At 40.5% G+C, this 143,834-nt stretch overlaps 7 protein-coding genes across 16 annotated transcripts; 4 read left to right on the top strand and 3 right to left on the bottom strand.

Annotated features, from left to right (window-relative positions):
- The first annotated feature begins 6,840 nt into the window (after nt 1-6,840).
- On the top strand, nt 6,841-62,650 carry gria1a (glutamate receptor, ionotropic, AMPA 1a). 6 transcript variants are annotated; one of them, XM_058063612.1, is made up of 16 exons: nt 6,841-7,364; nt 7,477-7,611; nt 21,954-22,193; nt 26,625-26,809; nt 30,038-30,091; nt 33,290-33,448; nt 33,628-33,795; nt 34,613-34,717; nt 34,802-34,912; nt 37,412-37,618; nt 37,703-38,148; nt 46,758-46,956; nt 48,032-48,279; nt 52,945-53,059; nt 56,248-56,537; nt 59,412-59,558. In XM_058063612.1, exons 1-15 carry the CDS (start codon nt 7,277-7,279, stop codon nt 56,515-56,517), a joined length of 2,730 nt encoding a protein of 909 aa, XP_057919595.1. In that variant the 5' UTR covers nt 6,841-7,276; the 3' UTR covers nt 56,518-56,537; nt 59,412-59,558. The 6 variants fall into 6 exon arrangements, 5 of the variants coding, with proteins under 5 accessions (XP_057919595.1, XP_057919592.1, XP_057919594.1 ...); XM_058063609.1 differs by having other exon boundaries at nt 6,854-7,364; nt 56,248-56,382; nt 59,412-62,650; XM_058063611.1 differs by lacking the exon at nt 52,945-53,059 and adding an exon at nt 52,315-52,429 and having other exon boundaries at nt 6,855-7,364.
- A 9,912-nt stretch (nt 62,651-72,562) lies between these two features.
- lonrf1 (LON peptidase N-terminal domain and ring finger 1) lies at nt 72,563-83,269 on the bottom strand. 2 transcript variants are annotated; one of them, XM_058063626.1, is made up of 12 exons: nt 82,609-83,269; nt 81,390-81,508; nt 80,622-80,744; nt 80,236-80,424; nt 80,022-80,148; nt 79,827-79,902; nt 79,584-79,698; nt 78,890-79,011; nt 78,623-78,781; nt 77,954-78,131; nt 77,720-77,869; nt 72,563-77,296 (listed from the first exon to the last, which is right to left on the bottom strand). In XM_058063626.1, exons 1-12 carry the CDS (start codon nt 82,904-82,906, stop codon nt 77,147-77,149), a joined length of 1,806 nt encoding a protein of 601 aa, XP_057919609.1. In that variant the 5' UTR covers nt 82,907-83,269; the 3' UTR covers nt 72,563-77,146. The 2 variants fall into 2 exon arrangements, with proteins under 2 accessions (XP_057919609.1, XP_057919610.1); XM_058063627.1 differs by having other exon boundaries at nt 77,954-78,116; nt 82,609-83,268.
- A 1,323-nt stretch (nt 83,270-84,592) lies between these two features.
- Nucleotides 84,593-86,218, bottom strand: med7 (mediator complex subunit 7). Its single transcript, XM_058063632.1, has 2 exons — nt 86,078-86,218; nt 84,593-85,655 (listed from the first exon to the last, which is right to left on the bottom strand). The coding sequence occupies exon 2, from the start codon at nt 85,644-85,646 to the stop codon at nt 84,885-84,887; it is 762 nt and encodes a 253-aa protein (XP_057919615.1). The 5' UTR covers nt 85,647-85,655; nt 86,078-86,218; the 3' UTR covers nt 84,593-84,884.
- A 144-nt stretch (nt 86,219-86,362) lies between these two features.
- itk (IL2 inducible T cell kinase) lies at nt 86,363-92,436 on the top strand. Its single transcript, XM_058063625.1, has 17 exons — nt 86,363-86,925; nt 87,066-87,170; nt 87,269-87,350; nt 87,460-87,585; nt 87,755-87,792; nt 88,157-88,308; nt 88,390-88,455; nt 88,605-88,659; nt 89,466-89,545; nt 89,624-89,766; nt 89,895-89,969; nt 90,298-90,466; nt 90,540-90,756; nt 90,844-90,908; nt 90,994-91,112; nt 91,263-91,420; nt 91,495-92,436. The coding sequence occupies exons 1-17, from the start codon at nt 86,686-86,688 to the stop codon at nt 91,561-91,563; spliced, it is 1,959 nt and encodes a 652-aa protein (XP_057919608.1). The 5' UTR covers nt 86,363-86,685; the 3' UTR covers nt 91,564-92,436.
- A 99-nt stretch (nt 92,437-92,535) lies between these two features.
- cyfip2 (cytoplasmic FMR1 interacting protein 2) lies at nt 92,536-109,579 on the top strand. 2 transcript variants are annotated; one of them, XM_058063603.1, is made up of 30 exons: nt 92,537-92,718; nt 97,320-97,469; nt 97,553-97,642; nt 98,551-98,628; nt 98,999-99,100; nt 99,254-99,435; nt 99,512-99,608; nt 99,935-100,063; nt 100,155-100,259; nt 100,344-100,432; nt 100,517-100,754; nt 101,268-101,420; nt 101,516-101,655; nt 101,744-101,891; nt 102,231-102,384; nt 102,706-102,862; nt 102,941-103,037; nt 103,104-103,180; nt 103,246-103,354; nt 103,456-103,575; nt 103,662-103,861; nt 103,934-104,021; nt 104,132-104,275; nt 104,371-104,461; nt 105,212-105,342; nt 106,224-106,296; nt 106,719-106,813; nt 106,895-107,133; nt 107,382-107,529; nt 107,853-109,579. In XM_058063603.1, the coding sequence occupies exons 2-30, from the start codon at nt 97,353-97,355 to the stop codon at nt 108,018-108,020; spliced, it is 3,759 nt and encodes a 1,252-aa protein (XP_057919586.1). In that variant the 5' UTR covers nt 92,537-92,718; nt 97,320-97,352; the 3' UTR covers nt 108,021-109,579. The 2 variants fall into 2 exon arrangements, with proteins under 2 accessions (XP_057919587.1, XP_057919586.1); XM_058063604.1 differs by lacking the exons at nt 106,224-106,296; nt 106,719-106,813; nt 106,895-107,133; nt 107,382-107,529; nt 107,853-109,579 and adding an exon at nt 105,594-106,203 and having other exon boundaries at nt 92,536-92,718.
- A 458-nt stretch (nt 109,580-110,037) lies between these two features.
- hmmr (hyaluronan-mediated motility receptor (RHAMM)) lies at nt 110,038-117,517 on the top strand. 3 transcript variants are annotated; one of them, XM_058063606.1, is made up of 21 exons: nt 110,038-110,183; nt 110,354-110,452; nt 110,537-110,607; nt 110,670-110,747; nt 110,874-111,062; nt 111,180-111,266; nt 111,349-111,460; nt 111,601-111,666; nt 111,925-111,998; nt 112,070-112,128; nt 112,218-112,392; nt 112,471-112,579; nt 112,670-112,818; nt 112,901-113,136; nt 114,380-114,496; nt 114,623-114,832; nt 114,910-115,635; nt 115,715-115,787; nt 116,081-116,257; nt 117,016-117,178; nt 117,299-117,517. In XM_058063606.1, the coding sequence occupies exons 1-21, from the start codon at nt 110,138-110,140 to the stop codon at nt 117,322-117,324; spliced, it is 3,042 nt and encodes a 1,013-aa protein (XP_057919589.1). In that variant the 5' UTR covers nt 110,038-110,137; the 3' UTR covers nt 117,325-117,517. The 3 variants fall into 3 exon arrangements, with proteins under 3 accessions (XP_057919589.1, XP_057919588.1, XP_057919590.1); XM_058063605.1 differs by having other exon boundaries at nt 112,218-112,579; XM_058063607.1 differs by lacking the exon at nt 114,380-114,496 and having other exon boundaries at nt 112,218-112,579.
- LOC131110467 (insulin-like) lies at nt 117,328-120,929 on the bottom strand. Its single transcript, XM_058063636.1, has 3 exons — nt 120,631-120,929; nt 118,502-118,702; nt 117,328-117,982 (listed from the first exon to the last, which is right to left on the bottom strand). Exons 2-3 carry the CDS (start codon nt 118,689-118,691, stop codon nt 117,837-117,839), a joined length of 336 nt encoding a protein of 111 aa, XP_057919619.1. The 5' UTR covers nt 118,692-118,702; nt 120,631-120,929; the 3' UTR covers nt 117,328-117,836.
- Nucleotides 120,930-143,834: the final 22,905 nt, after the last annotated feature.

A 143,834-nucleotide genomic window follows, 5' to 3' on the forward strand; every position in this document is an offset into this window, starting at 1 on the left:
ACGGTGCTCGTGCTCCTGCAAATATCTGCTTCCCAACTAATGTATTTACGCGACGACCTAGATTTTTTAGTTATGAATGAATTAGGTTGTGTGAGGGTTTGGCTTTCTGTCTAGCCATCATTTCTATACAACATTTAACCTTGGCGTGATTACTTATCCCCGGTTGTACAACGGAGACAGATAACCAAACAGGCAGAGGGCAAGTGCGAATATGAACTTGCTGAAATGTTTATTAATAGGTCATGCTCTCTCATGTCTTTTGCGACTTTTCCCCTGACCTTTCGGAGACTTGTAGCAAGTATCGAGGCAGTCCGACTGTATCAGACGACGGAGATCATTAAGCTCTTGATTTAATGAGCTGATGGTTCTCCTTGCAGATGCAGAAATGTTTGTGATGACATAAACAGACATACACGCACACACTCTTTCACGTCTAAATTGATCGAACCTCCGCTGATTTCCCAGGGCAAATATTTGATGCGTGGTTGCTTTCAAGGACCTGTCAGCTCCAATGCCAGCAATGTATATTGCAAAACATGAGCCAAGCCATTTAACCCTCTGTGTGTGCATGTGTTGAACATTCTTTTTTTCAAACTCAGTGTTTCCCGAAGGGTTATTGTAACTATAAATGTTTAAAGGCATGATTGGACACATCTCTTCAACTCATAGGCCACTGATGTCAGCAACGTGTAAAACGTCAGCCAAGCATGTAAAGAAAGGCAGCTTGAGGGCTTGTTAAACATCGATTTTCACATTAACTTTCCCTTGAAAGTTATTTGCATTGTCCCCGTTTGCCCCACAGAACTATTTCTGTGATTAATTCTAAGAAACAGATGATGAGGGAGTAACGCATCATCATCAACTTCCACAACCATAAAAGAAATAGCTTTTGAGCACATTCTCTGAAAATATATCAGTATTATGACGGCTTTTTGTGATTTTTGTGGCAGAGCTAAATAAGTAGATCCATTTTCCCAAATCATTAAGCTTGATCTAAGAGATAAATGTGAAGCTCATTCGGGATGGGGTCTGCTGTCACTTTCATAACTCGTACTATCAGACAATTATGTCTTGACATTGCCTTTAAGCACCACCGAAGCCAATCCATCCAATCATTTGCTTTGATTTTCCATTGTGGGGTTGATACTTTATTATCTAAAGCATGTTAAATCCTCAATTCATGTCATTATTTGGAATTTCCGTGGGCAACAGCATTTCAAAGCAGTCACGTGACTGCTAATGATGCCCGTGACTGCTGAGGTCTCACATTATTGATTAAAAACGAGCTTCAGATACATACTTTTCCCCATGTTTGGTCAAACTGTATATCAGGGGCATTCATCTTCACAGGTACCACAGGATTTCCCTAATACAGATATTATGTAACACTGTGCATTCTGTATATGCGGACACACAATTATTTCATTCTAATGCGGTCACTCTGTGTTGCAACATATCAGTATGGTTGAAACATGAGCCCATGCAGGAGCTGATGATTTTATGCTGACTTCCATTTCTTTTATGTGGCCTATTGGAGGTTAATAGGGTTCATTGCTGTTTTTTTTATTGTATTATTAATGATAAAAGTCAGCCATGACAGTCAATTAAACCGGTTTAATACATGCAAGAGTACTACAATGTGCTGTAAAGCCCTGGGATGACCATCCTGTCCTGTAATTCATCACTAGTAAATATTCTGAATGATTTAAAATGACATCTCTGTCACATCATGACGGGGTACCACAAATTCACCTCTTTTCTGTCCTCTCTTTGTGCATATTCTGTGAAATGATTCATACAAAAAACTCACTCTGGTTCTATTGTCTTGCCTGATGTCTTCCTTGAGTTCACGGGTATTCACAATATTTCCATTTCCCCATCGGGGATTAATCATGATGCGGGCCGTTCTAATTTGTTCCCTGAAATTTGACATGTCTGTGTGTGGCGATGCTCAATGGTCTGGAACTGCACAAGTATCGACTCCATCAATCAGTATTACCACGGTTACATTGTGAGAGCTGCACTTCCCCCGCGGCTAGTGGAGGGGAAAGGCAATTATGCAGGTAGCATATGAAAGAGAACACCTGAATAGCGCTAAAAGGACAGTGAGGACGAAAACAGGTTTATTCCCCCAGCACTTAATGTTTCTCACTGTGCCACTGTACATCCCTGCTTGATAACTGTCATCAAGTGACTGTGCTCCCGCATATAAACAGCCTCTCTGGGTATATAAGGCTGAAAGGGCCAAACGTCGAGGGTGACCATTTGCAAGTGATTTGCATAATTTAGATAATCGCGTTGCATAATTTGGAAAGCCTTCATAGTAGCTGTAAGCCTTAAGGGAGCCTGCCCAAGCTCCCCCATCGAGCCCTGCTGTTATACGCTGACACCCTTCCTTCGATACACCGCACTGAAGTTCTGGCTACATAGTCGTTGGATTGATGCACTGCAGTTTGCAAGTGTAAACTTGACACTTGATATACTTGAGTGTCTTTTTATTTCTAAAGTTCATATGATAATGTTTGTGCCACACGGTGACTGCGTGGTTACCATGTTGGTCACACAGTGGGCATCCCTGTTTAGGGTTTCATGTTCTTCCCGGGAAAGTGTGGGCTTTCTCTGGGTAGTTTGTCTTTCATACGAAATATGTTATATATGACATCCCTGTCACCCAGTGGATACGTGACAGAAAATAATTGAGAACCACTGGGTTAACTGGAGACTGTAAATTGTTGCCAATGGTTGTTTGGATGGCGACCACTCCATTGTGAGCCCTGTCCCATCTCTCACCCAAATTCAGCTGGGATCGGCTCCAGCTCACCCATTGCCCCAAGGAGGACAAGCGGTATAGAACATGGATGGATGGATATAATGTTTCTTTACCCCAGCTATATATGTGGTAAATATATATCTGAATTATTTTTTTAGTTTTTGTAATCATGCTGCACATTAGTTATTCACTAAAAATCTGTATCGTAAAGTTGATTATCCTCGTGGAATCGTGTTCTGGATCAACTAGGTTGTAAAAGCAGTTTATGGTCCACTTTTACACAGAAGATTAGAAAACCAAAATATGCTAAAGTACTCTTTGCTTCCTTTCACTTATGAAAAGTGTGTGCTTTTAGTCCAGTTTGTCTATTTTACAATAATGAAAACACAATGCAAACTTTATCAAGCTGCAAAAGATGTTTTAAATGCACGCGGTGTCATTGTCTAAACACCTCGATACTTTACATAGTTGCTGTAATTTCTTCCTCTCTGGGAAGAGCTGCATCAATTACAATATGGGGGTGGCTAATTACTGTAAGCCACATGTCAATAACTCATGCCAATTACGGCTCAGAGCAGAACTCGGCAGTCCACTGAGTCCATGGCCTGCTTCCTATTGATTTTGTGCTAATGTTGGGCATTTGTCCAAGGCTGGTATGCAGATGCAGTTCCTGTCAGTCAAGCAATGAGTGTTCAAGCGTGCAGATAAAGTGAGCAACAAGCCCAAAGTGTCAGAATGATTGCTTATGGAGATGGATCCCCCTTCATTTGACTAGTAGATAACATAATAAATGACGAGAGGGAGGAGTACTCATTCTTTTGTTAAAGAAGAATAGTTACAGTGACAGTATAGATGATTAACCTGATAACTGTTGGTTTTATTGTCACTTAATCTTTGTAATTCTAAAATAAATAATTCATATTTAGGATAATGTTACAGTGAGGTCAAAAATTCTCTATCACAAAATATATATATGCACTGAGAATAAAGAGACTGCAGTCGGAAAGTCAGGAACAAATACTGTGGCATAAAAAATCAGCCTCTTGGAATAGTTCTAACAAATTTAGTTTAGATTTTGTATCACATCAAACAGAAAAACAGGCCAAACATAAAAGACAATTCTGTGTCAGCAGAGGCAAACAGAAACAGGCAGAGGCACTAAATCCAAAAAGTAATGCGCAGTCAAAATGTGTGGATGCAGACAAGAGATTAAGGCTGGACAGAATGTGCACATGAGGGACTCAATAACCATGTGTGCTTAAAGTAAACACTGGTGTATTTAGTGGTTGGATCAAGTGGTAATGTGGCTGCAAAGCAGTTGGAAAATTGCTGGTTTGATCCACGTCTCCTCCAGAGATTTCCAGTACCCTTCAGCAAGAATGTTCTTGAACTGACAAGTTGCCTCCATGGCAACAACCACCATTACCAACATCACTGTTGTGGACGGATGGATCTTGTCAGGGTGCCACCAGTCACAATGCTGAACCATTATCTACAGCGGTGACGCCACGTTAAGGTTCGGAGGTGTTTTTTTCTTCCTTTGTAATATTGTATGTAGTGGCGATCACATAATATAAACAATCTTTGGCCACTGAGTTGTATTAAGAATGAAGTTGATGTATGATTCAGCCAATTAATTAGCACAAGTGGATGCAGGGACTCAGAGAAGTGCTGGTTACAGGCAACAAAAGGCGACAGAGGGAAAGGCTCTGAGAAAATGCAAACAGTAGTCCCAGAAGGCAGCAACAGGTATGAGGAATTTTAAGGTGACAGCATATGTAAGGAAACCCAAGGCAACAGCGACAATGAACAGGCACGTCCAAGTGGCCACGCTGGGCTTATGAACTCCACTGATAGTGATTGCCAACAGCTGTACACAGTTACACTAGGGTTAAGCGGCTGTACGGCCACTTACACCAGGCAGGAAGCACGGCATCCAAAATAAAAGCATAAAACAGGAATCCATCCTTCCTGTCCTGCGGAGAATGGCAGATCCTTCTTCTCATCCTGTCTGATTACATGTTTTGCTGCTTTTTCCTTCCTTTATGAAAAGTCTCTTATGGTTTTGCCTCATATGTTGTACACCAGATGACAGCGTGAGTCTAGTGACTCAATTAAAATGAATAACCTGGGTTTACCCCCCCCCCCCCCCCCCCCCCATTGGAATGGAACCACAGGAAGGATTTTGACGGATTGGCCTCATTATTTGCTTCTACCAGTCTTCTATTAAAAACCTGCAGACAGACACTCACCTTATGATCCACGGTGAAGATAACTGTGGTGCTTTTTTCTTTTCTTTGTTTTGTGTCTGCCATCTGCTTGAGATACTTGTGAGGTAGCTCAACAAGCAATTGTCAGTATTCTACACCGGAATAGTTTGCAATCATTACTACTGCTATTCTAAGATCTATTTGCATGAACATCCTTTTTTTTCTACAAAATATGGTTGCATGGTTCTCGGCACATTCTGAAATACACACGATAAAAACAGGATATTTAGGTATGTATTATTCAAACTTCTCACGCACAAAGAGCAAAAGCTGAAATATGTAAGACTGCAACCATCCTGTCTGTGTTTGTGATGCATCCACATTCATTAATTAAAAACTTTATTAAAACCTACTATACTGCATGTAGTATGAGGCCAGAGGTTAATGTCTCTATTCAAGATTTTAATCCTCAGGGAAAGAACATATACCAGCTATGTTGTTGTGCAGCAAGACAAGGATACCGAAATTAGTCCTCCTTCATAACAAATCATGCATCTTTGACCCTCATTGTATTTGCAACACAAAACCTCATTTTCCCTGTGATTGGCTGTCGGCCAGTCCAGGGTGTACCCCGCCTCTCGCCCGAAGACAGCTGGGATAGGCTCCAGCACCCCCCGCGACCCTCGTGAGAATAAGTGGTAGAAAATGAATGAATGAACCTCATTTTCCAAACAAGAACCAAGACGATATCACACCATGCATTGTGCAGTCCATCCCACACGGCTGCTAGCTCATTTTCCCATGTGTAGAAAAGCACGAGGGCATGCACCTTTTTTTTTCTTTTGAAGGTAATTGGCTGTAGCTGTGTGTAAATATGTGTTTTAAATCATAAACGCTTATCAGCAGCTAACCGGTTCCGCTGGCTGAAACAGGAAAGGGAACGTGCAGAGCAAAAAGTCAGAATGTTGAATATCGTCCATGTAAAAAGCACCAGTTTAAAGAGTGGAAACTTGCAATATTGAATCAATTCCTTCAGGGAATGTTTTCTCTCTCCCTGATTTTTTGAAATTCAAATGTCTCCAGTGCATATATATAAATATACAATCTGAATTGTTGGCTGCCTTTTGGTTTATGTTTATTTTGCAAACCAAATGGCAATAATGAGTTTTTCTTTTTCTTCATGTCTCTAATTACACTTTAAATCATGCAGTGATCGACCTTCACACCCTGTATCACAAGGACTTCACAGGGCACATATAGACAAACAACCATTCACACTCACATTCATACCTATGGACAATTTGGAGTCGCCAATTAACCTAGCATGTTTTTGGAATGTGGGAGGGAACCGGAGTACCCAGAGAGAACCCACGCATGCACGGGGAGAACATGCAAACTCCACACAGAGATGGCCGAGGGTGGAATTGAACCCCAGTCTCCGAGCTGTTAGACCTGCGTGCTAACCACATGACCGCAGTGCAACTCTTTATTATGTTTAATGGGAATTTATTCCCAATTTGAATTCCTTAGAAAATCACAGGGTTTTCTGCTGCCATTTTGACTTCCTGCAACAAATAATGAATTCCAATTCCTGGCTTTAAGAATTGAAGTGTCATTTTTATTTTAGTCTTTTGTGAACAGACATCTATCACATTCCGTGCGTCTCCCTTGAGACTTGCTGGTGCGCTCAGAGCTGCACACTGCAAAAAATATCCACTCTCTCGCAGTAATTCAGCCAACTGGTGGGAGTGAAAATAATTCCCTTTTCTGTATAAAGACGGACTCTAGCAGAGAGAGGGAAAGCAGTTTTTTATGGGAAAGGAGCGTCTGCCATTTGTTGATAGTGTTTCAATTCTGTACAATAACGGCGAGCCCTAGCCTGCCTTTTGTTAGATACCCAGTTTAAGGGTTTAATTTCCCAGGCAAGGAAAACAGTTGTGAGGAAAATGTACGGCAGGTGAATCATGCTCACTTTTGAACTAACCTTTTATAAGCGTGCGCATTTTTTGCAGCGCGCCCAACGCCATCTCCACAACAGCAGCCAAGGACAAGAAGAGCATCAGCAGATCGAGTGAGAGGAGGAGAGAGGAAGGTGCCTCCTCTCGCCATTGCCATCACCATCACCACCACCACCATCGTCTCTCTCTTTGAGTCCGTGTCGGTGAAGATGATGCTGCGCTAACAGGCGGCGAGAGGAGTGCCGGAGCGCTGGAAGGATTTTAACTTGAGAACGCGGACAAAACATATATATTTTTGGATTTCGGCTCTATTCCCCTTCGCCAATGCAAAAGGAAATATGCAGCGAAGCTTCTCCATCCTCTACACCAGTTTACTGGGGATGTGCTTGGCTTCAAGCGCAAGTTTCCCAAGTAACATCAATATAGGTGAGAATGGCGCACAACGCAAAGGCTTTCATTGGCACCTTTCTTCTCAGCAGTGACTATTGTTATTTCACATTTGCTTTCGTGATGACGATGTGTGTTTGCTGCTCAACAGGAGGATTGTTTCCCACCGAGTCCCACGAATATGAAGTGTTTCGCTTCGCCCTCTCTCACCACCAGGACATCCCCAAACTGGTGCCGCAGGTCGATATGGTCAAAATGGGCAACAGCTTTTCCATGACATATGCCTGTAAGTATTAATGCATTGTTTCCCCCGTCCTGTTTGTGGAGTGGTGGATGTGCCTAATGACTTATAGGCGGTGTGAATTGCTCTTCTTAACTGTTGCATGCGTGGGGACTTGTTTTTTTCTCTTGCTCTCCGGGGCCCCAACCTCTGCAGAGGCACAAGCATGCATGCTGTGTGTAATGTCTCAGTGCTTCAGAAGTCTTCTCTGAGGCTGTTACTGGAAAAAAAAAATAAGGTAGAAAATTGGGGTGATCAAAGTGGTCAAAAATGGGCGAAAACTGAATTTATTTGGATCAGAAGCCACTGTTTGATATACTCTTAATGTATGCTCCAGAGAGATCCCAATATCCAGAAAATCCCCCATCTAGTCTGACAGAGTTTGCCTGTGGTCTGAAATGATACAGAATCATCGGAATTCAGCTTTTTTTCAAGGTATTAGCAGGGCAGGGCAGAATCCTATTCTCCTGTGGCTGGTAATGTGTGTCCAAATGGCACGGAACAACTCCATGCTTGCCAGTTCAAAAAGAAAATTGTGCCTTTTTTGGCAACTCCACAAAATCGTTTCTGTAGTCTGACAAATTTGGGCTTTTTACCAAGAACATCGTCCCACACACTCAATCTTAGAATCGCTAAATTATTATAAAATCTGTGACGTTTTGCTTGTTTTCCCAACATGGGATGTATGGCGTTCACTTTATACACACTATGTTACATTATTCTGCGATTGGCTGGCGACTCGTACCCCGCCTCTCACCCGAAGTCAGCTGGGATAGGCTCCAGCATACCCCCTGCGACTCTCGTGAGGTAGCACAGAAGATAAATGTATATATTACATTATTACTTTATTTATACAACGCTGATTCACAAGTGAAGTTATCTCAAGGCACTTTTCACATGAAACAGGTCCTCACACATTAAAGAAAACCAACTGAGCCCCACAACAGCAAGCGCTGAAGCAAGAAGAACTCAGTGGGGTGGCCGTCTGTCTCAATTCGCTGGGTTGAGATAGAGGGAGAGAGGGTAGAGAGAAAATAAGGTGTTTAGCGACTAGGGGAGGGATGAGAGAATAATGGGCACAACCCCATGACAGCAACAATAGTAACGGTCTGCTTCCAGATACTTTGAAGTCATAGCCGTGTTGCACAGATCAGCTTGCTAAGGAATTACAAAGAAGTAGCACAGTAAACATGTTGTGTAGATTTCATACTTTCAAGACTCACAGCAAATACAATGGAAGTAGCAGTTCTTTATGGTGTCTAGCTATGCTTTATTGATGAGCATGTCATTTCAATGGTAGGATGTCTTATTTTTATCAATTGGAGGACAACCATTTTGCTTGCAACATCCTTTTGTATTGGACTTGGTTTTCCAAACAAATTTCCAAAATATCATATGAAGCCAGCGATGGAGGGATCATGAAAGCCAGATGATGACATACGAGTACATAGATGTGTTAAAATAGGCATTTAAACTAAAACATCTGCAACTGCAGCCATGTATTGTGGATCAATGAATATTCAGAGCTAACTGCTGCTGAACACGCTCCCCAAAGGTGTGAACAAAAATGCTCCTTGCAGGTTTATGTTTTATTGCTTCTTTTTAATGTTAAATCAGCTATTTTATGAAGGTAAAGCAAGAGACAACACATTTGTGCTTGTGGAAGAGTGTAATTAAAAGTAAACATACCAAATACACCCCCATTGATAACATGTGCAGTATATGCTTTTAGAATCGAATGGAACACAGAAATGTTTGCATTTTAGACCTGTTTTCACTAAATGAGTTTGGTTTGCTACTGTATGGATTGGAATGGCAAACCCTGTTCATCCAAACAAAGGTGTACCAGTATACCACACCAAATTGAACCTAACTGTGAGGAAAAAGGTTAATTTGCAGCATAAAAATTCCTGATTGCTATTTATGCTCATCAAAACTTTCAGAAATGTACCTATGGAAATGTTTCGCACAGGGAAAACTTGTAAACTCCACATGCTAAACACATGTGCCACCACGCTGGAGGGATTTTCACAAAGCAGGAATGACACCTCTTCCAGTTACTCAATCTAAAATAGCATTTCTCTGCTCAGGCTCTGGAGACGTGTTTGTGTAATGAGTCAGAGGAAAAAAAAAAAAAACAGCCTATCCCTCGGTTTCTGTTTAGTGTGCCCGCGCGGAGGAGGGTGCGTGTGTGTTTGCATCTGGGTGCCCATTCTGACATCTGTGTAGGATGTTGTGAGTGACTGACAGTTCACAGTGGGAAAGTGCCCGCGGGCTCTTCGAGTGCATGAGCGTGAAAAGCAGTGGGTGAATGGGCCCTTGTGCACAGGGCATGAATAGAGCTCCGGATGAGGGTGATACTCATCAGCTGGCTCGTATGACTCGCCACTTCCTCGAGAGGCCATCGCTTCTATTGCGCATACACACACGGGAATGCATACACTGGCACCTGCCTTGGAGAACAGGGCAGTCAGTTTGGTGTGTAAAGTCACAGCATCAATATGTACAACTAGGTAGATTTTAATGGTACCAAAGCAACCGTATGTTGCGGGTACCAGCTATGGAGACCCTCAGGGTGCAACACTTGGTCTTAATAGGACATTGCTGCCTACACAAGCCAGATTAACCTTTGTCGTTTCAAACTGTACCGTGGTATGATGAACTGAATTGAGCCATGTAGTAGAAACGATACTTAAAATGGCAATCAAGAAGAGTCAAGGTGAAAGTCATTCATTTTATTCATCGCCTGTGAATCAAAATGGCAACACAGGTGAGCTGGAGCGTTAGCCGTAATTTAGATTGAACTGTCTCCTGTCTTAATTATACACTGAGTCATAAGTGACACTTGCATTATACTGTATCAGTGTTGTATTATTTTTTTCCCCCTAGTATGCAACTTTTCTGTATGCACATATCAGTGCTTACCGGACAAGCTTATAGCAAACATGCTACTTCGGTGGTTAAAAATAACTGCCAGGGATGCTGCATGTACTTGGAGAATATTAGTCACTGTTCCCCTCAGTTAGATATCACATTACCATAATCTGCTATTGACTTGGTTTATAATAAGGACGAACTGAGTCGCAAGCTTCAAATCCTCTGCAGGCTCATGCTTTCATGATCGACTTTTCTCTTTGATATCAAATGTGTGTGTGTGGGGGGGGATTTACAGCAGTCTTTCGCTATTTTTGGTAATAAGCCCTTTTTTAAATGACAGATTTTAGAAGCAGGTATCAAGCTGTAACGGCGGTATTTGAAAGGTACGACTAACTTCAGGAGTCACTAATGTGACTTTGATTTTGTGTCCAGTCATTGTGGAAATAAACCTTTTAAGACTAATTAGTGTCCATGGAAAAGACTATTTGTATTGTGGCTGGGATGCAGAGAGCAGTGTTTCACTGGGTCTCTGGGGGTCACTCAATGGAGACTAGAAAGGGCTCTAGGAAGGAGCCATGATCAATGAGGCCTGCCCAGCCAATCAATATGGAATACACGTGAGGAGGTAGGGCATATCCCTTCTGGAAGACACCTATAAAATAACCACAGATACAGTTAATATGTGAAAAAGTGTGAGTTGGCATGGTTAGCAGTGTGGAGAGTGTGAGTTGTGGCTGACAGCAGCTCCCGTGTAAATATTGACTGCATATGTGTTCTCCCACCCTCCATCCCCTGATTTTAAATAGTATTGTTAGGACTGTCACAACAACACATTTTACTGTACACTAATTCATCAGCAAAAAGAGACAGAAAAACCCCAATGAAAATAAATAAAATGGACTTTCTATGGTATTTTACTTTGGGAATCACTGCAGCTGAAACGTAAGTGTCCTTGTCACAGACCTTTTCATGTCACAAAATGACAATGCACATCAGGGAGTCTTTTATACACAACAGGCATGAAGAAAGTGTTTGATCATATAGCACAGGAGCGAGAAAGTAGTGCACTCACTCATGCATAGCCAAGAGACTGGATGACTGACAGGAGGGTTCGCTCACCATGTTCATTCCACTATAGAACCAACGCGCTTGGGTGTTGAGACGGATGCATCTCGCCTGTTTGGTGGAAGGAAGAGAAACACATACATTGATTATTGTGACAAACCGGTATTACAAGTATTGAAAAGCGATAGTATTCATATATTTCTATACAAACCATAAGATGAGTTGCTGGCACCAGCATCATTCAAGCATGAATAAAGACATAAACTGACATGTCAACCTGTAGGATATTGAGTATCGTGCCCCCCTGCCTCTCCTCCATATCATTGCACCCCGTCAGCCCGCACCCCAACACCCGCCAACTTCCCTTAAGGGGGACCCGTCCCACAATTTTAGTTTTCTCACCTTAATGAAAAAGCCATGCAGAAAAACAGCTGTCTTATATATCTGTAACTGTATCTATTATATTACATTTAACACAATAGGATAAGTGAATAGTTAAGTTGTGTTCTTCACTTTAATAACATTGCAGCGAAATGTGATGTAAGTAATGGAGAGGCATTTAAGTAGGACCCTCAGGTCTCAATTAATGTGGTCCACTTAGACCGGACCCTCAGGTCTTAGTTAATGTAGTGCACGCAAAGCCAATTTGGTGATGCTCTTGGCCTCTCCAAGTGAACATATTTACAGTCAACTCTCATCATCATTTTTGTTTGTTATGGTTGAATCATTGTACTCATTGCTCTTCAACAAACAAAAGACGACGATGACTAAACAAATGGAGTGTAGTCAATATGGTAAAACATAACTGTGTATGTATTAACAAAACATTGTGACAGTTTATAAACTTTCAAGTTTTTAGAGCTATTCTTTTGGCCGTGTGTGCAGTTTTCAGGCTGAGCCCCAAATCAGGACGTTTAGATGTAAACAAAAAACAGCTGGTTTATTCACCCTCCCTATTGTGTCCTGTCAAATCACATTCAGTACACTAGAATTGCAAAGTCCCTCTAATTGTAATTAACAGAGATCTCAGCAATGCCTAAAATATGCCGTCCTATGTGGGTCAGCAATCATTTGATTAATTTCTCTTTCATCCTGTCGCTTCCTTCTGACGACCAAATAAAAATCTGTGCGAGCTTGTGTGTCTGTGACAACAGTCCAAAATTCACCAGTCACGCACGGGCACACACAAACAATAGCTAACAAGAGATTGAGCAGATGTGTTTAATGTATTATTCAGGTCAACACATCCAAAGCTAACACTCCACGGAGTTATGAGCATAAATATGTAATAATAACCCCTTGAAAACTGGCTCTATTCCAAACTGTAATGCATAATTCTCCGCTGGGAGGAGGTGAGAAAGAAATAATTGTCTCCCCAATACCTTTATTTTGTTTTTGGATCTATATACGCTTTTTGCTACACTCCTCTCCCAGCCTCCAGTGTTTAAAAATAAATCCTGGTTGCACTCTAAAGTGTAGGGAAGAAGGTTAAGCTTCAGTTTGAGGCCTGGTGGCTGGTGTCTGTGAAGCCTTCGGGTGATGCACTATATTGTGTTGCTTGTGTGTCAGACAGTAAGGCGCAGCCGAGGTGAATGACATCCGCAGTCCTCCCATGATCAGAGGGATTACTTTGAAGCGATATTGAAAAAGAATAGCCGGTCAGTGTTCCTGCATGATGGTTATTTGTTGAGGGGAAAACAAAGAATTGAGGGAGAAATAAAAAATAAGAAGCTGACAGGTGTTCTCTTGGGAGCAAGAGTCTGGCAGGTGCTGGTTTGATGAATGAGAACGCAGCATCGGGGATAGTGAATGGCCCATAGCAATCAATGTAGATCGGCCAAAAGTGCTCCCTAAGCAGCAGAGTGATGGAGCGCGGAGCAGGCGGATTTTTGGTGTGTGCGTCCACTTGGTTTGCTTTACACGAGAAAGGCAGAGGAACATGCACATGGAGAACAAGACATAGACAGACAAATGCTTCAGTGGGAAGAAATGCACCACCTGTCATGTGATTTTACCATTGCCACACACACGTGCCTTGCAGAAATGTGGCACCGGGCCATAAATCCATAAGTGAATTTCCTCAAAGGAGGATTCCTTATTTATAAATAATTATAGTTAGAGCATAGAAAACCTGTTCACAACCTTGTCAATACATTTTATTAGCATTACTAGAGTCTTTTAGACGTTTAGTAGTATAATACGCATATAGTAACTTGTATTATCCAATATACTGTAGTAGACATAACAACAGTAAAGCCATGCTTGTGTGTTGCTATAAGTGAGTTCCTGTGGATTGAAGCGAGGGGCGGACAGGAAGCAATGTCAAGTTTGTGTTTGTCTAGGTGTCTTTATTAGTGGTTTTTATTAAGGATTATTGTGCCTATAGTGGCAGTTTCTTTGAGTGTGTCTTGTGAAGGCCTTATACTGTATTTGTATTTTAGTCCATGTTGTTTAAAAAAGAAAGAAATCAATTGCATGCAATAAACTTCTTAACAATGAATTACTCTGCCCGTCCCTTGTTGTTTGGCCTTTGATTTGTTGGGATTTGTTGAATACATTAAGTAAACCATTTAGTTCAGCTTATGGACCATAACGTGATTGAAATTGTGTGTTTTTTTTTTTTTTTTTTTGCAATGATGCTACTGTAGCTTCCTTGGCTTTGTTTCCCTCATTGTCCTCCAAAGCATGTTCACGTTGCTTCTTTGTATTCAAACTGTCTTACTCTGTATTTAAAAGAAATCTGTCATCTCAGGAGGTAATGGCATCTGGGAAGTGGACGTCTAAGCTTGTGATGTGTTGGGTGGGCAATTAGAAAACAATGTGTTCGTGTTCAGGGATGCAGCGCGAGCGCCTCCTTGATGGCAGCTGTCATGTTTTTGGTGCAGTGAAGTTGTTCCTCTGTCACACTGCACATCTCGGGAGCCTATGTATAACCTAATAAGTAGCAAATTCTACAAGTATATTAAACAGTGTGACACATTGCAGCTGCTTTTGCCGCATACCTCTATTGCCATCCACAAGATGCATGCCACTGTGATGCTGAATTCGGGCCCTGCCACGTCGTCAGACCTGCAACAGTTGGGCAGTTGAGCAGCGGAATACACATCCCACACACAAATTAGGTGTTACACAAATGCAATGTAATTTCTCTGAGTGAATTAGACTTCAGTGGATAATCAGCGAAGCCTGTAAGCACTACCTTATTGTAATTTGGGGCGGCTGAGAGTCAAGTGTTTGTACTACTGATAGTCTGCAACAAAACGATTGCTGAATACCAAACAAACAATGTTTGATTGCATCCCTATTTGTCGATTAAACTAAGCTCATTTAAAGAACAAAGATATTCATTTTGGAGACTATTGAGAGATTGAGATGAATTTGCCAGAAGACCATAGCTATGGTGGTCGACAGGGGCAAACATGCAGTGATGTCCAAATGCTCTAAACACAAAAGTGATTCAAAAACACAGAAATACTATATGCAGTGTAAAAATGGTGCAATCACATCAACGCTGCAGCATTAAACACCAGTGGAAAAGAAAAATGCTACAAATGCCAATAACACAAACCTCCGAAAACACCTGCATGACTGAAACGCCGCATCATCCCGGAACAAAATGGAAGTTAGTCATGCTACCGGGGCGCCAGACCTGAGGGATATCTGTCTTTAAAGAAATGAGTAGGATGCCCAGAAGAAAGTTGGCGCAATGAAAAGGTACATTTGTCTTTGTGAAACACTCACAAAAATTGGGTTTATATAATACTGTAAAATACTACTACGTTTTAGGGGTGTCATGAGAGGTGATGATACACAAGATTGGGTCTAAGAGTGAATGACAAGTTTAACATTAATTTTAAGAGAAGCACTGGAAAAAAATTAGAAATACCACTCCACTCCACTCCACCCACTGCTTGAGCAGATACTTCACCTTTGACTGCTTGTATTTAATTATCCAATAAATGCAAATCGCAAGAAACACTTCCTGTTTTGCTAATGTGCACCTCCATTTGGTAAATATAAATATAAAAATACACAGTATTATCCAGCCATTTTCTATGCTGCTTATCTTATGGTTGCAGGGATATGCTGGAACCTATCCCAGCTGCAAACTCCACACAGTGTGGGAATCAACAGCCATACGACAATCGTTCATGCTGACGCTGGGTAGTGTGGATCATGCATTAAATGCACTAGTTATGTTTTATGACTTGAGTTTGAGAGGCATCTCGGAGCGGAATCCTCATCTTTTTTCAATGTTACTGAGAAGAAATGGTTGGCCTAGTACTTTTGGAATTTCCTATTCCAGTCTCCTTATATTGAATTAGCATGCAACATGTGTGGTTGTCACCTCTTGCTCCACAAATTCACCTTTTTCACTTCTCCTTCACTTCTGTCAGAGAAATTAAACTGTGAACAAAAATGTCCCCCCTGCACCACTGACACGGTGATACAGATGGGTAGATAATTGCAAAAGAATGATTGTTAAGGGGATAATTGGTATTTTCATACCCCCTGACAGGAAATGGTCACAGCTGGGTTTCTGACCTGCTACCCAGGTAAGTATTTTTACAGCAGGCGGCAGGGCTGGGGCTGCACACCACAGGGAAACAGTGAGAAGACAATAGCTTAGCAGGAGCGGGTTAGAGAGGAGGCGAGGGAAACAGTCGGTGCTGAGGCTGCACCCTCGATTACCCGTCTAATGAGGCGATGCAGCTCCATTGTTTTATTACTTAGAGGAAATGGGAGAAATCTCGATTTCACCCGGCAATCCCTGTTTCCCACTGCTAGGCCGGCATCTGTTTTCTTTGTTCGCTGCAGTCTTCCCATTACCTCCTCTCACGGGCAATAATACGTCTGTTTTTCTCCTCTCCAGCCCACTAGTTTTGCACTTCGGTGCCCATCACCTCTAATATCAACACATTCCTGAATTTTGGTTCATTTAAATTAACTGTTCATTAGCCGAGTAGAACTGGAGTCATCTTCCACGTGACATCCATCTCCAAAATCTGGCTGCTGAGCTTTTACTGTATATCTTTTCTTTATGTTTTCTTGATGTATCTCATCCATCTACCACACATGTACGAATACACACCAGGCACAGCAACATCATATACACTGCTTCATTGCTCCTGCACAAGCTGCAAATCTCCCTTGTGCCAGAGGAACTAACGCTGTTTGTACGGGGGAATAGCAAGCACACCTCCCTCGAGTGCAACACTCCAGGGGGCACAGGGGAGCTCCAGAGAGTTGGGAAGGCAATGGTGCAAATCCCCCCACTGCCAAATAGCACAGCGGCAAATGAATGCATGGCTGAAATAAACTTTTTGCAACACACTGACACACTGAGAGGTGTCATGAATCATTTTCTCTCCAAGACATCCCAAGTCACAATGCCAGCCAGTCATTGATGGGGACGTTCATGCAGAACCACGCTGTTGTTGTGTCCCTTGGGTCCCAGTCGTGTGCACACTGGGAGATTGATTGCACAGTGTGAGTCATGCTGTGTTGGAGGGCTGCCTCCCTCAACCACCCATCACCTGAGGGTTTCTTCAAAAGCTGTGTGCAAGATGCTCTGTGAATAAGGTATTGACTTCCTTTGTTAGGCCTCTCATTAACATAGCTTATTATTCTCCTCGAGATGGATGGGGCCAGAGGGAGTGCAGTATGCTCTCTGTTTTTATTACACACATCATCTGACAGTTATCACCCATGGGTGGATGAGTGGAGCACCATGGTGTGCGTCTTCCAGTGTCTGGTGTCAGATGTGTTTATCTCCCTCAAAGTGTTCCGCGGTTGATTGAGTGACCCTTCACCCTTGTGGAGGTGGTGTGTATTACTGGCTGATGTGACAGGAGATGTTCTGCCCTTGCCATTGTCTCCCTTTTCAAACCTGAAGAAAATGAAAGCAACACAACATCAACATAACTAAGCTAGGAAGAGTTTTGTTTGTAAGGGGAGTGTGCATTAAAAATGCATAATTAAATAATGCAACAATGCATTCGTGCAATTTGGCAATGTAAATGTGATAATTGCTTTACTCACTGAAAGTGAAAGTGACAATGCATGGATGATTTATTTTATTTTTATTTTTCACAACATGAAAATGAGTGTATGAATATAGACGCTAAATAAATCCTACACAAATGTGGAACAAAGCAGCACCGGATTTAGTTGTTTACTTCTCCCTCCATGGACCTTTGTGCATTTCTTTCTGTGGATTTCTGCAATCCAAAATAGAAAGAGATGTGTTGTTGAGCATCCTCATCAAATGCCCTATTTTGTGGAGTCACCTGGCATGTCAGTCTCATTGTGAGGCCCCATTAAAAAGGACCTTTATGGATGACTGAATAGGAACCCTCCAATCAGTACGCTCTCTCTCCAGAGGAACCTGGCTTCCTGTGACTGTGAAATTCCCTCAGCTCTTTCTAACCTTAATGGTGCACAGGATAATGGCAGGCGAGTCCTCGGGGAGGAAAATTGTAGCATGTTCCATCTGTGAGGCGTTCACAGACCTACCGACATATCCAGTATGAGTTTTTCATACAGGTCACGCTTTTGACCAATGAACACGCATTTTGAATTTAGTCTGGATTATATACACCGGCTAGCTCTTCCCCTTCCTGGCTGGAACCCTACTATTGGATTTATGAGCTGAAAAAAAAACGTAAAACCACATTCAATTAGACAAAAAAACAAATTTCACTTACTTTTTCAAGGGACCATATATATATCACTTGTGAAACCTACAGAGGATGAGATTCCTTCTTTGTGGAGACGTTGATGTGAGGACATTGTCTGGTGGAGGCCTGGCAGTACTTCCAGGAAGCAGGCATTGGGGCTCCAACTTAGAGAGCAGTTGGCAAACCCACTGTCTTATGCCGTTGAGCAAGGCTGGTCATCTAGTCCTAATAATTGTATTATTTTTGGGGTTATTTGCGTACCGTCTGATTGTCACGCACGTATGGGCGAGTGTCTGGCGTTGGCAGCGTGAGGTGCCGTTTGACTGATGCTGTATCGTGAACCTTGCAAACTCACCATACTCAAGTTTTTGTTCTTGCTGTATTAAAGCTTTTTAACGTGCTTCATTTTATATCACTCTCTCAATTGGCAGGTGAGTTCCACATGGCAGTTTGTTGTGGCTTTGGCTTTATAGGCTGCATAGTGTGAAGGAAAATGAACTAACATCTACAAGATGTTAGCACAAAACATTACGCAGGCTGCAATATTACTTGCCATTTATCTGTGTATGCCGATCTCATGTTTTTCCACGGAAATCGGATGATATTGATCGCTGGTCGATTGATTGGAGCATCCCTGCTTTTGAATGCATCAGTGGAACCCTTCTTTATTGATTCTTACCGACAGTTTTTAACTGTGCTCTGTAAAGTTCAATTCGACTGTATTGATTTTTTTGAGTCATTTTGGAGCTATTGAAATAAATAATTACACCGAAAGTGAAACAACAACAACAACAATAAGTGTTTTTTCATCCCAATTGTGTAGTGAGACCTATAGCCTATGTAGTATAAGCCCACTGTGACAACCATTGATCGCAGAAGTAAAAATGTTTTTCATTAACCTTGTGCTTGGGGCAATATGTTATATTTTTATTGTTTTTGTGACAACACTGCTTGTGTTCGACCTTGGAGGATGTACTGTTGAGTGTTTTTAATGCAACGTTTTTGTGGATATTTTTGTGGCCACATAGTGGCCGTGCTGTCTATCATATTGTATAAACGGTATGACGTTTTTTTTTTTTTAAACCATGACATTTTCATACCACGGCATGAAACCGGTAACCAGCCCATGCATGCGTACTGTGAACAAAGGTTTTTAAGACTAATGACCCTCATGAAGGATGCAGACCTGTCTCCTCCCATCCCCTAGCAACAATCCTCCATCATGTGTAAAATCAGATGCGGTGAAAAAAATAGCTCTCACTAACATGCCCTCCTTGTACAGCGGCCACAGACACTTCTGTCATTAGATATTTGGCTCATGTTAAGCTGAGGGACATCTGCAGGCAACAGTGAATAGAAAAAGACAGTGGCTGTGTGAGTTGAGTCTGACACACACTCATGTTGTGTCCCTGTAGGATTTGAGATTTTCTTTCTTTTCGTGTGGCTGGAAACTCTTTGGCCTCAGCTGTTGCAAATCAAGGCACCGTTCCCTTGTCAGAAATGGCCGGGAGGTGTTGGAACTGTAAACTGTTCTATAAAGCTCCCCTGCATCTGTATGCATAAGGCTGATATTTTGGGGGGGGTGTTTGTTTGAAGTGTAAATGAAAATGTGAAGCAGCGGAATTGTGAGTCAAATCTTCCATTATTTCAGATATTCTCTCTGGATGTTGCAAAGCCAAGTCGGTTTGGCAATTTCACTAATTCCTGGAGAGGAAACCTAATTATGACAAAACACTCAATTTCCACTCCGCTTCTTTTTCCGGTGGGTTTAATTCCTGCCAGACAAGCCTCGGTGGTACCGCCTTTTGTTCAGGAGACATGTCGCTGATGCCCAACCTTTTCTGACTTTACATATAGGGGTCACATTTTTTTGGCCTCAACACAACATTTTTAAGCATAAAAATGTCAAAATGTTGAAAACTATTGAAAACCCCAATCATTACCACTTTGTTATGAGAAATGCCTTATTTGCAAAATCATTTGACCTTTGTTCTCTGTCTCTTCGGTGGCATGTTCTCAGGGTAGACAACTTCATGCTCCTCTTACCAGCACCGAGTAGGTGGACCATACCTTTTTCTCTTTTCATTGTAAAAAAATACACACTGCCACGCAGAAATGAGTCACATTTGAGGTAATATGCTAACCAACTGTAACACAAAGTAATGCAGCCCTGTAGAAAAAGTCAAACAAGCTGTCATTACAATTTAATCTTAGCAGAACATGGAGGCCGCTGCAAAAAATTGGTTCTTCAATGTTATAAGTGGAAATGTGATGTATAGCGGTAGAATAGCTCAGAGTGTCCATTTACTAGCCAGATCATGTGCAGACCATGAAGGAAAGAGTGTGGCGAGGTGCAAAATGTCTATTTCAGGGCTTGCTTTAAGTAGGGTGAGTCACCAGGCTTTTGGAGCACTCCAGGCGGCATATGTGCATGTGTGTTCATGTGTGTGCACATGTATTTTTATGTGTACGTCCCCCTCACCCCTCCTCTTCCCCCTCTGTTTTCGTCATAGGCAAGCACACACATTTGCCTGCCTGGAGGGCGCAGGTCTGTGGCAGGTTAGGCATTTTGGACAAAGGCCATCCTCACTGTCTTTTCCCGGGCCTCTCGCAGCGAGCTGGCCTTAGAGCAGGGACAGCAACAGCAACATCAATCTGTTTGGTAAATACTGAGATGAGGGCCACCAATTGCCACAGCAGAACTGGCCCAGACCAAACCTGCATGTGTGAATCTCGGATGCCACCAATGAGGAGACTGTGAACAATAAATGAGCTATTTTGGGATATTAGGGTGTGAATGAATTCAGTTTGACAGACAGACAAAGACAGAGGAGGAAAAGAGGTGCAGTGAGTGAGGAGGGATAAAAGCAAATGATAGATGGAAGCCGCCTCCTGCTGCCAGTGAAATGTCAGTGGAACCCTGCGGATACATTGATTAACCTCTCTACTCCTAATCTGCCTTCAGCTCCTGCAGCTTCCACTGATGGTAAACAGACAGGCCGGTGAGAAACAAATGGACAAGGGTCTGGTATTGTGTATGTTCCCCCAACTGGAGCGGCTGGTTCAGAATTAGTATTTATAATATTCATAAAAACAGCTTTCTGTCAGGTCCTCTGCTGTGATTATGGTCTGCCCTTGTGTCATGTACAAACCACTAAATGCATATTTTGTTTGGGTCTGAGCCATCGGACTAGACGCTATGGATGGTGAACACCGAACACTACGCATCACCATAAACGCACCCTCACCAGGAAAGATCATGTTCTGGGGAGGATTCTTAGCTGCAGGCCCTGCAGTGCTTGTCAAGTTAGAGAGGAACATGAATGTAGAAAAATATCAGAATATCCTGGGAGATAATCTGTTTCAACCTTCAAGAGAACTACGCCTTGGGAGAAGATTTCTTTTCCAGCAAGACAACAACCCCAAGCATACAGCAAAATGTACACATAACTACTTCAAAGACAACAAGGTAAATGTTCTAGAGTGACCAAGTCAAAGCGTAAATCTCAATTCTACGGAGAATTTGTTGCTGGACTTGAATAGAGTTATTCAACCCTGATCTCCTAGCAACCTGACAGAGACGAAGCCGTTTTGCAGAGAGAAATGTCCAGATGTGCCAGCCTGATTGAGACATATCCGCACAGACTCGGTGCTGTGATTGCAGCCAAAGGTGCATCCAAATAATTGACCAGGAACGCCAACTGTTCTTGTCTTTCTTTTTTGCAGTCTGCTCCCAGTTCTCCAAAGGAGTGTACGCCATCATCGGCTTGTATGACAGGAAGACGGTCAACATGCTGATGTCCTTCTGCGGCGCCCTGCACGTCTGCTTTGTTACCCCATCCTTCCCGATTGAGACGGCTAACCAGTTTGTCATCCAGCTGAGGCCTGAGCTACAGGATGCTCTCGTGGGTGTTATCGAATACTACAGATGGACCAAGTTTGTCTACATGTACAGTTCAGACTCAGGTAAGAGCCTGCCATATGTACCCATGTATTGAATTGAGGGGGGGGGGGGGGTGTTTTAATTTATCTGTCCAGCTATCTCTGTGTGGAGAAGACCAAATTTTCACTTCTTTTTAAAAAATTCTTGTTTATTTTATTCCTTGAGCATTGTTATTCCAACTTGCGTATTTTATACATGCCTGTTTCCCATTTTATTAATTGAATACAAAAATGTTAATTAGAAGATATTTGACAGTGAATTATCAACCTCATACATCCTATTCTTGTCAGAGCAACACTTTGAGGTGTTCTGTTCTGCAGTGAAACTACTCTGTGGAGACAGGAAGTGTGTCACGGGCCCATCTGTGACTAAAAGTCATAATGGTTATCTGAGAAATGTATTGTTTATTATTATTCAGGACGTATAATTCATGCTAATGGTTGAAGGTAGTGGACTGATGTAAAAATATACCAGTACTTGTGGCAACTCAGTAGAATTGGATGGTTATTTTATTTTATTATATTTGAGTGTGTACATGTTTGACATGACAACGTGATTGCAGAATTTTATGTAATTAGGCCGGTGATGCTAATGATGTGCTTAACGTTGTAAACATTTGTACCACAATGGTCATCAAACCTGCCTTTGCTTTGTCCTCAAAATTGTCGTGGAGACAGCAGTGTGTTGTGTGAATGAGGCTATTCATCCTGGAGAATTGTCTTTTTAGTGGACGGGGATATTGAAAAGAAAAATTTCCCCACACTGACTGGCAGATAAATCACACAATAGAAGCAAAGATTCCGCTTTCCATTGTGCACATCTCAGCAGGAATTTCTGCTGCTTGAACATACACAGACAGAATGAAAAAAGCACAGCAATCATCCTCATTTTGGCTCAGCTTCCTCCCTGGTAGCCAGTCAACTCCATCCCTCCCATAATGACAGGCCATCTGGTCCAGGTGTTGTGGTGCATGGTCACAAAGGGAGCTTTTGTGTGCCTGTGGAAACACTATTTTGTATGTGCAAACAGCTGCAACAATTAACCGATGAGTTGATGATTAATCAATTATCTAATTAATTATTTTGTTTTTTTTAAATGTAAATATATTTCAATTTCCTCTCCTTATTTCCTTATCCTCTTTAATTTCCTGCTCCTTGCTACTTTGTTAACACTCCAGCAAACACTGTTGGACTCTATTCATCGCTGCTAGATAGACGCAGTGTCTGGAATCGCCAGCTTGTATTGGAGTGCTAATATCAGCAGGCCAATGTAATCATAATGATGATGACGGATGGATTTTATGTAGCACCTTTTTACAGGATGACAGCGCTTGACAGTGAAGTGAACCCATTAGTCATTCACTCCTCATTTACTGTACGTTACACATTGGCGGTGGTAATCTACTTCAGTATCCACAGCTGCCCTGAGCTCCCGGCCTCTCTGACCATCACAAAACATTCATATACCACTGTGGGCAGCTCTGGGTTGAAGTGTCTTGCCCAGGGACACCATGCCCTGAACAAACCTTCTGGTCTCTGGATGACCTGCTCTACCTACTGAGCCACTACCTCCCACTCCCACTTTGGGGTTTTATTTTGCTGATATCAGTCAATGTCATTATCAGTTCAGGACACCCTTAGTAATAATTCCTCGTAATCATCCCCGCAGTCCAGTTCTGCACACACTGGGCTCAAACCGACAATTACTTAAGTCCACAGAATGAATTAAGATGAGTAGCGCTCGCTGTCATGTTTTGCAGCTCCGGAAGGATTACTTGAATCAAAACAAGTTTCAGATTAATCAATTAAGAAAATAATCGTTAATTGCAGTCCTACTTATACACAATCTTACTTTATATTGAAGCCACAAAAGGAAGATGCCATCATACCACGTTGCCATGAGCGGTGACAGTGGAGATTTCACACTAGTCCTCTGCCTGATCCATGATGGCCTTAGCGTCACGCATGTCCTGAAGATTGTTTTAACGTTCCGTGATCCCTTCATCATCCACTCACACTCACTGTGCCTTCATGTTTGTGTGCGTGTGTACTGGGTCACCCCAGTATGATTGAGCGGTAGAATGGAGCCGGCAAAATCCATATCAGAAGTCATCCGTTGCCAGGATACAACACTGCAGTCACCTTTTTCCACAAGGTTATTTTAAGACTTATAAGAAAAAACATTACTTGGGTAGAACTTGTCTTGGTATGTTTGCGGCTCCTCTAAAATGTCATCGTTTACATTATATATGTTCGTGGTTCTAGCTGTACGTATTATCGTCATGTAAGAACACAAATCTGCAAGAAGCATTAAAATCTGGACATGTGTTCTCATCATCTTACCATGCAGCAGTCACCAAAAGAGAGCCTATTGTTTCTTTTCAAAGGCTAAGATTAGGGAAAACACATTTGATAGGCCATTAAACCCATAAGAAAAAATGGTTTCCTAAAGGGTTATTTTCTCAACTCTCAATTGCTTGGTGCCCAGGGGTGCTTGTGACAGCTAGATTCCATTAAGATATTATTCTCTTCTCGGATGCCTTGAAAGGACCGTTTTACTTTGGCTTGTCTTACGAGGGCCCTTGTCAGCCGCTCTCTAAATCTTTGCAGTGTATCAGCTACATGTCTTCATCAGAAAGACGATGTTTATTTCAATGGAAAATACAACCAAATATCACAGGACTTCAAAAATCAAATATTAATTTGACTGGTTTCATCTTGTCTATACATTTTTCATTTTTATGGTCCCACATGCAAAATGTCAAATGCATGTAAAACCAATTTCTAATGTAAAAATCAAATTATATCAACTGGCCTAGCCGCTGCCAAGCTCAATACGAGATGCAAAAATTTTTATGACACAGCAGACATGTAAGATTTGCCTCTCATGTTCTTGTGATCGGCTTTGAAAGGCGTTTAGCGATCACATGATTTTTTAAGGATAATATTGATCGGTGGCTCATCGAGCGCTGCATCCCTAATTGAAATGTGCAAAAAGACAAAGCAGCATCCACAGAACAGTTTTTGCAGGTTGGCATTCAGAATGTGCCTCAGCTTTTGTTTCCTGCTCCTCAGTTACACACACCCTCTGCCCCCCCCCCCCCCCCCCCACACACACACACACACACACAAAAACCAAAGGATGGATCGTTCACGTCCAAGAGCCAGCTCTAAGAACCGTTTTGTTTGCGATCGACTCCAGTCCTTGCAATTCAAAATTGCTCTCAAATTTATAGTACATAAAAAGACTGCTGTCCATGGTCCTGAAATCCATCAAAGCCATCAAAAATGGTTGTGTTTTCTTCTCTGAAGCCTCTAACTTGATCGTTCTTGATTCACTGATTCTTCATTCATGTGTCACCTTTGCATGTTTATCGTTTTCAGTGTTAAATCTAATAACTTAGTGAAAGGCCCCATTAGCTGTCTTTCTGGTAACACTTCAATGTGCAAGGTCTCCTGGCTGACGTGCTCCGCTTCCTGTCTCCGCTCTCCACTTTCTTGTTTATTTACTTGTATGGGGGTTATTTATGGAGGTCGAACACCATCCATCCTTTTGTTACTTAATGACATGGCGTCAAATACGCAACATGGATTGCCTGGAGAGGAGCTGGTGTGCATTCAAATAAAGCCAAGCCGTCATTTTCTAGGGGCGGTGACTGCTTTCTTCATTTTTCTTTGACAGGGTATTGTTGTTGTGGATCAGCTATTTTTACATTTGCTAAATATGCATCATATTCCTGTACAGTATGTGGGTGTGCAGAAATATCTCAGTGCTGCATGCCAAAAACAAATAATCAATATTTTAGATCAGATTTCCAAATTACATTTTTGATGTATTTGGGTAACAGCTGCCAATCTGCTGCCATAGTGAAATAATTAGATTTTCTCCCTGGAATATTTGTTGCTACCAACTTGAGTGGCTGACTTCCAAGAGAAAAGGAGCAAAAAGCAATGAGTCAGAGCTTGTGTGTTCTCTAATCACCTTTTATTTCCTGCATGCCTTACCAAGAGCTCTCCTCTCATTGGCTGCTCTAGCTCTCCCTCCATGATGCTTAAGTGTCCAGGCAACAGTGAACTGCAGCAATTTCGCTTGTAACTGCTGCTTGGAGGATGTAAACCGGCCTGGGATTGTGTGTTTGGCTGTGATGCATGGGCTGAGTGTTGGTTGGCAAAACAGTGGTCATTATTTAGGTCGGCACACTTGGAAGTGCCAGTGTGCTGAATAGACTCAAACACTCATTACACTTCATCACTGAAACTACAGGGAAAGTTCTGATGGATGGGCTTGGTTCCCTGCCCTCGATTCTGTCATATTATGTTTCTACTAGTGGTGGTGGTATCACAAGCTATGATATTATCATGATATTTTGTCTACAATCACAATAATATGATGATCAAGGCAAGTGAATGCACATAGAGAATTACTAATTGTGACTGTTCTCCACCTCTATCCAGGTCTGTCTGTGCTCCAGAAGGTTCTGGACACAGCAGCAGAGAGGAACTGGCTGGTGACGTCAGTCAATGTGGAGACCATGACTGAGGCGTCTTTCTTGAAAGTGTTCCAGGATTTGGACAAGAGGAAGGAGGGACAGATTATCATCGACTGTGAGACAGAGAGGCTTACTGGCATTCTTAAAAAGGTAAGGGAGAACAACTTCTCCATCTCTCCAATGCAGATCCATCGTGCTATAATGATGTTAAAACCTCACAGTCAAAAAAGTCCATCTGTTTGCTTTTCCCCTTTGGGCACATGAGATTTATTTTGAGCAATTAGCTTCCTCAAAGGACTTAGGAAGAAGTGGCTTTGTATACTCGGCCCTGCGTGGTTTAACAAGATGAAGGGACGCAGAAGGGAAAAAGATTCACAGGTAGTGATCGCGTCTGTTGGTCGGCTGCTGTTGTGTGTAGTCCCCCAGCATCAAAGACAAAATTGATAAATAATGCATTTATTTATTTTCCTATGTATTACTATGTGACGAAATGATCTCACACAACTCCACTGCTCAAACAGAACGCATTCAGGAAAACTAATTGATTGTTCAATAAGAACACCTTTATGGCTTTTATGGCACAAACAATAGAGTTAAGTTACATGTGAGGGGCAAGATAGTAGAGGTCGGCCAATATGGATTCCGGGAATAAAACATTCAGACAACCAATATATGTATCTCATACCGGCGTAGCTGTGTTACAACAATGTCAACCGCTGCTGACATCGTCGACTGGCGATGCGATTCAACTGCAAGCAAGGAGTTTTTGTGATAAAAAATAAGTAACACAGTTGGACTCACACAGTATATTAATAACACAACAAGACGCATGGACATTGTGTGTTTACTGGGAAATGTACGCAAAATACCAGCATGAATTTTTGTCGATTGTCGATACTTTTTTTAATCATGCAATTGATTGGTGACAATTAACTGGTAACTGTCGAATGACCAACTTTTGGCTAATTAATCGGCGGGTCCCTGTTGAAAACAAAAGAATAAAAAGAACAAACTCAAGCTCTCATATGATGTAAGCACTGTGGATGCTTCTCCACTGTTTGCTGTGGAATGAGGATAAAAGGTTTATGCAAGGTTTGAAGTGTGTCTAGAAAATGGAACACAGCCATACAGCAATAGAGAAAATACTGTAGTAGATTTAGAGTGGCTCAAATACCTGCCGGGGGCACAGTGTAAGCAAACATTATAGTTTCTATAGTAACCACTTCAATGGGTTAGCTCATGCCTACTGTTAAGATGCTTGACTGCAAGCTTTATTTAGATATATATTAACAACATCAGAGTTTATGTGGAATTTATATATGCTAGATGCAAATCATGTGTACAGTATGAGGAACACACACAATATTCATACAACCCTTGAACTAAACAACTTACAGTTTGGACTATGAACATCATTTGCTGCACCAAACTCTTGTGGGTTTTTTTCTGTGCAACCCAAATCCCCCCAAAAAACCACACACACTCACAAAGACTATTGGAACTACGGTGTGGATGTTATTGATGGCGTGGTGTCTACAGTTAAGGTTATTGTGTCAGTTCTCACTGCTTGACAGGAGCTCAGCCTGAGATGTTTTCCATTCAGACAGCCACCATCAATCATCCACATCTGCTCCCTACCTGTGCTTGTGTACCCCGCCGATACCCGCCAATACACCCGAATGCAGCTACGCATGCACACACACCTGCCTCTTTCGCCCTTTAAACTCCTGTGTTCATCCCATTCATCTCTTACAGTACACAGATTCTGTTGCGATAATGTCACTGACAGTATCCTAAGGGTGACTTTTCAGAGAAGCTAAATGTTAACATAGTCTCCTCGCAGAACATTCATAGTGACAGAAGAGTTACTAAAAAAAACATTGCAAATGTGAAAACCGACCCTTTCTCTTGGGGCTAATCCGTGAATGGCACTTGAAATCTGCATGTATAATTAATGGACACTCGTATCCAAAACAGTTCCATTTGGTGGCCCACTGTGGCGCTGAGGTGTGTGTGTGTGTGTGTGTGTGTGTGTGTGTGTGCTGTAGTGTCTTGGTTTTCCTTGCCGGGGGGTTGACCGCGGGGCATGTCTTGCACTGGGGTCACCATTAATAACAAATACCACCTTCTGCCGTGACCTGAGGCAGTATTACGCCCAGACGCATACACACACACCGTAACAACAAATGCACACTCGCTTCGGGGTGGGGGTGCGGGGTTGCTGAGGGTGCAAGAGAAGCGACCATGTATGAGGTCCTACACACTGGCTGAACATCGGTACGGAGCTGCATATCTGATCTAATGGGGCGTCACTTTAAACTAGTGGCCTTGTTCTGTTATGTGTGGCTTCTCGGAATGGTGCGTTGACACTCTTGACACTCTTGACACTCTGTAAAGCAGAGTAGCCTCTAGGGCCAGCAGATTGGACCACACATTTAAACCTCATTCAAAGTGGGGCCAAAAATACATTTTTCACTCATGAATTAATTGATTCTGGCAGGGTACAACACACCTCTTACTGTGTTACTCCATCAGGCACGACCTTTGTTGGTAGGATGACCTGTGACATCAGCAGTAGAGGCAAAGGAGTCATAACATGTTGCTATGGCGATGGACTATAAGGCAGTGCACATTTATTTTTCCAGGCGACAATGAAGTTCCATTGAAGTGAGAATTATGATGTGTATGAGAGATTAATTTTAAAGAGTAAAGGTTAATTGTCTTATGATATATAATGTATAGAGGGCTCTAATAACATTAACTATTTAGGTCGTAAACAGGTTTTCTGTACTCCACAGAAATATTTCATATATAAATAAGGAATCCTACTTTGCAAAAATTCACTTACTGCAGTTAACTGAAGCGGACGCTAACCGAAGTGGACGCTAAACGAAGTTCCACTATATTTGTTAATGTTTATTTACTGAGAAATAAATGTTAAATGAAAAATATTGATATTAATCGTTATCATATTAAATAAATTAATGTTTATCTCACATAAATACACGCAGAATTACTGAAATCCGAGATTATTGAGTACATGTACCAATTCCCATCTGTGTCAAATGTTGAGGTATCCATCCCTAGTTCAAGTGCAAAATTCTTAATTGTAATTTTTAATTTCCTCCTGTCTTAATCATAGTGAGATTATTTGAGAGCAAAAAAAATGTGTAAGTTGAAAGTCGACCTCCTGTCATTTTGGCTCATTGCTCTAATTTGTATTGGCCTACTTTCTCTGCTGTCAAGAACACTTTTCTAGGTAGAGTATACTGCTTTGACAGTGTCTCACTCACACATACACACTTGGAGAAACACACACGAGCACACACATTTGTGTCCATGTCATTTTTATCTTCCATTCTTTCTTTTCTCCTGCAGATTGTTGAGCAAGGCAAGAATGCAAAGAGTTACCACTACATCTTGGCTAACCTGGTAAGCATTTTTCTTCCTCTTCATTCCGCTCGCAACATTGTACACTACGCGGGTACACTTCTGTTCAGATCATCAGTTTGGAATAATAAACCCGGATGTGGTTTATGTTTCCACTGTGAGGTGATAGCTGTGTCAGCTCGTTTAATAAACAAATAGCAAAGAGTAAAAGAATAGAAGACAAATTGTAAACAAAGGACAAGAATGGAGGACATCCATAATTTTTTGTTTGTTTTTCCCAGGTTATTTATTACAGGATGCCAAAGACAATGTTTGTTGGAGAAAATGTGTAGTTTTTTTGTGTGTCATCTTTGTTGATCTCTGGTGACTTGCCAAACTGAAGTGTGTGTTTGCCTGACACTTTTGCACCATTGCATTGACATTATGGGATTGGTTATTTTGGCACCCTGCACAATCGCTGTGTAGTAATAAGTTTTTCCTTTTAAATAGGGCTTCATGCATCCCAGAGTGTCACCAGTACGAGTCCAAACGATTTAACCTGTTCAAAGGGGATCTATTACGCTTTTTTTTTACCTTTTCTGACCTATAAATGTAATTCTGAAAGAAGTTTGGGATGGTTCAACACGCTCGGTTTTAAAGGGCATCATAAAACCGCCCCTTTGTGATGTCACAGAGAGGACTTCCTTATATGGGTGTGTCTGTAAGCCGGAAAAGCAGCTTCCAGCAGTCCACAACTCGATACAAAGGGCCAAAAAATGAGCATAATAGGCCCCCTTTAAGTGGAAGGAAATCCCATGTGAGCAGATACTCTGTGACAAAGGTCAGATAGTCAATGTACTATAAGATTAGATCCATTAGCTCAATTTGACTGCTGCCATTTTCTACATGCAAATGCTATGTAGATGCCCCCTGTGGCATTGCTCACACACACTCAGCGACCCAGAAGAAAAGGAAATTTACATGAACGGTTGCTGTAGTAATAACAGCATATACGACGCAGCCAACTAGAACACTTGTCTGGCCCCGTTGGAAGACTGCATTTTAGAAGATAAAACTTGGACACTTTTAACAGCAGGCGTGGGCATTTTTAAATGCTGACCATTAAAATGTTCACACATTACTTTTTTCCCTTATATTTGCACCGAGGGGATTAGATGGTCAAGTCTCTTGAGGATTGAGGAAAGTGGGAGCTGCGTGCTTCACAACAATTTAGAAAATGGAACATTAGGCAGTGGAGAAAATAGGTAATATATAAAATAGTTGCTCAAAGGTCTGCTGGATGTCAAATGTTAGCAAAGACTATATAGCAGCTCTTTAATGTAAGAATTTAAAAAAGGAAAGTCAACCACTACTTCTTTTTGTTGCATGATTTTTGTTGATTTTTTGCCTGATGTACTATTTTTGTACTATATATACATAGCTCAGGTCCTGGAGCAAGGACACCTGGCAACACACATGTACATTAGGGAGCTGGTGCTGACATTTCCTTCTCTTAAAGTATGTATTCCAATTTTGCAGTGGTCACAATGCCAACCTTCCCTGGACCCAAGAGGGCATGAAAGGAGTATTACATAAAGCCACCTAGTCAGCCAGGTCTACTGCCTTTAAGATGATGATCAATCATTGATTTTGCAGGATGGACTGGCACATAGTTCACTTCAACATCCGGCATGAGACAGAGAGCCAAAGAAAGCTTTTACATGACATTCAAACAAAAATATCAGAGCAGGGAAGTCAAATAGAAAGGTTTTCTGACAAGAGAGGCACCTTTTCATCAGTCAAAACGCTTCTCCACTCCCAACTCAATTCCAACTGTCTCCTCTATTCCTGACAGGCACACTGCCTCCTCTTTGTCAGCCTTGCTAAAACTAAAACAGCCTTCTTCACTTAATAGTCTGGGAAGAAGTACAAGTTGGACATATCATTACAGTAAAGCCCATTATGCTCTGACGGAGACAAGCCTTGCTTTTTGTGCACAGCAGCCTGGAAGGTTTTGATCTTCTTGTGTTAACGCTTGCCGACTCTATCAGCTCCTGACTTCTCCAGCCACAAACTCCAGTTTTCAAATTTATTTTTCACTACTTTTGTCTCTGAGGCCCCGTTTTGTCTCTGTTTCCTGCTTGCGACTTCAAGGGCATAAAAGGGAGTTGTCATTTTCATGATTCCATTAAATATTTATGATAATTATCTAACGTGCAAAAAAGGGAGTTGTCATTTTCATGATTCCATTAAATATTTATAATTATTTAACAATGAGGGGCTGGAATTTCCATACAATTAGTAAAATATAGACTAGCTTTGCCACACATCTATACACTATGCACTAGTTTCTGTTCCTTACGAACCTTTGTCAACATTTAAGTGATCGAATTGAGCTGGCTATTTGTCGATACACACAGGCTTTACAGGCTTGGTGGTGTCTGAGTGTCCAACTCACAATTGGTCCCAGGACAGCCTTTGGCAACACAGGATGATTAAACCGATACAAAAACTAAATGTCATAGAGAGGATGAAAATGACAGCTGATATTCATAAAATGAGCTGCAAAAAATCTTGGGAAATACTCAGTTATCTAGTTTGGTTGGCCAGCCTTATCACACATATTTTGTAAGACTAAGGGTGGTTAGCATGTAGGCCACACCATCAGGAGATTGGGGAGATCTGGGTACCATTGTCCGCTTGGAGAAGTGGAGTTTGAATGTTCTCTCTGTGCGTGCTTGGGTTTTCTCTGGTTTTCCTCCCACATTCCAAAAACATGCTAGGTTAATTGGCGACTCCAAATTGTCCATAGGTATGAATGTGAGTGTGAATGGTTGTTTGTCTATATGTGCCCTGTGATTGGCTGGCAACCAGTCCAGGGTGTACCTCGTCTCTCAGACAGCTGGGGTAGGCTCCAGCATACCCGCGACTTTAGTGCGGCTAAGCGGCATAGAAAATGGATGCATGTTCACACTCAGCGTTTGTGTCTGAGTGGTACTAAAATGCTTGAAAATGTTATGTATGAAAATGTTAAAATATATTTTAAAAAAGAACATTGATTTCCGTTAAAATGTCTGTGAAAAAAAAATGTTATTGTGTTAAGGGATGTCTGCGAGAGAAGGCTTTGTTGGCCCTGATGGAGCACCATTCTAGCTCCTTTATCATTAGATTGTGCAGGTGCATCATCATTGTAGTCATTGACTGTGTTGTCTCTGGCCGGTGGCTTTCACCCCTCACTACTTGTCCACCTCCCCATCACAGGGTTTTCTGGACATTGACCTGACAGACCTACGGAAGGGTGGGGCGAACATCACCGGCTTCCAGCTTGTCAACAACTCAGAGCCTAGTGTCAGTCGTGTCGTCCAGCAATGGATAGAGTTTGACAACAAAGATTCCAAAGTGCCCAAAAGTGGACTCAAGGTAACTACATTTCCTTCGTGTATAATTGGAGTCCTACTGTAATCAAGATGGGTTTTTTTTCCTCTCTGAATCTGTGATTATGAGGAAAGATTTACATTATTGTGAAGACTGCTCACTCTCACATCACAGTCTATCATGATAATTGCTTTTATTTTTAATCATGTTCTCTGTATTTTCAGTACACTGGAGCTCTGACATATGATGGTGTAAAAGTCATGTCAACAGCGTTCCAGAATTTAAGGAGACAACGAATAGACATCTCTCGCAGGGGCAACGCTGGTGAATGTCTTGCCAACCCACCAGCTCCCTGGGGTCAGGGCATAGACATCCAGAGAGCCTTGCAGCAGGTCCGTGCACACACAAAGAATCCTTGTGCTCACACACATGAACGTCTTACAGCCATTCCTGAGTGGCACATGGGCTAACAGCTCCTGAGTTGGGGCTGGCTGAGCAAATTAGGTCTCGTTCTGTCATCAAAAGTTCACATGAAGTCGCAGTAAAGCTCCCCAGTATCAAAAGTGACATCCAGGCTGGTAAATAATGTCTGGAGGCAATAACACTCAGTTGTGATCATCATGAAATATGACATCAGCAATTGAGTTTAGAAATGTAATATTTGGCAATGAAATAAGAAATAGTGGACTGGCTGTGAGACTTCTTGAAACCTGAAGACACACAAACGCCCATGCATCCACACATATGCAAAGGCAACCTGAACACAAACAAAAGCCCACACATATGCATAAGCATACTTGGATACCCATTCTTATAGTAAAAAACAATACCCCTCAAATAAAAGTAATCTCAAATAGTTTTCTAGCATTTATAATTGACTTAATGTCCAGTAGAAAATTACATATTTTCTGCAGACCTAGATGTAATTGCATGTATGTGACCAGGCAGACAGAGCAGCCGTCTGCAGAGCGGCTGTGCACAGGCCCACTCAGTGTCAATCGAGCCATCTGCCTGCGGAAAGACTGTAGAATGAAGCTGTGTTCGCTCAATTAACTCCATCGCGCCGCCAAGATAAACACAGTGGACTCTACACAGACATACACTCAGTCTATCATTCACCTTCATAAGAAGGCAAACTAAGGGCTCATACAACATGTATTGTACATCCTCTTAAAAGTTAAAAAATCAGACTCAATATCTCACACTCAGGTTCGGATAGAAGGACTGACTGGTCATATTCAGTTCAATGAGAAAGGCCGCAGAACCAACTACACTGTTAGTGTCATGGAACTGGCTCCTTCAGGACCCAAAAAGGTAAGCATCATCATTAGTTAGTCGCTGCACTAACCCCAAAGGGTATTATTTTTAATATTTATTTTTATTATGACATTTTTTTAGGTTGGCTACTGGAATGAAGATGAGAAGTATGTGACCACGGCAAGTGTCATGAGAGGCAGCAATGACACTTATGGCCTTCAGAACCGAACTTACATTGTCACCACTATCTTGGTGAGTTTGTGTCAGATGGAATTAGAAAGTGGATGTTTTACACCTGATGTTTTACTCAATGTTAATGCATAACAAAGACATAAACAAAGTAAAAGTCAAACATTATCTACTCTGGTTGACAAAAAAAGCGGGGCCCGCCTTTACACAGTTCACCATCTTGATGGCTACCAAACAGTCAACATGATAGTAACCTCAAATTTAGGAGGAGCAGTGTGGTTTTCGTCCTGGTCGTGGACCTTTGGACCATCTCTACATTCTCTGCAGGGTCCTTGAGGGTGCATGAGCGTTTGCACAGCCAGTGTGTTTTGTGGGCTTGGAGAAGCCATTTGTAGTGTTCATTGGTCTGGATGAAGAGATAGCGCTGCAGCTTGGGTTTTTGAATAAAAGCAGCAAACACTAACGAGCCAGTTCATCTGGCAGCAGGGTTATTTCTGACATTCCATCGAAATTTAAGAGCACTGCTCAGAACACCTGCTTTATATACAGATAATAATAATAAAGGTGTAATTCTATCTTTGCAGGCAGAGGATGTTCTCGGATTCTGCCTTGTGGAGAAAATTTGATATCACAGAATAAATTCAGTATCTCAAGATGCCTGCAGCTCAGTTCCAGTTTACTGGCTGTACATCTGGTGTATTTTCAAGTATGAATGCATTTTATCTCTGAGGAACACGGCAGCCATGTATTATTTCTGGACTTGGTGCAAACCTTCCATTTTCTGGATGAAATGCAAGATTTTAAACAGTCTGCAATGAGGCGTTTGTGTGTAGCTGATCTCTGCTGTGAAGGTTGATGGGCTTAAGGATTTCAACTAAGCGGTTCCCTTCAGAGAAATTCACAGAATGAAGTTGTGAACAGTGTTACATAAGTAGATTCCTGAGTTGTTGTGCTTAACACATTTATGCATTTGTTTTGAATTGGTAAGACTCCAGATCTGTGTCAAACTGCTGCAAATGTTTCTTGGTAGTCTGAAACAGGAGCACAATCTATGCACCTGAATGAAACAGCACTTTTGGCTAAAAAGTCATCGTTGGAATCGTGAAAATCCTCCTTTAAACATGAAGGTTGCAGTCGCCCAAGAGTGCAAACCCAAAATAACTTCCTCTGACATAATCTCCTATCAATGACCCCTTTCTGGGAAGATAAATTGGTTCTGAGTCTCCATACCGAAAAGAGATGAGGTGTTAACATTTATTAGGCTGAAGGGTGTAGCAGCAAAGCTTTTACAGCTTTTAACTTTTGTGTTGTCTAATCTGTTGCTTGAGGCAATGTGCTGTTTTGCCAACATGCAGGTGTAACTTTGTGCCTCACGACATTGTGGCCGGTTGCAGCCGGTGCAAACAGGCTTCCTGAGCAGGAGATCTGGAGGAAAACAGACTGGCTTTGCATTAATGCAACACTCAATGCTTTTATGAGCTTGGTTTCATGCTCAACTCTTTTCTTTTTGAGTTGCAGTGTCTTGTTTATAAGCTGATTTGTAGCAATGAATAGCATTTGTTGATTGTTTTAAATTGGAGACAGACACTTCAAATTAGTAATTTTTGAAAGCCTTGAAAATGAACCCTACTCATTTTAAATGTGCAACAGCTGTAGTGTCGTGTATGTTACTCTTTATATGTATGTCAAATGATCCTTGTCACCCTTTGCATTCACGTTTTTTTTTCTCAATCTCTACAAGTTATTGTTATGTTTTTCATTTTATGTTTGTTTTTTGATATCAGCAATCATGTGTACATGCAGGTTTCCTCAGATAACACACACAGAAACCTCCCTTTTGAAATAAGGCAGCAGCATTTGCTCACATCAGCACAATATAACATACAGTATATCAAGTTGTGGGAATTGTGGTCGTACCAGAGCTAATGGAGGATTCTTTTCATGTCTGTATAGCTATAGGAAAAGAATTTTCGAAAGGCAAAGCCAGGCCCCAGATGTCATGGCAGAAGTCATATCTCACAGCATCTGTGCGAGGCGTACAAATGCTATGACATAATTACTTGTGCAGACAAGCACAGGAGCAGAGATCGTCCATCCTGCACATCCACACCTGCTCACACATGGATGCTTTTTTCAGAGTGCAAGTCTAATCATCTCTATTGTCTTCCTCTGCTTCTTCGTCTCGTTGTTGTCATCCTAATTGTTTGTGTTGGATTTACATGTCAAAAATTAACATTATACCATCTCAAATAATTAATGTTGTCTTTCAAACTCTTGCAACTTCAGCCCAGTAGTATGTTTTTCCACAGCTGTGATTAAAAGCCAAGATTTCTGAAGAATTACTGTGACGCATAAACTGTATCCGGCTTTAATATGAGCTGTAACGCTGTCTCTGCTTTAATTAACTTGACAAACTGTCCTGCTGCATGGAGCCACAGCCTGCTCACAGCTTGTGCTATAACCATACGTCTGAGGAGAGTTTTTTCTGTATCAGTAGTTTTTTTCTTGCATAAACTTTTCCATGATAATATTTTGCTTTCTTTCATGCTATGGAACATCCAGGAGTCTCCATATGTGATGCTGAAGAAAAACCATGAGCAGCTTGTCGGGAATGATAAGTACGAGGGCTACATTGTGGAGCTGGCTGCAGAGATAGCAAAACATGTTGGCTACCAGTACAAACTGAAGATTGTTTCAGACGGTAAATATGGAGCCAGAGACCTTGAATCCAAGATGTGGAACGGCATGGTTGGAGAACTTGTGTATGGGGTGAGTGGGCAGTTATATGTAGGTTTTTTCGAAAGGAAGTCTGCTGGATGAAGTCAATCACAAAGTGTGATTTTGTTTTTTCAGAAAGCAGATGTAGCTGTGGCTCCTTTGACCATCACCTTGGTCCGTGAGGAAGTTATTGACTTCTCCAAGCCCTTCATGTCACTGGGTATCTCCATCATGATCAAGAAACCCACCAAATCCAAACCTGGAGTGTTCTCCTTCCTGGACCCTCTGGCTTACGAGATCTGGATGTGCATCGTTTTTGCCTACATTGGCGTCAGCGTTGTGCTGTTCCTTGTCAGTCGCTTCAGCCCATATGAATGGCACGCAGACGACTACGAGGAGGGAGGCGAACCACAAAGCCCCACTCAGGCGGCGGCCTCTAATGGGTTGCAACAGGGCCAGACAACCGCCCAGCAGAACACCAACCAGCAGAGCGTGGAGCAGACCAATGAGTTTGGCATTTTCAACTCCTTGTGGTTCTCTCTGGGGGCCTTCATGCAGCAAGGCTGTGATATCTCACCACGGTAAGACCTTTCATTTCCATCAGCCACTTAGCTGGATAGCGATATCTCTGCCTTTCATTCAAACAAATCAATCAGTCATTTGATTTTTGACCTCTTGGTCGGAAAAGGTAAACATTTAACTCTTTGAAAGGCGATCATGACAGATCCTGATGGGAATATTTTACATTCTGTGCCAGATCCCGATTAATGCTCTCATATACAGTGGCAAGAAACCATTCTCAAAAGGTCACCAATTAAGAATCTCATTAAATGTCTGAAATTAGAGACACTGAGGTTGCCTCTCTGAGCTTTCCAGAGGGACCATACGGAGAAAATGAGAGGATCATGTCAGTATTATCACAGCATTGACCTAGCAGATGCAGGGTAGGTCAGAGGCTTCTTGTCTCTTTAAACATTAACCCACATGTACATTATTTATCAACGTAATGTTGGATATACGTATACCTCATGCATCTCCAATGCATGCATTTAGCTTCCAGGAGCAGCTTTAAATTAAAAATGAAATGCCATGTATGTGTGACATGATCTCAGAAGTGGTTTCTTTCGAAATGTTTGGGTAAATATTCATTCATGCTGTCTCAGGCTATGTCCACACGAATGCGGACAATATAAAAGTGCATATTTTTTATGTGTTTCGGCCTCTCATCCACACACAAATGTAGTTTTTTCTACTTAAAAACGTGCGTATTTGTGTGGACGCCTTACCTGACCTTTAGGTTTGTTTGATCTTTCCAAAATCCAAATGTCAAACTATCCATGTATTTGATTGGGGGGTTTAAACCAAAAACAAATGTGTTTGCTTCCATCTTGTTTGCACACCTGAAATGAAAGTGCATTACACCTGACAACATGTATAACCACAGCAGTAGGTGGCAGAGATTTTTATTTATAGTACTTTATTTATAAATATCACAATTTGTTTTTTGGGGGGTGTTGCTGCGGAATGTGTGCATTTACCACTCTCGCCTTGCAGCAGTTAAACAAATATGATGCGACTGCTGTGAGACTGCTGTGTCTCTTGCAGGATGAATTCTATTACCTGGCAGAGAATGCATCAGCTTTGGTTGTTGTGTGTCTTGCAGGGACAATTTCACCACGCTCGCTTAGTCCTTGCCATTTGTGTGTGCGTGCACGTAAACACACGTGCCTGTTATATTTTGATGTTAAGCAATAAGTATTATTCACTAAAGAGACACCAGGTGTGGTGTAGTAAATGTGTAAATGCAGATGTGGAAATGAGCAGGATGGCAGGATGATCTGCTGAAATATCAACACAGTGAATGTTTCACCCCTCTCTGTAGTGCCCTGAAGGAATCGTCCTCCCCTTGAACATTTGGGTGACCCAGTTACTCTAGTTAGCGCAGCGCTTATCCAGACACAGAGGTGAATGTGGCTGGAGCGCCTAAAGTGTTACAAACACTCCTGCATGATTTAAAGAGGTTTTCTGTATTTATACATACAGAAACACTTGTTGACACTATGCATGTTTTTTTATATAGCTTAAAAATACTGAATATGAACTACTGGGAAAGTTTATTTTCACGACACAGGAGTATTCTCAGTCAGGCTTTGTTTGTAGTTGCTTTTATCTTTTGAAGTGTCTTGTCAGCACTGCACTGGATTCAGCCTCTACGCGTCAAAACTTCAAGTGTTGTTCTTTTTAGTTTAGAACAAAATAAAGATAAAAGACTGAAGTAGGTTGAGGTAGGTTAAAGGTTAACTAAGTACCGTCATTTTCGGACTACAGCGAAAGCACCCACTAAATTTAATGTTTTTTGTTGTTTTTTTTTTCAAAACCGTGCAGATCAGTGCATGTATTATGGCTAGTTAAATAGTAGGCGACTAGAAAAGTAATTCATTACCGTCCTCCTCCTCTTCCTGAGAATTAAAAACACTGACGTCATCTTCTTTAGCATCATAATTGTGCAGCCTACTAATTATTTATTTGTCAGTCTCTCTCACGCTCTCTTTCATTGTCGCTCTCTCGCGTGTCACTTTTGTCTCGAGGCATATGAGCCATTTAGCTTGAGATATCCTCTCCATCACGCAGTACTCCAGGTTTTCAAAACCTGTTGGTGATAGTGGACGGTTGGCTGTCCGAGCAGTCCAAACAGAAGCTGTAGTATTTCTACACTTGACCAAACTTACTTACGATGTGCCAGAGATCGGTGCATAGGACTTCAAAACATGATTTTAGCTTCTGAAGCTGCACATACTTTTAAATGTGTTAGGCATATTTAGAGAAAGAACCTGTCGTGTGTGTGTTTCTACATATATAGCATAGAATTTCACCAATCACGGGTGGGTCCGAAACGGAACTCCCACGAAAAGCAAGTATCTAAAGTACTTCAAAATCTTACATAAGCACAATGTTTTACTGTGTTCTAGACCTCCACTAAATAGTAATGTGTGTTCAGGTAATGTGTGTACCTTCCGGTCTTGATAGGCAAGGACAGCATGTTCTGGAAGTGTGCTGAAATGTTTCCATCGAGACAAAAGGGTAATAGACAATAATGAGCATCTTCACGGTATTGAATTGATCAGAGGCTGTTGTGTTTAATTCCCTTGCCTGTCTGAATGTTTGTGTGTTTGCTCAGATACTGTATGATAAGTGTGTTTACACATGCTTGTAGGCATTCGCTGTTACATCGTCATACACTGATGTGATACATGAGCGTGTACAGTGTGTGTGCATGTGTGTGTGTTTATTAGACGCTCTGCTGCTCTTGCTATTTATTCTCTGTCTACTGTGCTCTTTCTAAATGTCAGCGCTGTCAGTCAGGCCTCTCATAGGCCGCGGTCCACGCTGGTGGGTCCTCCATGTGTTTATCTATGCAGACGGCCGAATGCCCTCCACAAACACACACCTGCATCCATCCATCAATCTGTCTCTCAAAATCAATATGAACATCTGTCCATTCATTTTTCTGCCACTTCCGCCAGTTGTGCTTGTTTTTGAATGTATCTCCAATGTATCTTCCATGTTCCCCCTATGGATCATTAACTGATTTTTCTTGTTCAGACTGCATACCTGTGTGTGCCAAACTACATTATTTCCATGCAGGGATTATAACTGTGTTTTCTTCCAGCAAGCATTTGTTCAGGCAGACAGCAGTCAAGCCAAAAACTTACACAAATTACCACCACCCCTCTATTGGCAGATAGATAAAGATGCCCTCACATACAGTCGTTGTAATGTGTTTGCCAGACCAGAAGTGGGTATTTGTTTACACTGCCATCTTTTTGGGATCCTACCAGACTGTAGCATGAGTAGAGCACAGAACTGTTGCATGCATTTGTTTGTTAGCTGGTTACTTTCTGTTTCATTGAGGATTGATGTAAGGAGATGGGGACATACCATTTTGGATTGTGGTTGCACATAACTGGCAAATGATTTACTGATGGTTTACACACTAACTGAAATGTCCTACAACCAAATCTATTTTTCCCATAAGAAATAATGTAAATTCAATTAATCTGTTCCAGAGAGCTAAAAATGTTAACACAAAATATGTTTTTGTAGTTTTTATATTACAATTTTACATGCAGAAAACAATTAGAAATGTATAAACACCATTATTGACGGACAAATGATGTGGCAAATGATGTCAGTGGTGCTTCTCACCTCAAGTGTCTGTTTTTCTTTGATCAAAGCTGCAAAATAACCCACAGTTGAGCCAAAGAAAGTTGGAAGTGGAGACATGATTGGCACAAATTGAAAGAGATGATGTGGCAGCCAGGTCAACACGGACACCAAACAAGCAAGATGCCTGGATTGGCCTGATGCTGTGTTTGATGATGACGTGTCCGACAAAGTGGCGTACGTGGTGCATGACGCGCATTGGAGGGACGAGGCGTGGGTGTGCTCATGAAAATTGCAAAGCGTGCTTGCCACACCCGGTTGCCGCGGCATAAGCAGGGCGCAGGGCAAGTGCTCCTGCACCTAGTCTACGATCTAACCAACTAGAGTTAAGCTTTTTGACTTTACACATCCTAAAAATATATTCAATAGACCTATGCCCTCACCCCCAAATTGTTCTATCTATTCCATAAATTCTCACATAAGGCAGCAAAGTATCTCCTTTTGACTCTGTGTGTGTGTCCAATCCGCAAAACCCCCCATTAAGTTTTCTCCTCTTGCATTCTCTGCATTGCTGCCGTTTTATGGCTCTAGACTGAAACTAATGAGCTCTGTCACTCACACTCTTGCCTGGCGGTAAAGGATGTATCAGATGTAATAGGGTAACCTGGGAGCTGTGTGGAGGTGATCTGCAAGTTATTTTGATGTCTTCTTTTTGAACCTACCGACTTAGAGAAGAAGTTAAAAAAAAAACACATCTTCCACATCCACCTTTATGTGTTCAAGATAGACTTCTGTTAAAATGTAAACAAGGCTCCCTATGCACGTGTATACCCTACGCACACAACTATATACGTATATATACACACCGTTGCTTTTTTCTTAAACTTTGAACCCTGCTGGTTATACAGAGTTTAGATGCGCCTCGGAAACGGGAAGATGACACATTTATATGCATGCGTTCCTTTCTTCTATAGTTTGGTGTGCCACGTAGTTGAGTCTGTGTGTCACATAGGCGTGCCTTGCCAATTCCAGTGAACCATTCAAGTTCAACTATTTAGTAATCTGGCAGAGTGTGGACGCAACTTTTTTTCAACCAACCCAAATAAAAATTAAAAAACAAGAACATTGTGGACAGGGCCTCAGTATCTACTCATGTTTTTGCTATTGTTATCATAATTAACAACAGTGTGTTAAATCGTGTTACATGTTCAGCTATTGGGGAAGGAATGAGTTATTCATGAAGAGACAGCTCATTTTGGTTCATAGCATCGCTTGCGTTTTGTTTATCTAGATATATCGCATAAAGGAAACTTTTGATCATACACGCAGAGCACATCCGGTGTGGCAAACAAAATACAGAGGCACAGATTCCAATGAGATCTTGATGGGCTTTCGTACTTTGTATATAGACAATGACGACGTCCCCTCAGAGACTTATACTGTGTCGAATCTACATTTAAAACAGTCATTCCTGTTTAATGCAGCATCAGCCTCTGCTGCAGTCAAGCTGTGATGGCATGTTAATGGATCATCAGTCAATCCTGCATCTGTTAGCCACTGACTTAAGAGGAGGCTGAATGAGGGTTTTCCCGCGGTAATGGCAATTCAGTTGGCACTATAGGAGCAGTTCCTCTTATTGGGCATGCAGGAAGCGAGAGAGAGGAATGAGATCACAAAAGACTTTCTCAGTTCAGCTGTAGTGTTTGGAGTGCAAAACGTGCTCCCATGGCAACAGTAAAAAAGAGATGTTCCTCGCAAAGCAGTGCAAGCTTGTCTCCAAGAGTATGATATTACAAAGTGCTAGAACCTATTTGCATTTATGATGATTTAATAGAATTCAATGAGGTATTTAGTTTTTCTTCTGTATTTTTCTTCTTATGGTTGACTCAGGCCTGTGCGGACGGGTGTGGGCGCCTGGACAGCTTGTCAGAATTATCTGCATGAACCTTCAAACAGTATTCATGAGTAAAAATGTTGCGCAGTGTACATGTACAGCCCATGTAGCTGATATGTAAAAGAAAAAAAATGAGTGCGGTTATCCTCATTTAATAGAGCTGCTGCAGGCTGATAGCAACATTTTCCTAGTCCATTTTCTACACAGTAGCATGCTAATATTGACCTTTAAATTGTGAGGGAGGAGGGGATGTTTATTAAATCATCATTTCGCCTCCCTGCTCCAACTTTGCACATTAGTGTGGTCTTGAAAATAAAAACTCTGCCGCAGTCGTGACACATCTTAAAGGCACAAGCAGACAAGTAAAATAAATCTGCAGCTTTGCAACACTATTGTCCATTACGCACGTCTTATCCTGCTGAGTCTACGATAATTTGGGTGGTTTGCCTCAACTACTGTTTGTTTTAAGACCTTAAGCTCCTCAGAGACAACAAAAAAACAGAAAAGTAAACATTGCTTCATTAAGCACCAAAAGCATTGTTTCACATAAAGTAATGTGGCGTGCATTTCTCAGGCTTTGCTGTTTTTTTTTAACGACAGCAGTAGATAAAAACTGCCTTTAGTGCTGTTTCAGGGACTACAATTGCATATACAGTGCCCTCCAGAAGTACTGCAACAATGAGGCCAATTTCCTTGTTTTTGCTGTGGACTGAAAACATTTGAGTTTGACATCAAAAGATGAATATGGGGGCAGAGAGCAACATTTCAGCATTTATTTGTGCAAAAGTATTAGAGCATGTGCCTGACAGTTGTGTCTTGTTACCCAGGCGTGTTCTTATACACTTAATAAATAGCACTGAATGTCTACTCTATTGGTTTGATATGTTTTGCCTAATTAGACTGTTTTTGGCACGTGAAAACGATGCAGAATGACGGTACCAGCAACTCATACAGCGGTTTGTATAGATAAATTCATAATTCAGCCCCCTAGGGGGCTATGACAGAAAATAGACAACCACTGCCCTAAAATGTCCCAGTGGTGCCTCTGAGAAAGAAAGCAATATTACAAGGCGAGGCTGACAAGAAGTTTGTGACTGAGGCCAAAAATGCTTGCACCCGAGCGTTCCTTTTATTTCTCTGTTAACATTACAAATTCACTACCCTGGAAAATATGGAAGTGACTTATCAATTAATCATTCCAGCTTTTATCATCCAGCTGAATTCATGCAAACAGTGCCCATACTGTGCTCCCATTACCATTTCTTTTTGTCCCTATGCAATAAAAAGGGGAAAGGCTGAGTGAATAATGGATTAATCATAGGCGTAACAGGGCTAAGAAATTACAGTCCTACTTGGAGGTGTTCCCTTACTGTAATGGGACAGCTTAGTTTTACCAAGGCTCTTAGGTAAGATGCTGCTGCTACTGTGCACTAATGTTTAAAGAGAGCACGAGAGGCTCCGAGGAACAAACTTGGGTAAGAGACAAAAAGGAACAAACAGGTCTGGGTGTGCCAGGCGCTCTGCTCTTTGAGCGTGGAGGATTGCTGTCACACCAAACACACACACACACACACACACACACACACACACACACACACACACACTGCAAATGCTGACCTGGTTGTTCTCTTGCGCTGACAAAACTCAATTGAAAACACTCTCAAATTGTGAGTCTGTGCACACTTGAATGCCTCTGTGTCTGTGCCAAGGTGTGGACCACAACAAAGCCCTGCCAGCCTGCCTCACACATGAGCAGACAGTGAGGGAGGGGGGCACAGTGGAAATTAGGGTTGGGCGGAAGCAAACACACAAGATAGAAAGACGACGATTGAAGGATTAGACAGCTCTTGACTGCCATCTCAAGATCTGATTTTTCTCCCTCTGTCTGAAGGCGTATTGGCCATTTCTATGGGAAAGAATCCAAATAAATAAAGTAACCAAATCAAAAAAATGTCTAAACATCACTCAGTATGATACAGTGCGGCTCTACACCACTGCAAACTACATCTGGCTCATTTCTGCAAGCCGCGTCAACATAATCTACCACACTGCTTGCCTGTTGTAATTCCACTTATGTATTACAATAATATATTAACTTGTGTTCACCTCGCTGCAGATTTTAAGGTTGAAATCACTGTCGAAGCTCGTTCTTAGCAAGCCCAGCAAACTTTGGCATCTCACAACTCTGGTGTGTTCATGGACAAACGAAAAAACTGTGAAATCTCAATGCTTGATGAACAAAACATTATCAGTGAAGTATAAAGTCATAATCGTTAAAAAAATTATCTAAAAAGTGGGCTTTCCAACCGTGTATGCTGCAAATTTTACCAGTATTATCATGCATTTAGAAACGATTACTGACGTAAATATTTTGGGTTGCAGAAATAGGTGAAGAGAGATGTTGAGAAGTAGTTAATCGAGAAATCTAAAAGTCTAAAAATCTCCACACACAGTTTGCACATTGCTCGTTTCAAAGCCTGCATGGGCATCCGCTCTGTGTTTGCTTTCCACTGGCTGCTCTTTCATCATCGAGCCATCATCTGAAAGCATCTTAAATGATTACATTTTAGCCTCCTGTTCTTTCCCTACTTAATCTCTCCTTCATGTCCACACTCCATTTAGCTTGACAGTACAAAGGTGAATCATGAAAGCAGCTTTTTGTTTCAGATTTTTGACATTTTTGTTGCGCCGGCTCTGCCATTGTGGCGCTCGCCGCTTGACAGCAACCGAGGTCTAATGCAACGCAACGCAGCTGTTGCTGTTCAAGATTGCTTCTCATGTCGAGAAGACATGAGTTGCAAGGATTTGACTCGGGAGATTTTGTTTTTGAATGTGGTATATGCATTAATCATTATAATTAATATGTATGGTGCCCTACATATAAATTGGATACTTAATGTGAAATTAATGTGGTTTGTAAGCAGGAAGCTGAGTAGGTCTTTGTAGGATTGGTTATCTTTTTTCACACTTGAGGCTAATCTATCCAAGGCTGGTGGAATGATTGTGAACAGCACAAGCGTGATGTAATGTAGGTCATCAAGACAGCTTGAACAATGTTCTAAATCCTCACACACACTGTGTCAATTAATGTCAGATATTCAGCATCCAGTGATGCCATCCCTCTGGTTTTAGCTCTCTTTCAGGTCGCATAGTTGGAGGAGTGTGGTGGTTCTTTACCCTCATTATCATCTCATCCTATACTGCCAACTTGGCTGCCTTTCTGACAGTGGAGAGGATGGTGTCTCCTATAGAGAGTGCTGAAGATTTGGCCAAGCAAACAGAGATTGCCTATGGAACACTGGATGCTGGCTCCACGAAAGAGTTTTTCAGAGTAAGAACATTTAAGCATTTATTTACTGAGGCAAATGTACAAGGAACTCTAAAACATAACACAAACTGGTGGTGTTTCCTTTTATTTTAAAATTTACTTACACTGTATGATGTATATCATGTACATATGTTGCACATATGGAGTTGGCATGTTCTCCACATGCTCAAGTGGGTTCTCTCCATACAATACAATCAAATCAACCAAATTTATACAGCAATTACCATCCCAAATTCAAAAGCTCATACATTTATGCAACATTGGCCATTAAGGTTAAAGAATGGTGCATTTATTCATACAAGATGTTGTGCATGCATTCTGACGAGATCAAATACAATAGTTTCTCACCTTTTTTATCTGTGCTGGCCTTCGCAAATTTCTTGACTCCATGGTCATTTAGTCAGAATTTAAGAAAATGTATGAACAATGAGTCAGCAAGGTGTAGGCTGCTTTGTTTGCGCACTCGTTTTTTTTGTAACAACAAGGACCAAGGAAAAGGGACAAGCTTGTTAATTGCAACACTGTACAGAGACGGTGTACGGCAACTGGGAGGACATTTTGTCAAAAAATGTTTACAAAAAAACGAATCCGAGGCTTCAAATCAAACTGATGTTTAAAAGTAAATAAAAGTACTGTTATCCAGTCGCAGAAGGTCACAATAACAAAAGGAAACCAGGAAGGAGGGCGGAACTAATCTAAAGGCCTGTAGAACAGCAGCATCTATTAGGTGACCTAGTTGTTGCACATTGTAATCATATGGAGGGTATAAGTCAAAAGGATAATTACAGTTGCCACCTGTTTTTTTTCCTGAAGGAAAAAAGGAGGCATGTATTTGGGTCTAGGCCCTTACTTGTTTATGGCGTTAGAGTGGAGCCACTCTTTGAGTCATCCTGAGTCAGTGAAACATGTAATGGCAGCGCTATGATGCTAATGTCAACAAAATAAACTCAACCGCGTCAAGCCTGGATTAGTTTCTTGAGCATTTTAAGAAAACACACATTAGTAAATGCAAATTTTTATAGGCCGTCTTACTGACTTTGTAACCATCACTGATTAACTGATGTTTTCTGTCTGTCAGAGGTCTAAAATTGCTGTGTTTGAGAAGATGTGGTCCTACATGAAGTCCGCCGACCCGTCCGTGTTTGTCAAGACCACAGACGAGGGCGTGATAAGGGTGCGGAAATCCAAGGGAAAGTATGCCTACCTTCTGGAATCCACAATGAATGAGTACATAGAGCAGAGGAAACCCTGTGACACAATGAAAGTGGGAGGAAATCTGGACTCAAAAGGTTACGGCATCGCCACTCCCAAGGGCTCCCCCCTCAGGTAAAACACAGACACTGTAGCAAATCTGCATCACCGCATTAGATGTTGGTTTATTTTCTTACATCAGGTTTTTTACGTTTTACGTATCTTCACTTTTATGTTAATAATCACATTATGATGATTCCATTGCTTTATGCATGATTTCCTTTACGTTCTAACACATTTTAACAATGTATCATTTTTTTCCTTTCTTTTGAGCTAATACACTCAAATATGTGAGCACTTGCTTAAGTGTAGGTCATCAATGCTATTATTATTATTGAAAACATAATTGTGTCTTTCACAAACCAATAGGCTCTTGTCGAGGAGCACATCCCACACAGAAACCTCTCCACTTAAGCCAGGGCTCACACTTGAAATGTAAATTATACATGCCCTATTACGTGTGATAATTGATGTAACTAACGATAATTCATACTGGATGCACGTTTGCCATCAATGTCCAAATGCTGCAGCTGCCATTTTGCATTCCATCAACAACCATTCATATTTCGGTGGCTGGAGAGAAGGGGAGCTGAAGCTGGCGCTATCTGAAGCCTTTAATCCATAACTAATAAGACTCATTCATTTTAATGAAAGGAGCCATATGGTGAGATTTCCTTCAAAATTGCAGAGGATTCATTTTGGCTTCCACCTTGATTCACAGCCAGAGGTCAGATAACACAGACTTGTTTCCACTAGTTCAATTGCAACTCACTTAAAATTTTACGAGAATGACTGCTGTATTAGGGCAAAGATCAGTGTTGAAATGTTCCCCAAAGTCACAAAGTCATTCAAAAGTACCGTTCCCCGTAACACTGCTGACGATGACCTGCAGCAGCTCTCTTTCCAAGTGGTTATTAATAATTTTACTTTCAAGGTGCAACTCTGGGGAGTCACAGATGTCTGATACCAAGGTGAAAATATGATGTGACTTTTAATCAGGCTCCGATCAGAACGTTAAACCAAATCATACTTTATCTTGTAATTGGTATCATTAAAAATACAATAACAAAGACCAGTCCAATGTCATTTGGGATAGGCTCCAGCATAGCCCAGTGAGCCCAGTGAGAAGTGGCATCAAAAATAGTAGTTTCAGAAATATATTGTCAAAAATCAAAATATATATACGTTGAGATATTTGAGAGCCACCCTTCAATAAAATAAAATATTCCACAAATGGAATTGATGTTTTGATGAGGATGCACTGCATTTTTTCTGCAATGCTCAGAAAAACTGCAATGCTCCCCTGGAATCAGACATAGTTGAACTGCCAGTGAATTCAAATATTTCAGTGTCATAATTTATAAATCATGGAGCATACAGTATATTGCTGCTACCAAGCGAAACGTACAACTCTCCAAAGTTTCATTCATTAAAAGATGAAAAAAAGACCCACATTTGGAGATGTATGCTTTTCCCTGGAAAGCAACAATATGTAGAGTAAATATGCACGCATGTATGCCCAATCTTCCCCTTTTTTTTACAGGAGACTGCTTTTCTTCAATAATGAAACATATTATCTGTATATATTGAATTCTCCTTGTGTCATTTTATAGCATGCATGAAGCCATCCACAGGCCTGCCTACGTGCCCCTAACCCCATCCCACCAACTGTACCTCGCTGACATCTGCTTGCCTTCACCCAAATGAACAAACTAACTTCCAGACCATCCATGTTCACATACTTTGACTTCTTTCTTTTGTCTGAGAGCGAGGCTGAGAAAGAATTCAAAGGTTTTACCAGCTCTGAGGACAGGTCCTGTGTTCCCTACAGCTGGTGTTTATCCTTGGTTGGGAATGAGGGCTCTCCTGCATCCACTTAAGAGAAAGGAAGAATATTACAAATTAGCATATACAATCGTCCCTCGCCACTTTTGAACTTCACGGCTTCAATCTATCATGTTTCTTTCAAAATATATTAATCAATAAACCATGCGGTTCCAAGGTTGAATACAGATAATACAATTATTTGTATTTGCAAATATTGTGTCTTTTTTATCCAAATTAAGCATTTTGAAGCATACAAATGGTTAAATGAACTAAAACATACATAACATATTCAATACACAAGATGCTGTGAATGATATGTACACTTAACAAAAATATAAACATAAAACATTTTTCCTTCCATTTATCATGACCTGAACTCAAACATCTAAATATTTGTCTATGTACGATGATACACATTACTTTTAAGAAAAGTACAATGCAAAATAAGTATGACAATATATTTTAATGTACTCATATAATTTCTACTTTGTTACACTATTCAGCACTGTCTGTGCGCTACCGTCCCAAAAGATTGTATGACTGACAATAGGACTCACTTCATTAATGTACATGGCAATGTAATGAGGCCGGCAAATTTATCAAGGTCATTTTTAGTTATTGTGTGATTAATAGATTTATCATCCTGGGCGTCGTGCCCATGAGGCTGTTCCTCACAGGTGTGGCATATCAAGATGCTGACGAGACAGCATGATTGCTCAGGTGTGCCTTAGGTAGACCACAATAAAAGGCCACTCCAAAATGTGCAGTTTAACTATATTGTGGGGGTTCCTAAACCAGTCAGTATTTGCTGTGATGATTTGTATTGTGATGTTTTCAATTTCCAGGAATTGTGTACTGATGTTTGCAACATAAGACTATACAATCTTAAGCTGCAAGATGAGGTGATATTTGTGGATGAATGACGCAACAATGGGCCTCAGGCTGCCTTGAAAATGCCATAGATACCGTATAATGCACCTGGGGTTATGCAGTGGGTTTATGGTATGGGTAGGGGTGTATGTCATGAACATCAAACACAGGTACAATATATTGATGGCAAGATAGTGAGCATATTGGGGATGCTCTGGATTGGCGTTGGGGTATTTGATGCAAGTGGTAGTCACACTAGATACTGACTGGTTTTGAACCGCCACCCCCACCCCCTGGAAATGTCAGACTTGATCTCCAGATCAACAGGCTTTTGTTGCAGGTTTTAATTGTCTCACAACAAGCACAACAACCCCTAATAAAGACATGGGCTACTGTTGTGGCTGCAACCCACGCCAAGCTAAAACTCAACTGTCACTTCCTGTCTGGCCAGCACTCGGCTCCCCTAGGAAACAAGCACAAGTCTTATTTATGTCGTGAATGACTTATTTACTCTTATGATGTCAACTATATTGTATAATATGAGTATAAAGATGACTAAAGAGGTGTTAGTTCATGTCTAGAGGACTGCAATGTTTAAAAACTGTATTTAAAACTCTGTAAACAGGTTTTCTTTAAATTATCCTACTTTGTGGGGGAAATTATTTACCACAGTCGGGTCTGGAACCAATTAACCACGATAAACGAGGGATTATTGTATATGTAGAGTTGATTTGACCCAATTGTATGGGAAATATCTAACAAATTCTGTAACTGTGCAGATTCTTCTTTGAATTGTGGATGTAAAGAGTCTTTGTCCGCAGCCATCAGCTCTAGGAAATACACATCACACTCACCAGAGGGAGAGTGCAGCCACTGAGGAGATGCTTTGGATGAGGGGGTTCATCTATAGTCGGTCTCACCGTTTTCTTTCAGTGTTTTGTTTGTTTGTAAAAACCTCACAGTGCAGGCCTTGGTCTGCATTTGTCTTCTCTAAAATGAATCATTGCAGGCTTTAATTCACCAGGAGGCTTTTTGGGTTGAATATTGATGTCAGTTACCATAGCAATCTGTATGCTGGTGCCGCTGAAAGGAAATTACCATCTGTAGACAGACTTCCGCTTCCAAGGCATCTCAATTTATAGTGTCTGCTGTGCCTCCCTCTGAGGCCCCTGCTTGGTAAAACCTGACTCTACTATTGTATGGGCATCCAGCATTTCAGCCCATTGCAGATGTACAACTAACATATATCAAACATGCGCATCTTAAAGCCAGGGCTCCTGCTTCATATCAGTAGCTACATGCAGGAGTTTCAATTAGTAAGTCAGTGTTGTCATAATCACCATACTTACCTCGTTATATATCTGTCACATATAGAGTGTATCCTAATGGCTATCGTTTTATATCATTTTCAAGAAACCCAGTAAACCTGGCAGTGTTAAAACTGAACGAGCAGGGCCTCTTGGACAAATTGAAAAACAAGTGGTGGTACGACAAGGGCGAGTGCGGCAGCGGGGGCGGGGACTCCAAGGTCAGAGCCAGTTTGATAAACCCTGCGGGTAACCCACCACCACCATTGGGCGTGTGGGGGGTGCACAGGGAGGGGGGTAACCGGCAGGTTCAACACTGCAATGCCACTCCGGAAATTAAGTTTTGTATCTTCTATAGTTCCGCACTGGTATTATGTACTTCCTGTTGAAAAACATTTGATGAATGCAGTGAAGCATCAGTGAGGGTGAGCAGTGTGCCGGTTACCCAAAGTGATATAGTAATACACATCTACTGCCTTAGGGAGCAAGCACACCAAGCTAGATGGAGTATTAATGCATATCACTTTGATTTGAAAGTTCTTAATAATGTTTATGCCATCTCTATTCATGTGTGTGTGCGTGCATGTGTGTGATGTGATGCTTTCTCCTTTCTTTAACCATAGGCAAGCTGAAGTATTATCGTATGAATGCATTTTGCTGCTGTATGTTTTTGAATCAATAACATAAAATAACATGGTATAATATGTTATTTATGTTATTTCTTTGTGGTTGGAAGAATCCCAGTAAACCTAGCGGTGTTGAAACTCAATGAGCAAGCCGTCTTAGACAAACTGAAAAACAAATGGTGGTACGATAAAGGGGAGTGTGGCAGCAAGGACTCCGGAAGAAAGGTTAGTCTGCATCCTGATTCTGTCTCCTCACAGCACCTCCAAGCACAATCCTGCCCTGATGCTAGAACACAACCAAGTCCAGGCTTATAGACCTCTTGCACATATAATTGTGTCTTTAGCAGGACTACAGTATGGGCCCGAATATAAGACATGGTGTACAACTCATGGCAGACATAAATTTGACATTGGAAATACATCAGCGCATTAAAACCAACTGATAAGCAAACCGGTGATAGGTTGAGGTATATAAACTCGTTTATTCATCGTCCTAAAATAAAGGTTATGACGTTTTTGGGGAACAAAAATGTTCCATTCTATTGAAATTCACCATTCAGTCATTGCTATTATTATTATAATTGATTGTTTTTAGATGCAGAGCTATTTTCAAGTGTGTCTCCTTTTTGAAGCAGGTTTGGTTAAAGCTGGGAAAGAAAATATTGTTACCCAACTACCAGACACAATACATTATTGTCATTAATTTACAAGATAATGGCATTTTTTATTTAAATTTTAGCTACCCTGGTTGAAATGTAATTTAATTTGCAATCGTCTTATATTCGGGCATGTACATTGAGGGAAATGTGGTGTCTGTATTTTATTCCTTTAAACATGTTTGTTTATGATTTTGAAATAGTGAACTACTTTCTATAAGTTTGCAATACAGCATAAAATATATAATATAAACTTGACTGAAATATTAAGAGGTTTGGGTTAATGGTGTAGCTCAAAGATAACAAGAAGTAAGAATACGAGCCAAGGCCAATAGATCATGAGATCTTCCTTTTGAACATGTTCTGTCACAACCTTTGCATTCTGTCCAGTCTCTGCACAGACAGGCATGCATGTGTGATCCAAACCCTGTCAATCTGTTAGCGCAACCTTGAATTGCATCAAGCCAGCCACAGGGTTTACTTGCATTTGCAGCGTAGGTTCCATCTCAGTGAGGGGACAGTTCTTAGTAGCATTTAGTAAAATATCCCACCAAAAAATGTCATGTTTATTTTTTGTCCAGTCTCCAAGTAAATGCATGTGAGAACATTCATAACTACAGTTGATCCCCCGCTTCACTTTTAAATGACCAACAACCATGAGTAATTGAGGTGCCCCTAAAAAATGTTATTTTTGACGCTATCAATTAAGTTTGGTTTATGCTGCTGTGTCTCGTCAGCAATTTGCTTGAGCTTGACATTTACAGCCATTTTACTGACACAACACAAAACAATAGGAGGTCATCAACCGAACCGATTACCTCGCTCATGTTGCAAAATAATCAAGTAACACATGTGGAACACGCAGTGTAACTGCACCTCATAGACTATGGGGATATCGAAAAGCGTACATACATGCTGGGTAAATTCTATGCTTAGACTAGGTATGATAAAAAAGTTACAAAATAATTACAATACTTACCAATGCCACACTTGTTTTTGTAGACTAATTATGTAAATACAAAATAGAGGCACCAGTCTCGCTTCCCCCAAGAAAACAACCTGGCAACCAGCAATTTTTTGAGAACTAAACAGACTAAGACGTATTATTTTCCCTGCTTGGCTATATTTGTACAGATGCTTCTAAGGATTTGGCCTTAGGGACATATCCTTAGAGGCTTCTAAAAGCCCGTGAAGGTGATTTGATGAGCGTAAATTCTGTCTGACAGGACGAATTACACTCTGAAATTACCACGCTGTTAGTGTTCAGACTGATAACCTGCAGCCTGTCATGCCTTCAGAAGACATTGTTTGACACCCCCCGCCAGAAAAACCTTGATTACATGATATAATGCCAAAGAACAGACCAATGACAGTAAAGTCTAGTTAGCTTTTTTTTATTGTGTTGTTTATTACTGAAGTTGTTGATTTCTGTTAGATGCAAGAACTATCATGTATCATGGAGGGGGATCACTGTAGTTTGTCCTTTCTTTCACAAAATACAATGCCAATTATTGTATTAATAGTATAAAAATAACAGAATTTCATGACTACTTAATTAGAAATGTACAATATACGTACTTTATAGTATTTGGTAGGCCTGTTTCATGAAACCAGTTCAGTATAAGTTACTGCTCTGGCTTGGATAGACTTTGCAGTCTGCGATAAAAATGCAGTTCATTGTGGTGCAAACCTTCTTTATAAGCATCACTTTAGCATGATTGCAACAACTTCTCGTAGCGATGGCACACTGTTCCCCTGTGGTTCTCTTGAAGTGATTCTCATCGATTGTGTCTGCTCTTTAGGCATAGCAATAGAACTTAAGATCCCTTATCTCTGGGAGACTTACTGACAATGAAATTATGCTACTGTGCTTTGTGAGACAGGCTTTATTGTAATGTTTGTGTATTTGTGTAAATTATATCACTTTATTTGTCAAGCTCATCTGTGTGTAGTTCTGTATGGATGCATTAATATACACTCACTTTTCACAATATTAGGCACACATGTTCATGCAAGCACAAATTGTTTGTATTGGAAATGCAAAACTGCAAACGTTCAGTGTTGTTGTAGATTGTAGTGGTAATCCTAAATATAATCCTATAGTCCTATTATAATAGTACCTAATGTTGCGGACAGGGAGTGTATATGCTAGAGTAATTGTGTTTAGGGTTGTGCGTTCTCAGGGCAGGGACTGTTGTCTCTCATCCGGCCAGACTTCATCAGTTCTAGACTGTAAAGACTAGATAAGACGGCTCTAACTAGGACAGACTAGAGAGTCATCTGAGCAGGCTTCATCAGATCATCCTGAAACACTAGGTAGGACAGCTATAGTCTGTCCTATCAAAGAGTCGATGTAGTCTTGTCTAGGACTGCTATCGTCTGTCCTATCTCTAGTTTTTCAGTATAGCGGTTCTAGTTGTCACACCTCGTATTTGAGCGTAAATTGATGAAACTTGCTGAGATGAGTCTGAAGTCTGTCCTATCGAGTCTGTCCGATCTAGCTATGTTTGAACTAGATAGGAACTGATGAAGAATATGATGCCCTGACAATACAATGACCTGAATGAATGAGAATATTCATCGGCAGGGTTGTGTGTTATGTACTGTACGTAATGCATTACCTTTCACTTTCATGTGTGCATTTGCGTGAATGAGAATGTCCTCAGTCAGTCATACGTGTGTAGCTTTAAATGCTGTCTGTTGCTCTGCTCCAAAATCTCACTAATTGGCTCTCCCCTTTGGTCTCGCTCCATCCAGGACAAGACAAGCGCTCTGAGCCTCAGCAACGTGGCCGGAGTCTTCTACATCCTGATCGGCGGCCTGGGCCTGGCCATGCTGGTGGCACTGGTGGAGTTCTGCTACAAGTCCAGGACCGAATCACGTCGAATGAAGGTGTCGACCGCTCGAGCCGCTGCTGCCTCAGCTGCTCAGGCCTTTCACTGCTCAGCCTTAGACAGTGGTGCTAGCGCCCCCTACACAGAGCTGCAGAGCTACGGCCTGTACGCCAACAACACTGTTAAGATATAAGGGCAGAGCACAGCCACGGGGTAGGAAACGCTGTGATTAAGCCATGATGATGATGATGATGATGTCATCCGCCTCCTCATCCCCCGCCCATCTAACCGTGACCACAGTAGGGCCTTTCACGGCTTCCACCGCAGTGCAAATGCTCTCCTGTACCTCTTTCTCCTTCTGCCGCTCCCTCGCTAAGTCTTCTTGTTACCGATGGCCTGCAGATGTCCTCAATCACGTAATTTCAAATTGCCCTTACATCTGTTTAAGTTTTAGCATCAAAGCATACAATCGTTCCAAATATGTTAGTCCAGAATTCCTTTACTTTACAGCACGTAAACTCAGAGTACCTTCTCTAAGGCTGGATTTACACTGTATTTACTACAAAAACAGATATAGATATAGATATAAGATATCAGATTCCACTGTTTTCTCTCTCTCTCTCTCTCTCTTTAAACTACCTCTACAAATGCAAATGGCGACACTTGAACCAAGTAGTGCAAATCCAGCCAAGGTCTGAAGTGACGCAATCACTTATCCCTTTAGGGTAAACTTTAAGGTACACCTTTACAAACTAATGAGATCAAATTCAAGAGCTGTATCAAAATGACAATGACGATCCAGTGAGAAGGACACTGCCTAGCAAAACAGAATTGACACAAATCCTGGATACACACCAAAATTTTATTCATTATTTCTTGGTCTATGCCGCACTACTCCACATATACAGTGGTGTGGAAAAGTGTTTCAGATTTCTCTTTGTCACAATTAAATCTTTCAGGTCATCAAACTAATTGAACTATCAGTCAATGACAACACAAAATGCACTTTTTAAATGAAACTTTTTATGATTAAGGGAGAAAAAAAAATCCAAACCGAGATGGCCCTGTGTGAAAAACTGATTGGTCCTCATCAGGTTATAAAGCCATTTCTAAAGCTTTGGGACTCCAGCAAACCACAGTGAGAGCCATTATCCACAAATGGTGAAAACATGGAACAATAGTGAATCTTCCCAGGAGAGGCCGGCCAATGAAAATGACCCAGAGGGCACAAACATTTAAGTGTGTATTATTTTATATTATTGCATAATAAATATAATATAATAAATATAATAATAATATAAATAAAATAAAATGTTATTAAGCAATTTACTGAATAATTTACTAAAACCTCTTAGTACGATGAATAGTAGTTTGTGATACAGCTCTTGTATTGGATGTCATTCGATGGAGGTGTACCTAATTAAGTGCGCGGTGAGTCCACACATGCGCACACACACAACATACAGAAGCTTAAGACAGGTAAAAAGGCAATTTAAATTACAGTGGTGCATCTGTCTACCTCTGTCGCTCTGAATAAATGTGTCCCCTGCTCCTTCTGCTCTTGTCTCGCAATTCAGGGCCCATTGTGGTGAACATCCTTTATCTGTATACCATAAAGCAGACCTGTGTTCCATCACTGCTTTAGCATAGAACCTTCTAACTTATTGCATTTGTTGCAATATTTATTTTCCCCATCAGGCTGAAGGTTTCGCCTTCGTTCAATGACGATATCAGTCACCTTACACACCTCTGATCCGTTCCTCCGACATGAAAATACCCTACTTCCTTCTTGTAAACAGCAGAAAATGCACAGCAGGATCTAAACGAGGAGGGATCTTCTTCATGGGAGTCGTTTCTCTCTGTTTTAATCAGTGTACAAAGGGCCACCTGATCAGTATGCTGATGAGATTGGCAAGAAGCCCTTTAAGCCGCGGTGCCTTTATGCTGTTTGGCTTGAAAGCAACAACAACGCCGTTCCAATTAGAGTGATTCTCCAGTTGCCGTGCAACACCCGGCGGTTCCGACAGATCTTGGTACCTTTGTCCAGAATTAATCAGCTCTTAAATCGCCGGCCATCACAGACAGCATTAAGCCACATTCGAAGCTTGTGGTTGTTACTGCAGGACACCTCCTAATGGAGTAATTAACCCAATGAATGAAGATTTAACTCGCCTTTTACTACCCACGCCTTTCTCTGCTGCTCCTGGACTTTGATTCACATCAGCAAGCAAGGTGGTTTAACATTCCAACTCCCTTCAGTTTTACGCTTGCATTCAGTCAATTCAGCTGACAGGATATGATTCCAACAGCAAGGCCTCACAGCTGACGATCAGACTCAAAATCAAGCCACAACGTCAAAAGGATCTGCATCAGAAAGGAAATTAAGGAAATGTGGATGTGGTCTATGAGAATTGCTTCTCCGATTTTGACATCACAGGTCACAGAGGAGGCTTAAGTTTCCAAATTAGTTCCCCAAATTCTTCTCACCCAGTTGGAAACATACAGTTGTCCAATTTATGTCTTGAGATGATAAAGAATTCTGATTCAGGAGACTCAGGGCCATGATTGACTGACACATACCAGAAGCCTGTGACTCGGAAATGTCCTGCCACTGCAGAAACGGCAATTTCAGCACGATTAAATCTTCAGAATTCAAGGGAAAAATACTAAACTTGTGTATTTTCTTACTTTGTTGCACCAATTTGCTTACCTTAAGTCATACCTATTGTGTTGACAAGATTTATTTAAGTTCCAATTTAATTGAGCTCTTGAAACATTTTTAAAATGCTCATTCCGACATTATTTCAACCAGTGAATGATTGTACCCTGCGAAATTTGGATTACTGTAATGGTAAAAAGTTATTTTTTAGCTTGATATATCCGTTTACTAATCTTGCTTAGATTCCACGTTTTGCAGTGTAATTCATTGGCGCTTACATAGCAACATCCACTCATATCAGTGATATAAAGTGCAAAATACCCTGCTCAAAATGTAAGGATTACGCTCAAAGTACAGTAACTACTTGCCTGTGTGATGTCATTTCTCCAGTCTGCAGTCTAATTGGAATATGTCTTATCACCCAACAGCAATCCATCAACGACGCCATGCGCTGTTCCACCCTGACCAGAATGAGCGGTAACGGGAGCGGAGGAGAGAATGGACGCCTCCTCACCCACGACTTCCCCAAAACCATTCAGACGCTGCCGTGCATGAGCCACACCGCCAGCATGGGACTGGGTGCCTCTGGCATGTGATCACATCACTCGGTTTTGGGGAAGGGGAGGGCAGGATGTAAGTCGGGTGGGACAGGAAGAGTACAAGACTCTGATGACCTCCCCGGAAAAAAAAAAAAAAAGAAAAAAGTCATGGCTATGTGATTTGACCCATCTATTCTGGCTGTGCCCGACTGGAACGAGATTTAACTTACTGCCAAAATGCACTCTTCAAACAAACTCCTTACAAGTGAAAGAGACTCATGACATTTTTTTTAATACGTGGATATTTGCAATGTAAAAAAAAAAAAAAGGTGAGAGAAGAAGGGAAGTGTGCTGCAATAAAGAAACTGGGTGTGATTTTCCATTTTTTACAGTGTTCATTTCTGTGGCGCAAAAAGAAAAGAACTTCAACCTTAAGTGTGACGCCTGCGTTGTGCCATTTGGATGGAGTTGTTTGTTTGTGTGTGCAATATTTTCACCTCTACTGCTGACCTTGTACTACCTAGATGCTTTCCGGTGGCTGATGGTGTCTTTGCACAGATGTGACGAGGACAAACACTTGCTATGATGATTTCATTTAATGTTTTGGTTTGTTATTTTTGGAGCCATGCCTGCACACGTTTCACTCTTTTACACTTTGGGAGGACCAAGTGCTCTGTGTAGCATAGCCAGGTATCAGTATGGTTTGCACTGCTGTATAATGTGAAAAGTGTGGTTGAGTTGATTCACTCTCCATTAAAGGCTGTCTGAAGCCGCAGTGCTTGGCCAGGCCAGAAGAAAACATGCATTGCTGCTACACTTCATGTAACACATCATGCCTTGTCTTTGTGCCATAGCACCATTATTTGTATGGACACACACTCTGTTGTTGTTTTTTAAACAATATGTGTGATGACAGAGAAGGCACACTGGCGCAAAATATGAGTGACCTTACACTGTATTCTGCTGCTACGACATTCCCAGCATACCCACTGCTATACTCTGAAATCTATTAGCAGTACAGGTACACATCAAATAACAGAGATTGGCTCCAGAAAGAACCAGGAGAAAAGGTTGCTGGAAATATTGTTAAATCCGTTGCTCTTATCGATTCTGTGATGTCTTTTGTGCTGTGTTCACTTTTGATGAAATGGGAAGTGCCGCCAGTCACACGTAATTTCCTTTGCACATTGCAGGTGGCCCACTTTCAAATAATTCCAATACCGTTACTGAAATTGTCATTTTAGTAAACATTCCAATAAATATTAGGCAATCTAATTTTAAAATAATTCCTTCCAAATTTAAGATTGCACTAATTTATTTCATGACTAATGTGATTTTTTTTTGGGGGGGGGGGTATTTTTACTGGGATTTTATTGTTAAAAATTCAAATTTTTCTTGAATTTTTAAATGCAATTCACTTATTAATAAAAGTAAGTCTTTAAATTTCGATTAGCTAGGGGTGTAACGATTCATTTTAATAATGATTCGATTTGGGTCATGATTCGTGGTTCCTGATTTGATTCAAGGATGATAGTTGTTCAGTTAGAACGATATGTACCAAAATGATTAAGTGATTTTAAATCAATTCAGTAGCCAAAAAATCAACTAGTGTGACTGTGAATAAAATACCTGGATACTGGATAGTGCAGGTGACCTTTCATGAAGTCCTGTTGTTTTTTTTTTTTTTTTCATAAGGAAACCTATTCCTTGCCAAAGACGGATCAATGTAATTGGATCATACATCAATATACATCAATGTAGTAGATGAATCGTTACACCCCTACAGATAACATGGAATATAATTAGACGTTTTTATTATTATATTACCCACAAAAAAAATTTAGATTTTTAGTCACATTTATAGTATTCTTTTTTTTTGTATTTTATGGGGCCTCATTATGATACAAACATCAAGAAACACAATGTTGTCGATGTCTATAGGTAGAAATTGTCCAGGCAGGTGACAATTTATTTGCAGTGTATCACAGGTAGAAGCAATTCAGACAATGTTCTTTTTTTTTTTTTTTTTAATTCATTTCGCCATTTTCCACTTACCTTATCGCATGTCCTCGCTCCACTTGAACAGTTCCTCCAGTGGAATGTCAGGAAACAGACAGTAGATGAAAGCAGAAGGCTGGTACATGAAAACATGAAATTACAGTCATTTATCAGCGTACAAGCCCTGGAATACATTGTACATTGCACATTGTTCATACCTAAAGCTGTGATTTTACCTGAAGGTCAGTGGAAGGTTGTTGCTGGGTGTGTTCTTGGATGTCAGCTGTCACATTTAAAGTACCGCCCACATTTGACCATCCCTTCCTCCTCTATGAGACGTGCATTGTTGTCACCTTCATTTTCTGCTTTACAAACATGGTACCAAATTGAATACATATTTTTAAGATGGAGAAATAGGCATCAAGTGTTTACCCAAATCGTACATATCACCACTTCTTATGTATATACAAAGGACTTCCTCTCTCAAACGTTTGTTTGCAAACATGCCTCAGTGTACCTGAACTGCGTGACTACTTTTCTCCCTCCCATCTCTGCGTCTTCTTGTGCTGGTTTATTAATTAGGACACAGCGCAGTGCTCCTCAGAGGAGGCTTCGCCTTCAGAGAGATGTTTTATATGCCATTACAGATTTATATAAAAAATAGAAATTAAAAAAAAGACTCAGTGTTTGTACATAGAAGAGAGTTGGGTTGCTGGTGTTTTACACTTTGAATGGTGTAAAACAAAATATGCCATGTGGAATTATCTGTAGAAACTAATGTTCAGATCCAGTTTGGGTTTCTTTTTCATTTTATTGTTCAGGTTTAACAATGATTTTCTGTTTGTATTTTTAAGTGCTAGTATTTTAACACCATTTGAATATATCCGTCTTGGAATCTAATCATAGTTTCATCACAAGAAAGGTTTATCGTTCTTTTTCTGTTTGTTTTTTACTAAAAAAAAAAAAAAAGGTGTATAAGAATTTCAAAATCAAAACATCAGTTAATAAAAGTGTTCAAAGGAGGTGAATTTTTTTGAGAAATATTTTTTTCTAACCAAAGTGTTCTGGAAGGAAGTCATCACGCTTTTGTAACAGAATAAAGGAATAAACGATGTGTGTTTGTTCATGTACATTTGTGTTTTTTGTAGTAGCCCTGGTAGTATATTACACTTCGCTCCTTCAGCAAATGGGATAGAATGTCAGATATTAGCTGCAAAGAAGGGTGATGCGCTGTCTGGCTCTGAAAGGAGTGCAGTGATCCAAAAACTAATCTCTGGCATTCTGTCTGACGTGAAAAAAAAATGGGAGGACCTGCAATAGCTTGAAGCTGTGGGGGGAAAAAAGTTGGATTTAATGGTCCTCATCACTGATAAAGATGACAACATTTGATTTCACACCACCTTCATATATTTACAGTTTTGAATCATTTTCATGTATAAAAACACTGACGGATAAGTATCGACATCACTCATCACACGATTGGGGAACGCTTCAATCACACATCCCATCTTGGTTGAAAATCTTCATGGATGACAACATAATTAATAATCAAGGAAAACCAAAATCATGTCACAGAGATCAATCCAAAATGTATGAACGCCAACATGTTAATTACGTACCTTCTGCCATGTTGTTCTGTCTGTCACTCTGCTTGATTGGCATCTCTTGCAACCTTCGGTTTCTGGAGACCACAGGACCACACTTTGAGTGACCTCTCCAGTCTGTGGAGCCTGGGTGGGAAGATGTGGGACATGCAACAAGTTTCCCCTCTTTTTCCCTTTTAACCAACTATGCAATGACGGCCCACAACACAGAAACTCTTTCACTCCACATGCCGGAATGTCCTTGAGCAAGACACTCTTTGGATGCTAAATGGCTATAAATTACCAACTACAGAGTGCAGGTGGACATTGTTACTGGAGGCAGCACATCTTAAATACTGCTTCCGTACCTCAGTGGTCAATACACTCATCAAGATGTGCAGTCTTCACTATTGACTGCTGATTTATAACCAGTAATACAGTTATATTGCTGAGTAAATGAAAGCGTATGAGGTTATGATGAGTAATTATCCATTCTGGACCCTCCATGTCTTTGACAATGACCCCAGAAATGTCTGGACAAGACAGTTCATCTTAGGACGGCACATTTTTTATAGATGTGCTGTCCTTGTTTTTTTTTTATTTTTAAACAGAAAAGTTGTATTGCTGCAACCTTCGATGTGTTTCAGTGGCCTGAAATGTCCCTCGTCTGTCTCCTATCTGTCCATCTTGGAGGTGGGAGGCATGTGACGCCTTGAGGGGAAGATGGATGGAGGTTGTAAACAAGCGCTAGAGACAGAAAGAAGGAGGAGAGGGAGTGGAGGAGAGATGTATGGCAGCCCACATCACCTCAGACAGAATGATAGATGAGGGGATTATGGAGCAGGGCCACTTTCAACAGTGATCAAAGTTAGAGAGCTTCCCTGCACGTAGCAGCCAACCTTGTGGATGGGCCAAAAAGTATGCAGCGGGAAATACCCTCTATTGTGGGAAATTTCATTTTTACTGTAATACATGTATAGTATGTCACTCTGTAAGGTTGGAATTGTAGGTTGGAGGACAGTGGGTGGGCAGTAGCCTTTTCAGCATCCATCCATTTTCAATGTCGCTTATCCTCACTTGGGTCACGGGGGTATGCTGGAGCCTATCCCAGATTATTTCTTATGAGCGGTGGGGTGCACCCTGGATTAGTCGCCAGTAAATCGCAGGCAATAGCCTTTGTTTTTTTCGGTTCAAAGACAATCACAAAAGAAACATTTATAAGACATTCAGCTTTCTCATTCCTGAAAGCTGGATATGCATATTTATCAAGCACACAAATCAAACCTACCAAAACAGGCGCATTATCCGACATTTTTCACAGATACAATGACAGAGAATGGAGAACATCTGGTTTATGTAATATACAGTATGGAAAAGTGTGCATGCACGTGTGAGTGTACTCTAGGTGTATGCATTAGTGCATAAAGCAAGCAGGTGCGATTGTGATTTGGCCAAACGTGTGTGAAGTAAAAGCTGAATAATGGATTCAGCCACAGTTCGAGTAATCAGTGAACCCTGAGCTCAGCCTATTGAAGTTTAATAACATTCTGAATGTCAGAACACATGACAAGCAGAGAAACATAATCCCCTCTCCCTGAAGAGGGAGGCCACAAGCTAACTCTCACTCTCTCCATCATTTCCTCCCTCTCTTCCTCTGTCACATAAACACACGCATCAACATTAGCCAATCTGATTTAAACGGCATTTAAAGAGACTCAAATAAGGCAGTGTTAATGCTCACACGTCAATGTGACTTGCAGGCTTTTGTGACTTTATCGCAGCTAGTTTTTTTGGTGCTTGATAATTGTTTAGAGGGTCCAAGACTATATATTTGTGTTTCAGTGTGTGTGATTGTGCCAGTTTGTGGGACTAGTTTGCCACCGGTGTCAATATTAATCACTTCAGCACCTTGAAATACATCACTGCTTTCTATTTGGCTCTCTGTCACACACGTTGAGCTAACGGAACAATTTTATTAAAAACAAATCACAATTCACCATGTGGGTGCACAGTGAGATTAGATCAGGAAAAGTGTATATAAGCATGCATGGAAGTTATAAAATCTCTCTTGTGGAGGTCCAATGCAAACATTTTTTCAACTGAAACTTCAATTATTATATTTTTTATTTGATCATTATAATGATGCAATACTGTAAAGTATGTACTATACTGTATACTCTATTGGCTACTGTATGCAGTACCTCACAGAAGTGAGTACATCCCTCACATTTGTACAAATATTTTAATATATATTCATGTGACAACACTTAAGAAATGACTCTTTGATACACTAATCCTAGTATTGGTTTCACAAAATTGTCTTCATTTAAACTGTAAATGTATTAAATTGTGCCTTGACTGGTCACTAGTCCAGAGCGTACCCCTGCGATAGGGGTCAGCAACCCTGGTGAGGATTAAGCAACATAGAAAGTGAATGAATTAATAATTGCAGTTTATTACATTCATTTCATAATGTATCTCTTGGCTCTACTGCTTCTGGTAGTGTATGTGTGTATTACATTATTTTGGCTTGTACTGTATGTGTATGTGTCATACAATGTTATTTGCCCAGGGCCTTCAGAATCAGGAGTGCTGGCCCATGTCACATGGAACCAACCAATCAGATTTCAGAAATAATTTCCCTTCACCGTTGCAGACATGACTTAAAAAGTCGCATCAAACAAAAATAGAATTATTTAGTCATACATTGTGCACAGATGCTCTAATTGTCTGAAATAGGGTGTGTGTGCATTTCGAGTGCGATGTGTCAGCATGTAGTGGGTACTCGCTGTGATTTGGATATGAATTTCTCCAGACTTGGTGCACATTGCATTGTTTAGTCCATCATGTCTTAATGCCACATTACCATTTGGCATTGTCTGGCACCTTGATTTGAAGTTCTAATTTGCTTGCTGATTTTCCAAATGCAACTCAGTTGATTTGCTAGCATATAAATAAAAACAAGACGCTAAAATCAAGGCTGGCTGTATATGTGAATGTCTCATTAACATCCGTTTGCATTAATGTATTTATTAGATGCCTCATTATGCATCTCGAGCTGCCTATTTATTTCTGTCTCCTGTCTTTCTTCTCTGCCAGTGCCCCCTCACTTTGTCACATCTCTGACATGTTCTCTCCACACTACCCCCATGTTCACGTTTCCTCAGCATCCCTCTCTAATCTGCAAAACGACACATTTGGCTCGCTGCAAAGTGATGAGAGGAAATGTCACATTTCTGTGCAAGCAATGGACCATCAAACCTGAATGTCAATTAGCTCGATGGTGGATGGAGGGATGATCGCGAGAAGAGGGAAGGATCACAGGAGCAGCCGTGGCCTATTGTGATTTTTTTTTTTTTTTAAAGACAGGGCGTTTTTTGATGATTATTCTAATCCCACCGAGGACTTCTCAGCCTGAAATGGGTGCCTTATCTCCCCACCACAGTCATTCTTTCATTAAAACACAATCACAGGCCACCAACTCTCATAAACGTTCAACTTACTCTTTGAAAAGCGACAAGGGCCAGCTTGAAAATGCAGATTACAGTAGGTCCACCTGCCGATCCATCAGTACGTTACAGGAATGGAATGCTGGGCTAATCACTGAACTATGTTTGGTGCCTTTTTAATCCTTTTTAATAAAAAAAAAAGTCAATATTAAACAAAAAAGACATGGAGATTAAAGCAAATCTTGTGGGATTTAGAATGTCTGCACTTGATTGTCTTTTGCCACATGCCTCCCTAATTCAAATTAAACGTAGCGTACCCCCAAATGCTGAAGGCAAAATGTTGTTGTAATGATTAATAATGTTTTGTATCAGATAGGGATGGGCATAATCATCAGTTCATTGTTTCATTGAACAATTGTGTGCAGTCAACTGTTGGATTGTAACTTGAAAAAAACATGGATTGCACTACTTGCCTGCAGCCAGCATGCTGTTGATTAAGTTTGTAGTCTAAAGAATAATGTGACAAAAGATATCTTCATTACCAATATTGATATCAACTGATAACGATGCAGGCAGCAGATCTTCCCTCAAACTAATGTAGTGTAATGACCACATTATGCTTCTTTAATGTGATTCATTTGGATGCATTTCACAAATCCACGCTTCTAATAAAGATTATAGAAAAAACACTGACAAAATGATTGTGTGATTTTGAACATATTAAAGGAAGATGTATTAGTCTGCCCTTGCATAACTAGTGCGTTATGTTATGCTCAGCATGACCAGTTAGACTTTGGTTTTGGCTTTCATTCGACGTTTGCTGTTTTGTACTCTTATTTTGGCATTCTGTTTCCTGTTTGCCGTAATGTGCAGCTGCTTTGTACTCACTTCAAAGTGCACACGGTTTTACCTGTTTGTCATGAACTCATTGAATCCCAGCCATGGGAGAAGATGCAAACCCCACACAGAGAGAGCTCCATCCACGCTTCCTCCTTTCCTCCAGCCAGCATTATTCTTCTCAAGACAACACTGGCATCAAAACAGGACTTCAAAACAAAGGCACCAAACAACGGTTGGCATCCAACCTAGACCCAAACTTTGTCAAGGTATCCTTTGAGAAATTGGTGGAGCCCAGTTACACCCCCCTGTGCCTGCACCCCCCATATAATTTATGGTAAAAAAAATATATGTGTTAAAAAGATGAGAGCGGAGCAGACAGCTGTCATTGGTGGTGATTCAGAGGTCTATGAGGCTTCTCACTTCAGTCCTAAATTATTCATGCAATCTGTCTTTTCTGCTGTCCTCCTCTCATATGTTCCCAAATCCTATGCTACATGTTCATATCTGCTGCAAATGTAAATCTTTTGAGGGTGGGTGTGTCCATGTGTGTGTGTGCACTGTGTTTTGACCAATGGTTATATTTTTGCGTAAACAAGTTACCAGCAGTTATCGCCATTTAAAGGAGACCTATTAAGCTCATTTTTCGGCCATTTGTATAGAGTTGTGGTGTCCTATAGAGTAGCTACACACGCTAACCAGCACAGAAGAGATTTTTGTGACTAGTCCTTGATTGTGAGTGTGAGTGAGGTGCACACATCAGTGTTAAAAAACACTGTATCTTCCAACAAGCCATTGTCACACAGTGATTTGAATAATTAACAGATTACTGATGTCATCGTACCCAAGGACGACTTTTCCAGCCCCGTGACAACCAAACATAAAAAATAGAATTAAGTCCCAGTGTGCACTGATTCTTTTCTTTCCCTCATGTTGTTTTTCTGTTATAGGATTTGTTGTAATAAGGAATTGAGCTATAAAGTGCTTTGGGCTCTGGGGCTTCAATCCAAACACTACCTTATCTAGGAGACGAAAATTTGCTGTGCAACAACTTAAATCACACAGCCTCCTGGGGTGCATTATACTCTGCAATGACAGCAGGAACTTAACATTTCATGGGCAAAATCACAAGATGGCGATTAACAAGGCTGATTACGCTGTATCGACCTGAAGGTGCACATTTCTCAAATGAGAAAGACTTGGTCCTGTTGGAATCCCACAAAATTGTGGGACTGTGGACTGAAGAAATTGGATTTGAGAGCCTTAAAGCCTTGATTGATATATGAATTCATTACAAGGCATGTATCCATACTTTCATCCATCCGCTGTACAGAATATATGTACATGTTATGAGGCTGATGGTGGCAGCATGTTGCAGGATAAATGTCAAGCATACAAACAATTTAATAAAGTTTTCTGGGTGAAATGTCAAGCATTTTAGGGGTATTTTAGATTCTGTGGAAAGTCAAACAACCATTACAGTTCATGATATTTGGAAAAGTGATAGTGAAAGTCAAGTAAATAAGCAATGCAATACTCTGTCCTCATAGAGACAAAACATAATTCTGGAGTTTGTTCATGAATTTATAGCCTCCAAAGCCACCAAGTTGGTGTTAAATGTTTGGCCAGACATTAGCAACAGGTAGCAGGCCCATTATAAATTTCCACTGGATTTATTCTAGTTATTTATACAAGTGTGAGCACCGGGAAAAAGAAGACCCACAGCCAGTCGGTTAGTCTACGATGCAGTGAGCCGGTTGCGTGACATCATGTCTCCTGCAGCGCCCCACTGCTTTCCGTTTCCCCTTCACTCCATCTCTCAGCAGGCAATCCTGATCCGCTACATTTGTTTGTCATATTTTTTTTCTCCCCTCTACCAGGATAGAAAAGGACAGACTTGTTTATTTTCTAATCCCTTTAGCCCACTCAGCCTGTGCCAATGTTGCTGTATAGTGACTTATTTTGTAGTGGGGGCAAGGAGATACGCCGCCATCACAAATCAGCCTGTCAATCATAGAACATTCCTTTATGATCCTCAGAAATCATATTTGTGTGGGAAAGGAAGACTTAGCATCAGAAGAAAGAAATGTCAGCATCTAATTCTGCAAGACATTTTTTCTGTTGTCTTTACATCAGTTTTTGGTGGAGCTTCCGAAAACAAAGGCCGCTGATGTGCAATTTATAATTGCAACCAATATGCCTTAATATGTCACATGTTGTCATATGTTTTGTATGTAAGTACTCCAGCATACCCAGCGACCCTAATGAGGATAACCAGTATAGAAATGGATGGATGGATGATTTACTACAGCTCGTGTAATGTCTTTAATGCGTGACATCATTGTTCTTGCTAATCAGACAATTAAATACAGAGAAATGTCATTTGGGAGGAGGGGCGTGCGTGAGCTGGAAGGTGCTTGTCACTGTTGTCCTTCCATTGAGATAATTCATTATAATTGTATGGCATTGCCTCTACAGTCAATTAAGGTTTCATGATGGAGACCATTTGAGTTTCATTCAATATTTCAGTAATTCCTATGGGAAAATTGTGTAAACTTTGGAGGTTGACCAGCATCCTGGAATGGCCTGTATTGGGAGCTTCCATTTACAAACTGTGTGCTTTGACTAACTCCTCACACTGTCATCCAAGTTTCCCACTGAAGGATTATACAATGAGACAAACAAGCAAAGTTTATCAGTGTCAGGACTCATCCACCCAAGAAAGCTGAAAGTAAACAATCCTCCGCCTTAGCTCTGCATTATCTTCTTCTTCTTCTTCCTCCACCTTTTGTATCTTCAGCAATTAAACCGCTGCATGTTGCATTTGGTGCTGGAAGAAGGGAAAACATGTTTCTCACTTCAAAGTTTGTGAATTTTCTAATTTATGAAACCACTCTTGACATTCAGCAATGGCGGGCCATGATGTGTTTCCATGACAACAAGAGTTGCAGGGGTTTTTTTTTCTTCTTCAAATGCAGTGTTGCCTTTTCTTGCCGTTCGATACTACACAGTGAACATGCTATTTCAGGCGACCGACCCCTGAGGGGTGTTCCATAATTCCAAAGAATAATTATTCAATATTCACAAACATTGCTTTTCAGGACTATTGTTGGGGAAAAAAGGAATTAATTTTCTTGAAATTTAAACCTGGTCCACTTCCAAAATACAGTAGATCCCAAATTCTTGATGGGGTTACATTCCAGGACAATCAGCAAATGGCAAAGTTACTGAGTATATGCTCATAAAAATGTCTTATTTATGACACATGACTCGCTTCTGCTTCAAACCCGCCTGATAATGTAACAATGACTTTCTACTCTGATTTCCAATCAACATTTGCAATTAGAGTGACAGTTGTAATTTTTTGATGGGATTCAGCTCCAGGACCATTACCTGAATCTCTTCAATATACCTCACACACTATCACATTTTAAACTATATTTTAAAGCACTGACCGTTAAGGAATGATAATTTAAGATGTTCAATGAACAGATGGAATCTGAGTCATGGTGAAGTCTCACTTTTGCATTTATGATGTGTTCAAAGACTGCCGAACTTCTTCTTAGTTCACTTTCAGGGTCACCACAGCAAATCAATCTCCTCCACCCAACCCTGTCTTCTACATCTGTCTCTCTCACACCAACTACCCTCCTTCACTACATCCATAAACCTCCTCTTTGGTCTTCCTCTACGCCTCCTACCTGGCAGCACTAAACACAGCATTCTTCTACCAATATATTCACTATCTCACCTCTGGACCTGTTTGACTTTATCTCCAAAGTTTCTAACATGTAATGTCCCTCTGATGGATTTGTTCTTGATCCTATCCATCCTGGTCACTCCCAATGTGAACCTCAGCATCCTCATCTCTGCTGCCTCCAGTTCTGCTTCCTGTCTTTTCCTCAGTGCCATTGACCAAACAACATGGCTGGTCTCACCAGTTTTGTATTCCTTTCCTTTCATTTTTTCATCACGCTTCTTCACCTCCTTTTCACTATTTCTATTGTTCTGACCTGTTCACCCCAAATACTTAAAATTGTCCACCTTCTGTGTCTCTTCTCCCTGTAACCTCACTCTTCCAGAAAATGAATTATTTCAATCATAAAATGAACTTTTTAAAAACAAAAATCCCTGAAAGCTAAATCACGAATGTGCAGGAATTTACTGTCCTGCCTCTGGAGATCATTTTTTTCATTGTTTTTGAACTGCCTCGGTGAGCAAATGTGAGTGAGTGCAACAATACACACACAATCAAGAGTCAGTGCCCCCTTTGTGATTAGTCCTACAAAACCCCTGTCATCTTTGTCATACACAAGCAGGGAGTCTGCAGCAGCTATGGATCAATTTAGTAAAGAGGAGTCTGTGGCCTTCTTCAACTGGAATGCTCTTTGATGTAGACGTTGCACTGAAGTCAGTGAAACCTCTTTTTGATGTCTTTTTATGTCAGCAATGTTGGCTGCAACATGTGTGCTGCTCTGCAAGTATGGTTCATGCATACCTAGTCACAGGCTCCTTTCGCCTGTCACTCACTTAAGCACCCTAAGACTTTTCTATTATTGCTTTGTAGTGCTTTCTGTTGGCTGAAAAAAAAAGTGACACGTCGTCACCTATTATTCAATGTGCGACACATTACTTTCCTTCCATAGCTGCAGAGCGCCCCCTGGTGGAGATATATGTCATTTGTATTCATTTGTTGTGTTGATCAAATAAATAGGCCAGGATTCCTGGAACATTTGGGAATGCATAAAATGTCATGAGTAATAGAAGTAAAAGTAAAATAAAAAAAATGTTAAATAAAAGTAAAATGTACAATGACTATATTCTAAGGAAAAGAGACTCGGTTTGAGATTTTAAATAAGCTGACTGTTCCTACAGCAATCAGTGTTTCATCAATCATTCTATATATGATCCAATCAGTCGTCAGCAGCGCCCTACAATCATGATAATTTTACTCCCCAGCCACAGGAAATTATATCACACACCTTCTTTTTACTCTTCTACAGCTGCAGCACTTCAGTTCTCTCAGCAATTATACGTGTTTCCATGGTGATGTTAGGCCTGCATTGACGAAGATCTTGCAATTTAATTTGGCTAGAGATGCCACTTTAATGACCACATACCAAAAATAAAAAAAAACAGTGATGTGTAAAATTAGAGCGATGCCAAATGAGCTTTGAAAGGTTTTATTTATAACAACATTGAAAAAGTTAACAAGGAGGGACAAACATTATTCAGAGAAACTCTTGGTTTGGAGATGGAAGAACAGTCAAAAACCAAACAGAAATGGTTAGAAGTGTCATTAAACGTGTTAGGAAGGGGGCACACCACACATCGCCAGTCACGTCTCAGAAAGGCCTATCAGTGACCACTACACCATATTACTACCATCATTCCAAATTTTGGTTTATTTAAATTTAAATGTCTTATGTCTGTCTTTGAAGACAATGTGAATTGTTTTACAGAGCCCCATTTGTCGCAGGGATAACTGCTAGTGAATGGCGAAAGCCAGGGAGTAATTGAAACGGCCATAAAATGTCTATTTTTGACACGCTGATAAAGCCTGGGCTTTGCTGTTTCGTCCAGCTGCTACTGTGCGTAGCACTGACTTGCTTTAAGGACTCTAAATGAATAAGCTTTAAATTTACACCCATATGTACACAACATGAAACACCAGGAATAACCAACAGGAGAAATGAGACAAATAACACATGTGGAACACATAATATAACCCGCAAGGCATGTTGGGTAACACGTGGGCATCCCACCATATCTTGCAGGTTGTACATTAGTACAAAACAGTATTGATTTACATGTACAGTAATCCCTCATGTATCGCAGTTAATCGGTTGCATTTCCAAGTACATTTCCACAAAGTAGGATTCCTTATATGTGAATAAAAAACCTATTTACGACCCTCCAAATGGTTTTTAACAGTATTAGAGCCTTCTGGACATGAAGTAACAGCCCTATAGTCACCTGTACACTTATATTACCCAATATTGTCGACAATAGAAAAAGCAAATTGAGACATAAATAAGACTCTTGTGTTGTCGGGGGGGATTCAGAATCTAGTTTTCACTTGGTGAGGGTTACGGCCCTAGAATACTACATGTCATCACAAGTCTTTGAATGCCTTATTTGTATTTAAGTTCCTTTGGCCACTTACATACTTGAAAATGCTTAATATAGACAAAAACATAACGTTTGCTTGCTTAAATATGCTTTTAAAAAATCCTAATAATAGGCCATATTCAACCACAAAACAACATAATTTATTAATTGTTTTTTGAAAAAATAAACGATGCCATGAAATTTGAAGCCCGAAGTGGCGGGGCAATACTGTATATTAGTATATATTTAAGAATTTATTAGGTATGTGCATGGTTACCAATTTGGGATTTTGACACTAGGATGACATATTTTCATCAACAATTGATAAACCTAATGTATTGCCTATATTTATTGCGAAGCTTAGTTGCTGTTATAAATATTCACAAGAAGAGTGTGCAACTCACTAACAACATTTAGTCGGAAGAAACACATAATAAACTGTTATTCGTGTGAATGAAAAAAAATTCTCAAGTGCCAACATGTAATGAGAGAACTTTAAGAGGTGCTGCCTAAGATAAAATATTATTTTATTTTGATGAAGTGTATTCACTCAGTTTTTGTCTCTCCTTGATATTATTTAAAAAATATTATTTTATTTTGATGAAGTGTATTCACTCAGTTTTTGTCTCTCCTATGATTACATCATCTATAAACTTTTCGGAGCCGGCAGCTACTTTTCTTACTAAATACTTGGCAACAGTGGGTAACGGTGAACTGGTGGTTTTTGTTATGTGAGTAAAGGTGAAGATATGAAGCTGATTCTCTGCAGATAAACAGCACAACCTCAAGCATGTTGACGTCCATGTGAAATTCAGGCTTACCACAGTGTGCTGCCTATCAATCCAGTGATCAAAATATGCAGGTATCCACTGTGTTATCTAGCAGTTACAGCTAATGCCTGCCTGCAAGGATGAAAGACGGTACAAATTTCGTATGACTGCAGTGTAATGCATTGGTGCCAGTAACGCATTAAAAGGTTCTAGTAACTGTCACATGTCTACCGGTAGTACTTCCATGACATATAAATGAGCTGTTCTGTGATTGCTGTTTGAGATCATTAAATACTCTGTACAGCGTAAAAGTGTCTTTGTGAATTGCAGTGACATGAATAGGATTTATACGAGAGTGATCAAGGGTAAAGTAAAGGCAAAACAAGAGATGAGGCAACATGCATGTTTTTGGAATGTGGGAGGAAACCGGAGTACCCGGAGAAAACCCACGCACGCACGGAGAGAACATGCAAACTCCACACAGAGATGCCCAGGCGGAACCCGTGTTTTTCCAATCTCCTGACTGTGTGGCCAACATGCTAACCACTGGTCCACCGTGCGGCTCGTATGCGAGTATCATACTTACCATTTCAATGTACACAGTCTGCTTCTAAGCCTATCAAAGCAATACTGATGCTTGTCCACTATATAAAAGGCAGTAAACATATATTAACACCAACGACACGCTTCTAATGTTAAAAAAAATATATAGTGTCATATATAGCATCACCCAGTTAAGCTTGTTTTTACAAATCAATAGATAACATGCAGCCTTGACATTCCATGGAATGCAGCACTCAATCTTTGTAAAGCAGTATGCCAGAGCCATGTATCGCGATTGTTGTCATGTACAAGCTGTTAAGACTTGCAGATCTTGTGACAGGCACTCAAAACAAAATGATTTATGACAGCAAGCCCCCCCACCACATGCAATGCTGGGACACTGTTTGAGCCAGAGGTAGGTGTTATTGTGGGGATTCATCCCGAGTTTGACCACGGTCGTAATATTTAACAGTTTTCCCTCCTTATGCCTCTAGATACGGCGACACGTCTTCAACGTGACCATGCCATAATAATATCATCAAAAAAGGATGATTGGTAATGGACATCCGCCTGCATTGCATGCAAAAACACACAGAGGTTGTCAAACTAAACATTTGAGGCCATGTCTGTTTGTTCCCCGACACACAGTGACAAAAAGTTAACAGAAAAACTGCACTTTAGGGGGGGAATTTTGCCCATCATCCACAAACCATGTGTGAGACATGAACACATGCAATATGTCTTTTTTTCTGTATGTTGTCAAGATATAAAAATAGATAAAAAGAGGCAGCTCATCACTGCATGTCATGCTCACAATGCCTCAGACCACTACAAAAAAAGTTAAAGCTACATACAATATTTGACACCACTGCTGCTGTGTTTTTACTTCTGAGTTTGGAAAAGTAATGCTTCAAATGTAAAAGTATTACATGTTATCATGGAAATACCTGTTACTACAAGGGCACAGGATTTAATAAAATACCATAAAACCTTGTTGGAAGTGTTTTAATAGCGGTCTTTTTAGGTGGCATAGGTGGATCCATTACGTGCAATCAGCAGGTGTCTCTTTTTTTTGTCTGTTTTTTATATCTTTAGAATGCACATAAAACAGAAAGGCGTGTGTTCACGTGTCACATAAGCATTGTGGGTGATTTGAAGGCAGTTTACCTTTAAAGCAGCTAAGTCATGGCATTTAAGATAAAGGTCTTTAGTTAGGTGCCGTTACATGTCACCCTAAACTTCACTCAGGTTAAAAGGAGCCAAGGCCAAAACAGACAACCAAGAACAACATATGAACATCAGACAAATATTCTGTAAACCAAAAGCAATAATGAAGCATTAAATCATATTTTTTCAAAACTTGAATTTGGGGATAGTCCTGAAAAAAAAACATTGAGTTGAATGTGCATTTTAACAACGTATTTTATAATATTATAGGATTTGGTTCTGCCTGGATGATTATTTTATTTATGTACAAAGTGGAGAAAAACAGCGACACCTAGTGCCCCTTTTCCACAATTCTCTCTTACTGCACTTGGAAAATGAACATAGTTCTTCTTTTTCTTTTGTCTTTTTCCTGATTATGGAGTCGCCATAATCAGCCTTTTTTCTTTTTTTTTTAACCCAAAATTACTGAGTATATTTTTATCTCATAAATTACTTTTAGCAGAAATGGACACAGGAAAGTGGACATAACATGTTTGTGTTATGATAAAAAAGAAAACAACTACTATTATAAACTGTTTACATATAAAATGTTTATACAGGCATATTCAATGCAAAATCGAGTTGATTTGAATGCTTTAGAGCTTAGATTCCCCAAAGTGGGGTACACTAATTGCCACAGGGAGTACATGGAAAATAAACGGAAAAATTAGCACCTTACTCTCTCAATTCCGAGCGCAAGGAGAACTATGGAAATGCTCTTTCATCAACACGACTTCTTACAGTCATTTTCCACTTTTTGAGATTCCTATTAAAAAAATAATTGTTTTGCTAGTGTATTAATTTTGGCTTGAACTGTATGTGAGAAATAGTTTTGCATACTCTGCAGGCCTGGCAATGATGTGTGTTCATTCCTGTGATGTTCATTATGAAAAAGTATGGTATGAAACTCAGCTTTGAATAACTGTTGTGTTTTGTAATAAAATTACATGTTATGTCTTTCACTATATGATTTGGCTTTGAGCTGTGATATTAAAACAGCCCCTCTCTCATTCACAGTAGTTCATCCCAAATACGATTTTATGAGTGAGCCTAGTGGTTCTTCGCTTCATTTGATGTATCCGAGTGTGTAATAAACCCTTTTTTGTCACTACAATGCCATCAAATATTTAGTTCTGAGAGAAGTACTCAAGGATGAGACGTAGGTGTCCCAGACGATCTTTCAGTGAGGTGAGGGAGAGGACTGTGGTTTGGTAGGCAGGGTCCAGCTGGAGGACAGATAATAGCCACCAGCACCAGGCTGGACCGTTGGGTGAGGCCTGGAAAAAGATAAATACATGATCTTGACTTTGGGGACACTGTATGACCTGAGGTAAACATTCATTGATTTAATATGAATAACACATGTGGGTCTTTGACCCACTACACATGTGGCATATTAAAAGATCAAAACAATTACAAACATAGCCCACTATTTAGCAATAAACGTTAAGTAAATACCAGTCCAGGGTGTACCCTGCCTCTCGCCCAAAGTCAGCTGGGATAGCAGCATTATCATACATCCATAATCAGATATGCCTTTGTCTTAAAATAATTTGAAGCTTATGTATAAAACGTATTTTTCATGAACTGCTCTATATACTTGTTTCAGGTTTTTGCAAGTTGAGTCATTTCCAGCTAGAACTTTGGTCTGTGTATTGCAATAATGAATGTACATTTAGAGTGATACCGTGGACACTAACCTGTATGTTTTCATCAGTACTGGGCATGGCGCCGTACTGTTTGTTGATCTGTTCTTTCATGCGGTTTCCAAGCCGCTGGTACCAATCCTGAGCCTGCTGGTAGACGCTATCATGGAGATCCTGTAGAATTTCTAATTCACTCCCTTCAACCTGTAAAAAAAAAGTAACACTGACGTAAGTAGATCAATGGACCCATGACATGAATGACTGAAAAACTTTTTGTGCAAGCCAGACCTTGATATCCTCCAAGTATTCGATATCAGCGGTGTGGTAGCCATCCCTGTGGCCTCTCTTAAGAACTCTGAATCTGCTGCCACCCACACTGTCTACATAGGACCGTCCATCAGGCAGCAGCTCTAGGCCATGGATCTCCAACATGCAGCCATAGTCTGCAAAGCTTAGGAAAGGCAAACTAGACATAAGAACATACAGTAGTTACAACACCAATATCGACATACAGTGAATAGTAATCCTTCATTTGTCGTGGTAATATGGTTCCAGACCCAACCGAAATCTGTGAAATTCCACTAAGTAAGACTCTTTAAATTGTAAGTCATTTAAAACATAAATAGTGGTTACCACGCGGGCCACACAACTAAGAGATTTCAAATTCTATTCTTGTAAGGCAACTGATGAAGTGAAATATTTGTGAGGGATGAAAAAGCATGACACATCTCTCGGCAGATTGGATACCCTGCTGCTATTTTCTTCCTCCTCAAGGTCACATATGACTGGCGAAAACTTTTCCCACTGCTCTGTCTGCTTGTGCATCACTGACATGCTTCTTCAGTATGTATGCTCTCTCCCACTAAAACAAACGTGCTGAAAAGCTTGTCATCTCAGATTTACAGTACAATTTGGGTAGAAGTGAAGGTTTCGGTTAAAACAGTGGCATGTACATACCCTTTGCCATGTTCATAACTGCACATGCCAAACTTCTTAGTTCCGGTTTCCATACAGCGACGCATCATCAGTCGGTAGCGTGGCTCAAAGATGTGCAGTGGGCAGGACACACCAGGGTAGGCCACAGTGCAAACAAATATAGGGATGTCCTTTGTGAGGCTGCAGAGAAGCGGATAGACAGTAGATGCTATGACATGATAACAAAACAGGCGGAAATATGTGTTGACACAGTGGCGATTATGAGAGGTTTCCCTCAGCAGCACCTACTTTGACAGTTCAGCCATCTCAGCCCCGTGGACCTGTTTCCTTTCAGCCAACTGTGAGGGGAAAAGGCGGTCCATGATGTGCTGAGTCAGCACTGTCACGTTGTACTTTCTATTTTTTAAGTACTGCAAAAAAAAAAAAAAAACAGGATAGAGGTCAACCAGAATAATTATATGTCTGCATATGTCAACTACAAATAAATTAGTGTATGGGAAACACTGACTTCTGGCATCTAATGATATTCGGTTGTTCAAGTTCCATATGAATCTCATTATACAAGATGGCATTGCTATGTTTATAACTGGTGAATTAATTAATGGCCCACAGCCATACTGCTCACCACACCCGCATGATTCAGTGTGTTTAATTAAATGTGCCATCATTGCATAACAGTTTGCATTATTAGGGGTTATTGTGATTATTACTTGTTCAAGATTGCCATTATGATCAGCATGTTGTGTAGTGGTTAGCATTCCTGCCTCACAACCAAAAGATCCAGGTTTGAATCTCCATTGGAGCACAATATACAGAATACCTATACAACATAAGGTCATGATATAAAATTATACCTCTCATTGTGTCCAGGCATTACTGTCTGTGTAAAGGCCTAACTTTCCATAGAATATCAAATCTCATCGGGTTTTGCAGGCGTACCTAATGTCGGCCAGTGAGTGTATAAGAGATTAGCTATGGTTACCTCTTGTAGTGGCTGTTTGCAGAGTGGACAGCGAAGGTTGTGATCCAGACTCCTCTCTATGCAGTTTTTACAGAACGTGTGACCACAGGGAGTGGTAACTGGCTGAAAAAACAACCTTGAAAGTATAGACATGCGAAATAAACAAAACATGCTGTCTATAGAGAAAATGTGTCATCTGTCAGAGTTACAAACACATAGACAGATATTAGTGATATTATAGGAAAGCAGGAGCAGGACACTAACCTGATGCACAGCGGGCACTCAAAGTCTGACACAGAGAGCACACTGAGAGTTTTATCTCCAGAGTTAAAACTTGCACCTGAGATGAAGACAAGCATACGTTTTGCTTAAATTAGTTCATGTTCTGAGTTCTATGCAATTCTGAGGGCTGTTGTGTTTAAACTATTACAATGGCCGTCAAATAAACTTTCAATGTACCTCTGCCATGGACGTCCTCCTTCCTCGTCATCGGCTCCTCATCGTCTTCAGTGGCGGGTAGAAAGGAAACAGCTTGGCAGATGCTCAGGCAGCACTCGGTGCTCGCGTCATGCTTCGCTTTGGCGCTCTCAAGAAAACAACAGTTTTACAACTTACAAGCAAACACCTCCCACCATGCAAGCATTCTTTTCGTCAGCCCATCTGCACCATGCACCTGGTATGTTTCTCTCCTTTCTTTGCCCCCTGCGTCGCCATGTGGATGTTTGAGGCCCTCAGGGTATGTTGGCCCTTGCGTGCCACTAAGGCTTACAATGGGGTAAACTGCTGCTTTTAGGTAATCAGCCAACACCTGCATGAAGCTGGATGTGTCCTCTGGCACTGATATACCCTCTGCTTCCAGGACCTGCAGTTGTACAAATATGTCAGTTTCAGTTGACAGGTGCATTCAGTTGCAAAGTCAGGGAGGTCATAGCTACAAGGAATTGGCTGAGGTCAGTAGGTTGCAGACAGAAGGGATGCACCAGTCCATATTTTTTCACACCAATACAATTCCGATGTGCTATTTGTTACATTACATCGTGAGAGGTGGTATGAACAAACCTTTTTGATCTGATTCTTTGCGGGAACAAAGTCAGATTGAAGTTTGAGGCAACGGTGAAACTGGACGAGGGCTTCTGTCTGCTGAGCCATCTCCAACAGTACATTCCCTTTGCGAAAGAAGCCCTGCACAAACATAAGCACGAATCAGCATACAGCCTGTATGAGTGGATCACAAAGGGTCACAGTGCATAGCCCTAATTTTAGGACAATGTTTTCATTACCTACATAACAAGGGCACACCTCAGAAAGCATCTGCGAAAGTATCTTCAATTGCCCATTTGGAATTGTCATCAGAGCACCAAACATGGGACATTGAAAGGTGGAAGAAAGTTTATTTCTATGATGAAAAACCTTGATGGTCCTCGTGGCTTCCAACATTACTGGGATGACAAGGAGATCCCACCGATTATGTTTTCCACACGACACAGTGGACAGAGTGCCATCATAATCTAGATTGCTTTTTCCTTCAATGGAACAATGGAACAACTGTGCAGGGGCGTCAAACGGTAGTTGGCTATGCAGAGAGTGTTGCGGGGGCATCTCGCATGACTGAAGGCCCTCGTCTGTGTGGTTGTCCTTTTCAACAGGACAACAAAGCAGTTTACAATACCTGCCTGGCAACAGACTTCTTCCAGAAGAATAATGTCACACATTTTTTGACCACCCTGCGTGTTCCCCTGATCTAAATCCAACTGATTCTCATCAGATATATCATATATGCAAATGTGCATTTTATAAATTTGCAGCCAAGACAATTCTGCATCTCACCTCAGTCCAGTTGGGCCGAAGACAGCAGAGGTAGTCAAGGTCGGTCAGAGCATCAGAGAACTGCAAAAGTCCACAGTTTGCTTCAGCTCTGTACAGCTTCAGACTCAAGTCATCAGGGGCTAAAGAGGACAACATTGAGAAGAAGAAAAAAAGACACATACTTAAGCATACTGCGGTGTTTCATAAGATTTTCCTATCTTTACATAAATATATCCATATATTTATCCATATCCAGATAATCATGACAACATGGTCTCACCCAACAGTCATGCTAAGTTTGAACTTAAATGTAACTTCAAACTTAAAAAAGAATTGTGACCATAAACACTGTTTACATCTTCTCTGGTGATATAACAGTTTCAACTTGATTTACACAAGTAAGGGGTTTGGTAACTGTTAAACCCGCCCTACAAGTTGCGTAGGTTTAAAAAAACATGGAATAGTAGTTACATATTATGCCTTACTTAAAGACTCCGCCCAGAATACATAAGTCCATGTCGTCCTTACTTATTTGGACTTACTATAGTCAATTATTTATTTATCACTATAACGTTCACTGAAAGATTTCCGAGTAGTAAAAAACATGGTGTACAAGTAGAAGGTATAGCAAATTGCTGAGAGAGGCTCACTGTATTGGTAGCCACTGCTATATTTACTGCATGTGTCTCTAAAGGTCCACTGCAGTCTTCAATAGTTCAAGATGACATTTTCAAATATCTGTCAGCCTGCATGATTTGGAGCAGCCAGTCACATTTGCAGACCACAATTGATAATAACATTTCAATATTGTCTTTTGAGATGACATTCCATTCCGTGTCTGAGTCTAGTACAGGGGTGCCCACATTAATTTTCCAGCAAGGGTTGCACACAGAAAATGTCAGGGTTGCAGGGATCATTGGATGTTATTATAGCTAACTACACACACAATACTATTATATTCTAAAAACATAATACATATCCCGATTATCCAAAAACTATAACGTTTTTTTTCAGTTTGTAATTGTATTTAAATGATATCGAAATAGTTTTTTGTCATAAACATATTTTTCACATTCATTTGCTTTCTATTTAGTGTGACCCTAACCATCCTTCATATAAACATGTGCAACAAAAAATGGGCTTTTGGCACAGACTTTGTATGAGCAATATTGGATTGGAAATGCGCGTAAAAGCTTAGATTTGAATGACTGTGCGTGTCCTTGTTGCATGCATATCTCACCCTGTTGAATCCCGTCGTTGGCAGCGCGTAAAGCGTCCTGGTACTGTTTGGTCCGAAGCTTCTCCTGTAGCTGGCACTTCATCTTTGCGTCCTCGGGGCAGCACTTTTCAACGACTCCAATAAGCAGAACGTTATTCTTCATGCCCCTAATTTCTCTCGGTTTTAACCTCTCTTTGCATGTGGGGCATTTAGACGGGAGGTAGGTGGCCGCACACCTTCTGCAAAAAGTGTGACCGCAGGACGTGCTCACCGGCTCCCACATCAGGAAGCGGCAGAGCGGGCACTCCAGCAGCTCCATGGCTGAAAGGGTTATGTCACCAGCACGAATTGCTATTCTGCTTTCAAACCTGGAACATCGGGAGACTTTTCTCCTCGACTGTGTGTCATTTACTAGATGAACCTATCTCAGCCGCCCACATTGTCTTTTCCTCTCAATTAAATGCGTACTGACCCAACTCCGTCCCGAATAACACAAGATGACTTGCATGGCGGACAGGTAGAAAATAGAAATGAAACTCAAGCGCCGACTCCACAAATCGAAGTGCTATATGTTTGTTAGATGCGTTCTTGTCCGCAAATAACCTCGTTTAGCTTGGAGATACCCACACAGCCACAATGCCAGGTTACTGTGTTACACCATTGCGTAACATAAGTAAAGACCACGTGACGTAACCGCGAGTACTCATTGGCTGAGCGGCTTACCGTCAGCCCTGTTGTGAAACGCGACGATTTCGAGTTTCATAACATAATTCTGGGAGCTATTTTAACCGAATCCTTAAAACATACTCACAAAGGCAAATCGTAGTCGCGCGCGTGTATGTGTGTGTTTTTGTCATCTCTGGCAAAAGTTGATTTTTATTTCTATAACCTAAAGTCGACCTCGAGGAGGGAATCTTAGGTCGAAGGGGTGGAGTCAATATGAAAACTGTTATTGCACGTTTGTTTGGCCTACATCTCAGCACAGTTAAGTAACATGTGCTTCATATGTAATGAAGTACAGCTGAAGAGAATTGTCTTCAATTGTAAGCATGAAAGAACAATGTAGCATCAGTTGCTGCACATCAAGTGGAACTTTTCTTATTGAGAACTCAGTTCCAGTAAAGCAGCGGTTCTGTTATTTTCTGTCATTTGATGGCTGGTGGTTTTGATTGACTCTGATGCAGGGGTGTCAAACTCAATCGCACAGTAGGCCAAAAGTCAAAGCCTACTTTAAGCTATGGGCCGAACTGGACATTACCCACCCACATGGACATTTTTTTGGCCACTTTCAATAAAGTGATTGTTGCTCGACCACCTCTTCAAAAACATCACAATCTGTGAGACATGTAGCCCATAACAGTTAGGGCATGCTGGAACCTATCCCAGCCTATCCCTCTTCGGGCGAGAGGCGGGATACACCCTGGACAGGTTGCCAGCCAATCACAGGGCACATATAGACAAACAACCATTCATACTTACATTCATACCTATGGACAATTTGGGGTTGCCAATTAATTTCATAAATTCAATTAATTAACTTTGGAATGTGGGAGGAAACCAGACTACTCGGAGAACATGCAAACTCCACACAGAGATGATTCCGAGGGTGGAATCAAACTCCGGTCTCCTAGCTGTGTGGGCTGTGCGCTAAAATAATTTTGACCTTTGGTCTGTATCTGGTACCTAGTTGTGGATTTTGTGCTATATATAATATTTATTTAAAATATGTAATATGTTAACTATTGCACTAGTGATGTAATTGCATCATACAGGGAAGCTCACATCAGGCTGCTAAATAAGCTGAAGTACTGCAAACTACACTCACAGCAAAACCATCTATATTTCCTTAGCAAACGAGAATGTACCAAAACACTAGAATAGCAAGTGTTGGAGACAATAAGTGTGTGTGACTAACTGTAGTCTGAAGTATAAATAGGACTCTGACAGTTCTTTGTGGGTAGTTGGGATGATGAAAAAATGTGACAGGATCTTGTGAATTATTCATACTATTGTTTGAGAAAGATTATTTTTATTGGCTTTATTACAAAAGGAAAGTTGGCCACCCTAATCTTGTGTAATTTAAATTATGTTTCCTCTGCAGTCCTGCCTGGCATAATCATTACAGACAATGCATGGATGGATACAGCCATACAGCAATATATGCAACGCTTTGAAATATACTAAATTCATAAGATAACTGGTATTCTAGCCCAATGACAACATAACCCACATTTTTACACAAACATTGTTAAAATCATTTGCAGAAGCTTACAAAAAATGTCCACATTCGCAAAAATCTACGCAATTTTATCAATAATACTGCACATGGCAGCATCTTTGTCCCATGTTTTGTCCTTTTTTATTGTAGGTGCACCCTTGTTCTGGTGAGAAGCTGCCATACAGCTTGCTCCTGCTTCCTCTACTTCCATAGGCTCTGTTTTCAGTCTTGGACCCTGCCCAGAAGACCCAACACTGCTTCCAGTAGCCACAGTTCTTGTCGTATCTCCAGCACTTTCAGATTCCTCCAACTGTGGTAAGTCATCCGGCAGGGAGGCAAGGCACCCCTGGATCATCTCAACGACACGCTCTAAGTGCTTTTGGAACCGCTCTGCCGTCTCAAGTCTCTGCCTCTTTTGCACCTCCATCATCACCCTCAAAGTCTCCCGGGCTTGATGTGGCCTATACTCATTTATCAGGTGATGGATGTGAACAAACAGAAGTTTCAAGTCCTCCAACTTCTCTTCTCTCTTTATACTACCAGGACTCTTAATAAGGATGTCCAGAAGGTCTAGGAAGTTCACCAGGATAGACATGTTGAGCTTCTTGAGTTCACGTTTGTGATCAAACTGCACAGGATGAAGCCTCTCGATGCCTTGGCTCTCCAGAGGGCGGATGATCAGGTCGTCACACTGGAACTGGTTGCCAAACATCATGTAACTGTCTCGGATAGGTGGTGGTGGTTTGGGAGCCAGACCCTTGCAGATATTTTCATCCGTGTACTCTTTGATGTACTGCATTGGTGGAGGAGGCAGGGCGCTAACCTGCTGTGGTTCACCCATGATGCTTGTCTGAAACAGTAAGGAATATGTTTACATTGTTAAGATCATTCAACAATTTACACATTGTCGACAATGCAAAACAACCATTGAAGCAAGTTTCATATGGTCATATGTTGCATTCAACGAAGTTAAGTAAAATACTATATTAATGTATTGGACTGCAGTTTGACAAAGGTTTGCCACTTGAAAAGTTATAGGTTGCTTAAAATAAAATACAACGTACTAGACAATGATTATCAAGTTGCGTCCTGCGTATACACGTATAGCGATTTTTCCTTTCAAACCGCCAAACATTATTAGAACGCACCAGAATAAGCAGGCGCAGCTAGCATTAGCAGTAAGCTACATGTCGTTGTTGCTACAGTTACGCCTCATCTTAAAATTTAAGTATAAAACTAAGATGCAGATGAGACTGAGACAGCTCAACATACCTCTGAAATGTCTCTTTAGGTCAAGCAACGTTAAGGTTTTGTTGGAGGTTTATGAATACTATGTGACAGGACAGATTGCATTTAACATTAGCGGACATGGGGGATGACGAAGGTATGCGTTTACTGGCGGACATATACACGTGACCCAGTTTTGTCGTTCGGATTGGTCGGCCTGTAGATGAAGTTCTAAAGTCCTGATTGGATGCTACCATTGTCACGTGACTGTATCATTTCCAAAACGTCACTTCCAGAACATTGTTTAAACACGTTATAGCGAACCTGCATTCTAGATTACAAATAATTTAGCGAAAAATAAGAATACAAATTAATTTAACGAATAGCTTTTGGTGTATCTCGTTTATTTTCTTTTCTTCAAATGGCATAGCTTTTTTCTGTAGAAAAACTGTAGAAAGTCCTTTCTTTAGTGTTAGCAAATACATTAGCAGCCTAGCAGCCTAACTATACATTTAAATTGCACATATAAATTTCATGTGTTCATCTTGTTAAATTATTGTAGTGTAGTCATAGAAAGTGACTTATATAACACGGTGTAGTCTACTAAAGTGATTGTGTTTGTGGCGTCTGCATATGACTCTCTTGGAGTCAGGATGTGGTTTACTGAGTGCAGCAACCGGAAACCTCATTTTATCCTTTATCTGTCGCTTTGTCCTTGTAGTACTCAGTGTTTTAATATTGTTGTCACTGTCACCATGTTCCCCAGGGTGATTCTAAATGGGACAATGATTAAAAAATCTCAGCAAAAAAAAATAACTTCTCCATGCAACTACAAGGAGAGATTTTTTGTCCTTGACACGGAGGCATTGAAGTATTCAGAGTGTCGCCCTGGAGTAAGTATATATACAGAGTACATATTTCATTGTTGGTTATTTGAATAATTTCAAGATTTGGACTGTAGATGAGGCTTCTTGATGATTAATTTCTGTCACATTTTTAGTGTGTATAGAAAGCAAACTTTATGTTATTTCAGAAAAAGTCCATACTCAAAGGTTGCATCAAGTTATGCAGCATTAAGTGTGTGGAGACAGTGTTTTCCGATCTCCCTATTCCATGTACCTTCAAATACCCCTTTCAGGTGAGGTTCACACTTTGTCAGATCAACGCTTTGAACAGAATATTTCCTCTAAATCCAATGCAAGATAGCGTAACATTCTCAAATACCAACATCAACAGGTTTTTCATGACCATCATTTCCTCTACATTTTTGCCCCAGACAATGATTGTCGTCTGAGGTGGGTCAAAGCTATTAAAGAAGGTGAGCAGGTCTAGAATTTTATTTGCAGGCCCTTAAAGCAGAATTTTAGTCATACAAATGAATTTGTTTCTGATGTATAATGATTTGTTTGTGGTTTTGCTCTTCTTAGAGACAAAAAATAACAAGCTGGTTGAAAAGTACCACCCACAATTTTGGATGGATGGAAAATGGAGATGTTGCCAACAGTCAAATAAACTGGCAAAGGGCTGCCATGTATATGATCCACTGGGTTACGGTTTGTATTTTGTATAATTTCTATTCATATAGTCTTATAGCCATGCTTATTGTAAAATGTACAGTATCTATTTGTGATTGAGATAGTGCTGAATTCTGCAGAGTGCACATTTGGCTTTGATTAGATATGTGTGCAGATTGTAAATATCATATTTTTAATTTCTCCTCAGCCTCTAAAAGACCCCTTCCTGGAATCCCAGGTGCAGAGGTACCCCTCGTTTTTTTTTTTTAAATAAACCAATTAAAAAGTATTATTTATAGGGTGAGCAGGGCAAATATAAATGTTATACCTAACATTTGTTTGTGACATTTGCATGTTTTTGTATGTGGTAAATAGTCGTTATTAATGGTACAGGACATGAATTTGCTACAACAGACACATTTATTGACAGTATAGTACTGACTAGAAAAATATAAGAACAAAAATATAAAGTGAAAATGAAAAAAAAAAAACAAGATAAATGTAAATAAAATAAATAACATACACTAAAATAAACATCATGTGATTATATAATTCATGAATATGATCATTCAAAGCCATTTTGTAATATTGTCACAATTTTTCCCATTAGGTAGGATTGCAAGACGCATTGCAAAAGATGGTCATTGCATTGCAGAACTACACACCATTTAGAGACAAAGAGTTGGCACTTCAGAAAGACAAGGAGTACATCCTGATAGACAGCTCTAACCCCGAGTGGTGGAATGTACAAGATGAAAAAGGGTAAAACACAACTATTCCTATTGGGCTTGTGTAGGTAATGTTATATGTAAAACCATTTGAATTTTCTCTCTCTGTCATTAGGAGCACAGGTTTAGTGCCCAGCACACACGTAACTGAAAAGTCAGAAAAGAACTTTGAGGGATTTGAGTAAGTTGCATTTCATTTGTGTCTTTTCCATTTCTTCTAATTGTTGTTTGAGTAATTTCTGCACGGCGCATTTTCTTCCTGTTGTGCATGTCTGGGTAAAGTTAGGTGGGAAAAAACGGTGTGTCTTTTTCTAATATGTGTTTTTAAAGATGGTACAGCAAGAACATAACCAGAGGGGAGGCAGAAGACATACTATTCAAACAGGTAAAAACAACAAAGTCTTGCTTTTGCTAAATGAATTTGAAAGTGAAACTGAACTAGTGGTTAGGATGACAGACATGACATAACACATGCAATCACAATTGCTTCTGAGGTGTTGCATTTTCTGCAGAGCAGTTTTGCGTGCATGCGAAGAACTACAAGGAGTGCTTCTTAAATATTTCCCCTGACCCTTTCCAATTGACTAAGAAGAACAAAATGTTTTCAGTTATTAGTGTATCAACTAACCATTTCATGGTATGAGATGTGCTTGCACTTCACAAATGAGTTAACGGTTGGAAAGAGGTGAACGAGACTAAGGGGGTTAATAATTTCATAGCCACAGGACAGTATGCCAGTTTCCACACTTCTCACAACATCGGTAGTGGAAACATGGTCATTACACATTTTTTGTGGGATTACCCGTGTATAAAAATATAGGGTGGACCCACTGATTGTGGTGGAAAAAGGTGATTCGCAACTCCAAACATCAGTGAGTTTGTAATTTGCATGCATGCAAGTAACACTTGCGCCGCTCCTTATATGCACACTATATAATACACAGAAACTGCTTTTGTTTTCCGTAGACCCAACACTGACTTCACATCTTAGGCAAGTTAGTTTCATGGTGATCTTGAAATGCCAGATGTTATTTTAATCAAAGACTGTGACACTGATGATGGTGGTGCTTATGATGGGACAAGTACCCTAATCATTCTATATGAACTTAGCTCTTACAAGAAAATCACCTTTTAATACTTATAAATAACATATCTAACGTGTTTAAATTTTTATGTGTTTTACATTTTCAGGCAAAAGAGGGTGCATTCATGGTTCGAAATTCAAGACAGACAGGCGTTTACACAGTGTCAGTCTTCACCAAAGCACCAGGGTAATTTGACATTTATAATATAATTCCATCTATAATAGCTGTAAATGTAATGCAGCTCTTCAACATATTTATCTTTAGATCTAATGGGGAAAAAAATCCATGCGTGAAACATTACCAAATCCGACAGACCGAAGAAGGAGACCGTTCTTTTTACTTGGCAGAGAAGTACCTGTTCCGCACAATTCCCGAGTTGATCTATTATCACCAACACAATGCTGCGGGTAATTGCTGTAATTTATCAGATGCAATGTTGAAACTGTTATGTTTTTTCTGCTAACAATGCTCATGTCTGATGATGCCTTTCCACAAATCCATTTTTTACTCTGGGTGTGTGTGTGTTATTTGGTAGGTCTCATAACACGTCTGAGACATCCTGTCACTCAAGCAGGCGGCTGCTCCCAGGAAATCGCTGGCCCCTCCCAAGGTAATAGAATAAAAGATAATGATAGATTGTTGCTACTGTGCTTATTACTACTGCTACAATAAATCTTGTTACTGATGCTTTTGCTGCCCTCTACTGGTGTTAAGCTCTCAGTTGGTCCTGATGGCTCACTGTTGTAAAAAATGTAATGTATTTTTTACATGTCATTGAGTGACTATTACAACATTGTCAGACACTATATATAAACTGGGCTCATTCAGCATATCATGTATGAACGCAGTGTGAAGGAAACAGTATATAGTGCATATACAGTATATATATATTTTGTGCTGGACAAAACCATTCTCTAAAATGATTTATTGCCCAACAGATGAGTGGGAGGTGGGTCCCGAAGAGCTGGACTTTGGTCTAGAATTAGGCAGTGGACAGTTTGGGTTGGTGCTGGAAGGGACATGGAGGGAGAAGAAGGTCGCACTGAAAATGATAAGAGAAGAGTGCATGTCAAATGAGGAATTTAAAGAAGAAGCAAGAGTCATGATGTAAGTGAGAGTCTTGACTAGCTTGTTGAGCTAACAATCAGGTAATAATTTATAATTGATTATGTGTTATCAGGAGATTGCACCACTCAAAGCTGGTTCAGCTTTATGGTGTATGCACCCAGCGTTCTCCTATGTGTTTGGTGTTGGAGTTCATGGAGAATGGTTGTCTGTCAGACTACCTGCGAACCAATAAAGGGACTTTATCCCAGGATGCAATGTCGGAGATGTGTCTGGATGTCAGTGAAGGGATGGCCTACCTGGAGATGTCAAACTTCATCCACAGGGATCTGGTAAAACGATGCCATCGGTCCATCCATCAACCTTCTATACTGCTTGTCCACATTAAGGTCCTTAACCTGCTCTCTTCTGCATTGTAGGCTGCCAGGAATTGCTTAGTTTCAAAGAACAACGTGGTGAAATTGTCAGATTTTGGCATGACCAGGTGGGGGAGTTACCAAAATTCCCTTTGTTACCATAAAACATGATGTTTTCTTGCTTGTGTGATGTATCTCTATACTGTATTGTAGATATGTTCTTGATGATCAGTACACGAGTTCCCTGTGTTCCAAGTTCCCCGTCAAGTGGTCAGCACCAGAGGTTATCAAATATTGCAAGTTCAGCAGCAAGTCTGATGTCTGGTCCTTTGGTAGGAGCTTTTTGACTTCATAGTGTAAAAGATTACGAGATTTTAAACAGGAGGCACAAATGCACTGTAGTTATACTGTATTTCAGAAAACTGCTAGAGTACATATTTTCCAAATGACATAACCATTTAGGAGTTTGTTTACCCCTTCAGGTGTTCTCATGTGGGAAGTGTATACAGAGGGCCGTCTTCCTTATGAGAACCGCACCAACTCTGAGGTGGTGGAGTCCCTGAATGCTGGCATGAGGCTGCTAAAGCCCAAGTTGGCACCAGAGGCTGTGTATTTGCTCATGGAGTGGTGCTGGAAGGAGGTGGGCACAAGAATCTAATGTGTGCTACAGGAGACATAAAAATAACGTTCTTTTCCTCACGTTTTCAATCTTAGAAACCAGTGGATCGTCCGTCCTTTGCTCTGTTGGTGCACGAGCTTTCTTCACTCTCCTCATACTTGTGAGACAAGACAATGGTAGTGGGTGCTAAATTGTAATAACAGGGCTGTATTTATTTTATTTATTGCATCACTGTCATTTGTTTCATGTACTATATTATTGATGTTTCACACAATCACCCCTGGTAACATAGCCACCTCTGAGTTTTGCACTTTATTTCTTTCATTCCCCTGTAGTTACACAGTTACACAGTCTATTTCATGCACAAGACTGTTTAATGAATATGCCTGCACAAGCTTATGCAATCAAAGCACTGCACAAATATTATTGACCAAATCAACTGTGGTATGTGCAGAGTGACAATGCCATACTGAAGTTGTAACAACAACATATTATGAAGCTATTCGTGAGTGAGCGTTAACAGTTTGCACCAGATCTAAAAAAAAGTGTGATGGTGTCAGTTTATTAGTGGTGGGCTACCACAAATAAATTAATGCATGGACCTGTAAGTATATGGCTTAACTAAGGACCATATTTGGTTGCTTGCAACTATAAAAGTTCCATATGAATCAGATTATACAAGGTAGCAATGATTCTACATTGATGTCTATAAAGAACATATGGAGAAAAAACCTTGTCATATTATGCAATTTCTCTATATTGTAGGAAAAACCCTATTTAAAATAAAATTACAGGAAAAAACATACAAATCCACAGTGTTTGCATTGCTTTTGTATAATATTATTTCTACAATGTGCCGCAAATGGCCCCGAGCCTTGACTTTGGACACACTTGCCTTAGCTAATTCATTATTTTGGTCCTACCAGCACACTACTATCTTTTGGAATTACAAACAGTAACATGCACGTAGCATCACCTTACAATTAACAGAATAGATCATTTAAACATATTTAGATGTATTCAGACTTTGTATTGATCAAGAATGGTTCATCAATAAAAAGACCATAACTAACATCGAGTTATCATCATCACCATCATCATCACGTACACTCCACTGTGACTGTCCCTTTAAGAAACTGCACTTGCAGCCATTTTCTGCTCTTTGTGTGTGGGGTGGATTAACGCTGGTTATACATACTGGGGCGAAACTAGAGCATCAGTCGGCTCACAAGACGAGTGAAAAGACGGAGAAGTGGTTGGAACGGCGTCACACCGTCCGCCCGCCACCTCATATCGTCAGACGGACATGAGATTTGCAGGTACGTTGGCGACTTGGCGAAGATGAACGGGGCTCGATTGGTGATGTGAGCTGGGTAGTGATGATGGCTGGAGAGCTCCTTTTTCCGCCTCACTTCCTCCGTGCACAGTGCATCATTCACGGTGTGTGTTTAGATGCTGACTACATCAAAGGTGCATGGGCGTTGCTGAAAGACACCGGATTGAGTGAGCCGGTTATTTCCACACACCAGCAGGATTCCCGTTAGCTTCCACGGGCACCGTAGCTCCCGTTGTGGTGAGATGGGTGGGGTGAGTATAGCGTAGCAAGTGCACCGATGAGTGATGGAGGCTAGACGTTTTTATTTTTTCAATTCCCGAACGGAGGAAAAGGGGCTAATCTGGCGGTGGTTCTGAAGAAATTCGATGCTTGAGTCCATATTTGCACGAGTAGCCTAAGCATGGATGTGCAAGCGAGCGAGGTGTCAACTTTGGGAGGCTGCATTGCTCTCATGGCGACACGCCTGCAGGCCTGTGACTGATGCTCGGATGGCACGTTCACCTACTTCCGCTTCATGTCCAAACACCCAATTTTCAGTGACGCCTTGATGGAACTACCGTGTCCTCTTGTGCATGGGAAGGCTTCAGCCATCATTGCAGGCATTTGGTTTATTTTAATTTGGCTCCTCACCCTTAACAGTGATGTCATGATTTGTAGCCAGGCTGCTTCACCAAATGTTTCCCCATAGACATTGCGTTTTACTCAAAAGCGTAATTGATTAATTGATTAGGAATCCCAAAAGTGATTATGCTTCAAAGGAAGTGGATGTTTGTTTGAAGCTGGAATGTTTTATTACTTATAGGTGTTATTTTTTTAAGATCTTTGCATTCAATTTTATTGAAAATCCTCACAATAATTTTGTGCATATGCATGTTTGGTTCAAGATGTTTTTTTTTAAACTATAAAGGACAGAAATCCGATTTTGCAAGTATTGTGGCTGCAGTGTACTGAGAGGTGTAGGTAATATTTTGCTCATCATGTCGCCATGAAAATAGAAAATATTAATGTAATGCAAAATGGAGTACACTCCTTATGTGAAACATGGACACATATTTTTCTGTGCATTATAACATAAGAAAACATGTTAATTTGAGCTAGCTTACAATGCTGTCATTGGGATACACCTATTTAGACTATGGATCCTTCTAAAAAGAAAAACCTCTAACAACTTTGCATTGTTTGATATACACGCTCTGATCATGCATTAACATGTACACTGATGATAACATGTAGTAATTGCAGTGTCTTGCTTTGTTTTGATGATTTAAAACACTATTGAGAAACATACTTATGCTAGTTCTGTCAAAACAACAGCGGCGATAACACTTACGATCTCCGCTCTCATTGGGATGGCTGCACGTAATGTTACGTAAAAGTAATGCCGTATTTCAGAAAAAGGGCATCCTACCAACAATAAAATGTGGATATGGTGGTGGTAGTGTGATGATCTGGGGCTGTTTTGCTCCCGGAAGACTTGCTGTGGTAAATGGAACCATGAATTCTGCTGTCTACCAAACACTCCTGAAGGAGAATGTCCGGCCAACTATTTGTGACTTCAAGCTGAAACTAACTGGTGTTCTGCAGCAGGACAATGATCTAAAATACACCAACATGTTTACCTCCATTCACCTCTGTGAAAAGCTTCATTTCCCACACCTACAAATGAAACAATTCATTCAACTGTTAACCTCAAAACTCAGTCTTGACAGATGTCAATCGCAGCAATGTCATTTGTATGCCAAAATAACTTTTCAATGTTCTATGCATGCCACATAATTAGCATTTTACTAGTGTTGTTTGATAGGGATGCTAACTGCAGTGAATCTTTAATGAATGGAAGTTGTTTTGACCCTGCTCTGCTTGTCAAACATGGTGTGGTGTACATTGTTGTTGGTCTAAAAGGAAAACCCATCATTGTGAGAGTCAGGTGATACGAGCCAGCGTCCAGCACAGTGCATTACCCAGACACTACTGGAAAACGGTATGTGCATCAAAAGTGTATGACAGTGCTCTATGGATTGGTTTTGTTTCATGAAGATGAATAAATGTAACAAACCCAGCCTGGGGGCAGGGGATCCCATTGAGTAGTGTGACCCTGAACCTGACACACTTTTCCCTCAGTGTGTTGCCTTTCTGAAGAGTCGCATAGTAACAAACACGGGCTGCAGTCGTCTGTGTTAAAATGAAGTTTTTATTAACAGCAATAATACTTACTTTTCATTGAAACTCTGACTCATTTGTTTGGCAATATTTTTATTATTGTGTGGTTTGCAGTGTGGCTGAGTGGTTCGCTTGTTGGCCACCCAGTCAGGAAATCGTGAAGACCTTGGGTCAAATGTCTGCTTGGGCATCTCTGTGTGGAGTTTGCATGTTCTCCCCGTTCTTGCATGGATTCTCTCTAGGTACTCCGGGTAGGTATGAATGTGAGTGTGAATGATTGTCTATATGGGCCTTGCGATTGGCTGGTCAACAGTCCAGAGTGTACCCCGCCTCTTACCCAAAGGTAAGAACCCTAATGCAGTACAATGCAATTATCTTATCTTGTAAAGGCTGCAGCTCTTGCATTGAAACTCATTAGTTTGTCATTAATGAATTATTCATATACATGGAATCTTCTGTCTAATTGGTCATTCTTTCTCAACGTTCTTTGTGTTAAGATAACAGGGCCACTTCCTCATGCATTTCTCACTGTCATAAGAATGGGTGAACCACGAATGTAATGTAGAGGAGTGTCATGTTGAGTAGGCCACAGGCTTCTATTTTCTATGGTCATCATAAATTGCATGTCTATGCAGTATTGAAGCAAATGGTTCCAAAGAGAGTTATTGTCTTGCAAGGTCTCATGTTGTTTTAGTATAATCAGGCCTAGAGCTAGGATACCAAGAGAGGAATGAAGGGGCCCTTTTCTATGTAAAGATGCACAAACACACACACCAACTGTTGAGCAGTGTCTAGTATAGAGTGGGAAAGTTTATTCAGCCAACTCTGGCTTTAAACTAGGTCTGTTTTCCCAAACATGAATAGGAACTCAGCAGCATTTGCCTGTAGCAAAGTATCACTTATTTTAGTTTTCAAAGTGATGTAAGTCTTCAGAGAATAATCTTGTCACTGTAGTTATAAAGTTTATTTTCTGTAGTTCTAGTTCTAAGACATTTATGTTAATGCCTTATGTTAATAAGAAGCCTATTATAGATGCAGAATGAGGATAGCTAGTAAACCTTATTTAAACATTTTCCAAAGCTTGCATCAGGAATACAATGCAATAGGGTTGGGCGATAATTTTTTATACTAGTCTGAATTTTCAAATGGGAATATTACAGAGGTACAACCTATTATGAAAGTGGTTTGGTTTGGCAGCTGCCCTCAACAACTGGAATAGACTAGCTTTCTTTGGACACAGCAATATAGACATACTTCTGTTAGCAATAATTATTGATCCTACAATGGCCTGCCATTTAAGATAGATGGGTGTGTGGTTATACTCTTCATCATTGTGTGTGCTCAAATGAAAACTACACAATTACACGATTTTGCAACAGTGAGCCTATTTACTACTGAATTCCAACCACAAGTTATGTGATTGAGCGATTACCAATTCAACAGTGTGATGTTTTGTACTGCCATGGCACAAGTGGAAATTTCAGGGAAGAGTCACACATAATAGTTTCTTCTAGCTCATTTCTTCTCAACACTCATCTTCTCGTTCTGGCTGTGCATGTTAAGCTGATTATTGGCCCTGTCAGCTTTGTCTGCTCGGTCAGATGTAAATACACATTTACCACAGTCCCATGATATCAACGAGGCGCTTTTATATATGCTGCTGTGGTTGTGCTGCTGATTTGTAATGAGAAAGAGAAGAGCAAGGGCTACATTTGCCTCAAGCGGTCGACACACATTCCTAGTATTGATCAAGAATTACATGAAGACTAGTGTGCATGCATATGCACGTGTATACTTACTTTTTACCGTCATGCGTTTCTCCTCACCAATAAACCAGAGTCTCGCTGCTCACATTTTTATTGCAGGTTCTTCTGTTAAAAATAAGTAGTTCAAGACATTTGCTCTTCCAGTGAACGTCTGTATAGAAATGGGATGCAGCTGCGGGGGCGAGACAGACATAGAGCCTCACATAATAAAACCAGTTTCAGAGGAGGAAATGACATTGTCTATTCTACTTAAATACCCTTTGTGTAAATTGTTCTATCCAATATCTTTGGATGTCTTTATTCCAGCTACATTTGTGTGATATTTGATCAGTTTATTCATTTTCCATCGGTGTGAAGGGTTGAAATCGAGGGATTGGAGAGTCTTTTTCTGAATGTGTGGAAACTCCTGTTTCCATGTCACTGAGCAGAGTTATGCTGCCAAGATGAGTTGTCTGCATGGATGTGGGCCTTGTCTGATGTTTTTCTTCAAACTACCAACTACTTGAGACAGATCAGCAGCACCTCTGCTGGCTGGAGCCGAATACTGTACTTTCCTCGCTTTCTTAGAAGCCACAAATCATTAGCAATCAGCTCCTCACAATTGGTTATTATTGTCTTTTATATGTGTCTCATGTGCTGCCCATTTCTCTTCTGTCAGACTTGGGTGTGGCATGAGTGAGGCTTTGTAAACATGACGACCCACGTGACCCTGGAGGATGCCCTGTCCAATGTGGACCTGCTGGAGGAGCTGCCCCTCCCCGACCAGCAGCCATGCATCGAGCCGCCTCCCTCCTCCATTATGTACCAGGTACAACCCCCCGCCCCCCATGCTGTCACCACCATGCACCGCCATGTACACTGCTCACAACACTCCTCTTCCTTCTTCTGCAGGCCAATTTTGACACAAACTTTGAAGACAGGAATGCCTTTGTGACTGGCATAGCCCGGTATATAGAGCAAGCTACAGTCCATTCCAGCATGGTGAGACCATTCAGTTTATTAGCCATCTGGTGGTTAAGGCAAAGCCAAAGATGGTGTGCATTGCACAGCCTTGTACATTAATATTTTTGTGTGGATTGGAATTTATTTTTTTTAGATCTTCTCTTTTGGTCATTCACTCACAAACAACACATGGTCACACACTGGTGATTCAGCCTGGCACTGTTCTCCTCAACACTCTGACTAGGTAGTGTGATGACTGACAAATAGAGGAAGATGTGCTTTCCTAAACAACATTTCATCAGGAAGTTCCATTGAGGTTGAAGGCAGTCTATTTGAGGACACTCGAGCCAGAGGGATGCAGAAATGTGTATCACCTACTTCTGAATGGAGAAAACGTTCCACTGCTGAAATATTAATAAAGTGTCCATTCATTATGGAACATGCTACTCATTCGAGAGGAATAAATACAGTATGTAGTGAAGAGTAAATTTACCACAACTTAAAAAACAAAATAGATTATCAGGTACCCAATGTGGGTCACAGTGAAAGGAACCCCACTCCTCAGTCACACACTGGTGGTGGCAATCTGTAGCAGAGCTGCCCCCACCAATTCACGCCTATGGCCTCTCCGACCACCACTAAATATTAATTCGCAGTCATACACCAGTGTGAGCAGCACTGGGGGACATCAAGGTGGGTTAAGTGTCTTGCCCAGGAACACAACAGCAGTGACTGGTTGGAGGGAACGAGGATGTACCCAACAACCCTCCAGACAACCTGCTCTACCTCCTGAGACACTGCTTCCCTGATAAATAATAATGCTACAATGTCTAATGTCTAACAAATTGTTGAAATGGTATGTGTTACTCACCATTATATCAATTTGTTTACATGTAATGCATTGATGAGTTACAAGTACTGTGTCATTATTTGTTTATTTTGCGCAGAATGAAATGCTGGAGGAAGGACATGAGTATGCTGTGATGCTTTACACTTGGAGAAGCTGCTCGAGAGCTATTCCGCAGGTAACATAAACCCACCTGCAAGTAACGATTGAATGGTAGACCCAGTTTCTACATAAGTATTCACTGTAAAACTAAAAAGGGTATTTTGGTTCATCATCATGTCATGTTCAACCCACAGGTTCCTCTGTGAACTTAGAAGGCATGAACACATAGAAACCTAAAGAGACATTGTACACAGAGAACTAGAAAACAGCAGACATGTTTGGATTTTTATCAACACATTGCAATCATGAGCGTCATTGTATTATTTTTGTTATTCATTCTGTTTGAATGTGATAATCTGGATTGCTGCTTGCTGCCTAGACTGTTGAATTTCCTGCAATGACCCTAGTACTACACGTGTGTGATGGTGCCCTCTTGTGTTGATTAGGTGAAATGCAATGAGCAACCCAACAGAGTTGAAATCTATGAAAAAACAGTCGAGGTGTTGGAGCCGGAAGTCACCAAGCTCATGAAGTTCATGTACTTTCAGGTAAGACATTTATGATTTATAATGGAAATATTTCCAGTAAAAAAAGCATACAGTTGAGTAGCTGTACAACAAAATAGTGTGGATATGTAAGACTGTTAATGACAGTAACTGATTCTGTTAAGGGGGTTTATTTACGTATATATTTTTTTACAGCGGAAAGCCATTGAACGTTTCTGCAGTGAAGTAAAGCGTCTGTGCCATGCCGAGAGAAGGAAAGACTTTGTATCCGAGGCCTACCTGCTCACTCTGGGCAAATTTATCAACATGTTTGCTGTACTGGATGAACTGAAAAACATGAAGTGTAGCGTCAAGAATGACCACTCTGCTTACAAAAGGTACGTTGCCATCAATAAATGCAACCTTTTTGTAAAATTACTTTTTTATGGAAGTTATGGATTTGTCTGTCTCAAGGGCTGCTCAGTTTCTGAGGAAGATGGCTGACCCTCAGTCCATCCAAGAGTCTCAGAATCTCTCCATGTTCTTAGCCAACCACAACAGGATCACTCAGGTTTGTTTAGTGCTATAGTTCTACACGGGGATATTTTGGGGAGCTTGTCTGTCTCTTTTGTGTAATGTCATATTTCACCCTTTTACATCTGTGTATTTATTTTTGTTTATTGTTTTGTTATCCTTATTTTCAGAAGTCATATTCACGCCACTTACTTATTTGTGATTCAGGAGTTCTGTTATGCCTTTTCTTTAGCTTTAAAGTTGGGGTCATAGTGTAAAGCAATAGTCTTCAAATACATTTTGATGTGGATAGATAGAATAAGTGAGAGACAAAAAGATGAAAAGATGGTGAACAAATTTTTCTCTGTTGTATTTTATATGTAGTGCCTGCACCAACAACTGGAGGTGATTCCCGGTTATGAGGAACTTTTGGCGGATATTGTCAACATTTGTGTAGATTATTATGAGAACAAGATGTATTTGACTCCAAGTGAGAAACACATGCTGCTCAAGGTATACAAATTCAGTGATTTTGTTTTATGTTAGATGTCAGATGCTTTATTCTGCCTTTTGCGTGAGAAAATAACACATGTCCACATGTCAGGTGATGGGCTTTGGTCTGTATCTGATGGATGGGAATGTGAGTAATATCTACAAACTAGATGCCAAAAAGAGGATCAACCTGAGCAAGATTGACAAGTTCTTTAAAGTAAGGCTTTGCCATTTTCTGTCTATATTGGCCCCAAGTTGGGGTCAAGGAATGAAAAGTGTTTTTCTTTCATGTGCTTTTTAGCTTCAAGTTGTGCCACTGTTTGGAGACATGCAGATAGAGCTGTCCCGTTACATTGAGACAAGTGCTCATTACGAAGAAAACAAATCCAAGTAAGAAACCCATTAGTACACACTTGCAGCGTGACATCTTACTTGAATCACACCGTCAACTGAACAATCTCTCTGTTCACTCAGGTGGACGTGCACCCAGAGCAGTATTTCACCGCAGTACAACCTCTGTGAGCAGATGGTGCAGATCAGGGAAGACCACATCAGATTCATCTCTGAACTGGCACGGTATAGCAACAGCGAAGTGGTGACGGGTTCGGGTCTGGATAGCCAGAAGTCAGACGAGGAATACAGAGAGCTTTTTGACTTGTCGCTGAGGGGTCTGCAGTTGTTGTCCAAGTGGAGCACACATGTCATGGAAGTCGTAAGTATCTCTTTTTGAATGGTCGGGGAAAGCTTTGAGAGTCTCAACTGCCACAGCTTTAGGTACACTTGCACCATTGATTTATATCTAATACAAGCAAATGTTCCAATTTGTTTGCCTTAATTAAGCACTTTGAGGCATAAAAATGGCAAAATGAACTAAAATGCAAATATTGTATAAGCCATGCAAAGATGTAGTAAATCTAAAATATCCAGTATTCACCACGGGTCACTAGGTGTCAGTAAGTATAATGCTTGGTGAGTCACATCAGTGCCAGACTTTATCATCAGAACAAAAAGCTTTTTTTGCAAGTTTGAATTATAATATGAGCCACTGTTGTGGCCGTAACCCACTCCAAGCTAAAACTAAACTCTGAACCCCTCACGGCACTTCCTGTCCATCCCCCCTAGCACCAGAACACATTTAGGAATTAGACCTTTTGACCTTTTACTTAACAACATTTTGTCTGACAAAAGCTAATGCAGTCACTCATTTTCATTTTGATTCTTCCAGTACTCATGGAAGCTGGTCCATCCCACGGATAAGTTCTGTAATAAGGATTGTCCAGGCACAGCAGAGGAGTATGAACGAGCCACACGATACAATTACACCAGTGAGGAAAAATTTGCCCTGGTGGAAGTGATTGCCATGATCAAAGGTCTCCAGGTATGAAAGGGAATGCTGACTGCCATACAAAACACCAATTTTCTTTTGTTATTGTCCATTAAGTATGTTTTATCTAATACAATGTTGTTGTGTAGGTTCTGATGGGCCGGATGGAGTCTGTTTTTAATCAGGCCATCAGGAATACCATCTACGCAGCGTTGCAGGACTTTGCCCAAATGACACTCAGGGAGCCGTTGCGGCAGGCTGTGCGTAAGAAGAAGAACGTACTCATCAGGTACACACTGTTCAGATCTGATCGTCACATTTGTCTCTTTATATTGTCCTGTGTGGCTCTATCATCCACTTTTTCTTTCTTTCAACAGTGTACTCCAGGCCATTCGAAAGACCGTCTGTGACTGGGAAGGGGCGAGGGAACCTCCAAATGATCCTTGTCTGAGAGGGGAGAAGGACCCTAAAGGTGGTTTCGACATCAAGGTGCCCCGTAGAGCTGTGGGACCATCGAGCACACAGGTATGATATGCAGCAGGATGCATAATTGATTTTATCTCAAAGGTATAAATGGAGTTCCTTTTTAACATATTTACATCCTCACAAATATGCACTAGTGGCTGTAACACATTAGGCTCTGTGTTAAAAGCGGGCATTTTAAAAAGATAAATTGACCTTTATCAACTCCTATAAAGTTGGGTTGGGTCCCCTTTAGCATTAGGTTTGTTGTTATAGTAGTGTAGAACTTCACTACTGCAATACAGTAGCTCATTGAATGTCATTATACTTGTGTTACTTGTAGTGCAGTGTTATGTGTGGTTTCTTTCTGCTTCATGGATTCCCCTTTGTGCTCCCCTGCAGCTGTACATGGTGCGCACCATGCTGGAGTCATTGATTGCAGACAAGAGTGGCTCGAAAAAGACTCTGCGCAGCAGCCTGGATGGACCCATTGTTGTGGCCATTGAAGACTTCCACAAACAATCCTTCTTCTTCACACACTTACTCAACTTCAGTGGTGAGAAAAACCTCCCAATGCAGATAGCGGATAGGTTCATTGACAAAAGTAGTTGGAGCTCTTAATCAACTGAACACAAAATTAGTACTGGGACTAAGTAGTAGAAGATTCCATTAAATCTTATTCCATCAGTTTTGCTGTCTGTTGGTGTTGGGTTCCGGTCCCATTGTACAGATCTGGCCCTACTAAGAAATTTTAAAATCTTTTTTTTTACCATTGTCTATAATTTGTAAGATGACAACACCCAAATTTACAATTTAAATTACAAAAATAATGTATTTACTGGGACTAATGCAGTGCTCTGTGTCCTTCAATGCCCAGAGGCCCTGCAGCAGTGCTGTGACCTTTCCCAACTGTGGTTTAGAGAGTTCTTCCTTGAGCTGACTATGGGACGCAGAATCCAGTTCCCTATTGAGATGTCCATGCCGTGGATCCTTACTGACCACATCCTAGAGACTAAGGAGCCTTCGATGATGGAGTGAGACTGACTTCATTTTCAGTCAAATTGTGTTTGAGCAGTATGCTGTATATTTATTTGCTTTGCTCCCTCTGCTAGGTATGTGCTGTATCCTCTGGATTTGTACAACGATAGCGGCTACTATGCTCTTACTAAGTTCAAGAAGCAGTTCCTTTATGATGAAATTGAGGCTGAGGTAATTTCTAATGCTGAAATGCAAATGTTTTTATCTGCTTCTAGACTATTTGCTCTTTGTGCGCAGGTAAACCTCTGCTTTGATCAGTTTGTCTACAAGTTGGCTGATCAAATATTTGCTTACTACAAAGCAATGGCTGGAAGGTAGGTGTGAAAAGCTAATTTGTAAGGAGTTGCATCCTCTAAATTGTTTGACATGTATTCCACAGCGTCCTCTTAGATAAGCGCTTCCGGGCAGAGTGTAAAAACTATGGAGTGATTATACCATACCCTCCTTCAAACCGCTATGAGACGCTGCTGAAACAGAGACATGTACAGGTAATAAGAATGTTTTTAGCTTCTGGTTTGTAACAATGTACCTTTTTGCACTTGATTTATTTGTAACTGTATTTATGGACTCTTCCATCTGTTTCCTGCAGCTACTGGGTCGCTCCATTGACCTAAACCGCCTGATCACCCAGAGGATCTCTGCTGCCATGTACAAGTCTCTGGACCACGCCATCAGTCGCTTTGAAAGCGAGGATCTGACCTCCATTGTGGTAAAGTCACACACCATGGTGACTTCAGTAAAGCTGTGCCTTCAAGTCAGACTGTGAACCCAACATTCTGCATTCTATTTGGTCAGGAGTTGGAGTGGCTGTTGGAAATCAACAGACTGACCCACCGGCTTCTGTCCAAGCACATGACCCTGGACAGCTTTGATGCCATGTTCCGGGAGGCCAATCACAACGTCTCAGCTCCCTACGGACGAATCACACTTCATGTCTTTTGGGAACTCAACTTCGATTTCCTCCCGAACTACTGCTACAACGGATCAACAAACCGGTCAGTGTGTGTTCGTGAATGCACCTTTTCTACTTCCTGTGGACTTTTAATGGTAACATGTTTTATTTTCAGCTTTGTACGCACAGCCATTCCCTTCACCCAGGAGCCTCAAAGAGACAAGCCAGCTAATGTGCAGCCTTACTACCTGTATGGGTCCAAGGTGTGCTGCTGTCACTCACATGTTTAAGTACATTTCTGAAAGCTTATTTGACTTCTTTGGAAAGTGCACCTATAACACTTTTCCTTCTCTGTGTCCTCTTCCCCTCTCAGCCTCTGAACATTGCCTACTCTCACATATACAGCTCCTACAGAAACTTTGTCGGCCCGCCTCACTTTAAGACAATTTGTCGTCTCCTTGGCTATCAAGGCATTGCTGTTGTAATGGAGGAGCTGCTAAAGATTGTCAAAAGCCTGGTATGCATCATCTTGCAGTGTTGCCTCCTCTTTTCTTTGGTGGATTCTCATAGTCATGTTTTGTTTCATCTTTGTGTCTTCTCTCGGCTTTCTAGTTACAGGGCACCATTCTGCAGTATGTAAAAACACTGATAGAAGTCATGCCCAAAATCTGCCGCCTACCCCGCCATGAGTATGGCTCCCCAGGTACGGTTTTCTACTCCTCTGTGACGGTGTGTTCACTGTTGTAGATTTTTGGTCTCTGTTATTAAAACAGATTATTTCATTACTGTAATTTCCGGTGTATAAGACGTTACTTTTTTAAAAATTTTGAACCCTGTGACTTATAGGGCGGTGCAGCTAATTTATGGCTAAATTCTAATCTCGTGAGATATCCTTTGCTTCAGAACTACTACTAATCGTTCTAATTAATTAATTAATTAATATACTGTTTCACATGAATAATTACTGTCATTTGAAACTAAATTGCCTCTGAATTGTAATATGTTACACAACTTCTTCATATTTGTTTTATTTTTTAATAGGACTTGACATTTTAAACAACAAATTATCCATGGAACCTTTGTACTTACCACCAAATTTATTTGTGATACCCTATCTTGCCTTTTGATATATAGTAGACAAATTCACATTTTGGAGGCAAAATAAAGTTAACACTGTACAGTTATACTTCATCAGCTGCTGACTGGCATCTTTCCATTTTTACAGGAACTGTTTGTTCAGATTAGACCTTAGTCAGATGGACTATCCCTATGAGAAGGGTTTAGTAATCCTTAGATTACGGATGTTCTGTACCATGAGTTCTGACCTGCTTGAGATCTTACTACCAGCAGTTAATGACCTTCTCATCCTCTGATCAAGAGTCTGGCGCTCGGACACAATGTGGGTCAGTCAACATCCACAGGATACAATATGATTCCCTTCCTTTCATTCCAGGGATCCTGGAGTTCTTCCACCATCAGCTCAAGGATATTATTGAGTATGCTGAGCTCAAGACAGATGTCTTCCAGAGTTTAAGGGAGGTGGGAAATGCCATCCTCTTCTGCCTGCTCATCGAGCAAGCTCTGGTAAGCTAAATCATCTGCTGGTGACATATCACTTGTAGCTATAGTTACTGTATCTGTTGCAGCCTGCATTGCTGAAGTGTTATATGTGGTTCCTCTGTGAGTCTAAACCTTTCTGCCCAGTTTAAGATGTTGATTTCCTCTAAATCAGCTATCACAGACAGAAACTTTCAGATTCCCAGTCTGAGTCCCACAGTGAGTTTAATTTTGAAATTATGATTCTATTTTTCATTACACGCTGGCATCTACCACAGGTGGTAAGGACATAGGTTTTGTTCATTGCTATCAAAGTAACACTAAGACTATTTCTTTCTGTTTTTCTCACGTTAGTTTGGTTTGCTGTGTTTTTTTCCCCTTTTGTGTGTTTGCATGACACAGTTCAATGTCTTATCAACCTTGAACTCTGTATGATAAAGTGTCTCTGGATCATGGTGTGCATGTAATGCCTTGTTACATACAACACATCTCAGCTATCCTACTTAGCACTTTTTTCTTTGCATACACAGTACTGGTTTGAACTTTAGTTGCATGTGTCCTACTCATATTGCATGACTCTTTCTCTCACCTTTTCTTCATTGTATCACCTAATGTAACTGCCAGCAACTCTTTATTTAATTCTATTTTAACTTCATTAGTGCCAATCTACCAATAATTTGTCAGTCCAAGCTAGTTACAGATTACCTCAAATGTGCCTCTGTGTAGCATCAATTAATTAATAATATCTTCACAGTAGACATGAAACATGATAGTCCTTAGAGCTGGACACTTACTAACCTTGGGACCTTGGGTGTTTGGTGTGTGGCTACCTGCATGCTCTGTAAGGATGTCCTTAAGCCAAGGGGTGTATTTAAATGAACTAATCTTGTATTCCTCTTAAATATTAGTCACAGGAGGAAGTCTGTGACCTTCTTCATGCTGCACCCTTCCAGAACATTCTACCAAGAGTGTACATCAAAGGTATATCACAGCATTAACATTTGTGAACAAGGACGAGGGGAAAGGAAGAATAGAAAATACCAGTCAACAAACAAATGACCAGTCAAAAACACACTGATTAGTCACGGCACCACATAAGACCAGCTCTCTTTGCATTGCAATAAAATTATGCAATTTATGCAATAAAACTGATCATGATTAAACAATTTCCATGCACAACGTCATCATCAAACGTACTTAGTTGTCCATATCTTAACACACCTTTCTTCTGCACTTTCTTCACCACCTGCTGTGATTGTTCACACGAGGTGTTCGAGCACATTACTTAAATCTCAGTGTTCGGTGCTGTTTTTAGTTGTTATACACGTACCCCTACAACTAGGGGTATGCACTTACCCTACCTAAGTTATGTCACATTGTAAAAGCGTCTTTATGTTGTTTAGAGGGAGAACGTCTGGAGGTGAGAATGAAAAGGCTGGAAGCAAAGTATGCCCCTCTCCACCTTGTGCCTCTAATTGAGAGGTTGGGAACCCCTCAGGTCAGTATATACTGTCAGGTGCATAAAACATGCATTTAAAATGTGATAAAGTGTGATATGTTCTCTTTGTCTTTCTGGTAGCAAATTGCCATTGCCCGTGAGGGAGATTTGCTGACCAAAGAGCGTCTGTGCTGCGGCCTCTCCATGTTTGAGGTCATCCTGACGCGTATCCGCAGCTTCCTGCAAGACGGGGTGTGGCGTGGGCCGCCTCCCACTAACGGCGTCATGCATGTTGATGAGTGCATGGAATTCCATCGCCTCTGGAGTGCAATGCAATTTGTGTATTGCATTCCTGTGGGCACTCATGAGTTCACAGCAGAGTAAGTAACACCACGCTTGCGCAGCAGCCTGGATGGACTTGTGAATGCCAACATGTAGTAGATTGGTGTATGTATATGGACTTTTTTTGGTCAATTTCTCTTGGAGATTAATGAATGTACCTTATGGAAGAAGAAACACATTTGACTTTGCACTACTGCACACTAATTCATGCCAGTATCTTATTTCTCTGTCATCTTCATTTCTCGATCAGAAACTGTATTATGACTTGTGTGCTTTTGCCTTCCAGGCAGTGCTTCGGGGATGGTCTGAACTGGGCCGGCTGTGCCATCATTGTTCTGTTGGGACAACAGCGCCGTTTTGATCTCTTTGACTTTTGCTACCACCTGCTCAAAGTCCAAAGACAAGATGGCAAGGATGAGATCATCAAAAATGTGGTTGGTATACTGTTTTGTATTGATGCTCCGGTCAGGGTTTTATGCTGCCGATTCCGATACAAATAAGTATCGAATAATAAGAATAAGAAATCAGACGGTACTGATAGCGAACACATGGATTGACTGTACATGTTTACATTTATTTACGATGGGTGCTATTGGCCAGGGGGAAAGTGGGACAAAGTAAGAGGGGAAAGTGAGGACAATCAGCAGACACTAATCATGGCCAATCGATCTGAGCATCGCTACTGTTTTCCAAATAAAGCATTCCAGCATTGTGTTTCCACTATGATTGACTGTTTCATCACTGTCTTCCCTCACAGCCACTAAAGAAGATGGCAGACCGCATCAGGAAGTACCAGATCCTTAACAATGAGATATTTGCTATTCTAAACAAGTACATGAAGGCCGTGGAGACCGACAGTTCCACTGTGGAACATGTTCGTTGTTTCCAACCTCCTATACACCAATCCCTGGCCACCACTTGCTGAAAACAGACACACACATAGCACACACTGAAACACACACATCCCCCACAGATGTGATGCTGTTTCTTGCTACTTGTTGGTCTCATACAGTTGTCAGATACTGTAATTCCTCCTCACTGGCTAAAGGACTTAAAGACACATCATCTCAAACGCTCCCTGACATGTCTTTGAATGCCTAGAGCAGTGAGGTTGACCAGACCAGAAGTGGAAGTATGTCTACACATGACTTTTTTCAGTTTTAATATACACATGGAAGTCAGACTCATGCATGCCCTCTTTTATTCCTTCTACTTCACACCTGAAAATTGGCTTACTTACACATATGCCCAAATAGTCGTATTTGAGTCCAGACTGTGCTAGAAGACAGTCAACCCTTACTGATTCATAATTATTAAAAAGATCTTAACTTGGTGCTCATAGGCCCGACTATAGATACTAACAGTACTAGCAGTGGACTCGGAGCTGGCGTCACATCAGCTCACCATAATATGTTTGAAAACTCCTCATTAGTGTACTTATCTGGTGTGCCTATGATATACTTTCCATCTGTCATGATACATTTGAAGAGTTCTTCATTATTTTTTGTGTTAACTTCATCTGCTTGCTTTTAAGGAAATGCGAATACCTGACTGTTTTGATTTGCTTTTGATGATCTTATTCTCCCACCGAAACCCATTTGGTTTTCTTGCCTCATGGCATATTTTTATTCCATTCGTTTCAATGTAAATTTCACTGTTGAACCAAGTGAAGTGTTGAGTGTTGTAATTGTTCTTGTTTTAATATGAATATTTTATTTGAAACATCCTTGGTATATTGGTCTGATACTGATTGGAAATCCTTAATCCCTTATTCTCTTGTTTGCCTGTTGGAAAGATTTTTATATACTGTATATGAATACAGTCATAATATTCATTATTTAGAAACAACGCGCAATTTTGGGGTGAACGTGTTTTGCTTTTTCCAGAGTTAAAAGCAACAACATGATTAGAAAAATACCTCTGGGTTTATGATGACAGTGCTGTACTAGATTAACCTGTTTGGGGTGTGTGGATGATTCGGGTCCAGTAGATGTGTGAATTGAAGAAAACATAAAAAAAAGTGACTTAAATGAGCATTTCCTGGATATAGACAGTATTAATTATTGTTGGACTTTTGCTTTAGTTTAGCAGTGTTACGAAGATATGCTAAATTAGCCCCTATTTTTTCATATGAAGGAAAACAAATGACTTCAGCAGTCATCCCTACCTTTTGATTTTTAATTACATCTTCTTTTGTAACTCTGCAGTCTTTTTATTGTATTTATTCAACTTTGATCTATTGTTCATTTACAGGTTAATCTAGTAAAAACGAAGGCACAAGTTGTATCATTGCAGAACCTTAGCATGGAAGTGTAATTTATTGTCATCAATGGCTCCATTTGTGACATGAGGCTTTGTTTATGTAATTGTACAAGTGACCATGTTTTGAAGTACTGAAAATGGAGAAATGACTATAAAATGTACAACAATGGTCCTGCATAGGATTTGAAATGATGTTGTATTTCCATGAAATAAAACATGTTTAACTGAAAGAAATAGTATTGCATTTGTTTTTGTTCAATTGACCTGAGCATTGGGTCTCAAATGAAGACTGGTATTTTGGGGGGTGCAAAAGGAATTGCAATAAATTAATTGATGTTTAAAATATAGAAAAACACACTTAATCTGATTTGCTTTATTATGAATATATATAATAAATAATATGACTTCTGTTGGGAGTAACATTTACGTACTGCATACACTGATGTTCGAGTCTTAAGGTCCAGGGCAGTAACCAAGTGCATATTAGGTACTGTAAATATATTTATATTTACCATATGGTACAAAGTTTGGGTCAGTAAAAGGATTTTAAAATACCAAAATGCATTTACCGACATGAAAACCAGAAACCCAAACCGGCGCCTTACGTCTGTGTGACGTCAGTCCGTGCTTGGCACTCATTGGTCAAATGCCCGGAAATGAGGGAATGACGTAAATTTGAAATTTCAGCGCTGAAAGTCTGCTGTGTGTTGTCATTACGAGCCGTGCTGCGGCATTTTGGAAGTGAGTCGAAAATCATCAAATTCGCAAAGGGGGTTAGAAATGTCGTTCTCAAGAGCGCCTTTGAAAAGGTTCAACGAATCCGTTGGTAAGTAAAACCACCAGCTCACTACTTCTTCAAGGCTAACTAGCTGTTATGGATACAGCGGAACACAGCATTTGTATTTAGGTCGTTTGTTTGTGAAGTTGTTGATGCTAATCTTGTGAAATAAAGACAAAAAAATGCAACTGGTCGTGATATTCTACTTTCAACTCAAGGTTGCGCCCCTCCACCGGGCATCTACGACATCAGATCCGAGGAACCCAAGGGAGCAGCGTCCTTTGACAAGTCTGATCGCTTCAAAAAGTCTAAGGCGGGTTGGTAAACCTAACCGATGTATTATTGAAACGAGCTAATGAAACTGTATATAACATGTTTATTTTCCTGCTCTGTGTGTTCAGTGAACTCACTATCACCCTCCAGAATTGCACTGATGTCTCCTGTTAGAAGGACACTCTCCGTTGATGGACTAGTAAGTTGGCATTAAAATAGAATAATGGAAGCGCATCATCTTCTTCATCATGTATCCTACAGGTAGAAGGATCAAGTGCAAAGAAAGACAAGAATGCCATGACTTTGGAACGGAAACAACAACGACTACTGGAGAAAGAGGTTCGCTTTATTCACAGAAACAAAAACTACGCAATATTGTGAAAACAAATGGAAAAAGAACTATATTTAGCTTTAGTTCTAGTTTAGCATGTGTAGTAAATATGTTGTTGATTTCCCATCTTGCAGATCCGCTCTTTGGTTCAGCAGCGAGGCGAGCAGGATCGACGCTTGCAATCCTTGGAGGAGGACTTGAAAAAGGTGGAAGCCAAGCTATTGGCTGCAGTCAGGGAGAAGACGGGACTCACTGCCAACATCACCACCCTTGAGAGACAGAAAGCTGAGCTCAAGAAAGTCAACGACTTCTTAAAAAACAAGGTCTTCTCAGCCTCGATGTTCAGTTTTAGTTGGAGTGGATTATTTTAACTTTTTTTCCTTTATAACATTGCTTATTCGTGCTGCTTTGACCTTATTATTGTTCATATGTTCTCCCAGGTTTCAGCTGACACAACAAAAAAGAGGATCAATTCGCTTACAATGGAGCTGATGGAGGCCAGGAACAATTTGGACAGCAAAAATGAGGTGTGGCCATCCAGCAGCCTTTCTTTTCCTGAACACAGCAACATTTTCCCAGGCACATGTGATAATGTTTATGTTTTTGCAGGAGCTAAGTGTTCTGCAGCTCACCAGTGAAGGCCGCGTCAAGGTGATGGAAACAAATCTCAAAGCCAACAAAGATACTCTCCAGGCTTTAAAAGACAGAAATAAAGACTTGGGTACGTATTAAAGGAAAACTGCACTTTTTTTAATGTTTGCACCAAACTACACGTCCTTATTTTTAACGGTGTTACACCCAACACTGGTCATAACTGACCAGATTCATTTGTGACGTGTTACTCAATATTGCTTTTCACAGAGGAGATCCATCATGTGACGAAAACCCAAAATGAGGAGTTGGAACAGGAGAATACCAGATTACATGGTGAGTTAACCCATATAGTTGGCTGCAAGACAGACCTTTGAATGTATTGCATATGCTTATGCTAAAACTTTTCCCTTGACAGAAAGAATTGAATTGTATTTGTATTTATTCTTTCTGCATGTGTACAAATTTCACTGCAAAACGTGTTACTGGATTTTAATTTTAGATATTTTAGAATCAGCCCAGAAGTTTAATTTTGTCAAAAAAAAACCAAACATTTGACCATAGCATGTAAATCAACTATTTGTTATTTTCCAGCTGAGATACGGGAGCTAAAAGAGGAAGTCCGGGTTATACAAGGATATCTAGACACATCCAATGATCAAATCCAGGTAGGCTGAAAACATTGAAAAGTTGCACATTGATTCAGTCAAAGGCTGACTTAGGGACAAAAATGTGTTAGGATCTCCGCTTAAAGCTTCAAGGTACAACTCAGCAGGCCTTGCAACTTCAGAACATTGAGTAAGTAAATGTGTAATAGCTCTCTGTTACTAAACTAAGAGTGAGATTTCAACAAAAGATGACGCATATTAGTTGCATGTTCTCCACAGGCACCTACAGCAGGAGTTAGAGCAGTGCAGCAGGAAGCTTGAAAGCGCTGAACTTCTACTGCGAGAAAAAGAGGAGGAGGCGTTGAAATATCAGCGCAATCTGCAGGCCTCCAGGGAGTCTTTGTTGGAAGCTGAGAGCAAGTTGGAGAGCCAGGAGTTGTCTTCACAAAAGTTGGTAAGTGACATGGAGTTGCAGTTGATGTTCTCCATCCGTGAGGTCCAGCAGGACTCTCAAACAGTAATTTGTTTGCAGGATGCTGAGCTTGCTCGGCTACGGGTGGTGCTTAGGAGGACTGAGAGTGAGCTGGATGAGCGAGTGGAGCATCTTGAACAGAGGTGTCTGATTTCTGCAGAGGAAATAAGTATGCACACCCAACTATAAAAAATGCAAATTATAACAATAACCAAACAGAAACATTAGTCTGTAATTTGTTTGTTGTTTTGTTTTTTAGGTAGAACTCAGGAGGAGGGCTTTCGGAGAGTGGAGGAGTTAAAGACAGAGCTCTACTTGTTGAAGGAGACGGACAGAGAGGAGAAAAGCAGACAGATTCGACTACAGAGTGAGCATGCCTCTCTCACTGAGGAACTGGCAAAAGAACGGGTCATTATCTTACTTACTCATAAGACAAGACCTCTTTAGCTCTTGTTTTTTTGCTCATTTCTTTCCTATTTTAACTCATCAGGCGCTTGTTGACTCTCTGTCTGTGCTGCTGGAGCATGAAAGGCAGGAGTCAGAGGAGCACCGGAGTAAGTTGAAGGAGGAGTTGGAGGAGGTTCTGGGAGAGCTTGCTCTCATGGAGGAACAGGAGCAGAGGCGAGCCGATGCTGTGGACCAGAGTCAGGAGGCCCTCCAGAAGCTACAGGAGGAAAATACTGAGCTGGAGAGACAACTGAGTGACACTAGAGAACTTTTAGACCGGTGAGCTACCAAAAATGCATCTTCTTAGTCAGGATATGTCATCTGCATTTGCAAAACACAACATTCGGTATTTCACACTTAGCCATTGAGTACAAGTTGAGTGAAAAATCTTTTTTTTAAAAATTGGAGAGCATACCTAGACTCGCCAAATCAACCATGGTGCTCAGCAAAATTGGGTTTGCTAAAGAATGTAAACACCATTAATACTAAAAAAAAAAAAAAATCTTGCTCAACATGGGTTTAAATTCCTTGAACGCAGCATATTTAACATTCGCTGCCAGCGCTTCCAGCTGAGCAGCACATCTGTTACACAGGATAAATAACAACATTAGTGTCCCCCTGTCTGGCCCATCCTTTCTCCGTCCTAATCTCCTAAATGAAGACAAATGCTCTGCAAATATTCTTAACACCGTGTAGCTGTACACACCCTACACAGAAAAATGATCTGGAATGGAATGAGATTTTTGATGATGGCATTATTATACCTAAATAAAAGGGCATGTTCTCATCCCGTTAAATGATTAATTCATGAGCTATGACCAGCCCTCTTACACATGTCCGTCATCCAATACGTATATTTTTGTTGGTGTATATGACTTTATGCTCATCCATTTATAAATCAATGAAATACTTCAGAAGTGAAATCCCTGAACATTGTTGTACTACTATACAGTGTTCCCTCGTTAAGTCAAGGGTTTTATTGCATTATAGTGGGGCTTGTGAGGGTCCATTTGAAATTAATTTTTAAGTTGCCAAATATGGTTTCTTGCCCTAGGAATGGCTGTAATGGTATAACTCTTAAGAGTCTACAATAAATGTAGAAGGTGTTCGGGCATGCTATTTTTATAACACCCATTAGGCCATTATTGAAGCAATGTGGCTTTTAATTAACCCTAAAAAATAAATCTGTATTCTACTGATTTATGGTGCATTACTTTATAGGAATATCACTTCACTCAAGATATGAGAGATTGTGTTGTTTTTAACTCTAAAATGTGTAATAATTTATTGCCTTTTCCAAAACATCTAAATATTCAAATTAACAAATGTAAAATGTGCAGTCAGAAAACCATCCCATATTCTTCAGGTTTCACCTTCCATCCAAGCAGCCTTCACCAGCTCATGGTCCGAGATGGTACAGTTCTTGTCAGGCAGCCAGGACAGTCCATTTGTGATCAAGTCAATGCAATGACCTAGATGAATGAGAATGTTCACAGGTACACTGATAAAACTGTCATTCTAGTAAGAACAGTGACGTGTCATCTTTGAAAGAGGAGCATTCAGTTGCCATGACAAATCTCCAAGAGGTGCACACAAACTTACTGAACAATTTGGGAGCACAGGCTACAGAGCTGGAAAGGTTGGTTAAGATAAGATGTAAGATATGCCTTTATTCGTCCCTCAGTGGGGAAATTTGCAAAGTTGCGGAATTGTTATAATTACACTGCATTGTTTTGAAAGTTGAAGCTTCTGTCATCCCGTGAAGGACCAAAGAGGCTCTGAGGGCCATGGAGGAGAGACGCAAACACCTGGAGGAGGAGATTGAAAACAGGACCCAACTGACAAAGCAAATTCAGGAGGAGCTAGAAAATGTGATTCAGCAAAAAGATGAGGAGATCATGAGTAAGAGGGAGGAGCTGGAGGAGCACCAGAGGAAACAGTTTGAGGAGCAGACGGTGAAAGAGGAGAATGCTCGGTAGGTCCCTCACTGGCATGACAACTTGCCCTCTTCTTTTTCTTTTTAAATGTCACTTTCTTCCCTTGATGTGATAGAGTTTTGCTGGAGATGCAGGCTCTCCTCACTCACAGACATGAGCAGATGCAGGCCATGGAGGTCAGCCATTCTGCAAGAGTCAGTCAGTTAGAGCAGGAGCTCCAGCATCTCACGAAAGACAAGGAAGAGGTGCTGAGGCAAGTAGAAGAACAAACAAGCCAGGAAGTGGCTGAGCTCCGTCATGAGAAGGAAATAGCCCAGAAACAGCTTGATGAGGTCCACCAGGAAAAGGTGGACATAAAGGAACAGCTACTGCAAGAAAAGGAAGAGAAAGTTAAATATCAGGCAGCGCTTCAGGCGGCATGTGTAGCACGGGAGGCTGAAACTAAAGAGCACCAACAGCTCAGGTCAGGGGTGCTCAGATTACAGACTGAGCTGGAGAAAATGGACGAGGAAAGAAGGCGGCTTGTTTCTCAAGTCGAACTTTCCAACCAATCAGAGCTGGCACTTAAACATCACATGGAGACTGTGGAGAAAGACCGAAATCATATTCAGGCTTGCTTGGATGAACTTCAGCTCAAAGATGTAAACCTTGAAGCTCAATTAGCCCTCATGGAAGAGAAAATGGAGACTCTGCAGTGTGAAGTGGACCACCATCACCAAGACCAACACGCTCTGCAGCAGCAGGTTAAGGAGCTGACTGAGGAAAAGGTCACACTGCAGTGGGAGATACACCAACAGGGACAGGAGCTCCAAAGACAAATAGCTGAAGCCCAGGAGAACAGGTGAGCAACTTTTTATTTGAATTCATGCATTCATTTTATTTCTTTACACTTTGTCAACAGTTCTTTACTTCCCATCAAGCTCCTCAACTTCAGAGACAGAACGCTGGAGGACCCAGTATGAGGAGCTGTTTGCTAAAGTAAAACCTTTCCAGGTCAGTCCTTCTCGACCAGTTAAAATAAATAAAGATATTTACTAATAATATGATGTCATAAAATCTTGTATAAGTGATATACTGGATCAACAATGGATGAACTGAATTGTCAGCCGCAATGATGAAACCAGTCCAATTTTATTCTGAGTGTATTCTCTGGAATGACCCAGCTTGTACTGTATGTTGGCATATTTACGCAAGCATATGTTTGCTTGAGACACTACTATGTGGCCAAATATTAAATGTCTTTTGATTTAATAATACAAAAAAAAACTTGTTTGTGGCACCTACAGGAGCAGCTGAATTCCTTTGCAGCGGAGCGCAATGCACTCCTCAATGAAAATGGAGCAAACCAGGAGGAGCTGAACAGGCTGGCAGATGCCTACGCACGTCTGCTGGGTCACCAGAACCAGAAGCAGAAGATTAAACATGTGATGAAGCTCAAAGATGAGAACATGAACCTGAAACAGGTAATGCAGTACAGCTGGGCATCAGTGATCATGAACAGAGTGGACAGAGATTGCTATACTATAACCTCTTCTGGGTGAAGTTATTTTCGATGCATTTCAATAGGCGTGCAATAATAATCCATAGTAATAGTAATACTGTATTCCATAGTAATACAGTATACTGATAATTATCGGGCCAATATGAGTTATATGAGTAAACTATTTGCAGGTAGGTTAAAACAACAAAGCAGGTCAGAGCATAGTTTCAAACTGTTTGGAAGGTTATTGCATTCAATTAAATGTTATCTATTCTATTCAACTTGATACAGACTCCCATATTCAAATCATTCAGATTGTATGGGGTATAATTGTATTGGGTATAATAATACAATATAATATAATAATTTAGAAATAAGAATTGAGAACACTAAAAATAGCTGTGGTATCCAAAACATGTGATTAGTGTTGTTGGAAGCACATTGTAGTTACTATGATTTTGTACAACTTGGGAGGAAATTCAACTGTGGTTGTATGACCTTTTTTAATCATATTTATGGAAAAATATAAGGTGCTTGTTCTCGTATGTCATTGAAATCAGAGATCTACAAAGGAGGCAGGGTATGATGCCACCCATGCCTGTCAGACAAGATAGGTCATCATTGAACATGTCCTGGAAACCATCTTTTGAACAAAGCGAGAAGCTTGACAAGTTGCCGTTTGGTGTCACAGCATGTCCCCTCCCGCAATTTCCCTCTTGTGTTTTTAATGTCTGCGCGCAGGAGGTGTTGAAGCTTCGCTCCCAGGTGAGCCGTCAGAAGAGTGATCTGGATAAGCTCAAGTCGAAGCTCCCTGGCGGTTGTGAGCGCAGGTTTGATCCCAGCAAAGCGTTCCAACACAATAAGGAGAACAGGCACACTGAGATGGTGGCGCCTCTGAGAGAAGGTGAGCAGCCTGTGTCTTGTCGTCAGTCAAACGTCACTTTCACAAAGACTAAATGATGAAATGAACAACAGAAGAGTGAATTTATTGTAAATCTTTTTTAAAAATGTGTTTCCCTTGTAGAAAACCGCACATTGGAGAGATTATAATAGACAAGAACCGCAGTCTCTGGATATAAACTTTTGTTTCATTCGTTTTAATTAATGCTTTTTGTCTCAAGAGTGAAATAGTCATGTCAGAAATGTGTCTGAAAATTAACAACGAATACCAATAGAGACTTGTCACATTTGGGTGCAAATGTTTCTATCTGTAAATAAAGCAGTCTTTTAACATTCTAGTAAACGTGGCTGAGATTGGACATTTGTTGTTGAAATCTTACTGGCTATTTCTGTTGCAAGCCAGCAGAGAGCACTGTAGGATTGCAGTCATAGGTCGAAACGATGGCAGCAGTATTAGAAAGCCATGCTTCTGCAGCTTTATCCTTAATAGACAAAAAGTACAAAGTCACATCTTTGCAGAGAGGAGCCTTAGGTTATGGGTCATGAAGCTTTATTTGCTGTAGTAGTTTAAACATAGCCAGCAAGTATACAACCAAATATGGACGTCCAAGCCCTTTTTCCTTACAAGTTGTGAGAAGGTTTGGGTGTGTGGTGTCTTCAGGTCAGTCACAGTAGCCCTCCAGGTGGTAAATGCTGCATGGCTTATGGCAGCACTGCTCCACGATGCCTCTCTTCACCTTGGGCTCATCGCTGCCAGTAAACTTTCTCCAGAGCCGCTCTTCTTGTCTGGCTTTTTTAGACAGGAACCCTTAGAAGTAAAGAAAGATTCCAAAGCCGAGTTAAGTCCCGCCTGCTGTGTGAACCTCAAAGTCTCTCATATGAGCATTTAGACTCATCACACTTTAATGGAAGCCTAATGGCTAGGTAATCTGATCGCCTCAATCCATTTAGTCTCGTTAGGCCTTATTTCAGGAGGGGATATGGTGGCGATCCAATAGCTTCTATCATAGCTTCGACATCTAAACTAAACATCACAAGATTGTTTGAGGTCCAAACAATGTTTGTTTTGTGAATAAGTTAATGAGGAGTTTCGCTGGCCCCAGCGTTGACATACAGAGAGAGGCTTTGCACACTAATGAATCATAGGAAAAAAAAGTCATTCAGCAAAGTTTTCAGCGTGTTAACTTTGTTGCTTGAACTGAAGCTGAACTTTTAACATAGTGCTTCAGACTGCAGACACAAAGTCACCATGAGGATTATACAGTTCACCCCGATTCACACTTTGTCCAAGCTACAAAAAAAAAAAAAAAGACTGATATGGCCTTACTAAGCAAGTGTTCCAGATCCCGCTTGTGGAGTCGTTTAGGACTATGGAAGAAGCCCCTCTCTCCACATACGAAGTACAGGGCATCTACCAGATGGGAGCCACACAGGTGCTGGGTAGGGGCAGGGGCTACCCATGGAGCATGGAGCACCAGCAGTAACAGGATGGAAACCACCCATGGTACCCTAGCCATAGGCAGGAGACCTGATGAAGAAAGCACTAATAATGAATGCTGCAAGATGATTGCCATCAAGCTCCTCTATTAGATGCTCTCTGTACTTCCATACAAACTGCTCACCAGGAAGCACTGTGCGTTCTGACACCCACGGGAGAAAGCACAATGGAAGAAAAAGTTGGTGTCCCCAGAGCAACTACACTGTAACATCCATTGCTCTTCTCAACGGTATGTTGTCATTTATTCGTTTTTGTCTTTTCCATCTGCATGTTTCTGACCTTTTGTCTGGAGTCTTTACATGCTCACTTGAAATTGATACACAAAATTATCACATAATGAGATGCTACCGACCATTTTAAGAACATATACGTCTGCTCTCACCAGAACAAGCCTGTCTCAGAAAAAGTACAAATCCAACTAAAAGTGTCTTATCCTGAAGACATGGCTCACTGTCAACCCCATTCAACAACCTTGACCTTCTCCTTTCCGTTTAAAAACATCACAAGCATACGAGACTTAATGTCAAAACACGATCCATAAAAACTTGTACATGTGTTCGTCTCAAGCAGGCTGGATTACTGCCACGCTGTTTTCACAGTCTGTCGAAGAAACCACCACCAAAATGCTGATCCGGAATGCTGCTGATGCCAGGCTCGTAACAGGTCTGTAAAAAAGACTCAGCATAAAACTTCAGTTCCAGCAGGCTGTTACTTTCTCCCAGGATCATACTGAAAGTGGTTTCACTCAGCTGTGAATCAACGGACAAGTAAGGCCCAATATGCTTAAAAGATCTCCTATCCCGGTATGAACCTTGTAGACAGGTCAACTGGTTCAGGATTACTGGTTCTAAATGTGGTCAAACTGCCAGGTGACATGAAAGAATAATAGTAACCTTTTGACCACTCTTATCTTGCGTGATATTGTGTCCATGTCTTTGTTTTATTTGTTTGAATTTGGCCGATCATCAGCATATATTGATTTATTACATACATTAAAGTCCAGGGTGTATGCCACCTCTCACCCAAACTCAGCTGGGGTAGGCTCCAGCATATCCCTGTGACCCCAATGAGGATTAAGCGGCATAAAAAACTTTTGTGAAATTTTATATGACTTTAAAATGATTATTTTTTGTTTTTAAATAAATATTTGCAAGGTCCCAGGAAGGAATCGTCACAGAAAATTAAATACAACAAAAAAGATTTTTTTTAATGTATATGTTAGTTTACTATGACGTTAAGCAAACTCAATTTCAAAGGATATATTTATTATTTTATCGATTTATTTCCCACCACAGCTCTGAAACATAGCCATCATGAAAACGTTACCTACTTAAGCCTTCAAATTTATATAGTATTAATCTGAGTCTCCGTCTTCATAATCAGGAAATGAATTGGATTTCAGATTACTTTGGCTTTAGCGTTAAGCTTTCTCAACACTTGCAGCATCCATAATAAATCAAGAAATGCAAATGCATTCCAAAACTGATAATTGTAGATTCTGTTGGAGTATCCTCTAGGTCATCCCCCACCTTGCTGCCTTGCTGATCTTTCCACGGGTACAGAATTGTTATTAGTGTCATTAATTAAATCACATTCGTGATGAATATTCTGGGTTAGAAGTTCAGCTTCTGTTTCAAGGTGAAAACATATTTAGCAGTCATTTGGAAACTGCATAGAGCCTTTGTGGGGATCTTATAATGTACTGCAGATTATTGGCTTGAAAATGAATCATTTTAACAGTGATCTTTAACAATTCACCAGCGCCAGGCATTACGACATTGGCAGCCAGAGCTATCTGGTCCGCTACTCCTCTATCCCTGCTGGCTAAATGCCAGGCCCTTGGCACAGCAGACCAGCTGAATAATAGAACTGCCTGTTCTGCTCTTTACTTTCATCGTCATTATAATACTTGTGCATTTTCAAAGTTAACATTGAGGAATACAGAAAAACATGCTTACCTGTGTTGGAGGCCTGGGTGCAGCACGGCAGTTGGTAAGTTGCAAAGGAAAGAGGAGCAGGGCTATTGGGTTATAAAGGTACAGAGAACATCTCTACTTAGCCACATTTCCAATATATAACTCCTCACATGCACCTGTCCTTTGTCACCCTCGATGGGGAAACTCCAAAGTCCTCCTATTAACACCCTGACCTGTACAGTATGCTGATCTGTTCTTCAGCGGCACTAAGTCATTTACTTTGTATGGTATTACAGCGGAGTTCAGATAAAGTTGAGAAGGTAGACCTCTAGAATAGTACGCAAGTCACCCCCCCACCTTGCTGTGTGATGGCCTGACTGGCACAGTCCACACAGGATGACGGACAAACACCATATGTCACGTTCTGATCACGTTGGGTAGTAGATTAAAGGATTTCCAGGCTTGGTAGTGACCACTAGTGGTAAAGCTGTACTTCAGCCATATGTGTAAGAACACTCAATATGGTATGTGTGTGTAGGTATATACACGCCTCATCAAAATTTCAAGACCGGTTTCTTACATTTTGCACTATTGGATCTTAAGGTGCTTCTAAGTAGAGCGTCAAATGCAAGCAAGCTGTTCATCAGCGACTTAAAAGTTTAACACCACAGCCTTTAAAAGCCAAAAATGTAAATTCAATGTCATTATGTATTCATACTGTTATGATCTCTTGAGGGCAAAGGCAAAAAAAGCTTTCCCTCTTTGAAAGCGTGCGTGAGCTGGAAGGTGCTTGTCGCTGCCGTCCTTCTATAAAGAGGAAAAGCCAACATTTTTTGACAGCAGCACCAGGTTGAGCAACTATTTAGCAACAAACCAAATGCATTAAAGATGTTTTATGCTCTACTAACATTGCATACCACATGACAAAAAATTACGAAAAACTGGCTGTAAGTAAGGCACAGTTAACACACACCTTAAGGCAAATATCCATTCACACTCACATTCACATTCAATTTAGGTCTCCATTAACCTAACATGCATGTTTTTGGACTGTCAGAGGAAACTAGAGTACCTGGAGAAAACCCATGATGCCAAGGGCACTGCCCCTGTCTCTTATGCTGAGTCATGCTGAGTTGCTAGACCCTATGAATAACAGAGCATACACCCAACAAAGCAGAAAAAGTATACAAAAATAGTTTATAAACAGTGTTTGTGGAAGTCTATCGGGCAACCAAGACATTTTTACAGCCTTCCATTCTACATTTATTGGCATTAAAATCTGACCGCAGTCACCTCTTTGCAGCTAAAACAGCTTCTTCTCTTCTGGGAAGACTTTCTACAAGATTGCATTTAAAAGAGTGTGAGAGGGAGAATTTTTGTCCATTCATCCCAAAGAGCAAACTCAGCCAAGCATGCCTTTATGGACCTTGCTTTGTGCACTGGGGCACAGCCATGCAGGAGCAGAAAAGGACCTTCCATCTGCAGACTGTTGGAAGCATATAACTTCTCTAAAATGTCTTAGGATAAGCCAGGCCCATAGCACCCATATTGTCTTCAGAAACTGTCCAATAGCACAGTGTTTACTTGAGTTCATTCTAATATAAGGATTTGTAGAAACATTAAACTATCCTTGAATAAAAGTACTTTATTGCACAGGAGTCATCTCTTGTCATGTGCAGCAGCTGTTTTCTTTAATTTCAGAGTGCCTTTCTGAGGTTAGGCCAGATTTAGACGAGAGGTCACATGCGATATAATTTTATTACGAGGACTGACTCAGTCATCAGCTATACCGCTGCGTGCAATCACTTACCACCATGTTTTAATTTAAGCATTTCCACCTGATGTGCTAGTAATATGGCTGATAAAACAGCTGCATTTGAATTTGATACCATACAGTGGCAATAAAAAAATGGCAGTATCAATAATTAACTGTCAATGAAATATATAATAATTATTTTTTATGTTCTCATTACTTTGAAGTATTGTAGTATGTAAAACCCATAACCAAATACTGTTCTTGTCATGGAGGATGAACTTTAAAGGAAAACTGCACTTTTTTGGAATTTTGCCCACCATCCACAATCCTTATATGAAAATACTTGCTTCCCATTACATGCATCGTTAGTTGCCTTGTGTTAGCTGTTTTTCTCTCTGTAGAAGGAACAGAAAATGGAAAGACCTGTGTTCATGTCTCACATAAGGATTGTGTATGATGAGAAAATACTTTTTTCAATACATTCTGCATCCACACAGAAGTGGAACATGCCATTATTTTAATCCCCCTTCTGTCCCAGGGTGCATTCATAAACTTCTGTGAAATAACATCATTTTTGAGGAAACCTTGAGCAAAGTTTTCAGGCTACAAGTCCTGATCAAAGTTTTTTGAAGTAATTAAAGCAGTTTAATCATTTGGAACCCCAGGGGTCCAGCAGAACTGCAAGTAAATGTACAGTAGTTAAAAAGTTTTTGACTTCAGCTATGTGAGTTAAAGTGAATCACATCTCAACAAACCTTCAGAGGATGGAAGAATATTATGTATTAATTTTTCAATATTTTTTTACTAATGTTAGAGCATAGAATGACATGTATCATGTGCTATGAGAAAATTCACAACAAGCTTAACCATTTGGAAATTGCAGGATGTCATTACTCAATATCACTGTCATTTTTCAAAGAATGCTAAAATCATCACACAGTAACTTAACACTCAAAAGGTAGGTAGCAAATACACAAGACAAATAACGATACAAGTATAAAGTAATCAACAGCTACTTTAACTTCCACTCATAATGTATTACTCCCAGCAGAGCAGTTCATTGACCAGAGGGAGCTTGTTGAAATTAAAAATTTCATTTTCAAATTTTTTTATTCATGCTAATACATTAATAATTACAATCAAAGTAATTTATAAACAACTTGTATGTGATTACCGTGTAAATGCATGATGCAAGACACACTCTTGTTATTTTCAATTTGAATGTGTACCAGGTAGGAATTCAGTACAAAAAGTTACTTTCAGGACAGAAACTCAAAAAGTACCCTTCGGTGCAGATGAAGCCACAGCAGATAAAGATATTACATCGTTCAGGGACTCCCAGGGTTCCTTACCTCCATGTTTAGCTTGAGGAAATACATTTGCATGTTGAGTATTGCCTGGACTGTCCCAACAGAGATGGAATAATGTAGCTTCTATAAATGTGTTGTACCCCCTTCAGCTCTATATGACACAGAGTTCAAATGTATTCACCAGCTATGTGTTCACCTTGAAAAAGTTAAACAACCTGATTTCTTTCAATGACTACTTGGGTAGATGTGTCAAAATTATTACCTTTGATAGCCCAGTGACAATTTTCATTTTTCATCCGTAGTGTTTTTCGCCTTCGGTTCTCACAAGTTTGTTCCCGGCAAAAATCTTCAAATGACCTTTGATTGAAAAGCCAGAGGGATAGTCATGCTTCATTGAGGGATAGATATGAAATTCTGGGCTCTTTCATGAGGAGTCATGTCTTTGAAACATGGCGAACATTGAATGCACCTGCATTCTGACTCCTTGCTGAGGTGATGCAATCCACGTTGAACTGTTCAGATATAAAATGCAATGTTAACACCATTGAATTATCAAACACAACCTTGGCAAATGATTTCTGGATAAAGTCAGACCACGGTGTTCTATTTTGAGCTATTTTAGCATAGTTCAAAGCCAGTCCGAGGTATTGCATCTCAAGATGTTTTGCCATGCAAGATGAAAAAGGGTCTTAAGCATCATGACTTTATGGATTTCTGAAATATGAAAAGAGACTGAAATACTACCTATTCAATTTCTGTAACCTCTGAAGTTGCCGTGTGCACGGTCTACAAAAAGTAACCTCCTGATGTTGTATTTTCAATACATTTCACAACACGGCAGTACCTCCATTTGAAGTGCCAAGCAGCTTCTTCTACTTCAACCAATTTAAAATGTTGATTCAAAAGGTTTATTGCAGCTAAGCTTTTGATGCGAGGTCTCACATGTTTAATGGCTTATTTACTGTCTATCATATGGGGTAGCTATAGGGGTACTATTTCATGTCGAGAGAGCTCTAATAATGTTAAAACCCCCTATTTAAAATGTCGTAAACAGGATTTTTATAGTCTAGATAAAAAAATAATGTGATAATACAGATAAAATCTGCAACATACATGTTGTTAAAAAATCCCACAATTTTGTTGACTTCATGCTTCACTGATAATGTTTTTTCATCAAGCGTTTTTGCTCAGTGTGTGCCGTCAGACTCAAACGTTTATTTGGCTATGGAAGCACAAGCTTTGACAGTCAATCGAGCCTCAAAACTTGAACATAAGTAAATATATTATTGTAAATCATTACTGGGACAGTAACAGGCGAACAGTGCATTTATGTGATTATGATTATGTGATTATGTAGATGCAGTTTGAAGAAATGCCTTCTCCAGCCTGCTGGTGCTAACTTGAAGACAAGGATAAAGGCTACACCGTGACTTTGATTCCATCGGTTCATTGGTGGTGAGTACCTATACGTTTTATACTTTAAATGTGTTTAATAAGTGTATGAGGTATATTTAGGGCTTAAACCTGGATGGTAATGTGGGTGAACAGTTGCAATTGGGGAGAGAGGAGGAGGGCTCTGGAGCTGGGTTTAACCTAATAATAATAATAAGTCCCTTTTTTGCAAATGTTGATCCAAAACATGTTTGGGGGGGGGCAAGTCATACGTCAATAGTAGACATTTGTGTGGGCGTAACATATTCACTGGTGGTCCTGAAACACAATCTACTGCATAAGCTCACCTATCTGAATGAAATATTGACATATGTAGGTGGCAAAGAAAATGTGTGTAATCTCCGATAATATATCCAATTAATAATGAAGTCATCGTATTTTCATGATCAAAAGAGAAGCTTCAGGCACCCCTGCTGTATGTCAAGCACTGTCAATATTTTTACTTGCACAGAACTTGCAGAACTATATGCACAGAATTTTCCAAGCAGCTATGTTTGACTATTGTTAGATCAAATACAGCAAAAGACACTGCTGATGGGTCTGTGTGCGCCAAAATGTACTTTGGGGACTGTGCAAGGGATAAAAAGCAGATATTAATTACCATCACATGAGACTCGTTTGCTAAACGACAGCAAAAGGAGGGCATGTATGTCAAATCCTCACTAATAAATGTCAGGTCTTTTGTGCGATGATGAAAGAAAATGGTTTGAGGAAAAGAAAAGCTATCCGGCACTTTGGCAGTGCTCTTTGAGAAGGTGTTAAATGCGGAACCAGGAAAGGTCGAACTTTGCCACGCTTTGAAGCTGCTTCCTCGGGGGAGAGCAGCAGAGCATCGTGAGCCGTGAACAACAGGCACATCCTCCTTGCCCCAGTCGCAGCGGCGGCTTCAAACACGCACATCAAAAAGCTGAGTTTTCTCCTCAGACGGCCCAGACATGCAGAGGCAAAGTTGGGCAGAAAGTCGGTTGGGTCCCTGAGGTGGAAGTTGCATAACGTGTCTTCTCTTCTCCTGCATTTAAAGGGAGTGAAGAGTTCAGCTTTGTGAGATGCGTTAATCAGCTTTTACAGTCTCTTTATTTTTTCCGTAATTATCCATGAAACTCTGAAGAAGGAAATTGAAGCGACTTTGAACAGGAGAAAAATAATTTGACAGACAACAGTAACAGCTTGGATCATTACGTTGGTATTGGAACGTTTGAGCCATAAGAGGGCAGCTGTAATTAGAGATTTGGGCTCTAAGAAGCGCATCGGCTTCATAAAGATTCATCCTCAATCAATGACATTAAAATAACTTCCGGCCAAAAAGAAATCAAAAAGTGAGCAAAAACTGAACTCCTTTAATCGAAAATCTAAAGCAAGAGCAAAGACTTTGGGATTCTGGCAGGTCAAGTGCCCTCGTCTTATGCAAGCATTGTCCCATGCATGTATACGCGTACAAGGAAAAGACAGCCTGGACGCGTCTGTCTGTTCCAGACACTGCCCTCTGTGTGAGTCATGGCCCGCTGGCTTCCATCCATGACAGAACGCCACAAAGTTTCACAAAGCACCTGTGTTCGTCTGCGTGTGATTGTGAGTGAGCGGGAGAGGGCTGCCAGGGCGTGCGCGGGCTCCTGTCCTGCCGGTGACAGTCACTAATGCAGCACTAACCTCTGCCATGACCTACTTTGTTCACCACCTCTGACAGACACACACACACACACACACACACACACTCACACACACAAATCAGTAATGAGCAACATGAGACTTAATGAAATCTCATTGTGCTTCCATACTGGATGATGTGAGCGCAGGTAAGAATGTGATGTTGACAGTTTAGGTCATTGGAGAGAGCATACTGACAGCTGAGAAAATGACTACATGCTAAAAATGTGACCAGTTCCCCGGAGGAAAGAAGGACAGGACAGAATGATGGCCATGAGTTGGAGCTACAGGAAAAAAAAAAGAGCTGGGCAGCACAGTGGCACATTGGTTATTACTGCAGCCTCACAGCAAGAAGAAGCATGTTGCGATATGGGATTGAAACCGTGGTTTAGTTTCTGTTTTGTATGTTTCTGTGTGAAATTCTGTACTCTAGCTTCTCCAACGATGGCCAAAACCATCTGGCTTTGGGGCTTTGGTCCGAGTAGCGGGTATTTGAGTAAAACCCAATCAAAGATGCCTGGTGTAGCTGAGGACAGTGGCCAAAGAAGCCTTTTTGTCATGTTTAGTTTAGTTATTTTCCACTTATATGCCGTAGTTCTTTTATGCTCTTATTTTGGTAACGTTTCCTGTTTTCCCTGGGTTTTTGTCCGCCTGCTTTGCTTTTTTCCCTTTTCACTCGCACCTTTTGCCATTTGTGTTCCCCTTTTATTTAGTTCAGGTGCGTGCACCCTAGTTTATTGTTGCATTGTTTGTTGTAGCTCCCCACGCTACTCCAACCGTCTTTGCCGGCGTCCTGCTGCTGTATATCAGCCATAATCATTAAAAGTTAACTTTTTACCTGCACTTGAGGTCGTGTCACAATGCCGAAGCTGAGACGTAACACTTAATAATTCTCACATTTTCCACAACATTTGAATGACACTTTATGTCTAAATAACTATTTGGAGCTTGGAAGTGTGTTCTCCCGTTAACTGCGAGTACTCCAGGTTAATTGGAGTGCCCGTGGGTATGGCTGCGAACGTGAATTTTTCAATCGATTGGCAACCGAGCAAAGTCAGCTTGGATAGACTCCAGTTTTCCTGTGATCTTGAGCAGTATAAATAAATAAAAAGGATGTATGGATGCATCTCATCTCTTGGGGTTCATCGGTTTCAGAGCCAACTGTGATAAGTGAATTTTAAGAAATATAGTATTTTTCTATTTACAGCATAGGAAACCCATATTGTCATCTTTAGGCTCCTATTATGATTAATGCCTCTGTATTTTTGTGTATGTTTGCAGCAATCGATGGGACTGCTATCAACCCCACAAAGCTCCCCCCGTTTTTTCAAGACCGACATGCAGACATATGAGTGGGATTAACTGGATGTGCTTTTTAAAGAGAAGATGTGAGGCCGGTACAAGGAAAACGTGCACCTGAGTGACTAAAGAAAAGGTCAGAATAAATCGCATTCTGTCAGCCAACCTTAAATTGCATATTGACTCTGTAAAGTGTCCTCACTATGGGAGACATGTTGACAACTTCACAGAGCAGTGCAGCTTCTTTGGAACAATCTCCTGAAATAGCCTGTCTCATTTACTACACGTTGTTCTTCTGTAAGTTTCTGGCTGCATCGTCAACTTGAACAAACAAAACCTCTCCCCAATCAGACAATTCTTTTTTCCCATGTGAAAAAAAAACAAAAACAACAAAAAAGATAGTGGCACTAGGTAGTTGTACTTACCTTTACTATAGCCTGATGTGGCATCTGGATCTGATGCAAATTAAAGTGAAAAAGTAACGGAAAAAATACCATGTGACCTTTTCGAACGGTCATAGCTCCATCAAATCTCATCAGATAAGTTTGTAATTTGTTGTGCTTATGTAAAACCTTATCACATTTTCCCCATTCCATCCCACCCTGAAGAAATTCTTGAACGTGGATGAAAATGTAGGTCTAATAATAACCATTAGCTATTAGGTTCCTATATTGCTGCCATCACTTATTGATTTCACAGGTGAAAAATGTTTATGCCTTGGCAGAAGTCTGCGCTGACTGCTCGTGTCCCGACTGAAGATGATCTTATGCGTTCTACTTAAATACACAATCATTTCAAAAAGAGAATGAAGGACTTCTCTGCTTCAGACTGTGGTGTCTGGGGAGCCCAGTACCCTTCTGTTCCCTAATATCTCAAATTAATTCCTTCATCCATCCCAGCCTAAACATTTCAAGGGCAATGTTGGATCCTAAAATTACCAATTTAAAGGGACGACTTTAACATGGGGTAAATGATAGCGTTTTTTCCTTTAACATAATCCAATTTGTCAGTGCTGTGCCTTTGAACAAACTAGTTTGTACTCCCCTGAACAACAAAATGTTTGTGCAAGTAAATGTTTCGTTTTTTTCATAGGCTCAGTTGACACTAATGAGTAAGAATAGCAATTCTTTTGGACTTTGCTGTACCAAAAAACATAGAAAAAGAGCTGGTGTTTAATAAAAGGATACATGTTTTGGAGCTAAATTATGTACGTACATGGATCTGAACTTTAACAGCCATATTAAATTAATAACATAATTTCTTTTACCACCTACAAACATTACCAAAATCCAGGGAATAGTGTCTTAGCCAAAATTAGAGACTCGTCCATGCCTTTGTCTCCATCAGGCTAGACTACTGTAACTGCTCGACCAATTCCAATAATAAAGAAAATGTAAAAGGGTCAAGGCCGGGAATCTTGAATGGTGATATGCAGGCATCCATTGTATATATTGTTGCTCTGTTGTAATCTATACATTAAGGTTAAATCAACTCTGCTTGTGGGACTAATAACGCCACACAGTATCTTATCTTAGTGGCCCACGATCACGCCGCATTTAAGGAATGCTCTTCAATTCAACATGATCCAACATAAATAATAATAATCCAATATGCATATTGAAGTATAAAAACAGCCCACTATACAATTTATAATGTGTTGAAAGTTAAATATTTCAACTTTATGCTTTGGTAATGAAAACAATGATTATAATTTAATACAGTCAAGCTGACTTGTCAGGGAAACTAATCCTTCTAATCGAGTTAACTTGATTTATCACTTAGACTGACCACGATAGAAACTGCAATGGGCTTTATTCATATTTTTATTCAATGAAACATTGGGAAAGGGGTCATCGTAGCCATTAAGGAGATTAATGGTACGTGTTGGGTAAAGAAGATGCAATAAAGCCTGAAAAGTTAATGCTGCCATATGAGGACTGCTATCCTGATAGAGTGGGAGGGGCCATCGGCACACTATTAGACATAATTCAAACAGGTAATGCCGGCTCACTGGGAACAAGATGGATATCACTTGGCAGTGTTATTGGGTGCGTCGTGGCATGCCGGCACATTTACACAAGTTATTTATGCTCCTTAATGAAGGGCATAATGAAAATTGGACACAACGATAAATATGAGAAGAGAAAGCATAATATGGAGGGATAATCATTGATGCAATTAAGGAGTCTTACACATGCAGTGGAAGCCTGGACTACGTGACTTTTTCCCATTCCTTTTGCGGAGGCGGTATTTTATTCCATAGCTGCACATTTAATCAGCCCAGGAGCTGTCAGTGTAAATCCACTCGTGTTGCACAAAGAGCTTGGCATTTTGAATATGTTAATGTCAAACCTATAAAGTCTTTGCTTCATCTATCACCAAGGGTATTGACAGCTATTGTTCCAGTGGATTGTAGTGGTATTTTCAGAGCTTTTTATATATGAAAGCATGACAGAAACTGTACTTCTATTTATACAGTAATATGCCCATCTTGACTGTATTAAAGCGCTACTCGGAATAAGAAGCTTACCATTTAAAACTTTATTTTTATTGAACTTATCTCAATAGGTTAATCAGAGTATTAATCAGTTTTAAGTCATCATATTGAAGTGCTGGAAGATTTGCTGCTCATGCACGCTACTCTCAACACTGGACTGTCAAGACCATCACTAAAGATAAAGTTAATGTAACGTCTGGAAAGATGTAAGGATGATGACAAGGTGGTCAATCAGCAATTGCTTTATTGGAAAGACAAAAGACGCTAATGTCCAGAATGTCAGCAAAGTCAACTGTCCTCACTACACGTTGTCGTCCTCTCTTTTTAAGCATGTCAAAAGATCCGATGCCATAAAAGGGACAGTAGCAAATAAGTGTGACGGTCTTATAGAGATCAGGTCATGTCAATATGGGGGCACCAGGTTGTAGAGTAGTTTATAGGTTAGTGAGAACGGGTGTGATGTGGTCTGATTACTTGATGTTGGTAATAATACTGGCAGCACGGTTTTGAATAAGCTGAAGTTGATGGGTGAGTTTCTGTGGGAGACAAATAAGAAGGTTATTACAGTAATCAAGGCGAGAGATGACCAAAACATTAATGAGAATATCTGTTGAGTGCTGGTTCGAGAGTGGGTCGAAGTCAGGAGATGTAGCCAAGATGGAAGAAGGCTGTATGTGAAATATTATTAACATGGGATTGAAATGAAAGTGTGCTGTCAAGGATGACTTGGAGGCTCTTGACTTGGGGAACGGGAGGAACTAAACAACCATCAATCATTGAGGTAATGAGAGTTGGAGAGTGATGATTTTGAGCCTACAAGAACAACTTCACTTTAATTGCCACTGAGTTTGAGCATATTCATTGACATCCAATTAGTGATGGCCTGAAGACAGTCTGCAAGGGCAGTAGCAGGAGATGTTGAGGAGGGCTTGGTTGCCAGACAGATCTGAGTGTAATCAGCATAACAGTAAACACCAATGGCGAAATAACAAAAAACAAACATGACAGAGGGGAAGAAGAGCTGGAAAAGGATGTGAGACATAAGATGGAGATGAACAAGTCAGTCTGGGGACTGGAAGTGACCCAATGGACCACATCCAGCGGACTATGGCTGTAGATGCTCACCAATGGCGTGTTGAGTCAAGTAGTGTCTTGAGGTGGGTGTCCATAAGATGTAGATGTTCTGCGTTTGAGATCTGCCCATTCATCCGTCCATTCGTTTTCTTCCAGTCTCAGCTGGGAAGCCCAGATTTCCTGGTCCTCGGCCACCTCTTCCAATTCCACCAGTAGGATACTGAGGCATTCCCTACGTCTACCTGGTGTGTCTCGATTCATTCCCGAGTTTTGAACGACTCCGTCAATACTCGACCATCTCTAATGGACAGTGTGAGAAAGATGGATGGACATGAAGACATCGCTGCCAAAAAAGGTCTGTGTGTTTTGCTTTGGCATTTCTTGAGATTCCATCTGAAATTCATACGATATCTCAACATCTATTTATGCAAGATTAAATGTAATTATACTAGTATTAGAGTAGTAGTAGAGTATATTAGAATCTTAGTAGTTATTTCTAGAATTTGACAGTTTTTGTATGCAGTAATAAAAAAGAACTGCCTTGCCTAATAAGATAACATATATAACATATGTTATATAATATAAGATAACATTTGGTCAATCCTTTAGATCAGATAACAGAACTTTATCATGAAAGTTCCACTTAAATTAGTCATTTCTAAATCACTCACATAAAAATGAAATGTGCAATATAATGAGCCCCCTATCACAGCATCAATGTCATTGATAAAAAAAAAAAGCAGGACAGTTTGTCCTTGCCGAGCTGTTGGACAAAACTCGTTCTAGTAGTAATTATCCATTCTGGGACTATTGGATGACTTTGTATCTGTTTGACAACAAAATTGTTCCCCTTTCCTGGGGGCACCTTTCCTGTGATTTTGCATAGGAGCATACAAAGCTGGTATTAAAATACCAGGGCCAAACACTGTCATTTTGCAGCTGTTGTACCTTTTCAACTTCAAACATGTTGTTTTATTCCCTCTTATTTTGCTTGTTGCAGTACATCCAAGATAAAAACGACATGCAATTTATCATACCGCTCTCATCAGGGGCGTATTTAGTCATTTAGGGGCCCAAGGCAAACCTTTTTTTTTTTTCATTTTTACAAAATGTGAGTATGTTTATCCTGCTTTTGAAATCCGTTATAGTGATCTATTAGCTTAAGTTGTTAGTTACACAGCCACGTTTATATACCGAAAAATGATGATAAGTCTGAATATGAGAAAATTCTCCTATTTTCTGATGAAGATAAAGTCCTTAAATTCCTCCTGGGGGATTATTTTTATCTAACAAGTTTGCTTTTACTGTAATTGATGAAAAAATCTGCAACATTTAACATTGTTTACCGCTTTAATACTCACATCTTTGTGATGAAAAGCGTCAATCTCAGCTTCATTTACTGCATTCTCCTCAGCTGACACTGACGCTATTTATGATATTATCATTATATCTGTCCAAAGAAATTTACCTTTGGTTGTGTCAGGCATTAAAGTGAACAAATAAAGTGAAGAACAAGGGCAGTCTAAAAAAACAATTCTATTTCCATGACTGTATATATGTTAAATTGACAAAAATAGTGAATAATGAGTTTTTATGAGATGTTTGGGGGCCCTAGGCAATTGCCTGTGTTTGTCTAAAGGCATGCCCACCCCTGTCTCTCATTTTCATCAGATAGACACGCGCATGCTCCATGATTTGTGCACACATACACAGCCGTTCCGCACAGTAAGTTAAAGTAACAAAAGAAAAGGGAATTTCTTGCTTTACATCTATATTCCAAACTGTATTGAGCTGTGAAATGTAAGGTTGTGAAATATTAAATGGCTTCTCTATTGTAGTGTCATGGTACAAGCGAACAAACTATTGCAAATGTCTTACAAGAAGGCAGTCAGATAAAACTCTAAAACATATTTTGGACCGCCAGCGTTTGATAGGCTGTTCCTAAAGGATGAATTTTGCCAGTCTGCTCATTAGCCTGTCATATTTTGGTCAAAGTCACACAGTGGACAAATTAATGACTGTATATTTTATTTAATCACCTAAATCGGTTTTGACCATTTCCCTTCATTCCTGAGTGAATAATGCATGAATCTTAATAACCAAACTCGGATGCATACAGCAGGTGAGGGAGGGGCACAATTCGACACTGATCCAAATTAGGATTGTTTGCCTTAGGCAGAGGTCTGCTGAGCACCATAGAAGTTTGTTTGCTTTTTTATTAAAGTTTGACGCATGATGCTGAGCTCCGGTGCTGAATGTTATGTAAAATATCAAGGGTACAAGATGACAGACCAAAATGCTGCTACAACTTTGCTGATGTCTAGTGTGACTGTGGCGAGCAGTGATGTCAAACACCAGCTAAGCAAGGCTCTCCGGGATCCATTAAAGACATTTTCTCCAATGAACTCCAGACAATGTTAACGGAACCCAGTGTGGACATTTCTCAGAACAGTTCTTGCACAAGGTTGCTCACAGTGGGGAAACTCGGTGTCAGATGCAGTGTCTTTTAAGACTGCATTCATTCCTGTTGCAGTTAAAAGAACGTATGTGACAGTGTCCACACGGGGACGTTCTGGGATTATTATTTTTTTGTCTACTTGGAAAAAAAAGTGACGGACGAGTAAATAGTTGCACCCAGCCGGGAACGGTTAACTGTGTGAAAATTATGTAATACACAAGGCACAGGGATGTGCATAAGTCAGATTTTCAAGGCTTGTCTAGATGTATGACAGAGCGGAATTACACGCGCGTCATTTTGGGAGTATAAGACAGAAAAATACCAGTAAAAATGTCAACTACGGTGACTCATGATGCTGAAAATATTCAGATACTATGTTGTCTTGAGCCCTGCTTAGTGACTTTTGTCCTTGTTCCCCTGCAACCTGCAGTAGAATGAATGGACATATTAGAAAGGTTTGGGCACTGCTTTCCCTGCCACTAATGCCACCTCCATGTGTCCTTCTTTTAAGGGCACCCAGAATTACTTCTACCCACAACACCTTTGTTTCACAACAGCTATCATCTTGAGCTATGGTGCTCTGTGTCAGATGCTGAAAAGAAACACTGCTGCAATAGAGCCTTTGTGCAGGATGTGACTTATTTGGTTGAACAAGCCTGCTGCACTGTCACATAGACACTCTTTGGACTTGTCCATGAGAACAATAAGCCACAATATAAAATGAATGTAATGGTCAAGTGGAACATTAAAGTGAGTTGTTGAACAATAGACATGAAGTATAGCAACTGCATTGCCAAGCAATGCCCCAAGTAAAGAATTCCATTTGTTCTTCTGATGGTGCTAAGCTGCAAGGTTTAACAACAGACGACAAATCAAAGTTAAAAACATTGAACACATTTATTTAAATGTTGAAAAGATGATACAAAAATCTCTATTATACGCACCTGCTGACTAAAAACCTGACAGGAAAGATAAAACTTAAAGTTGACGTGTACTCGCTTGCTTATTTTTTGCCCTGTCACGGCCGCATCATTCAAAACATATCAAAAGATAACTGTACAATATTAAGTTATAAAAATCCCGTTCAATGAAAATATGGCTTGATCAACATGTACATAGCTGTACGTAAATAGTGTAATTTGTATTACCTTGATTTTAAACAGGATCTGGTCTTGCGTGCTCTTGTATTATATCATGTAAACAATTGTGTTGGCTATATTTTAACCGCTTAAATTATTCTCCAACAAACACACACACCGAGAGGCGTGCTATTCTCTGTCACCAAAATAGTGTGCCGCCCGATGCAATTTTTTTGCTCAACAACAGCCCAAACTTCTGTAATGACAGTCGGTAGAAAAGCTGAAGGAGACTGGGAAGATGCTGTTAGTATTTTGGTCACCGCTGGGCAAGAATATGAGACAGGACATTTGTACACCCCTTTACTTACCTGAGCCTCCAGTCAGAGGAAATGGAGGGTGTGCACTTGCCATCATTCACGGGAGAAGGTTGTGTCCCCCCTACAGGGAAGTGGGACGATTATTACTATAAGTTTACGACAAGAATAATGTGCTTCAAGTTTATCTGTTCTCACAGCAGGCAGGGATGAGAAGTCATTGGCAGCTGGTGAGTCCTTGACTTTGGGACGTAACACTTTCCTGGGTAAATAGCAGCTTTAGAATAATTTGATCAAGTAACTGCTTTGTTCTTGGTCAAGGAATCCTCGGTCTATGTTGATGCTTACACTTTCCTCTGCAAAGTAAACACTCTTTAAGGCTGTATTCAAGTGTGTGTGTTGTCCCTGGGGTGGTATGCCCCATTTGGTAAAGCTTTGATACTTGGGAATATACCTGTATCCTCTTGGAAATGGAAACCTACTATGGCTCACACATAAGGCAGGTTTGATAATAATATTAAAGCAAACAAAGCTCTGGTATCACCAGTAGAGTATCGGTATGGCCAGTTCGGGACATTCATATATGGAGATTGAATCGGAAATGAAATAACATGGTTAGGTGCATCCTGAAAATCAATTTAATTGGCAAGAAAATCAGAAGAATTGTCTTGAAGCGGAAAGAGACATCTTCTTTTACAGAGCCAAGCTAATTGAAAGGGCCAAAACAGAAAATAAATCATAAAATAAAAATAAAGTGCTGTATTGCTTGTATGTAGATTAGTTAGAAGGCTACTTTCTGGTTCATGAAAAAACAGATTATTCCATTTGCATGCTGGGCTGTGAAGGTATTGTAACTCAGTCGGCCTATCTATTCACATTTGAATCCAAATATGCACCAATTTTTAATAGGTTCTTACTCAGCATGTGTCCACCCTCAGCAAAAGGTGAGCTGCTGTGGTCATTATGACCAGAAGAATTGGAATTCTAAAATATACATGATAAAAGAGGTTATTAGCCTGTACTCTGTTATATGGGCAACCTGTCATAGTGATATAAGAGCAGCATAAGCTAAAAGATGGTGAAATGTGGGTCATGATAATAGTACTTCTGATCATTAGGTTCAAGGAATATGTGCACACCCAATAGCCAAAATGGCAGCAAACAAAAAATGGAAGTAAACAAGCCTCATGTGGCATCCTAGTTCAATCGTCTTTTATAGCTTATAGTTAGCATATGCTGTCTAATAAAACATTTTTAAGTGAGCTGATTTATTTAAGTGCAACTTTGGCATTAAATCACCGTAACAACATTAACTACTTCCATTAAGTATTCACATAGTGCCATTGGAACAGATGCCAAGACTGGGAGGAGCTCAATATATTTCTGTGGTGTGAGTGCATTATGATGACACACCCATGTAAACATCCAAAATGCTCTGAGAATTTGGAGGTAATCTTGTTATAGTTGTTGATAAAGATGCATGACACTTGTTGAAGTCCCCTCTTCAGCCAGCCTCAAGTAAGTACACATTACGCTCTACTGTTATCATGTCAAAAATAAAATTATTTATCAAGCAAATAAGCTGCTGAAATATAAAGAGGTTGATGCTACATTCAGATTCAGCGTACTTTTACTTTAAACTTTAAAGTTTCCCTTTAAAGGGAACCTAATTTGCAAAATGTTGTGGACTCCTATAGGGCAGCTACACAGAAACAACAGATAACCAACACAGAAAGCTTTCTAGATCTTCCAGAATCTGCACCTATTCAGCTGTATTTCTTTGGATAAGTGCTTAGGAGGACTTCCAGTGTTGTGTCGCTTACTGCTGAACCCAACTTTATAGGAGTTAATAAACGGAAATGTATCTTTTAAACATGTCCGCTTTTAACATAGAGCCATAAGTGCTGAATCACGAATCCAATCCAGAAGTAGAGACTGGACAGTCTGAAGTTACTCAAGAAAAGAGTTTACTTCAAGACGTCTCTCGATGTAAGTCGCTTTAGCATTTTAGCGTTTTCTACAGCATCAGTAACGTGTAATGTGGTTATTACGTGTTTTTTGCGGGACCACCGGTGTTTAAAAAAACTCAGGTAGACCCACTAATTTTGCTAGGAAATGGCTATTAGCAACCCCGCTCCCTGTATGCACACTTTATAATGCTACACAGACAACCATTTTTGTTCCATTACTACACAAAATAAACACAGTTAGGACACTGATAAATTGGTACTTACTGCTTCTACTGAGTCTCGGATTTTTGTTTTATCAATTTTGCATGAACTCAATTTTTATGGTAGTTCTGGACCCTATATTTTCTTATTATATGGTTATGTTACTATTTTTCCTCAACAGAACGTTTCAATATGAAGGTTACAATATTTATTAAAGGTGAATGAACTTGGGAAATCTCTTCAATCCACCCGCAGACTGCTTGTAAAGCTTGCTGGCAATTGATTGCAAAACAACAGGATGCATGCCACATAAATCATCACACTCACCTTGAGCATTGCTTAAGGAAAAAAATCCATCTCTATTAAGTCTGTGAATTATACTTATCATGGCCAGCTTGCCTTGAATTCCTGCAGTCGTTACTCTGAGCATATGTTCATCACCCTGAGCGGCACAGCAGCTGAATTAGTGGTCCTTTCTTTTAACCAGAAAACACGAAATGACAGTGTTTGGCAAGGCCTGTTGTCTCCTCCTAATGCAGCCGTGGTGATGCCAAAACCTCCCCGGGCCTGTCAATAAAGCAGAGCACAGCAGCAGTAGGTGGCAGTATTGCCCTTCTGCACGTCTTTCCTTTCTCTCCAGGTAGACCGGCCACTGATTTATTAGTTTATACAATGTTAGGTAGATTCTAGTGTGTTGGCTCTTGCCTGTTTTGGCTCGTCACCCTTTTGTTGCAGACAGATTACTGGATAAATGGACAGCCATAGTCTATTCTAATGTGTGGGGCACTGGGAATCGATACCTACTGCCCAGTCAAGCAAGCAATGTTTTCATATTGGAAGCACTGCACTGTAGTTTCAAACCGTAAAATGATAATGGAAAAATTATGGTACTGTCTGGGATGATTTATAAACAGAATTATCAGATGTACATCTAGAATATAATATAATATAATAATGCTGAGGTTTGATTGGCTCTATCCATGAAGAAAAACATTACGTTTAAAGTAGAACCTGTAGAGGTGGATGCCTCTAGATTTCGGTAAAAACATGCCAGTAAAATTTAGAGTTTAGAAATGTTGTTATGCAAGATTTCACAAGTTATTTTTTTTTCTCGTGAAGGGCTAAACTTATTTTTTACAATTGTTTGTTTTTGTAGCGGAAAGGATGTTCATGGAAAAAGCTCCTCTGTCACTACTGGACTTTTGAACTCTTTTGGTGCTTTCAGATCAGAACAGCTTGCCTTGGAAATCTGGGTCTAGAATCAGAAGTGGCGCTATATATACTATTCAATGAGAAATATTGTATATTATATGTTGCATATTTTATGGTGCCTTGCAGAGCCTAATGACGGAGCAACTGCGGGAAACTAGCGCAAATAAGACGAGATATAATAAGCCTGCAAACAAAGATTGGAAATGTAGAATCACAGAATAACAGCATCAACAGGAGCTTTTCTGAGAGCCATGATGAGGTCAACAACATGAGGGTGAGAAATAAAGCACTGCAAAGTGATATTACAGTTCTCATGACACCAAAACACATGTTAATCTTGTTATTTCCACTGGGAAAAATAACACTGAAAGGCATCAATGTGGCAGATGTGTGCTCGAACATGTATATGTATACCGTGTTTTCTGGACTATAAGTCGCTCTGGAGTATAAATCGCAGGAAAAGCCAACTTATGAAAAAACGTGCGACTTATAGTCCGGAAAATATGGTACATATATATAAAAAAACAACTTCTAATGGAAGATGTCAGAACCAAACAGTCCCACCCAGAACTTATCCCTATTCCATATCCCCTAATATTATGCTCTATTTCTCTGTGAATTTGTCTTATTTGTTATATATTTATTTCTATGACGTCCGCTCTTTGTGTTGAAGGCTTTTGATGGAACACTCAAGGAGATGGCTAATGGTGTCTATGTTGTAGCGTGCAACAATACATCGAAAGGAAGGTGGTTCTTACAATCAAAGAAGGTTGATATATGCATTCAACTATATGGCAGAAACAACGTCACACCAGTCATCATTGTGAAGCTGACCAACAGAAAATTGCTGGGTAGGAATCTCAATGTTGCAAATGTCTAGACGAATGAGCATCTGGCATCCGACATCACTAAGAAAGCACATGACTTGAGGAAACAGGAATTAGGTACTTGGCGCACCCACTGCAAAATTGAATAGAGGACCAGACGGGTCCAAGGGCTTGTTGTCAGAGATAGCATCATATCACCATGACAACAAAGGAAATAAAGGATACAGCCTTGTCAAGGTTTGCAAAAAAGCATCTCAATTGTTGATATCATAGTCTTCCTAACTAGTCTAGACTAAATCATCTGTGCCTCTGCTGGTTGCAGCTAATAGTTCACTCGTTATGACTTCAACTTTTTCAGACAAACGCCGCTTAATCTTTGGTAGGTAAGTATTTTTGCTTAATTTAATCCAAAATAATTTCCTTTTACTTCAATTTTGTAAGGTCAACTAACCCTGAAAACCTGACTCGGCCCCTTGTTATCTTTAAAAATATTCAGAGTGGGCTTGACGTCAAATGAATAGTTTACAAGCTTAAAATGAACATGAAATTACTTTTCTTTTCTTTAGTGAATCAATTGTGTTTCCAGTAAAGGAAATTAATTAGATAACCAAATATCACCCATTTAAAAAGACAAATAAGTAATACTCTTGACAATTTTCTGGGTGAGGGGATAAATTAAGAACTCAATGAAACATTTGTTAATTAGCAAGAACAATTGGAGCATTTAAAGGGAACAATGAAGAATGTGTGGAAGTGATCAAAACTTTCTTTCTCATGTCATTGAAAACACTCCAATTATCTCCATTATTATTCGATCCATAAATTACATACATTCAGCATCATTCTTATTGTCTTAGTCAAAATGATTAAATAGATGAGGCTGCAAAGTAATGCAAAAATAATAAAATTACTAAAATAATAAATATGAATAAAGTCAAATAAGTTTTGGGACCAATGGACCGACTTGTGTTGCCAAAAATCTACATTATAGCAGTCTAATTGATTTTATTCACCAGCACAAGGACAGGCACACAATGTGGTGTGTTCAAGGACTATCAAACAAAATGGTACAGGTCGCTCATCACTGAAACTCAATGCAACAAAACTAAATAAACCAAAAAAATGGGATTTCTAACTATATACTCTTTTTTTACAATAAAATAATGGCCCCTAATTTACATATAATTTACACAGTATAGTTATTTACAAATTTCTATTTTATTGCGCCTGTAAGTTTCCCGCAACCCAGTACCGGTATCCGGTACCCCCCCGCCCCCCACGTTTTACTTATAGCCTTCAAAGATTGATATTGAGGAATTCTGCCACATAGGTCACCACTCATTTATAATTCTTTTTATTTCAAGCAGAGAGATCCTTCCCTTTGTTGATGCAATCACATCAAATCACTTTGAATCACCCTGGATAATTTTATTTTCATCCTGTGAATTTTAATCTTAATTTGGAAACGTGGGATCAGACAAAACAATTTGAATAGCTGGTTGGTGCAGGAACCATTTGGGCGAGGCCTCCGGCAAGAGGCTGTGGGATGTTTAACATCCCTCGGATGCACTTTGATCATTTTTGACCACCGTCATACTGGGAATTAATAGCTCTTGTTTAGTCATATTTTCTTCATTTCAGTTAAATGTGTGTGTGCTTGTCAAGTAACTCACGCAAATCTTCGCAACATGTTTTTTTGCAGCAAGCAGTTGAACATGCGGCGCCATGCACACTGTGCAATAACAATAATTTTGTTTGGATGAGATCGGTTCTGCCAGCTGGATGTCAAGGTCGCTGGGGTTGGGAGTCACGCAGGAATCGGAATCAGGTCTTGCTGCAAGTTGAATCAATTACAGCCAGGAGGGCAAAACATCACAGAGACCTCATATGTACAATAGAAAGTTATATCACTGAGATGCCTTGAGATGACTATTTCTGGCCGTGCTTGGAATCTGTAGCTGTAGTATCAGTTATATATTTTTAAGGTTTGCCTCCAAGAAATGAGCATTCTAAGTCCTCATGTTGACGATGGCCACTTTTTCATGCGCAAAGTAGTCAGCTCAGTGATCACAGATGACATTTGAACAAGTTATTAATTTTCTCATAAATTGGGTTGTACAGTCCTGATGCCTTATAATCAGCATTTTACCACAGAACATAAAAATGCATCCAGGAAAGGCAGTGACAGGAGGTCACACTGTAGGTCCCACTGGACTGCACATCAGATGCCACAATGCGTGTCAACTGTTCTTGACAGTTATATTAAACACAGGCATCATGCTTGTGATCATCTGCATTTCTTGTCTGAATGGCCAAATAGGAGAATCTTTGATGGCATATTCTTGGAGCCATGGAGATGAGCGATGAGTGGAGCTGTCTTGTGCTTTTTCTGGCGGCATTTTAACTTCTAAAATGTTGATTTGAGAGGGGCAAACCATTTATTTAGGGTGGCATCTTGTAGCACACTTTTGCCACACTGTTTTGTCACAAAATGTTCACTACGCCAAGCTGAACATGTGGACACCTGCCCTTGTTGCGCCACCACGGCCATCTCTGTGCAGCCCAGTGGTGCGCTATACAAAATTACCACGCTCCACCACCCTGTGCTGCGCCACAAAATTAGAGCCCGAGTTGAGAATCCTTGGTCTATGGAGACCCTGCCAGGGGAAACCAGCCGCCAACAAGATCATAGCCATGATATTCACTCACGCCCTCAAATCTCTCCAAGTTAAGGCAATGAGTCACATTAACAAGTGCTCGGTGTCTTGTGTCTTGCATAGATCTCAGATGTCTCGAGGTGCTCAGGACTTTAGACTCAGGAGAACTAATGGAAGTCCATGCTTTCCTGCTTAGATTGCTTCCCACACAAACCAAACCTGGAACCAAACCAATCTAGAAATTTTTTCCCCCAAAAAAGTAACCTTAACTTGTTCAGCAAGGGCATGGAAAGGCTATTGTGTGCATGTTTTAAATGGGGCGTAGGGTGTTTCAGCTTCAGAAAGGCCAATGTGGCAGCTGTGATTGGCTGCATAGAGGGCATCCAGAGGCTCCAGGGCAGCTGTGTTTGCAAACAGCGAGAGAAGGAAGAGCAAGCCAAATGAGGAGATTACAAGTCTCTGTGTATGCATACATAATTACATGCCTGTCAATTAGACAGTGACAGTCAGTGAAACTTTGCTGACCCAGAAATATTGAAGTGACTCTCAGATCATCTTTTGGTGTAAAATATCACGATCTTTGACAACCCCGAAATGTAGACAGACTGATAAAAATGTCTGATTATGAATGATTGGCTAACAAAATGGATGGCCTGTACGAATATGTTAACCTTGAGTTGAATATTTTTCCCAATGTGCTGAGTGGGTGAAAAAGACAGACTTGACTTCAATAATGCTAACTCCTCTATCTCATACTGATGCAGAGTACATATTTTCCTAATCGATTTGGGTGCAAATCCTCCACTGAAGGCAAACAGGACTTAAGTATTCATGTGGGCACACAGGCGTCTCTCTATGTTAATATTGCTGTCTTCAGAATCGCTGGGGCTATAATGAGGATTCACAGATTCAAATCACAATCTACATATTTCGGCGCCATCAATATCCTGCAGCTTGAGCTGTACAGTTTTCACTTCACCTGAGACACAAGCTGACTTCTTGACCCGCAACACCTCAACAAGGAAGTTGCGAGGAAGTTATCAGTGCTCCTCTCAGATAATAACAAGATTTTAACTGACCTGTGACCATGGATGCACAAAGCCATGGCTTACAGGAGAGACAATGGCAGGCAACGACATGTCAGGAAAACATCTTGGAGGAAATGTACAAATTTACATGACCAAACACGACCATCTATATATGTTTTTCTCAACATGTCAAATATGATACAAACAGAAGTTAAGAAATGTCGTGTTTTAAAACCACTTGGGCGGCACACAACCAAACTGGGTCCTATGACACATAGTCACTAAATTTAGATGGAAAAAAACAGATTTGTAATGAAGCCGCACCGGACTATAAGGCCCACAAGTCCATGTCATATTGGCATATTGTGATGCTCACGAGTCTGTGAGGACCACGCAGCTCTTTATTTGACCAATCATGAGCTATAAAATCGCAGGAGGTCAAGAGTCTGACTCATGGTGTCATCTTAC

The sequence above is a fragment of the Doryrhamphus excisus genome, chromosome 23 (genome assembly GCF_030265055.1).
Source record: "Doryrhamphus excisus isolate RoL2022-K1 chromosome 23, RoL_Dexc_1.0, whole genome shotgun sequence".
Taxonomy (NCBI): domain Eukaryota; kingdom Metazoa; phylum Chordata; class Actinopteri; order Syngnathiformes; family Syngnathidae; genus Doryrhamphus; species Doryrhamphus excisus.

Excerpts from the sequence above, each read along its gene's own strand:
- gria1a (XM_058063609.1), top strand. The coding sequence starts at position 7,277 with ATGCAGCGAAGCTTCTCCATCCTCTACACCAGTTTACTGGGGATGTGC. Across the intron at positions 26,810-30,037 it reads TTACTGGCATTCTTAAAAAG|ATTGTTGAGCAAGGCAAGAA; the intron begins GTAAGGGAGAAC and ends TTTCTCCTGCAG. Across the intron at positions 56,383-59,411 it reads CCGAATCACGTCGAATGAAG|CAATCCATCAACGACGCCAT; the intron begins GTGTCGACCGCT and ends ATCACCCAACAG.
- lonrf1 (XM_058063626.1), bottom strand. The coding sequence starts at position 82,906 with ATGGAGCTGCTGGAGTGCCCGCTCTGCCGCTTCCTGATGTGGGAGCCG. Across the intron at positions 79,699-79,826 it reads GAGTGCCCGCTGTGCATCAG|GTTGTTTTTTCAGCCAGTTA; the intron begins GTTAGTGTCCTG and ends TATACTTTCAAG. Across the intron at positions 78,132-78,622 it reads AGTTATGAACATGGCAAAGG|TTTGCCTTTCCTAAGCTTTG; the intron begins GTATGTACATGC and ends TCTTATGTCTAG.
- med7 (XM_058063632.1), bottom strand. The coding sequence starts at position 85,646 with ATGGGTGAACCACAGCAGGTTAGCGCCCTGCCTCCTCCACCAATGCAG.
- itk (XM_058063625.1), top strand. The coding sequence starts at position 86,686 with ATGTGGTTTACTGAGTGCAGCAACCGGAAACCTCATTTTATCCTTTAT. Across the intron at positions 86,926-87,065 it reads ATTCAGAGTGTCGCCCTGGA|AAAAAGTCCATACTCAAAGG; the intron begins GTAAGTATATAT and ends ATGTTATTTCAG. Across the intron at positions 89,767-89,894 it reads TCACCAACACAATGCTGCGG|GTCTCATAACACGTCTGAGA; the intron begins GTAATTGCTGTA and ends GTTATTTGGTAG.
- cyfip2 (XM_058063603.1), top strand. The coding sequence starts at position 97,353 with ATGACGACCCACGTGACCCTGGAGGATGCCCTGTCCAATGTGGACCTG. Across the intron at positions 105,343-106,223 it reads TGCTCATCGAGCAAGCTCTG|TCACAGGAGGAAGTCTGTGA; the intron begins GTAAGCTAAATC and ends CTTAAATATTAG. Across the intron at positions 107,134-107,381 it reads ACTCATGAGTTCACAGCAGA|GCAGTGCTTCGGGGATGGTC; the intron begins GTAAGTAACACC and ends TTTGCCTTCCAG.
- hmmr (XM_058063605.1), top strand. The coding sequence starts at position 110,138 with ATGTCGTTCTCAAGAGCGCCTTTGAAAAGGTTCAACGAATCCGTTG. Across the intron at positions 110,453-110,536 it reads CTTCAAAAAGTCTAAGGCGG|TGAACTCACTATCACCCTCC; the intron begins GTTGGTAAACCT and ends CTGTGTGTTCAG. Across the intron at positions 116,258-117,015 it reads AGAACATGAACCTGAAACAG|GAGGTGTTGAAGCTTCGCTC; the intron begins GTAATGCAGTAC and ends GTCTGCGCGCAG.
- LOC131110467 (XM_058063636.1), bottom strand. The coding sequence starts at position 118,691 with ATGGCTAGGGTACCATGGGTGGTTTCCATCCTGTTACTGCTGGTGCTC. Across the intron at positions 117,983-118,501 it reads GGATCTGGAACACTTGCTTA|GGTTCCTGTCTAAAAAAGCC; the intron begins GTAAGGCCATAT and ends TTTACTTCTAAG.